Source organism: Mytilus edulis, chromosome 3 (assembly GCF_963676685.1).
Source record: "Mytilus edulis chromosome 3, xbMytEdul2.2, whole genome shotgun sequence".
NCBI classification, from domain to species: Eukaryota; Metazoa; Mollusca; class Bivalvia; order Mytilida; family Mytilidae; genus Mytilus; species Mytilus edulis.
In genome coordinates this window covers 84,986,917-85,121,530 of record NC_092346.1, presented here as the reverse complement: position 1 = coordinate 85,121,530, position 134,614 = coordinate 84,986,917, and the positions used below count along the sequence as shown (strand labels likewise).

General features: G+C 32.4%; 6 protein-coding genes and 1 long non-coding RNA gene across 9 annotated transcripts; 5 read left to right on the top strand and 2 right to left on the bottom strand.

Annotated features, from left to right (window-relative positions):
- The first annotated feature begins 734 nt into the window (after window positions 1–734).
- LOC139517654 (uncharacterized) lies at window positions 735–2,232 on the top strand. Its single transcript, XM_071308931.1, has one exon. It carries the CDS (start codon window positions 1,086–1,088, stop codon window positions 2,061–2,063), a length of 978 nt encoding a protein of 325 aa, XP_071165032.1. The 5' UTR covers window positions 735–1,085; the 3' UTR covers window positions 2,064–2,232.
- A 41,556-nt stretch (window positions 2,233–43,788) lies between these two features.
- Window positions 43,789–45,174, top strand: LOC139515468 (uncharacterized). The gene has a single exon (XM_071305040.1). It carries the CDS (start codon window positions 43,789–43,791, stop codon window positions 45,172–45,174), a length of 1,386 nt encoding a protein of 461 aa, XP_071161141.1.
- A 33-nt stretch (window positions 45,175–45,207) lies between these two features.
- Window positions 45,208–47,435, top strand: LOC139515467 (uncharacterized). The gene is made up of 2 exons (XM_071305039.1): window positions 45,208–45,930; window positions 46,134–47,435. The coding sequence occupies exons 1-2, from the start codon at window positions 45,208–45,210 to the stop codon at window positions 47,433–47,435; spliced, it is 2,025 nt and encodes a 674-aa protein (XP_071161140.1).
- Window positions 47,436–47,599: 164 nt separating this feature from the next.
- Window positions 47,600–48,223, top strand: LOC139515466 (uncharacterized). The gene is made up of 2 exons (XM_071305038.1): window positions 47,600–48,050; window positions 48,141–48,223. The coding sequence occupies exons 1-2, from the start codon at window positions 47,600–47,602 to the stop codon at window positions 48,221–48,223; spliced, it is 534 nt and encodes a 177-aa protein (XP_071161139.1).
- A 12,045-nt stretch (window positions 48,224–60,268) lies between these two features.
- Window positions 60,269–88,263, top strand: LOC139514591 (F-box-like/WD repeat-containing protein TBL1XR1). 2 transcript variants are annotated; one of them, XM_071303996.1, is made up of 15 exons: window positions 60,269–60,811; window positions 61,139–61,250; window positions 64,231–64,376; window positions 67,194–67,347; window positions 71,513–71,645; window positions 72,330–72,468; window positions 74,583–74,646; window positions 77,271–77,368; window positions 79,075–79,135; window positions 80,550–80,671; window positions 81,243–81,317; window positions 82,960–83,087; window positions 84,022–84,187; window positions 84,514–84,615; window positions 85,674–88,263. In XM_071303996.1, the coding sequence occupies exons 2-15, from the start codon at window positions 61,193–61,195 to the stop codon at window positions 85,698–85,700; spliced, it is 1,473 nt and encodes a 490-aa protein (XP_071160097.1). In that variant the 5' UTR covers window positions 60,269–60,811; window positions 61,139–61,192; the 3' UTR covers window positions 85,701–88,263. The 2 variants fall into 2 exon arrangements, with proteins under 2 accessions (XP_071160097.1, XP_071160096.1); XM_071303995.1 differs by lacking the exon at window positions 79,075–79,135 and adding an exon at window positions 78,957–79,017 and having other exon boundaries at window positions 60,296–60,811.
- Window positions 88,264–103,175: 14,912 nt separating this feature from the next.
- On the bottom strand, window positions 103,176–103,775 carry LOC139514590 (uncharacterized). Its single transcript, XR_011662640.1, has 2 exons — window positions 103,605–103,775; window positions 103,176–103,484 (listed from the first exon to the last, which is right to left on the bottom strand). It is a non-coding gene; the product is annotated as an uncharacterized lncRNA (long non-coding RNA).
- A 393-nt stretch (window positions 103,776–104,168) lies between these two features.
- LOC139514589 (E3 ubiquitin-protein ligase RNF13-like) lies at window positions 104,169–125,606 on the bottom strand. 2 transcript variants are annotated; one of them, XM_071303994.1, is made up of 11 exons: window positions 125,488–125,606; window positions 120,586–120,705; window positions 119,686–119,775; window positions 119,224–119,355; window positions 117,669–117,759; window positions 115,174–115,267; window positions 114,489–114,594; window positions 113,392–113,485; window positions 112,607–112,687; window positions 111,518–111,730; window positions 104,169–107,143 (listed from the first exon to the last, which is right to left on the bottom strand). In XM_071303994.1, the coding sequence occupies exons 2-11, from the start codon at window positions 120,688–120,690 to the stop codon at window positions 106,821–106,823; spliced, it is 1,329 nt and encodes a 442-aa protein (XP_071160095.1). In that variant the 5' UTR covers window positions 120,691–120,705; window positions 125,488–125,606; the 3' UTR covers window positions 104,169–106,820. The 2 variants fall into 2 exon arrangements, with proteins under 2 accessions (XP_071160095.1, XP_071160094.1); XM_071303993.1 differs by lacking the exon at window positions 117,669–117,759 and adding an exon at window positions 117,311–117,404 and having other exon boundaries at window positions 125,488–125,601.
- Window positions 125,607–134,614: the final 9,008 nt, after the last annotated feature.

The following is a 134,614-nucleotide window of genomic DNA, read 5'->3' as shown; positions in this document are numbered from 1 at the left end:
ATGTTACAGAGCCTTTCACATCTGGACAAAATTTCAAGTTTTCCTGAAATTATATTTAATTTTCGTTCATGTCTTTTGTTTATATGTATGTAGAGAGCTTTATTCAAAATTGGTTAAATCCAAATGAGTTACTCTCTTCAAATACATATATTATTTCAATTATGATTATTATAAATCAATGGGCGAAAATATAGTTCAAAGCTGTGCGCAAACGTAAAATTTGCAAATCCCTCCTGAATGCCCGCAAATGTTATAGTGCCTACCTAAGTTTGCAGTCTTCAATATGATTATTTCAGACATTGACTTGTATAAAGCTTCGCAATGATATTGTCCAATAAAAAAATGATGTACTGAAGTTTTATTATTATTTTGTTTTTATTGTTGTTCTTTTATTGTTTGTTTTTTTTTGGTTATCAAATAGAGAATTTAAATGGTATCGCAAAAATGTATAAACTAACACCTACTGAGACTGAGGTTGTCCAAATTGATAAAAAAATAATCCATAAAACGTGCAATAAAATTTCATTAAAGTTTAATTTGGACATTTGGTATATATCTACTGGGATACCAAGCTATTCAAACAGATCAAATGGTCGCCATAGACCTAACAGAGAGATCAATACCAACTACGATCATAAAGATAAATTCATATATAATGTAGGAGTACCATGTGATAGGAACCTCTTACTTATGTTTGTTTACTTATCATACTTCAAACTTCGGGTACGAAAATTGAATTGTTTGACAATGCAAATTTCCTTAAACCGGAATGCTTCTTTTAATGATAGATTTCGTTTATCGAATATTTTAAACGATTAATTTTCTTATCAGCGAAAACTTAACAACGGGGATAGTACACGACGGAAAAGGACTCGAAGGTGAAATATGTCTTAATTTATAGGAAAATTAGTATATGTAAATTGATGTTGTAGCCTTAAGGCTAGAATTGTGTGATTCATCAAATGAATTAAATCCGTCAAACAATTGATTTGTGATCGACATGACAATATCTGTTTTGTTGTTTTTAATCGTTCTGTGTAATCTTGAATTTGGTATTTGAAATTTTAATAGAAAACTGTTTGAAAATGTTTGTTTCTTCGAAAGTTCGTGCAAAAATCACGGATTCTGACCCAGTTTTCAAAACTCGATATCTTGGTGATGTAGAAGTATATGTTCCAAATGGAACTGGATGTACCAATGCACCTGTACAGAAACTATGGGATAATTCGGGAGAGGAGAAAGCGATGAATAAAGTGACAACGGTTATTAACATTCATGGAATATTTATGAAAGATTCGGATAAAAAGAAAGACGAAGGAAAGTTATTTCCAATAGAAAATATTTCGTTTTGTAACGCCGAGAGCATTGCTAATGGAAAAATATTTAGTTGGATATCAAAAGAAGAAAGTAGTCCTAGATTACTGTGTCATGCAGTGCTATGCAGCACCCCTGAAAAAGCCAAGTCTATGGCTCTTGTGATGTCTAGAGCTTTTCAAATAGCTTATAAAGAGTGGAAAACGGAACAAAATAACATCGTAAGAAGTCACAGGAAAGACAGTGTGAAAACTAAAACAGCTGATGTTGATATACAATTGAAATCGAGATACCAGATAGATCAAACACGTCCGCATGGACATCAAAACGGTGTCCAAAAAAACAAGCCCGATGTTGCGATAACTGAAGCGATTCCAAATACTTGTATAAAGAATGGTTCCGATTCTGACGATTCTAAATCAATCAAATCGTCAACTAGTAGTGGGAATGAAAGTGTTAACTCGAAATACAAAGATTCAGAATGTCAAACAAATGAAGCGAAACGGTCAGACACAACAGGAGGTTACAAAGAAATTCAAGCGAGCAAAAAGATAGACAATATAGATAAAGACACATTGACAAATGATTTGAAAGATATATCTATAACAGGCGATAACAATGTTTTAGAAACGGAAAATTGTATCGATGGTTGTACCGATAAAATAGCAACAGTCCAAGATCAAAATTATATTGAAATCACAGCAACCATAGTAGACAACAGTACAGGAACTATTTCTGAAAAGCTTTAATCTGTATATCTTGTTGAAATGTTAATATTTTGTACTCTTTAAGGACATAGTTTTAAAATTATATTTATCTGATACATAATCTGGAACTGCTCAACTGCATTGTCTAAACGGTGCTTTAATACATTTAATACATGTACTAGAATTTGCAAATATTTCTTTTTATTTCGTACATTGTACATGTTGATTTCGTCCCTTTACTCCGCTTGAAACTAGTGCAAGTCTACTGAACAACCTAGTGAATGCCAGGTTTAGTTTTTATTCAATCTGGTTTATTTATCTCATCCTCGGCCAGGAACAAAACATGGAACAATGTGTAGTGTTAAGTCAGACCAACCTGTTGCTCACAATAATCAGCTTCCGTAAAATCTATTCTATGTTCGAACTATTAAAATCAAACATGTCAAATATATCAAAATAGTTTACTAGATTATCATCAAAGTTCTCATTGTAGTGACAAAACAGACTTAATAAGGTAAACGGCGGATCCAATTTTCATAAAATATATACGTTATAAATATACTGAGAACCCACCAAATAGCAAAAATGTTTTGTTTATTTGTGCGTGGCTATGAACTAGCTGTCAGTAACTGTGGGTACTCTCAGATCTTGTCTTTTTATTGTTGGGATGTACAAGTACCCGGCCACGTCCACTCTGTGTTTTTGTTAGATGTATATCTATTTGTATCCATGTAATGAAGTAAGCCTTTTGCATATGATTTTTATACGACCGCAAAAATTAAAAAAAAAATGTTCATATATTGGTATCACGTCGTCGTCGTCAGCGTTGTCCGAAGACAGATGGTTTCCGGATAATAATTTTATAAGGTAATAAAAATGAATAAAATTTTAACACAATGTTTATAACCACAAAAGGAAGGTTGGGATTGATTTTTGGGGTTATGGTCCCAAGGGTTTAGGAATTAGGGCACAAAGGGCCCAAAACAAGCATTTATGTAGTTTCAGGATAATAAGTTGTGTATAAGTATTCCGATTGCTCTGAAATTGTACCTCAATGTTTAATACCACAATTAGAAGGTTGAGATTTAATTTAAGGGTTATGGGACAAACAGTTTAGGAATTGAGGGCAAAAAAGGGGCCAAAACAAGCATTTTTTCTAGTTTCAGGACAATATGTTGTGTATAAGTACTTCAATTTCTCTAAAATTGTACCAAAATATAAAATACCATTAGCAGAAGATTGGGATTTAATTTAAGGGTTATGGGACAATTAGTGTAGGGCCAAAAAGGGGTCAAAAACAAGAAATTTTCTAGGTTTCGGACAATAACTTGTGTGTGACTGTATTGATATCTCTGACATTGTACCACAAGGTTCCATATTACAATTGGGAGGCTGGGATTCAGTTTTGGGTTATCCGGGAATATGTAGGAATAAAGGGCAAAAAAAAAGGGCTAAAACAAGCATTTTTCTAGTTTAGTAACTTGTGTTTAAGTGTATGGATCTCTCTGAAATTGTACATAAAAGTTCCTTGTATACTACAATGGAAAGGATTGGATGGAGTTTTGGGGTAATTGCTTTAAGGGGGGAATCAAAACGTTTAGGGGAGGGGGTCCAATTTTTTTAAGGGGTTACACATTTTTTCTCTCCAAAATTTCGCAAATTTCAAATTTTTGAAAAGTTTCAAGAAGAAATCTTTGTATAAAATTGCACAGGATTGCGCAATAGATTTGTAAGATATTGACAATTGTTTTGTGACAGAAACCTATATTCTGTCAAAATTTTTATCACAATCCAAATTCAGAGCTGTATCAAGCTTGAATAATGTGTCCATACTTGCCCCAACTGTTCAGGGTTCGACCTCTGTGGTCGTAAAAAGCTGCGCCCTGCGGATCACCTGGTTATGCGTCGTTCTTGTGTTGTACTGTTACACCACTGTCCTAGATTAGGGTAAGCTTGGAATACCGTTTATATGTCTAACCCCGTCACATTTTGTATATACGCGCCTGTCCCAAGTCAGGAGCCTGTAATCAGTGGTTATCGTTTGTTGCAGTGTTACATTTATGTTTTTTTGGGGTTTTTTTAGTCGTACATTTGACTTAGTTTTCTCGTTTGAATTGTTTTACATTTGTTATATCTGACTGCGGCATGGGCTTTGCTCAATGTTGAATGCCATACGATGACATATAGTTGTTAATTTCTGTGTTCGTTTAGTCTCTTGTGAAGAGATCTTTATATTTATATCATTATATATGGAAAAGCATGAAAAAGAAACTATCAAATATCTGCCATCAACACAAATATGACACCAAAAAATAAAGACGTACAAAAATAATGAAGTGTCTAGACTAGGACTATATTATTAAGACCTGCATGGATACATTTATTTTTGTATCAAAGGCTCCGTTTGTCCTAGTAGAAGAACAAACGTTTAAAAAAAAACTATAACGAAAATCCTCAAACATATTTTTCTCTGTAATAGAGGTATTTTACAACCGACAAAACACATTCACAACTGATCAAAAACTAAAGAATGTCATATCATTGAATGACTACTCGGTTTTTTTTTCAAACAAGAACCACCACAATATAAGAAAATCTGATATACATTCTGCATGTTATTTTTAATTGTTATCTTTCATAGTTTATTCTATTAGTTGATTGTTCAGATGGACCAATGAGCCACTGTGAACTTCTTCCGGCACTTGGCATTCTCTGTGCTTGTATTCGATTGTCATCCGTTAACTTTTACAAAAAATCCTCGGAAACTACTGAATCAAATTAAACCAAGCATGGTCTATAGCCTTTTTGTGTTTCTTTGTTACAAATGACGTGGCTCTGTACTTATACATCCCGTCATTGTGTTATGGTGCCACGGTCGGTCAAGTTTTGTTTACATATTAGTGATTAGGATAAATAGTACCCCTTTTTTGACATTTTGATCTAATATGTCTGTTTGTTTTGTTCTCACATCGTCATGATCGTTGTCAATATAATGGAATTTTATGCGACTTTCCGAATGATAAGTGGGAGGTTTGAATTGTTATAAAACCAGGTTTAATCCACCATTTCTACATAAGAAAATGCCAGTACCAAGTCAGGAATATGACAGTTTTTGTCCATTGTTTGATGTGTTTGAACTTTTGCTTTTGCGAACAATTATTTAGATATTTATTTTCTTAATTTTTGTTATGCCCCACCTACGATAGTAGAGGGATGTTATGTTTTTTGGTCTGCGCGTTCGTTCGTTTGTTCGTCCACGATTCAGGTTAAAATGTTTGGTCGAGGTAGTTTTTGATGAAGTTGAAGTCCAGTCAATTTGAAACTTAGTACACATATTCTCTATGATATGATCTTTCTAATATGAATGTCAAATTAGAGTTTTGATTCCAATGAACATAGAAAATCATAGTGTGAGTGGGGAATCCGTGTACTTTGGACACATTCTTGTTATAGAAATCGTAAAACCCTTAAACAAGCACGACACATTATTTTTTAAAATTATAGTATCTTTTAATCTTTTATTTAATCTTTCCAAAAATTGTACTCGTGACTCTACTCTTTATTGTGTTGTTAGGTTGCTCCCTCATTTAATTTATCCGATGGTTATTTTCATTTGTGCACCGATTGAAAATAACTATCCTGAATATGCATGAAATAGTTGTTAAGCAACCAACATTAAATCAATGAAAAGCTTAAGACATATTAAATTTAGAATCGTCCATTAAGATGAACTAGCGGCTCTAAAGAGCCTGTGTCGCTCACCTTGGTATATATGTGAATATTAAATAAAAGAAACAGATGGATTCATGACAAAATTGTGTTTTGGTGATGGTGATGTGTTTGTACATCTTACTTTGCTGAACATTCTTGCTGCTTACAATTATCTCTATCTATAATGAGCTTGGCCCAATGAAAATTGTTAAAAATTGACTATAAAGGTCATTAACTCCTTAGGGGGTCAATTGACCATTTCAGTCATGTTGACTTATTTGTAAATCTTACTTTGTTGAACATTATTGCTTTTTACAGGTTATCTCTATCTATAATAATATTCAAGATAATAACCAAAACCAGCAAAATTTCCTTAAAATTACCTATTTAGGGGCAGCAACCCAACAACGGGTTGTCCGATTCATCTGAAAATTTAAGGCCAGATAGATCTTGACCTATAAACAATTTTACCCTCGTCAGATTTGCTCTAAATGCTTTGGTTTTTGAGTTATAAGCCAAAAAACTGCATTTTACCCCTATGTTCTATTTTTAGCTGTGGCGGCCACCTTGGTTAAATGGCCGGGTCATCGGAGACATTTTCCAAACTAGATACCCCAATGATGATTGTGGACAAGTTTGGATTAATTTGGCCCAGTAGTTTCAGAGGAGAAGATTTTTGTAAAGATTACTAAGATTTAAGAAAAATGGTTAAAATTGACTATAAAGGGCAATAACTCCCAAAGGGGTCAACTGACCATTTCAGTCATGTTGACTTATTTGTAAATCTTACTTTGCTGAACATTATTGTTGTTTACAGTTTATCTCTATCTATAAAAATATTCAAGATAATAACCAAAAACAGTAAAATTTCCATAAAATTACCAATTCAGGGGCAGCAACCCAACAACAGGTTGTCCGATTCATCTGAAAATTTCAGGGCAGATAGATCTTTACCTGATGAACGATTTAATCCCATTAGATTTGCTCTAAATGCTTTGGTTTTGAGTTATAAGCCAAAAATTGCATTTTACCCCTATGTTCTATTTTTAGCCATGGCGGCCATCTTGGTTGGTTGGCCATGTCATCGGACACATTTTTTAAACTACATACCCCAATGATGATTGTGGCCAAGTTTGGTAAAATTTGACCCAGTAGTTTCAGAGGAGAAGATTTTTGTAAAAGCTAACGACGGACGACGACGACGACGGACGACGGACGCCAAGTGATGAGAAAAGCTCAGAGCTAAAAATCAGAAGGTGTAGATTGACTCAAATGATCGGAGCTTATTCGGCAGACCATATAACTACAATGTACATGCCATACATGTTGCAGTTTCTTTTCTATATAAATAAGATGTGAAGGGTTTTCAACTGAGACACAAAGTTTTTCATTTTATTTTACAAAGTACTGCCGTCAACACGGAACCTTGGCTCATACCGAACAGCAAGCTATAAAGGGCCCCAAAATGACTAGAGTAAAACAATTCAAACAGTAAAAACAAATGGTCTTATTTATATAAGAAGGAGAAATGAGCTCACGGAAAATATTAAGATTTCCCCGTTTTTCATTCATACGAAATGTTCACACCTAGAAAAGTGAACCGTGACGGCTTAAATTCACTGTGTAAAGATCAAAAGATACAAAATGCTAATCTTTTAATTAACTTGAATTTAACCACGCATTCAACAGGTAGTCACTATGTGTCAAAGTACAATACACATTGTATTTGCGGGGCCGTATTTGCACACTACAAATGTACTAGCAGCACATATTTACTAGCCTGACGTAAAAGGTAAAAAGTACAAACATGCATTTTTAAAACACTACCAGTTATACATGTTAGTTCAAAATATCCGTCGGAAAAAAAATCATAAAAAAATATTTTATATGATTTACTTGTATCACTATAATCATTTCAGAAAATATTGAAATATAAATCGTACATTCTACTTTCAAGCTGAGCGCTGTTCCATCTTAATTATTAGTTGGTTAATAGCTACACCAAACGTCGTCTATGCGCTTTAAATAGCGTTATAATAAGATTTAAAATGATATATTATTATATATTATTTCCACTCCCGGCATGCTTAAAGACTTAAACTACGTCACATAAGTCAGGAAGTTCGAAGAAATAAAATTAATAATTCTTAATTTTCTCCTTTATTGCTGTTCATATCCAGATAAAACTTGGTGAATATGTTTTTTATTGTATTATGGACATAATTAGCTGATAAGTAAAAATTCGCGAATTATCCCTTTAAGAGATCTTAAGAGCCACACCAACAAACGGCAACTACTGAAAAACAGGCTCCTGCAAAAATAAAATTAAAACAAAAACAAGAAAACATACACTAAACGAAAAAGTTTTATATATGGCACAGTATAAATATTAAAATGTAGGTGCCTATTACAAAGAAGAAAGTTTGTTTTGTAAAATGAGATGTAACGTTTTCATATAGGGTAAAGGGGAGATAACTTCAATCATTTATTCACTGAATACAACAATGAATGAGTGTTTATTAAATGGTGACCGAATACCGAAATTATTAACATCCCGATTGTGTTTCCGCTTGGTTTTTGTTTATTTTAAAAAAGGAAGATGTGCTAATGAGACAACTTTCCACAAGAGAGAAAATGACACAGAAATTAACAAATATAATAGGTCGCACACGGCCTTCAACAATGAGCCTAGTTAATACCATATAGCTAAAAAATGCTCCGAAATGACAAATGTAAAACAATTCAAATCATAAAATTAACGCCCTAATTTGTATACAAAATAATGAACGAAAAAACACAAATATATTATACGGCAAAAAAAACGACAATCACCGGAATACAAGCTTCAGACATGTTTCTTTATATATTTAATAGTTTTAAAAGACTTGATGAATCGCACTATACATTATGACACATCTATATTTATATTACTTGTAGTATACTTGCAGTAGGACATTTCTCGCCTTAAAGTTTTAATAGATCCAATGCTGTAAAACCAACTTACTTTTGCAGATACTTTTATTTTGCATTTATCCCTTTCTGGACTAACTCGCGGCGATTTAATTTCGCGATTTTCAATTTTACTTGATTTATATTAATTAAGAAATATCCAACTCTTTGATATTCGCGCTATTTTTCTACTGGCGAAAGTCGATGAAATAAATTACTCGAGAAAATTAGTTGGTTTACAGTATATCGTGACGTTTTAGAGTCAAGCTATTTAATTATTAGGCCAACTAAATATATATATGTGTCCCAGTAACGCCCTGAAAAAAATAGGGTCGGTAGGTAGGTTCCCTCCTCTTTTTTTAACATCCATGATATCAATTTATGTTTGATATGTTGTTATTTGTTGTATGCTTATTTAATATTCAAATTATTTCCTCTTACCTACTCTCTCTTTGCAACTGGTATATATAAATGCTATGCTTTTCACTTTGCATCTAAAATGTGCATATTCATAACTGCTTGCACTGTACGCTTTTTAAAAAGCTTTTTCTTATGTATAAACCCCTTAGTTCTTAGTCACCCTCTGCATACTGCTAATTGGCTTGTAGTGTTTTAACATTATTTTTCCATAGAATAAACTACGTTCGATAGAAATCAACCGTTATGCAAATGAATATCAGTACATGTACATCTGTTAACATATGATATTGAATATCAGTACATGTACATTTGTTAATATCAGTACATGTACATCTGTTAACATCAGTACATGTACATCTGTTAACATCAGTACATGTACATCTGTTAACATCAGTACATGTACATCTGTTAATATCAGTACATGTGCATCTGTTAATATCAGTACATGTACATTTGTTAACATATGATATTGAATATCAGTACATGTACATCTGTTAACATATGATATTGAATATCAGTACATGTACATCTGTTAATATCAGTACATGTACATCTGTTAACATATGAAAATCAGTACATGTACATCTGTTAACATATGAATATCAGTACATGTACATCTGTTAACATATGAATATCAGTAATGTACATCTGTTAACATATGAATATCAGTACATGTACATCTGTTAACATATGATATTGCAGAAAAAATAACTATATGCAAAGCCTATATTTAACTGTTTGAAAATTGAGTTGATAAAAATCCGCTAAAAAACGATTTTTTTTTATCTTTTTTATTTCTTTCAAAATCTATCAAAGTCTTATACATGTACATGTATTCATGCACTTGTATATGGTTGATTTCTATTATAATGAGCACTGCTTCGTAACGTATAGACAAGGTGAGTGGTATTGTAATGCATTCAGTGATGTTCTAACATCTGCTCACAGGCACTCGTCTCAGAAAAAAAATCCTATATACCTGGGGAAAAAACGAGTTAACCGTATTCACTCCTATCATGTCTGTTAACTGTTTCAACTATCCGGAATATCTTTAAAAGTCGGGTTACATATTCCACAAAAACTCGATATTTCCTAATTGCATTAGAAATTAATCAGTCCTCCATTTGCATTATTGAAAGTACATAAAATTAAAGCTCGGGATCATATACTGTTTTTTGGTATATCTGTAGATGCGGATACGTCAACGTATATGATGCGGTTGATACGTCTTTAAATGACCGACCTCAGTCTATTAACCAGGCTCTGCAATCATAATATAGCCTAGGGGTTCCAACTAGCTGAGAAACACTTTTAATTTTAGTTAATTTGAAAGAAATTCTATATAAAAAGTATATTATAAGTATGGTAAGTCAAGGGAAAAGGAGATCGGAACAAACAATGTCCTCCGCTTTTCAAAAACATCCGACAAACTTCTCAAGTCATATTCAGTATACCTCATAATATGTTATTCCAAATAAATTCATAACCCAAAGGATGAAGATCAGCAATATTACAAAAGCACTGTTATTGTGCTTTAAAATGTTAAACTGGATTATAAATCAGACATGTTCAAATGTAATCTTGTGTCATGAATAGTTAATATATCAAATCTTTTTTTTTCCTCATGCACTGCTGCTCTTTCACTCATAACTGAGACATTTTCTTGTCCTCTCTTTTTTACTTCGAGTATCTTGCTATTTGGGTTTAGGATTTGTCACTTTCTGTTGTTTCTGCTTCTTTCAGAACTTCGTATGGCTTAAAGTGTTCTTTACCTTCATCTAACATTGGATTTGGTATATAGTTCAAGTATTCATTTTCCAACTTTCTATGCAAGTAACTAGTTTCATCAAAACATATTTTATCTTGAATGTGTACAATGTTCCAATGCAGTTCTTATGCAACTTAGACAGATTAATTTAGGGAAATATCTCTCGTACATGTGGTTTTATGACATGCATTTCCTCGTCTGTGGCTGAATCAACACCTGTCATGGGCTCATATTTTCAAAGAGAGAATTTGAAACCGGTTTCTTACTATTGACTGAACTGATTCAATAGACTCAGTCATTTTTCCTTCAATTCAGAATGTTTTCTTCTCTCTGCCATACTGTTGATTCCCTTTAAAAAACCTTTTTTTTTCATCCAGCATCTGTGCTTTCTGTTGCACAGTTCTGAAGACCATAGTCCAGAACAGATATGGCATGCTCTGCGGGATGCCCCGATGCACATCTAGCTGTTATAAACAGGTCCAAGTTAAACTCTTTGAATAGATAAATACTAGCTATTTTCACTGATTCCAAAGTATTTCCTCATTGTACTTTACATCTTTGATATTCTTAAGCATGGCTGCATGTCTTAATGGAGATGAAGCTTGAAATACTTAATCATTCATTGGTATGTACACCTGTCCACGAACAAACGATTTTTCAGTACAACACTTAGTGTCAAAGATGCAGATGTCATGTAATGGCCCAAAGCTACAATCTGATTTGTCACGGTAGCTATACTCTTGTCTCTTCCTTACTCCAGTTGATACAGAACATCCGGGATCACCAACAGGAACCTTTGCTTTGTCATCGGAGAAGAATAGCATTACATCTATTGCCGTTTCAACTGATATTTTAAAATTGCAGCACAATAATGATCATGAGGATGTTGAACTCCTAATTGTCTCCTCTGAATTGTATGTTGAGTATTGAGACGACTGGTAAAATTCAGTGCTGTTTTGGTATATGAGTTAAAAGGTGCAAAATAAAGACGTACTAAACGTTTGGATGGAATCAAGGTATCAGGAGGACATTTTTCTGTTGCTTGTTTTATCAGATCAGAAAGTTACATCCAATGTGCCATATGAGCAACCTAATGTCGCTTATCATCAGCGGCAGTGACTTCTGCAACCATTTTCCCTAAACCTCAAAGAAAGTATCAAATGTGCGAGGACGACCCAGGTTTAAATGTCGCAAGTCTATATAAGATCTTGTTCCCCATAGAAAATCAATTTGAGTCTCTGTTGCATATCAGGGTGGTTAGAAGTTGACCCATAACTATAAATCAAAGCAACAACACTTGGTTGTATTTTGGCAATGCAACTTTTTGTGCTCTACTGTGCTATTACTTTAAATGAGGTCTCATTTTTTGTACCATCCTTGCTCCTTGTGTTAAAAGTTTAGGGTCAGTTCGGTTGGGTGCATTCTGTACTACGAAAACTGTTGTAAATATTGATCCACCAATACAGTATTTGATTATATTGGAAAAGATAACTAGAGTTCACCAAAGAAACGATATCTTTGTGTGGTGTTTTCGAACTGATTTTCCAAATATTTCATCAAATATTACTGGATTCGGTTCTCATTTTCAATTATTGAGTAATTTGATTTTACAAACTGTGTACCATTTCCGTGTTCAATTGTGGCATGTTTATCTACTGTTCTGGATTATCACTTTTCATGTTTTCCTCGGATTCCTGAGCTTTATCATCTAAATACTTTTTATATCCCAGAAAACTATCAGACTTAAATTTTCAACCATTTCTTTCCATGCAGGTGAATAGTTCATGTATGGTTTTGTTAGTAAACTGAACAGTGCCTCAGCATGAAAATTCAAAAGACCACTTGAAAATGACTTTTCTTTGTTTTTCTTTTTATGTCATTATAACTTGTATACTGATCACATGGAGGTGGGACTGGTGAAACGTGGCATCATTTATAGTAATCTGCTTGTCTGTTATATACTACAAGGCATTGCATATGACCTAGAATAAAAGAAAGCATTTAAGTGTTCACTATAATTTTTAATTAATTATTTTATAAAAATCACAGACTTTGATCTTAATCGCCTAAATGCAATTTGTTCCAAAATTGTTTTTAATCCCTTTAGTGGTTTCAGAGAAGATATTTGTTAAAATTTACGAAAACATTCAAAAAAACAGGCAGACAGTACCAAGTGAGGGGCCGAAATGTATGGCATTGGTATAACTTATTAAACTCAGGAATTTGAAACACATATTATTTTTATATTTGTGTTATGGAACTCAATGCTAAATTTGATGGATTGTTTGATTGATAATATGTTAATAATATTGAGAGTAAAAAAGTGTGCAAGAGAAGAAAATGTTTAAAGTGTTGCAAGATATTTTAAATAAAAGCAGAAAGGTGTATATGTCGTGTACATGTTATTATTCACTTGGAAACTCAACATATACCCTCACGACACATAACAAAGAGGAAATCCTGAATAAGCATAGGTCTGTTCTATGACCAAAGATGAAGAACTGGATCTTCCATCACTGTATTGGATACCTAATCTACATGAGTGTCCTTACAAACAACGGTATATTGCTGGATCTTCCAAGTGCTCTACGAAACCTCTTTCTAAATTATTAACATCTATTTTACAAGCAATCAAGGACGGTCTTCACGGTTATTGTGAAACTGCCTATGCTAGAGGTGGCGTGAATCAGATGTGGATACTTAAAAATTCCATTATTAGAGATCTATTAGAGTACATACAATCTAATTCTCTTTCATATCTTGTAATAGTATTAAAAAATTTTGACTTTTCTACACTTTACACAAGTATTCCACATTCCAAACTAAAAGACAAATTGAAAGAATTGGTATTGCTTTGTTTCATAAATAAGAATGACCAACGTAGAAACAAGTATTTTGTCTTAGGGAGGTATAAATCCTACTTTGTAAAGGATCACTCTGATTCAAACAAAACATTCTCTGAAACTGACATTATCAAGATGCTTGATTTCTTGATTGACAACATATTTATTTCGTTCGGAGGACGTGTTTTTCAACAGACTGTCGGTATTCCAATGGGAACAAATTGTACTCATCTTCGACTTGTTTCTTAATTATTATGAGACTGACTTAATACAGGAACTTCTTAAAAGAAAGATAAGAAGTTAGCGATATCCTTTAACTCTACTTTCCGCTATATAGGTTATGTTCTTTCACTAAATAATTCAAAATTTGGTGACTCTATGGAACGCATCTATCCCATCGAACTAGAGATAAAGGATACTACAGATACAGTTAAGTCGGCCTCATATCTTGACTTACATCTAGAAAGTAACAATGAGGGTCGGTTGAAAACAGAACTTTAAGACAAAAGAGATGATTTCAGCTTTCCAATTGTGAACTTTCCATTTCTAAGTAGCTACATTCCAGCAGCACCTGCATACGAGGTATATATCCCCCAATTGATACGATATTCCCGTGCTTGCATTTCCTATAATGATTTTTCTTTATAGAGGGTTGCTGCTCGCAACAAAGCTGTTAAACCAAGAGTTCCCAATGGTGAAGTTGAAATCATCCCTTCGTAAATTTTACGGACGCCATCACGAGTTGGTTGACCATTATGGAATGACCGTTTCACAAATGATATCGGATATGTTCCTTACGTCGTAACTACAATCCCCTTCCTTTTCATGAATGTGACTTACCGAATTAGACTATTCACCGGAGTTGCTATTACATAAGCAACACGACGGGTGCTACATGTGGAAAAGGATCTACTTACTCTTACTTATTTCTACATTTGAAAATGCCTGTACCAAGTCAGGAATATGACAGTTCTTGTCCATTCGTTTGTGATGCGTTTTGTTATTTGATTTTGCCATGTGATTATGGACTTTCCGAATTGATTTTCCTCTAAGTTCAGTATTTTTGTGATTTTACTTTTTTCCGGAGCACCTGAGATCACCCCTAGTTTTTGGTGGTGTTCGTGTTGCTCATTCTTTAGTTTTCAATGTTGTGTCGTGTGTACTATTGTTTGTCTGTTTGTGTTTTTCATTTTTAGCCATGGCGTTGTCAGTTTATTTTCGATTTATGAGTTTGACTGTCCCTCTGGTATCTTTAGTCCATCTTTTGTAGACGAAAAGAACGTCTGGCGTACATAATTTTAGTCTTGGCATCTGCTATGAGGTAATTCAGATAATATTGAAGACACTTCACCAGTGTTTTATACAAATATAAATGGCAATTCAAATGATGAACCAATACAAGATGACATTGTTTTTTATTTAACAACAACATTGTATAACATTTCTTAACGATACAGATTCAACATGTTAAATTCATGTACTAAAGACAATAAAATGTAATAAATAACATATACATGCAATCTTTTGAGATCAATCCGCCGTCTTTAAAAGTATCGTTCATCACATAGCAAGAACTTGTTGAGATGCATATAAGTCAATTGACAAAAACAGTGATCCAACTCCTTAGTGTTGTTTACCTTAATTGCAATTTTGAATTTACATAATATTACGATGTTTTTCCTTTCTTTTTTTTCTCCAATTTATTTGCGTAAACCTTAGCTTCTTTAATTTCGGCAAACATAGTTGATCATAGTTGCATAAGCAATTTTCCTACTCCAAAACAAATCCTAGACAATCAACATATGTCAGCAATGCTTGCATTGGGTTCAAGACTCTTCAAGAAATATAATGTTCAGTTGCTGAGTTCATATCGATTGTTGATCATACGTATATAAACTGTACTTTACAATCAGTTTGAACTATAAAACTTAAATGAAAACATATTTTCTAGATTTTTTTAGATTTTTTTTTAAGAAAGGTTCATTTTTCTAATGTTCGAAGTGCCGTTAATAAATGGAAAGGTGTCAAACCCCATCATTATGATCATAGTCACATATTTGACGGGTGTTAAAAACCAACAAAGATAAAGAATGTTAAGGAATTAGACGTTAGAAAAGTTGATACCAGAGAGACATTCAAACTCTTAAATCGAAAGCAAAGAAAATAAGGCAAAATCAAAAAAGGTACAAATTGTAACCTGCAATGTTTTCAAAAGAGAAACAGAAGATACCTAAGGGATGCGAAAGACGAAGACAAACTAACAACGCCATAACGACGTTAGATAGTCCACTGAACCTCACTGCTGAAAACATTAACACTAAGAAGCATATGAAGGTAAGATTTCCAAATACGTATATTCTAACATTTAATCCAGAAAAACGCATTTGAAGAACTACATTAATCAAATGCTATTTTCATTAACTAGCACTTTCTCGATTCCACTGATGGTTGACTTGTAGTCAAGAATGTGTCATCAATTCAGAACTCAGTAGTCCGTGCTTCGGTACTCTTCGATGATGAACATAGACATTAATAAAAAACTAAGGTTTCAACATCCTCAGGCAAAATTGACCAAGTATTGATTTGGCTATTTTGATGTCCCTTTTGGTAATATAGCTCTTCTCGTATTTGCCCTTTAAAGCCCCCTTTTTATTCGAGCGTCACTAAATATAATAAGTCTTCTTCTGTAGACGGAACGCGCGTTTGGCACAGCTATAAAGTTTCAATCCTGGTATTTATGATGAGTTTATCTTCGCGCGTGGTCCTTTGCTTTCAAATGTTTCGACTAGAGTGTTCCCGATGAATGTTAATCTAGCAAAGCGTTTTAAACGCTTAATTAATAAAATGTTATTTTGACACCTCGGTTAACGTTCCTAACAAACACATTTCTATACAATCTTTTTTTCTCAATAAACTATCATGATATTTGGAAAGAGAAAAACAACTTATCAACTTCGTAAATATCCCCGTGCTTTAGAAATTGCATACACAACATAGATGAATCTGTTGAAAACCGAAATTCCACCATCGATCAGTTTGGCAGTTTCCATGATTTTGTGAAAGATGGCATCTTTATCCAAAATATTCAACAGAACGCCAACATTATTCTCAGGCAATGCCTTAAATTGCAAACATGTTCTAGATTATCAACAATCGTCAGCGAAAGGGAGATTTTTTTCATAGTCTGGTTCTTATGGTAATACATGAAAAATCAAAGCTTTATAAATCCTGTAACATGATAAAAACGTGATGAAAAAAACCTAAATGGTTTTGTGTATGAATCAGGCATTAAAGATTCTTGTTTGAAATTTAGTACATTTTTTTATTATTATGAATTGCTTGCTATATTAAGGTATGTTTTTAAATTGCTCACAGAACATCCTTATTTTAAACGAACAAAAAAATATCGATACCTCTCCAGTAGATCTATGAATTTCAAAAGTTTAATTTACCAGCATTTAGGAAAATATATGATTCTCGGAATATTTGATTAATCGACTCAAGACAATTTATCATCTCGGTCTTAATGACAATATCATATAACAGGGTAACATGTTTTAATCAAATGGCATAATAAAAAAATATTTCATTCATATTCGTATGAAAACAATGGTGGATAAAACCTTGTTTTATAGCTAGCTTAACCTCTAACTTGTTTGACAGTCGCATACAATTCCATTATATTGACAACATTGTGTGGACAAAGAAAACAGATCAATAGGTAAAAATGTAAAAAAAATAATAGGAGTAAAACAGTCATCATTGCGTTATAATCTTACTCACTATAAAACAAGGAAACATGTCTACAAAGAAAACCAGAAAGGCATTATATAAAAAGCACATTCGCAAAAACGAAAGTAAAGAATACAAAAAATTACCATAGCACAACATCACAATGACGGGTTATATAAATACCGAGCCATGTAAAAAGAATAGAACCACAAATTATAAGAAGTAAGAGACATCTAAATGTTCAAAATATGCCACACATCCCCATGTTCTGAACTTTGAAATTAAATTATTCTAGGATATAATTGTTTACGAAACTTCATAGTAAAAGTGGCACAGTTTTAGACGTAAAAGGAGTTCCTATTGGAAATTGCATTGTATATATGAACAGTATCTTCTGAACATTTGATAGTTCCGACTTTATATTAGATAAAACCACTTCAGACAGAGTGTGGTCATAAGTATTCGTCACCTTGAGATTTTTCGGTATATATTGCATATAAAACTACATTTTTTCAAAAACATATTTTGCGGTAATTTTTGGTTTGATTTTAAGCAACTTGGTACCATATATTCAACCAAAATAGAATTATAAAAAAATATTGTATGTGTTAACATCAAGAGAAAGCTAAAACACCTGAAGACAAACTATTACCAAATAAACAAACATACTTTAGACAATTCTACGTCTTTTAAGGCCTTCTTGTTAAAAATCCAACAATAAATGACCTCAAAATATTTTTTTGAAAAATTGTGTTTTTATATGAAATATATAGCAAAAAATGTAGATTACGAATACTTTTGACCAGGTACTGAAAATAGAAGAAACTTGCCATTACATCCCGGCGTTAAGTAAGGGTTCTACAACAAATATGTCAGTACTTTAAACTAGTTTCCTGACTACTATTGACGAAGTTATATTTTGTGAGAAAGCATATGAAAATAATGTATGTTTTAGATATTAAACTGAATCCTTTTGATAGTTCTGTCAATACAATGGACAGTTATGTCTTTTTGACTTTCTACACGTCACTCAACACAGCATCTATGTACGTGTTGGAAATAAAGTTTTTCGACGGGTGCCCACATCAAAGCAGACATGTTCTTGTGTTGTAGTAAATCACAATTTATGGACTCCAGACTTTGAACAGTTTATCTACTGTCGCTTTAATTCGGTAAGGATACGACTAAGTTTTGCTTTATAGATTAATGTAATAAAAGTTACCGTTACCTTTAATATTGTTTTGCCTTATATAATCATCTATTATGTTATTATGTTATTATGTAATTCATGAACTGACCAATTCTAGATTTGATATTTTTGTTTCGTAGAGATACTCTTTATTAAGATTTAAAACAAAAGATACGATTGTTTGTATCCATTTAGTAATAGCTTTTTCGGTGGGAATGTTCTAATAGTTCTCCCTTCCAACCTTGGTCTCTTTGTAAGAGAAATTAGGTATGCCTGGTATATAAATATGATGGGTTTAATTACTTGTAACCTTTATTTTATTTTTCTGGTTTTGTCCCGAGAGTCAGGCTTCGTCCACTACAACAAACAAAATCACTGTAACAATATAACCAATAGTGCTTTTTTTTTAAATAACACACAATTGAAGATTTTGATGTTTGGATGAAATTGGATCCATATAAATACATACATGTATATAAAACATCATCTTTTAATATTGAGAATCTAATTTCCAAAACTAAGTTGGTGTTGAAGAACAAATTGAACCCAATTAAAAAGAAATGTGAGCATTTTTATGTTGTTAAAATATTTAAAAAAAAAAACCATTAGAATGCCTGCAATTACTGACCAAAGCCTTTTCGTGATATCACACATCTACCTACAGTTCCCTAGGGTAAGTATATACTGTGTATACAATTTACCATTTCAAAAACATAATCGTGAACAAATTAGTTTGGCTAGCATGGTACAAAAGAGGGACGAAAGATACCAAAATATACTAACAACGCCATGGCTAGAAAGGGAAAAAAAAGACAAACAGACAAATGATAGTACACATGACACTGTCAACGTATATTTGTTCCGCCTAACAGAAGTTCCAAAGGAAACTTTGTTTTACACGTTGTCATGGTATATATTTCTGTTGGAAGAAATATTCTATACCATTTATTCCATTAGGAACATATACTGTAATTTTTATTCCTGTGGAAATTATATTCCAGAATATGTTTTTCCTTTTGGAACTTATATTATGAAGGAACTTCTAATTCGTGACAACACAACACAGAAAACTAAAGAATAAGCAACGCGAACCCCACCAAAATCTATGGGTGATCTCAGGTGCTCCAGAAGGGTAAGCATATCCTGCTCCACGTGTTGCACCCGTTGTACAATCTGGGTTGACCGACCAATTCATCATAGAACTTTTCTGTTGAGCTGATCACCTTTTCAAATGATTAGTTTTATAAGATAGAGAATATGCCGTATATTAAACATATGGTGGAAGGAAGATAACTGTTGTACTACTTCTACGTTCAGTACACATTTGGGTTCTACCTCTTGTTCCTGTTAACAGTCACTCAATTTTCAATCTAATGTATCTTTCAAACTAAAATTTATTTCGAGTATACATCAAATGATTAAACACACCCAATGTGTTTTCGTAACAGAAGTACTGAACTATCTGGGTGGTAATATACCCTCGAGGATTAACAGACAGCCGGGACAAGTATCGACCCACTCGTTAAAAAAAAATCAGTATAAATTTTACTGCACCAGTTGCACATTTCGACAACAAAAGCTCTGCATTGTCGTTAACTTTTACAAAAATCTTCTCCTCTGAAACTACTGGGCCAAATTAAACCAAACTTGGCCACAACCATCATTGGGGTATTTAGTTTTAAAAATGTATCCATTGACCCGGCAAACCAACCAAAATGGCCGCCATGGCTAAAAATAGAACATAGGGGTAAAATGTAGATTTTGGCTTATAACTCTGAAACCAAAGCGTTTAGAGCAAATCTTACACGGGTCAACTTGTTTTTCAAGTTAAGATCTATCTGCCCTGTAATTTTCAGATGAATCAGACAAGTGGTTGTTAGGTTGCTGCCCCTGAATTGGTTATTTTAAGGATTTTTTGCCGTTTTTGGTTATTATCTTGAAAATTATTATGTATAGAGATACACTGTAAACATCCATAATGTTCAGCAAAGTAAGATCTACAAATAAGTCAAACATGACCAAAATAGTCAGTTGATCCCTTAAGGATAAATTGCCCTTTATAGTCATTTTTTTACCATTTTTTTGTAAATTTTTTTAAATTTTTGTAATCTTTTACAAACATTTTTTCCTCTGAAACTACTGGGATAAACTTAACTAAGGTAGCCATAATTGTTATTAGGGTATTGAGTTTAAAAATGTGTGCGGTGACTCAGCCAATCAACCAAGATGGCCGCCATGGCTTAAAATAGAACAAAGAGGTAAAATGTAGATTTTGGCTTATAACTCTAAAACCAAAGCATTTAGAGCATATCTGACAGGGTTAAATGGTTATGAAGTCAATATATATCTGCCCTGAAATTTTCAGATGAATTGGACATCTGTTTGTTGGGTTGCCGCCCCTCAATTGATAATTTTTGAGGAAATTGTGCCGTTTTTTGGTTATTATCTAGAATACTATTATAGATAGAGATAAACTGTAAATAGCAATAATGATCAGCATAGTAAGATCTACAAACACATCAACATCACCAAAACACAATTGTGTCATGAATCCATCTGTGTCCTTTGTTTAATATGCACGAAGACCAAGGTGAGCGACACAGGCTCTTAAGAGCCTCTAGTTTCTTCTTAAAATGCAGACTATTCACTAGATATATGAGCTTGTATGAAATTGTACCTATATAAATGTCATCACAGGGGAATGAAATTAACAAACATAACAAATAGATGCACTCTTTGAAGAACAATCATTCTGCATAGTATCAAGCAACATTGTTTGGATGCATCTTAGTCAATAAATTTTGAAATTATTAAGAAAATATAATACACGCCCAAAAGAAATAAATATAAACAACAACGTTTAAACCTATGATTGCGTTGAATAAAAAACGCAATTTTTATACGTGTGCATGCAACAAATTTCGTTGTAGAGGGGTCTAAATACAGCACAAATAGAGTGAAAATATATATTATAACAAAATGCAGGTCGAACCACTGATGTTCTGCTTACTGCCTTTGGCGTTTGCCAAATAAATTGATCACAAGGTGTAACAAAATGAATCTCTATATACATTTAATACAAAGTAGAAAACAAGAAATTTGCGGCAAAGATGGTAAACCACAACAAAAGGTGCTAAATTTTTAACACCATATCCGGATTTCGACAAATAATGTCTCTTCAGTGATGTTAGGGATCGAAAAGTATTTGGAAGGCCATTTAATTTACCTCAATTTAGGATAGACTTGAATATATATATAGAGAGAGACAGACTGGGAATAGCCTCTGTGAACGGGTGCGAGTTCATAAAGAACAAATAAAACACCCACAATACAGAAACTAGCCAATTAGTGCCCATCTTGACACTTGTGGTAAAAAACATTTTGAAATAATACCTTTTTTAAATGTAGACTGGATGAATCCTATCGAAAGTTTCATCACAACGTTCCGATCAAAATTAAATCCCGAGAACTTTTAATAACGAACAATGCCGGAGCGTCACAAACCTCCTTAACGACTTCACCAATAACGACGCCATATCAGTTATCCTGAAGAGTCCCGAATGGAAAGGATGAAATCGATTGAATGGAACTGTTAACTTTTTATTTATTTTACTATCTTATTTAATGAATATATATATATATGATTTTATATTTACGTTGTGTCATAGATTATTCGTTCAGTGTATGTTCACTTGTGTTAATGTGTCTTTTAATGGAGTTAAGCCATTTCAATTTATATTTTATAGTGTGTCTTTCTATGTTGTAATGTTACACTATTGCATCAGATAAGAGTGAAGGTGAGTACCAATTTAAACGTTTGACCTCGCTGCATTTGTTTTTACACGTCATAAGTTGGAAACCTATGGTCAGTGGTTGTCGTTTGTTGATGTGGTTCTTTAATGTTTCTCGTTTTTTATATAGATAAGACCGTTGGTTTTCCTGTTTGAATGGTTTTTGGAGCCATTTATAGTTTGCTGTTCGGTGTGAGCCGGTGCCGCGTGTTGAAAATCGTACTTGGACCTCTAATTGTGTACTTATTGTGACTTGTATAGAGAGTTTTTTCGTTGGCACTCATACCACATCTTCTTATTTATATTGGCTTTCAAATATCCGCCTTGCACATTCCTGGTGAAAATTAATCTGGAAATGCGCTTCCGACTCATGAAATTTTAAAGTTTTATTTTCATATTTTTAGAAATGACAGGTAATTGATTTTCTATTTGGGAAATATTTCGTGTCTATAGTTAAATGGTTACACCGCTTGTTTTTTTTTAATTAAACAATTTCATTTTACAAGTTTATAAGTTTGGATTCTCTATCTTTTAAACGAAACAAACTGAAAAATCTCAACCATAATAAATCAATATTTTTATATCAAATATATTACGTACTCTCAGTGATTTAAGTTTGCTTAAGTACACCTAACCCATATACGAGGGGGGGCAAGGGGGGTCCCAATAACAGCAAAACAGCAAATTGATTTGGCTTATAACAGATAACAAGGAATTAAAATGGACAAAAACAGATAACAGTAAATGAAATATTAAAAATAGTCGGGTCCTTGACAAATCCAGTATTTCTTATTACGGGTATAATCCTTTGAAATGAATTCCATTTTCTATGAACATGGTTTTTAGAGTTTTAGAGAAATATTTGGTATATTCTTGTCCGTCCGTTGTCAACATGTCGGACATTAACTCAAACACTCTTTAACCAATTTACATAAGACTTTAATTGGAAAGTGTTTATATCTATTGACGCCAGCTCCCTATCGTTTTTTTTATAAATTTTAGATTTTATGTTTCTGAGTAATGGGGTTTTATACAATAACATTGGTTGGGTTTTATTCTTCAGTTTTCTGATAATATCTCAAAAATCCTTTCACAAATTTGCAAGGAATTTTGGTGAATTGTTTATATCTATTGACATGAGCTCCCTTTCATTTTTTATAAATTTTGAATTTTACGTTTCCGAGTTTAGGGGTTTTATCAATTAAAAAGGTTTTTTTTTCTAGTTTTGGGACATATACACAAAAACGTTGTCAGCCGGTCTTATGAAACTTTGCTGAATTGTTTATATCTATTGTTATAAGCGCCCTTTCGATTTTTATTAATTTTCGATTTTATGTAATTCAGTTGAGGGGTTTATTTATTAAAAAAGATTGTATTTTCCAGTTTTCGGACAATAACTCAAAAATATTTTCAGCAGTTATCATGAAACTTTGATTTATTGTTTATATACATGATATATATTGACTGAAGCTCCCTTTCGACTTTGATAAATATCTGATATGACATTGAGAAGTTATCGAATATTTCAAAAAGGCGACGGGCGTATCATGCGCTCATGGCGTAGCTGTTTAATTGTTATAGAATACTTTTTTCAGCATTTATTGTTGTACAGTTATGGAAACATGCTTGTAATGTAAATTGAGAATGGAAATGAGGAATATGTCAAAGAAACAAAAATGATATCTAGTAAGAATTCAAGGGCAGTTATGGTATCAAAGTAGGTCCAATTGACATAGTTCTTGCGTTTGTTGCTACTAAAAAATGACCTAAAAGAGTTTGAATATTAATTTATATTCGCATTCTGACTTTTTTAAATGCCCATTTAATGAGGTGTGTGAATTTTTCAGAATAAGACTATGAGGCAAAGTTGTATATAGGGTAGAAAAATCAAAAGCACCAACTATATTTAAAGCATGCAATTAAGCAAGTACCTCGAACCAATTTTGACACTCCAACAGTAATTTATTCCACTATTTCCAAAGGCCTTATATGAACAATTTTTATTAGGTTTTTGATTGTACCAAGTCTACTAGTTAGTAGAATACATAGTAGCTTAATAGGGGAACAATGGCTTGAAGACGAAATAAATCTTTGTTTGTAATGAGTTATGTGCAGCGTCAGAACCCAGTACAATGTATTTGGTTCTGCTTTAAAAAGAGCTGAGTCTATGTACCATATAGTATAAAAGGTTAACTGGTTGTAAGGACCTAGTCCTTAATTGAGATCCTTGCTAGATATTCCTTTTTGCCATATTAAGAATTGTTCTTATTTAATATGTTCGTGCGGGAAACAAGGAACATTACTCCTCATACAAAGAAATAAGATAATCCTAAATAAATGTTCAAAAAAAAAAATGAAATTAATTACAAAGGATAATCATAAGATATACTGGAATTGTCCTGGATTTCACTTCTGTGATGGGTATAATTCTGTTAATGGAATCCTTCTGCGAATACGGGACCAACATATTAGTAGTGGTAGACTCCAATATCCAATGATCATCAATTTCTACCGATTTTGGCTGTCAAAAAAATGCTAACATTCCAATTTTCAATAACAGTTAACAGCAAAAACATTATCACAATAACAGATAACAAAAATACTAAAAGCCCAAAAACAGCTAACAATGAATAAGACAATAACAGCTAACAGCAAATATATTTTCAGAATAACAGATAACAAAGAATTAAAATGCCCCATAACAGCATAACAGCTAAACCCCTTGCCCCCCCTCATATACGTAACGTGTATTTTCAATACGCATATATGTTGTTTACACCACTATCACTGTTAAGTATTGTTTAGAAGAAATAGGCATTGAATAAGAAAATTGGTTTTTACCTTAGTTTTTATTTAATGAAATATGAATGCTGACGTAAAAAGTAAATATTCATTAAATCGTTAAGTTGGTTGCACTCTACCAGGATGTTTATTATAGCTTATGGTTTTAAACTCTTTTATTATTGTAGACATAATTAGAAGATTTTCAAGATAAGCGTTTACCTTATAATTCAGTTCAAATGGATCACTCTAAATAAAACATCTGTTTTGACTAAAATGTACAAAATTGGGGGAAAATATTTAAAACATATTTGTTTTCGGGTAGAAAAATAGTTTTTAAACACAAAAGCAAATATAAAATTCTTTGAGTTTCGCGAGAGATGACATTTTAAAAATAAAATTGTTTATATAATTAGGGTAATACATCTTTATTAAATTTCAGATAATATTGGTAAATTAATATTTTAGGTATCCAAAATTGAAGAACTAATCTGAAAGAAATATGAATTTATTTGAACAGACCTGACTATTTGCATTTTATACTAGAGACATAAATAGATTTGTTAACGTAATGAAGTCCTTATTTTGCGTTCCTTTTCATGTTGAGTTACGTGGCTGATAACATTAATCATGTATATATAAACATTATTAAACATATTGTACTATTTTATATTGTATTCTAATAAGCCAAAAAAAGTAATGCATATCTTAAAAACTACATTATTCTTTGCATTGTGTACAGCAATATATGAGCCCCGTCTGCATAACAGTGTACTTTACTTATGATATTCAATGGTTCGATGCCATTGCTTGTACACGTTTCGAACTGAGCGTACCATAGCCTAGCTTTGTTAATCATAAAATCATCGATTCTGTCATTTTCAGTATATTTACTAGTTTATCAATCGAAATATTAAATCTTTTGTTTTCGTAACACAAAGGGCCTGAGCTAGATTTGGTTCATCTTATTTCGAAATTTTGAATCTGAATGATCTTCAACTTCATATAAAAAAAAGTCTTAATGGAAAACTATACGTTCAAACCTATGATTGCGTTGAATAAAAACCGCATTCTTTATATGTGTGCATGTAAAAAACATTTCTTTTTAGAAGAGTCTAAATACAGCACAAACACCATTTTCCAAAAGACCAAAAAAGTGAAAAAGTATATTTAAACAAAACGCATTTGACTAACAGGTCGAACAAATAATGTTCTGTAACCCTGCCATTGGGTATCTTTCGTTCATTTTGTTGATGAATTCTAGCGTTTGATTTAATCATATTTCATGGACTTCCCCGTTTTATTAATTTACATGAAAGCTTGGTATTTCTGTTAATACTTTATTTTTATTTTTGTTTTGGTTGCAATACATTTTTGGTCATTGAAAGGAACGAGTGATTCATTATTACTTTACAAAACATCATTACAGCTTTACAAAACATTAACAGGAATAAGCCGAATCAAAATAATTAAACGTAAAACTGCAAATTACCTTTCAAATTGTATTACTCGTATAGATATTTTTTTAAAAGATGGTTAGCTCTTGATAAAAATCGTTAATTTTGTCAAAAATTGTAATACATGTAGAAGGTCTAATGCAGATGCATGTTCAATGAATGCCTTTCTATATAGATAATAGGCGGGATTGTACCATGACTTTACAGAGTTGTTCAATGAATGCCTTTCTATATAGATAATAGGCGGGATTGTACCATGACTTTACAGAGTTGTTCAATGAATGCCTTTCTATATAGATAATAGGCGGGATTGTACCATGACTTTACAGAGTTGTTCAATGAATGCCTTTCTATATAGATAATAGGCGGGATTGTACCATGACTTTACAGAGTTTTGGTTGTGATTAATAATTTGATTTAATTAAAATTACGATTGCTTTTTTAAAATGTGAAATAAAAGAAAACTCATCAAAGATACAAGACATACAACATTGTTCACCAGACGCACGTTCCTAAAACAGAAGCAACAAAATAATGTCAGCAAATCATATTAAAGCAATTTGGAACTTCCGGTATAACAAAGTCAGAAATATGACAGTTGTTATCAAATATTCTGATGTTTGTATTGCAGTTCAGTGTTTCTGTTGTTCTTCAGTTTTTCTCTTACAGTTGACGTGTTTCCTCGGTTTTAGTTTATAACCTGGATGGGTTTTCTCTTAATCAATTTACGACTTTTTTTAAAAACAGCGGTATACTACAACTGCCTTTATTTAAAGATTTTATAATCGAGGATTTTCTTATACGGATTAAACTAGTGAAAAACATTGTTATCAATAAAATTAACACAAATAGAAAAAATTCAAGGATAAAATATTTTCCTTCGTACCTCCTCCTTACAAACTTAAGGATGAGTTTAGAATAAAAATCTTCAAATGATATTAACTTCAATATGTTTGAATTATCGGGAACTTGAGATTTTTTTTACATTAAAAAATGCTATTGCTGTCTGTCAATTTCGACCGATGAATAACACATTACCGATTAGAATAGCAAGATGGAAACCCGTTTTAAAAAAAACTGTTTCTGCTGCCACGGTAACAATCGAAAAAATTGAGAAAAATTTTCGTTGAATCTTTTTGACGTACATTTGTTATTTATAAATATGAAGACTATTTAACCTCATATTTTATAAAACTTTATATTCGGTTAATTTTTCTAAATTTATGTTCTATACACGAAAACTAGTCCTGAAAAGGCCTGTTAATTAACAAAAAAAAATATTAATATCTGGCTAGAGACTTTAGTATCTGCTAGCTTTCAATAAGTTAAAATGGTGTCTGTCAGGGATGTTTGGCTTTATTATCCATTCAGCTTCTAGGGTTAATAACATCGTGGTTAATTTGTATGTTTTAAAAGTTTTTTTTATTATATTAAGTCATTATTAGCCAAGATAAAAACAAATACTCCAATATTAACAGATGATAAACGTACGAATTAATCAAAGGACATGTAATTCTGACGTCCCCCACTGTCAACCCTCTACCTGTTCATAAGAATGTGTGACATATTTTCGACCTTTCTAGATAATATAACAACCTTCACCTTCGAATTAGATTAATTTAAGTCGGGTCATGTGCACAGCACCGACAAAAGCCTATAGATAAATACTTAAGGTCATTGTTCAAGTTCGTTGGTCTGAATTTTGACGGCATATCTTTGTTAAATCATTAAGTCAAAACGTAAATGAATTATGAACAACATGTGTAAGTCACGTTGTGATCTGGTCCCAGAAAAGCACTGGACATATTATATTCTTCTGAATATATTTAACTTTATTTGTTGAATCAACCTGTTTGGAGTATCCAATGTTTGTATCAATACTGACAACAGTAGTATATAACGATGTTCGAGGGTAGATACAAAGCTTGGAAATCCATATGCATGAAAAAAATACATAAAAAATTATAACAAGATTGTTAATCTTAATATTCTTGACTAAGGCAAATATTGATAAAAAAAAAAATAGCATGAAACCAGTTAAGAGTCATTGGTAGAGTTTATTCGTTTAAAAACCACTAAAAACACCTTTGCAGATGAATTAAACAACTGGTCTTTTTCAAAACGGTAGAAATGCTTTAGAAAAAAAATAGTATCTGTGTGATGAGAATTAAGAATATCTGACCCCCTGTTTACAGCTAATGAAAATGGTCGTCAATTATGGCTTTGAGTTACGAATGCATTACTCAGAACCTCGATCAGAACACCACCAAAGATAACCAAAGATAACGCAATCAAGAATTCGCTTTACAAAAAGGTAAAGCGTTAGTCATATAGTATGATACAATTGTGATAATATTGCGACTGTTGGCAACTTGTTGAATAAAAGGTCACGTGGTACATACGTCAATGACAAAATTCACTAAATGACATAATACGTGCATAGTAGACTCTAGATAGTAGATGAACGTTTTGGTTATGTATATAGTTCGTTGAGGCCAATGGCAACTCAACAATTTGGATAATTCTCCCTTGTACATGTAAATTCTCTGTATTTAATAACACATTAATATTCGATATGTAATAAATAAAATTCTGTTTTACGTTCTGGTTTTGCATATTTTTTCCAATTGCAAGACCGTGGCTGCTCACCACCTGGAGGTGAAAGTACGATTTAATAGTGTCTATTTATAAGCACTTAATAATATTGTTTTAATCTAACATGGTGGTAAATAAAGATTGGTTCAAACTTATATTTATATATTGTCACTCAGTACATTTCCAAATTTAAAGCTGATTTAACCGTATTTAACAATATAATCGTGTGGTACAGTCTGATCTCAACTAAAATCTTATTTTCATTAAGTGGTGTAAAACTTCCATGTGTATTATCATTTCCAAACACGCGTGGTTTCACTATGACCGAATTTTTATGTAGGTTAATCTTTTAAAATTAAATAAAACATATCTTACTTATTACATATCAAATTTAAGTTAGATAAAACTACTTGTAGTTTACCTGTACAGATAAACAAATTAAATTAGACCAAATGTAACGTGACTAAATTTGTTAGCCCCGATGATACCATGGATATGCTTATGATTTAGTCGAAATAGTTTGCAACCACGTCAATGCACTTTATATTTTCCAAAACAAGTTCATCAAAATACATTGAGAGAATGATTGTTAAGGCATGAGACAAATTGATGTGTTTTTTTTCTTGTTGCAAGGCAATTCAATTTTAGCGTGATTCCCTATTCTATTTTCGATAACAGTTGTGACCTTGACAAAGGATTCTCTCATCTATTTTCGATTACAGCTGAGACCTTGACTAAATATCTAGATTATAAAAAGCCATTATTTTGCATTAACAGTTACTAACGCGCATCTGGCGTAAATACAAAATGTAATCCTGGTATCTATAATGAGTTTATTTAAGATGGTATATAAAAAAAATTAAGATGGTATATAAAAAAAAACAAAGCTATTATATTAGATATAGGGTTTTTGATATATGTGGGTTTATGATATATGGTTACAAGAGCACAATTGTTCGTAATTTATTTTCCATATGATATCATGCAGTGGTGTTCCATATCTTATATTTTGAAGACTACAGCAACTACAAAAATCAATGACAGCAGTTCCTGTTATCAATAATGTTGGCGTAGCATAACGGTGAAAATTTTATATTTGTATGGTCATGTGGCGAAAGTTTATTTTAAATTTAGTTAAAAAACAGCAACTAATTTTTCGCTTTATGGAAAAGCCAAATATCTAATGTTTCTCACTTGCAGAAATTCAATGTATTTTCTATTTCTTGTAAAATATGAATTCGATTTTCTAGATTTCCAAAACCTAATTGAAGAATCCTGCGATTAAAAGTAGGTCCAATCATATAGTATCCGACTAGAAGCCGTACATGTTTCTTTTCCGAGTACCATTTTTATGAAAACAAACTTGCAAAAATGGAAACATATACTAGTTTTCTCGTTTGGATTGTTTCACATTGTCATGTCAAGGCCTTTTTAGTCGACTATGCGGTATGGGCTTTGCTTTTTCCGTACGGTGACCTATAGTTGTTAATTTCTGTGTCATTTTGGTCTTTTGTGGAGAGTTTGGTCATTGGCAATCATAACACATCTTCTTTTTATATATAATTGCGCTGTTGAAACCATACATTGCTGTCTTTAGTCTTTACTGAGAATGTATAAATTTTAAACTTGACCATGTGATATAATTTAGTGCGTTAATGAGTATAAATGGAAAAAAAACACTTAACAAATTCCATGCATTCAAATTCAAAAAATTCCTAGATTGACACGCTCAAAACCAAACATTCGGCAACGTAAATATTCTGCAACATAAATAAACTATTTAAGCAAAAATGACATAAACAAAATAGCTGAAATTAGTCGCAAGGTTACGAAGGAGTTAAACCTTAGTTTCTTAAAATATGGATATAAAATAGAAAAGTTGGGATTTTTTCCACAACCTTAACGGCTTTCCGGTCTAGTTCAGTCATTCAACATACAGGACAAATTGTTGCAAAATTTAAAAAAAATTAAAATCCTGATATTGGCAAACCAAGTACACTTTCGTCGCTTTGCTGATGTGGATCTATACACAAAGCACAAGGCCTGATGTATACCCGTTAACACGATGAAAATAGAACATTTGATTAAATCAATCTACTTATCTGTATTCCCTATGGCCGTTAAGTCGCCCACATTTAAACGGAATTTGTCTTATATAGAGAATCTAATTGTATTTAAATGTAATGAGATTTTTATATTCTAGTTGTACAATTATATAATCCAATTTCAAAAGTTAACTTATATTCTTGGAATTCAATTGTTATTTGTAAAATTGTTTAACTTACATCGGTTACTACCAAGAACTTGTTGATAAATATTCCGTATCAACTTCACAAATAATACACGATGGTCTTGAAGTATAGATTTTGCGTACTGACGTTGTTTATCATCTTAATAACGTGTTATATTATTCTATTATTTGTCTTTATTAATATTACTTTTACTGTTAAGTCTGTTTTTTTAGATATCCTTTTGACGTAACTCTGTGCTTATGTATCCCATCATACTTTGAACCACAAAATTATTTTATGATGTGACTCTGTACATATGTATCTTGTCATACTTTGAATGACAAAATTATTTTATTTATTAACATTACTTTTACTGTTAAATTTGTTTTTTGTGATATACATTTGACGTGACTCTGTACTTATGTATCCCGTCATACTTTGAACCACACTATTATTTTATTTATTATTATTACTTTTACTGTTAAGTCAGTTTTTGTTATATCTATGTTAAGGGACTGTATTTATGTATCCCGTCATACTTTGAACGACAAAATTATTTCATGTCTACCTGTGCGAATTTCAAACGCTAAATTTTACACCAGTACTTAAAACCCTCCATCTTTTATGGGTGCATTTTACATAGATAAATAAAATCGTATAATATAAGCAAAATGAGGATGTTAAATTTGATGTATGCCTTTTTGTGCTTCTTCGTTACATTTGTTGTTTTTATAGTGATTAAGATGATAACACAATGTTGACTGCTGTACCCCTATTTTTGACCTTTTTACCGATTGTGTCTGTTTGTTTTGTTCACGCATCGGTGACAATATAATGAAATTTAATGCGACTGTCATACAAGTGAGAGGTTTAGCTAGCTATAAAACCAGGTTCAATCCACCATTTTCTACATCAGAAAATGCCTGTACCAAGTCAGGAATATGACAGTTGTTGTTCAGTCGCTTGATGTGTTTGAACTTTTGATTTTGACATTTGATTGGGGATTTTCCTTGGAGTTCAGTATTTTTGTGATTTTACTTTTTACAATAGTTAAATCAAAGGTACCAGGATTATAATTTGATACACCAGACGCGCGTTTTGTCTTCATCAGACTCATCAGTGACGCTCAGATCAAAATATGCTCGTTTTATAACCCAACACGAGTAGGGGTACTTACTTCTCTTAAGTAGACTACTAAAATAAGAATAATTGAAAGGACAGGAAACTATTGTTCTGGTATTTTCCCTTAATCTGATTAATACTAGTGGATAACCATAAAACATGTAATTGCATCAAATTTAAATAATAACTTAGAACATTAGTTCAGCTTCGACTGTGCAGCTATCGAGTCAATCAATATGACAATGTCACAATCTTGATGATCAGTCTATCACCTCGGTCAGTACTCCTATTCCTAGTTCTACTGTACGTAGATTCATGGATACTGTCATTGAGTAGAGAATAATGTTTTTGATATAATAAAAATAACAAAATTTACCGTTAATATATCAATATTGTTATTTCTTTGGCTACAATGAACATATGGAAATGTTCAATCCTCCACATTTTGCATTAAAGTTTGATGTAAGTCGATAAATAGCAGCTTACAAATATGTGTGTGGGCGTGTATTACTCTTAATGAGAAACTCATTCTTTTTCATATAGAAGATAAGCGAAAGATACAAAAGGAATAATTAAACTCATAAGTTGAAACAGGCTGGCTGTACCATGACAAAAAAAAAAGAAATTGGACCAAAAGACAAACCTCGAAACAAACAACAGTATTTAAACCAAGGTGATTCAATCGTTCATTGCAATCGGATACCATAAATGTATCATGCTTTTAAACAACATACGGTAAAATCGATGAAAGACCCCTCTCCTTAATTATTGAAAACTATCGTTTAGCATTAAGAATAATATCTTGGTGTACATAAGATACACCCATTCGAGCTAACGCCTTCAAGGTGAATATTATACATAGCTTACACCATAGATTACAAAAAATAAATAATGGCAACGATTTATTACGGGGAAATATCATAGTCAACAAATTACCAACTTATCAGAGAATAAAAACTTATGACCAAATAAGTCGTAAGCCGGATTTGGTGTATCTGATTTACGCCAAGATTTTATGGGTAATGCAAAGGGATTATATTTGCATATTTCAGAAGGGGGTTTCATCAATTTGATCTTATTTTATGGTAAAGCATAATAATTGAAGGGTATTACATTTAATGATTTCAAATGCATAGATACTTATTCGTAATGCGTTTTTTTTTTTATTATAGAGTAACGGTAGTATTGTCATTTTATGGATATTTTTTAAAAATATAATCATATAAGCAGGAGGTTTGGATAGCCATTTAACAAGGTTCAACCCACCAAATATAATGTCCTGTACCAAGTCAGGAATAAGGCAGTTGTTATCAAGTAGTTCGTTTCTATGTATGTTAGCGTTTGGTTTTGTTGCATATCTGTGTTCCTGTTGTTCCTTTGTTTTCCTCTGCATAGTTGATGTGCTTGCATAGTTGATGAGTTTTCCTCTGCATAGTTGATGTGTTTTCCTCGGTTTTAGTTTGGAACCCGGATTTATTTTCTCTCGGTCGATTTTCATCGGTTACTACTGCTGCTTTTATTTACGGTTTTTAAACCATATTTTTACAAAATACAATTGGAGACAATTTAATTAGACTTAGGATAGTGTTTTGGCTTTTTGACTTGATAATACGGGTATTGCAAATGTGTCAACGCACCTGTCATCACCTCATTCTTCTTTTGTCGCCATGATTTTTCTTCAAACTGATTAATGAGATTCATCATCGTCAAACTACTGTGGGCGTAATTTCTGGTGTCTTTTTGTAAAATCTAATACAAATGTAGCCTTCAAAGTGATTTAACTTGAAAGAAAAACGACAAAAACATATATCAACTGCGAACCAACAATTATTATTTTTCTGTTTTGCAAATTCATTCCTTGTATGCCATAAAATACATTGGACAAACTTTTAGACTGCAGCTTTGATAGTGCATATATCATATGCATACTCAGTATTTATGAAACAGTGTTCATCCTAGTTATTATTCCTCATAATGTTAGCTCCCTCGAAAACGCCGTCTGTGCTGTTAAAAAGTTGTGGTTGATATACAGTTTGTACTGGTTAAAAGATGCATGCATATGAAGAAAGTTAATATGATTTTTTTTTCTAAACAGGCTGGTATGGAAAAAAACTTGGCCTATAGCATAAATAAAGAAATAACGTTCTTAATCACGCTGTGTCATACCTATTGGACCTTGTATACTGTTTCCTTTACTTTTGTAGAATATTTTGGGATCGATGCATTCTGATATTACCTGTAGTTTAAGTTTATAAACCATTGGATCGAAACCCATTACTTCTGAGCCATTCGATCGAACCAATGTATCAAAAGACTAGGTCGTTGGATTGCATTCCCGAGCCAATGCACTGATGGAAAAACTTTCTGACATTTTCCATAAATCAATTTAATTCTATTTCTAACGTTTTGTGATTTGTCGGCATCATCTCAAACACACATTCCGCAACAAAAATAAACTAGTGTTCGGATTATGATTAGGTCTGTTTTGTTTTATTTTATACCTGCAAAATAAATTGCCTTGTGGTTTAGTTTGTGGATATTTAAGCCAAACTAATCATAGCAAATCTATATTTAACATTATATATTATTTACTTTCCCCTGCTTGACATTTAAATACTATTTGAATACTTTACCTATTTACCTAGCGATGTCTTTCTCAAACAACAACACAAAACCTATTTCTCAACCTCTTCAGACGAGTGCATAATTCGTATATCAAACATACTTATCTAGCCGTCCTTCCCCTTGTCAGAAAAAATATTATGTAACAGCAGCTGTTAAATATAACATTACTTTGCCAATACGCATGTCCCTTTACTTATGATGAATCAATGTATTGACATTTCTTCTCCGCCAATACTAAATCATGTGATAGCGTGTTATTGGTGTCCTATTTACCCCAGTTGCACTGTAATAGCGAATGACCTTTACAGCAGCCATATTGTTTCGTTCTATTTAAGGCTTCCACGTAAAACATGTCTAGGTGATTTATTTTGCTGAGTTGTTTGTCACGAAAGGTGAAGGACGACTGGTAATTACCACTCCCAAAGCGTATTATCGGAAATCCGCGGCACGAAGCTGTGTAAAGTCACGTGGCTTTGCTTGTTTTGCAAATCAATACTGCTGTAAATGTCAGTGTACTTTGGGGTGCAGTTAAAGGGAATTCATATGAGGTTAATAAGGGATGAATTAACATATATAAGCCGACAAAATATATCGATTTTATTTATTTAAATTTATTTGATTATACGACCGTTGTCATAAGATTTGAGCACATATGTCATTCAAATATTTTGGTGTAGAGATAAATTAATACACAGAAGAAGAACATTGTTTTATTTTTACTTTACAATAAATAAACAAACGGAAGATTAAGATGAAAAAAGAAGACTTTTTTCGCTCAAAGTAATGGGTCTATTAGAAGAAATATGGTTATTATATCTATGATGTCATTTACTAGAGATTAACAAAGAGGTCCTTAAGAGGGAATAACAAAAATATATACCGTCTATTGAATAATTTACAGTATTATTTTTAATAAACATTACCTATGTACAGTCCATTCTACTTTCTTATTTTATGTAAGGATTAATGCTCAGACCAACTATTAATTTTTTATTGCATAGAAATATGTAAGATGGTGGGACTTTAAGGAAGATGAAAGATTATTCCCAATTATAACAGTATATATATGTTAAAGCTAATAAAGAGTGGTAAATCCCTCTCTGAACATTCTAGTAATGCATTATGGAATTTAAGTGTTCAAATTATTCAAGTGTCCACTCTTCGATGAAAATTAATAAACACTTTTCCTTTATCTACTTTCTTCAAATTAATGGTACTATCAAACGTTCAATCATGCTAGCTTTTTTGGGGTCTAAAATTTTACGAATTTTGCTATATTTTCATGATTAATTCTCCGTTAATATTCTGTACATTTGGAAAATGTAATAATTTATACTTTGTACATTTTAATCTAGAACCACATAGTTTTTGTAATACTTCATTTCTGTATGTCTCAAATGGTCCTTAGCGCACCTCATTCATTTTTATAGACATTTTTTTCTCAATATTGGATGTCATTGTCTATATATAATTTATAAATTGGCATGAGATATACACCGCAAGGAAATATTGATCAGAAGATCTATAGTCTGTTTCGCATTTTAAAAGATCGACATTTCATGATAATGAATTCTTGTTTTAAAGTTTATCGACATGTTCTAATTTGATCTCTGATTTACTGTTCAATGTGCCTGGTCGGTTAAATAGTTCACAATTATAATTATGCAATCGTCGTATTATTCAATGGTTTAAGATTATAATGAATCAAACACGGTATGCGAGCAAGAATTAATGAAAATAACAAACCTACATATTCATTAAAAAGGTAAAACATATAGTGGTCAAAGTAAATCAAAAGTAGCAAAATGGTTTAGTGTTCGAACATATAGAGGAAAAAACGTATACTATCAATAAACATGAACACTCGAATTTTTCGGCAGTGATCTCTACAAAAAAAAATCGCAAGGGTTCCGCGGAACCCGGAAACCAGTGTCTCGCCTACTTTTGCTGTAAATTGCAGGCAACAAAAATGAGGGAAAAAAAACAATAAAAATATTCCGCTTGATACTATCTTTTGATTGAAAGAAGCTTCTGTCCAAGTTTGGTAAAAATCCAGGATAGTTAATGAAAAATAATTTAACAATTAAATGCAGACTGGATGTAATGTTAACTGGAATAAAAACTTAGTCCATTTATAAGTAAAATACAGATACCCAGGTACAAAGTATTAACAAAATTTCCCTCTAGATACTAGCTTTTGATCATAAACAAGTTTCTTTCCATGTTTGGTACAAATTAAAAATAGTATAAGAAAGTCATCAAAATTTTTAAAAATTTGAGTGAATTTGTTGATTCCTGACAGAAAATCCATTTAAAGTAAAATACGGAAAAAAATGAATTTATCCGTTTTACAAATTTTACTTCTGGATACTATCTTATCATCATAAACAAGCTTCTGTACAAGTTTGGTACAAACCAAGGATAGTGAAAGAAAGTTATTAAAATTTTAAAGACTTTAACCACAGAGTGAATGTAATGTTTTCACGCAGAAAAACAAAGTCCATTTATAAATAAAATACGGAAAAAATGGAATTTTAATTTTACAAAATTTACTTCTAGATACTCTCTAGCTTCTGTCCGAGTTTGGTAGAAATCCAGGATAGTTTAAGAAAGTTATTCAAATTAAAAAAAACACAGAGTGAATATTATGTTTCCCTGCAGAAAAACAAAGTCATTTGACGTGAAACTGTACTTAACTATCCCGTCATACTTTGAACCACACCATTATTTTATTTATTATTTTTACTGTAAGTCTGTTTTTTGTTATATTTACTTTACGTGAGTCTGCATTTATGTATGCCGTCATACGACAAAATTATTTTTATGTCTACCTGTGCGAATTTCAAACGCGCAATTTTACACCAGTAATGAAAACCTTCTTTCATTTATGGGTAGACTTTACATAGATAAATTCAGCCGTATAGGAAAAGCAAAATGATAATGTTGAATTTGATGTATGCCTTTTTGTGCTACTTTGTTACATTTGTTGTTTATGTAGTGATATTAAGATGATAACACAATATTGACTGTTGTACCCCTATTTTTGACATTTTTACTCTTTGAGTATGTTTGTTTTGTTCATGCATCGTTGACAATGTAATGGAATTTGATGCGACTGTCATACAAGTGAGAGGTTTAGCTAGCTATAAAACCAGGTTCAATCCACCATTTTCTACATTAGAAAATGCCTGTACCAAGTCAGGAATATGACAGTTGTTATCCATTCGTTTGATGTGCTTGGACTTTTGATTTTGCCTTTTGATTTTTGATTTTCCTTTTTGAATTTTCCTCGGAGTTCAGTATTTTTGTGTTTTTATATTTTTTTTATAAGTAAAATACGGAAAAAAATGGAATTTTATTTTTATAAAATTTACTTCTGGATACTACCTTATGATCATAAACAAGCTACCAAGTTTGGTAGAAATCCAGTATGGTTTAAGAAAGTTATTAAAATTTCAAAAACTTTAACCACAGAGTGAATATTTGTGGACGCCGCCGCCGACGACGACGACACCGACGACGTCGGAATGTAGGATCGCTTAGCCTCGCTTTTTCGACTAAAGTCGAAGGCTCGACAACCAGAGTTGCACGTGATTTTAGTAAATTAATATATGAACTATCCTGATTCTCATACGACTCTCTTGTTTCGACAAGTGGACATATCTGCTGATGTTGCCCATGTGGTGAAAATCAAGCAAAACTTAAAAGTTAACGGAAAAACTTCTTCGATTATTTTTAACACTTTCATGATAACATGCATCAGTATTTTTTGTATTGTCTAAGCAAATCTTATGTTACTTAATTGTATCTTCCCAAAGTAGCCCTTGCAGTGGAGGCAAGCTTAGGATTGACATAAACCAAAAGTAGTATTATAAAGTAAGAAAATACAATAAGGGTCAAAGGCCCCTATTTGGGCTTTTAATTTTTGGTGACAAGTGTTTCCTTGTGGTTTTTTTTGTTGACCTATAAAGCGTTGACAATTAAATCCAAAATCTGCCAAAAATGGAGATTTGGTAAAAACTGTTTACACCACTGGGTCGATGCCACTGCTGGTGGACGTTTCTTCCCCGAGGGTATCACCAGCCCAGTAGTCAACACTTCGGTGTTGACATGAATATCAATAATGTGGTCATTTTTATAAATTTCCTGATAACAAAACTTTGATTTTTTTGAAAAACTAAGGATTTTCTTATCCCAAGCATAGATTACCTTAGCATTATTTGGCACAACTTTTTGGAATTTTGGATCCTAATGCTCTTCAACTTTGTACTTGTTTGGCTTTATAAATATTTTGATATGAGCGTCACTGATGAGTCTTATGTAGACGAAACGCGCGTCTGGCGTACTAAATTATAATCCTGGTACCTTTGATAACTATTAACCAAATATTTTGGATTTCAACCACATTAACCTCGAGACATTAACGCCTTTCAAGCATAGAGGACATAATTCGACAAACTTAAGTTATTCTTATCATATCGAGGATTTGTTAAAACAAAATGTTCAAGTTTGTTGTCAGCTCATGCAATTTACGTTTTGAGTACATTAACAATGAAAATTGACCTGTTTCGTTGAATTTGATGAAAAAATAATTTTGTGCAAATTTTTTCGTCTTCCAAAACACAAACATACGTAAATTTCAACACCCTAATAAGACCTCTTTCCTATATTGCCACTGTCTTGGCTAAGATACATAGTGATTATGGGCATTAAATCAAGTCTGGTTAAAACCAGTCCCACTATCCACAGACTGCATTAAATTCTAACTTAAATTTATGCTAGAAGTATGGACCCTTGTGGGGTCTAATTAATTCTACATAGTTGTCTTGCGTATTGATCTGTTTTTTGTGGTATTCATTGTTCTCTGACATCAGCTGTAACTGAAGTTACATAAGCTATCAAAATGCACATTTTGCGAAAGAAAATTTTATACCGTAACTTTTATGACTACCACCTGTTCGATTCCACTGCTGCTGAACTATAAGTAGTAGAGGGTAACACAAGCCCAATAACAGCCAGTACATTTGAACTTGCATGAAGATACGAATACTGTGTTTCTGATATTTGCTGTTATGATATTTTGGAAATCATTTATAATCAACGGGAAAATTTCTATTGTTATAGCTCTGCTTAATGGTTCGAATTCGGCTCTATATTTTGTTCTTTTTTATATTTTCAACTTCATATATATTTGGTTTTGAATTTTCAAATATGACGGCCTCGATACTAGATGTCGAAATTAGCATCTTGTCAATAAAATTGGTACCGTTAATGTTACAAATGTGAAATAATATATCTCTAATTCTACGTCGATTTGTGTTTTTCCCGACTGCATACGTCATATAAAAAAACAGCCATATGCCGGGTGATGACAATTATTCACACTCGGCAATTTCTCTTCGAGATTAGATATGGTGAATAGCACCTCTATCTGTACATGCTGTTCGAAGGTCCTCGAGAGATTTATAAAAAATGTTGTAAATGAAATTAACAAATGATCAAACTTGTGGGTATTAACGCTTTGTTATGCGTGATACAAAACTGTGGAAATGTTAAATGAGATTATTACACAAAAGCTGTCTATACGCCTTATACGCCTTATCCACTAAAGAATCGATGGTCATTTATTTCCCTCTCTAGTTAATTACATTGTCATGAAATGCTTGCGACAGCATTAACCTGGTTAATATATTATATTGGTTCATACTTTACAGCAATTATTAATTCCTGTCAATAGCACAAGAGGATTCTTCAATTACATTGATTTTCCCAGATATTGCACTGTAACGCCTACTCGGTTAGCTGGAAATAGCTAATGATTTGTTTCAAACACGACTCTTTATATAACAAAACTTTGATAATATAATTATATAATAAGAATCAAAACTATGTTTGGTTATAATTATAAGGAAACTAACATCAACAAAGGTCACCAAAATGATTAAACGAAATGCTTATGTATTTTTGTCTATTTAATATTGATATATTCGCATTATCAATTTATATATTAATTAAAAAATAAACTTGATCAAAACCTGTTTTAACCTGATGAAATTCAAAACAAAACATCCTTTAAAACTTCAAAGATACAAATGAATTTCCGGGGGAGGGTTAGATGAATTGAACATGATAAATACAAAAGTTAATTTACCACACCTTTAAAATATAAAGGATTAGGTTTGGGTTTTAAAGTTTTTCTGTTAAAATTCAATCACAACTTTTAAAGTTCCGTGACGATTTAGAACTCGACACATTGTATAGACAATATGTCACACCAAACCATAGGCAAAATTTTTTCCCCTGAATGTCTTCATTCCAATCTTCTTTTTAATTTTTAAATAAACTCATTTTGGTGACCATAGATTTGCAATTGGTTTGAGACAGACAGATACATAATCCAGTTTAAACATGAATTATAATGGTTTGATGCACTTGTCAGACATAGCATTTGTATCATATTGAATGGCATTAATTGGATATTGTTCTATTTCGTTTATTTTTGTTTTTATTGTTTTTGCTGCTTTGATTTTTGAGATACCACTTATATTATTGTTGAAGGAGGGGTGGAAGATACTAAAAGGATATTCAAACTCTTAATTTGATGACAAAAAAACTAACAACGCAATAGCAAAGAAAAATTAAAAACAAAAACAAAAAACAACAGATTAAACCCAAATATAGAAATGTAAATAGTTACCAAAGGTACCAGGATTATAATTTATTACGCCAGACGCGCGTTTCGTCTACATGAGACTCATCAGTGACGCTCAGATGAAAATAAAGACTGAGCAACACAAACCCCACTAAACACCGTGGGTATTTCCAGGTGTCCAGGAAGTGTAACAAATCCTGCTCCATAGGACAGTAATCGGTAAATCCCGTCCTGTACTCCTTTAAAATACGTTGGTCAGTTATATTAGGAACTTAGACATCACAAAATAACAGATTGAAAATTGACTCTTATCTAACCCTAAGACATCACCAAATTCAAACATGAAACTTTACCAATTGTGAATTTTGAGATAGAAACACACTTTTCGTGACAAATGAAAGGCAAGAAAATGCAAAAAAAAAAAAAACAAACACAGAAAACACCAATAAAGATTAGAGCAATAGCAACAGGCACCTTTTTCAAATCAAACTACAGTACGCAGGTGCTCTGGAAGGGATAACACATTCTGTCTACATGTTGCAATCGTCGTGTTGATAATGCCGGGTGGTAAAATGAGAATGGAGACGGGTATTGTGTCAAAAAGACATCAACCCGACCAAAGAGAAGAAAACAAACCAAGGCCGACAATGGGTCTTCAACAAAGCGAAACATCCCGCACCCGAAGTCTGACTCCAGACGCCCACTAAATAAAATATGTACTAGTTCAGCGTCAAAGCCGTCACATTAAACTTTGATATGATTCAGTAATGGCACTATCGAGAAAAGTAAACAGGACGGTATGCTGTCTCGTGATGTCGTATGTAAAATGTTTGAAGGGATAAATTCATTTTCACCACTGGACCTCTTGACTTGATAGCTTCCTTGTAAGCAGCAAAAATCTATCAAGAAAAGCATGATGGAAATGCAAGCTTTCGAATAGTGTATCAACTGGGATATGTATACTCAATGTGTAGACGCTACTTGAATATAGGTAGATAAAAATGAGAAGTTCACAATTTGAAAGATTAAATCATCTATTTTGTTACTACGCTTTGTTGTAACAGACCCTCAATGTCAATTTTAGATGTATGGGTAAGCCAAGATACAAGGAGATTTGACTTCTATATCCTGTATTTCTAGCTCGATAGGATAGATTAGTTCAACATAGTCACCAAACTTTGAAATATTTAGTGAGAGGACGTTATCTATATAATGGAACGTGAAGTTAAAGTCAATGTTTTCATCTTTTCATTGTTTCTAAGAAGCTCCTGTATGAAGTCTACTTCATTGAAACAAGAACAAGTTGGCAAAAAGAGGAGCACAGTTTGTTCACATGGTAATGCCGATTGTTTGTTGAAAAACACGTCCTCTAAATATAGCAAAGAAATTATTCTGATTCTATTTCTCAAAATGTTGCATCAACGTCTCTAGATCCAAATGCAAACAGTTTTACTCCATCTTACCCCACAAATTCATCGCTTACCAATGCCAATGTTATACGCAGCAATGAAACTGAAATTAATGTACAGCCAACCAATTTTGATAACTTCCGCTCCATGCAAAATACCCATCGTGACTTGCAGTCTACAAATAACTTGTACAACCAAGGCTTTTCTTCGGTATCAAATAGCAGTCAAAACCACAGATTACCAAAACTAGATTTACCGCACTTTGATGGGGAAATTTTACAATGGCAAACCTTTTGGGATTCCTATGAATCAACTATTCATTTCAACAGTACTTTGACCGAGATACAGAAATTTAGTTACTTGAAGGCCCAACTCCATGGCCATGCCGCCCAAACTATTGAAGGTTTCGCACTGACAAATGCCAATTACAATACAGCCGTCAATTTACTCAAAGAGCGTTTTGGATCGCCCCATAAGATAATTCATGCCTACATGAAAGCTTTAATGGAACTTCCTTCACCGTCAAATGATTTAAACAGCCTAAGAAGGTATGGAGACCACATAGAAACGTACGTAAGAGGTCTTGAATGTTTGGGTCAAACACAAGAAATGTATGGCGCGCTATTAGTACCTATATTTATTAGTAAACTACCAGTAGAAACGAGAAAAAGTATTGCCCGTGAATATGATAGCGATCATATAACTCTAAACAACCTCAGAAAAGCCATCACAAAAGAAGCGAGAATTCTTGAAGCGGGACAATTTACCGACCGCGAAGGTTTACATACTACCGCAACATTTCTGACCGAAGCTCGCAATAAAACTCAGCGAAATTTCAATACAAACAATCCACGTTTCAATGACAAAAAACGTCCTTGCATCTACTGCACTGGTATACATTTTCCGGGAGATTGCACGATAATTTCTGACGTAAATGAAAGACTGAACATCGTAAAGCAAATGAAAAAATGTTTCAACTGTCTAGGAAACCACGGTGTTGCCGAGTGTAAATCGCGTAACCGATGTAAGAAATGTAACAAGAAACATCACACCAGTATTTGCGGGGAACAAGCTACAGATGGAAAAGGACAGGACAGCAAGGAAAAATCAACCGTTGTAAGCTTGGTAAAAACAGAAGAACCAGAAACTGCAGTAATGTATACCTCACAACACACAAGCGTTTTATTGAAAACCGCTATCGCACCAATATCATACGGGAAACAGATCACAGAAGCTAGTATTTTATTTGACGAAGGTGCCCAACGTTCATTCATCACTCAGAGCATAGCAGACAAATTACAGATAAGACCAAGCGGAAGGGACACAATTGAACTGTCAGCCTTTGGAGACAAGGAGAAGAATATACGCCATTTGGATACAGCAACCGTTCAACTACAAACTGACAAAGGTGAGATTGTAAACATTAATGCATTGATTGTTCCAGATATTGCAGTTCCACTTCAAAACCAGACGAAATACTTTACACGCAATTTGCCATACTTGAAAGATTTAAAGCTCGCACATCCGACAAATAACGCTGATAGCTTTGAAATTTCACTCTTGATAGGAGCCGATTACTATTGGGATATAGTTCAAGATCACGTGATAAGAGGGAATGGACCTACAGCCGTAGCATCAAAAATTGGTTACTTGTTATCTGGACCGGTAATAAGAAACGGAGAGAAATCCTTAACTTCATCAATTCTTTTGAATGTTACTTCACACCATGCAGAGGAAAGCTATACCGAGAAATTTTGGAATCTAGAATCGTTAGGAATACGTTTACCACAACAGGACGATGAGGAGAGTTTTGTAAAGACTTATCAACAAGACTGTATCAAATTTGAAAACGAACGTTATTCTGCCAAGTTGCCATGAAAACTGGATCATCCGGACTTACCTTCAAACATCATGATCGCTAAAGCAAGGACCGAAAGCACAATTAGAAGACTAAGTCGTGAACCACATTTATTAAGAAAATATTCAGAAATTATTGAAGAACAAATGAAGAGAGGGTTCATAGAGAAGGTAAACGATAAAAACGACAATGGTAAAGGCACTCACTATATACCACATCATGCCGTAAAAAAGGATTCGACAACAACACCAATTCGTATAGTATACGACTGTAGCTGTAAAAAGTCGCCAGATCACGCAAGTTTGAATGATTGCCTAATGTCAACTCCGCCAGATTTGAACGACTTGACAAAAATATTAATGGGATTTAGAACCAAGAAGTACGCAATAAGCACGGACATTGAAAAGGCTTTCTTACATATCGGATTAGATGAGAAAGATCGAGATTTTACACGCTTTTTTTGGTTGAGCGACACAGATAATCCCAGCAGTACTCTTACAACATATCGATTTAAATCTATTTTGTTTGGTGCAACAAGTTCACCGTTCATCCTTAATGCAACACTACTTAAACACTTGGATGCATGCAACACAAATGTATCAGCAATGATGAAGAATGACCTTTACGTGGATAATATTTTGTCCAGTTTGGAAAATGAAGATGACGCCGCAAAGTATTTTGTACAAGCCAGATCATTGATGTCGGATGCTGGATTCAACCTTCGTTTATGGAGTTCAATTTGCTCAAAACTTACAGATTTAGCCAAACAACATGACGTATGTGAAAAAGAAACTTTTGTCAAAATACTTGGACTGAAATGGGATACAGTTAAAGATACGATCACTTTTCAAAAAGTCGACTTATTTGATATTGAACTACCAAATATTACGAAACGTGAAATTCTTAAACAGTCGTCACGTATTTACGATCCGCTAGGATTACTTAGCCCTGTATCCGTACGAGCAAAAATTTTAAGCAGACATTGTGGGAACAGAAGTACGGATGGGATGAACCACTACCATTAGAAATACAGACAACATGGAAAAATTTAGCCAAGGATTTGGAGAAAACGACTTATACAGAATTGAAAAGACCGTATTTTCCCAATTTACCAAATCAGAAAACCCAACTTCATGTTTTTGTAGACGCTAGTACAACTGCATACGGAGCAAGTGTTTACATATGTAACCATCATGAGTCATCTTTAGTTATTGCAAAGAATAGAGTAACACCACTTAAGCAACTGACACTACCACAGCTGGAATTAATGGCCGCATTGATTGGAGCACGACTAGCCGATCACGTAAAATCAGTTCTATACATAGAAAACATAACGTTTTGGTCAGACAGTCAGATAGTACTACAGTGGTTATCAACTTCAAAGCAATTAAAAAGGTTCTTACGAAATAGAGTAACGGAAATACGCAAATTGACCAATACACAAGAATGGAGATATTGCCCAACGAAAGATAATCCAGCTGACCTTCTTACTAGAGGACTCAGCGCGTCACAGTTTGAACAGAATACACTATGGTTCAACGGACCCGAATGGATCTCTGATGCATCAAAATGGCCGTCATGGAAACCAAATGACACAACAGTACTACTTACCAGTACAGATATAGAAGATTCAAGTACAGCAGACAAAGAAATAGATAATCAACAAGGAATACACCAAATTGTGCAAATTACTAGATATAGTACATTATCAAAATTACTACGAATAACAGCTTATCTATTAAGATTTATACGAAATTGCCGTTCGCCAATATTACAGAGAAATAAGGCGAAATACGTTTCAAGAGAGGAATTGCAGGATGCAACAGAGTGTTGGATACTAAATTGCCAAAGAACTTCATTTAAGGACGAAATGTTACACTTGAAATTAAAGGATACTAAACCTACTGTTTTAGTTAGACAACTAAGATTGTACCTGAATAACAAAGACGCAATTTGCTGTGGAGGGAGAATTCATAACGCACCTGTTTGTGAAAATACGAAATTTCCTTATTTATTACCTAGAAGTCATCATTTTACGAAATTAGTTGTTCTTGATATACACAAGTACATGAAACACTCAGGAGTTTTATCAACAGTGACTCAGATACGACAAACTTACTGGATACCCCGAATTCGCCAATACGTAAGAGGAATTTTGCGAAATTGCGTAATTTGTCGAAAAATCAACAGTAAACCATATACAGCACCCGATCCTCCGCCACTGCCAAAAGTTCGATTACTTGAAGCACCGCCTTTTACAATTCCGCCTCGGAAACATTAAAGAAATTAACCCAATCACCATCGCTAAACGATACGTTGTCAACATATGGAACAACTTGGAGATTCATACCAAAAAGAGCGCCCTGGTATGGTGGATGGTGGGAACGCTTTATAGGAATTACAAAAACTTGTTTGAAGAAAACATTAGGCAGATCTTACGTTACCATGGATACACTTCAAACAATTCTGACAGAAATAGAAGCGATCATTAATGATAGACCATTGACCTACGTATCACCAGATATTGAGGACGAGGAGCCGTTAACTCCGTCACACTTGCTGTACGGAAGAAGAATAACTTTAACGCCGTATCCACAACCGAATATTGAATACATTGCCGTGAATAGTGGAAAACAAGAACTGCATAAACATTTGAATAAACAGTCGAGTTTAATGGAGCATTTTTGGAACCGGTGGAAATCCGAGTACATAACGACTCTTAGAGAGTTTCATCGCCAAACAGGAAACAACTTACAAACTATACAAGTTGGAGATGTAGTGCAAGTCCAAGATGATAAATTACCGAAAAACCGATGGAACATTGCCGTTGTTGATGAATTGATCACCGGAAACGATGGTTTTACACGAGCAGCTATAATACGAACTAGTGCAGGACGTACTTCGCGTCCTATAGTAAAACTGTACCCGCTCGAAATCTGAACAAACATTAACAACTTAGATGACAATAATGATGATTCTTCAACAGAGAGATTGACAAGAGTTCTACCAAAACGAGCGGCATCTGTCCGAGCTCGAGAGAACATCAAGAAATGGACTACCCAAAAGTGATAGACTTCGTTAAAAGTGAAAGACTTCGTTAAAAGTGAATTTAATAAGTGAATTATTTGAATTTGTTTTAGAAAAACATTTTAATTATTTAATTTTCAGAAATATCTATTCGATTGACATTTAAAGTAATTAATAATTTCATATTTTAACTTTTGCCGGCCCCGAGAATGTCGGGAATTTAGCGCGAATATTTACATGTTAACGTTGCTACTTGACTTATGTATTTATGACGTTTACTTATATAGCAATGGCTAGACGTTAGAATAAACACGATCTATACACAACGCATTTTATCTACTTTACACAACAGAGGCATCGACCCAGTGGTAGTAATAACATTAACGGTACAAATTTCCCTGCACCAGATGCGCATTTCGACAATACATGTCTCTTCAGTGATGCTCGTGGCCAAAATATTTGAAATCCGAAGCTTATATAAAAGATGAAGAGCTATAATCCAAATGGTCCAAAAAGTATAGCCAAATCCGTGAAATAATCAGAGCTTTGCATGAGGGAGATACATTCTTTAATTTATAATAATGTAATGAAACCTAGCACCGTTGTAATCAGAATGTTTATGATTCAATTGGTCGTTTTGTTCCAGTCTGGTTGAAATAGAGATATATGATCTCGCTTCCCTTACAAGCAATCCACATCGAAGCATGCTACCGATAGTTGTGTATATCCTAGTCCGATGATCTACAGTTGATAGTTGTCTAATTTGCAAAACACAACATCTCATTATTGTTGAGAGGTTGAATATACCAACAGAGACATTCAATTTTCATAAGTCGAATAAACTGTCAACGCAATGGCACGGATGCGATAAATGATAACATATTATATCTTAGCTGTGGTTTTTCAAATATTTTGGCCTTTGAGACGTTGATTGTCGAAATGCGCATCTCGTGCAGATATATTTGTACCGTTAATGTTATTACTATCACTAAGTATTACTAACTCTGCTGGTGGACTGATAGTCCCTAAGGGTATCTCCAGTCCGGTAGCCAGTACTTCGGTGGTGGCATGAAAGTATGGATTTGTTGTTCAAATTTGCTGGAATAAAATTTTGGAAATTATTTAAAATTAAGGAATGTGTCTCCCTCATGCAAAGCTTTGATTCCTTGTCCTGCTTTGGCTATACTGTTTGTCCTTTTTTGTTTACAACTCTTTATATTTTTAATCAGCTTTCGAATTTCAACTGTTTTGACTTCGAGCATCACTTAAAGAGACATTGGTTGTCGAAATGCGCATCTGATGCATAACAATTTGTACCGTTTATGTTATTTTAATAAACTTATTATGAATAGGTATCAATCTAAAAAGTAAACGTACAACAATACTGAACTCCGAGGAAAATTCAAAATGGAAAATCAAATGGCAATATCAAAAGCTGAAACACCTCGAACGAATTGATAACATATGTCATACTCCTGATATTATATTGCGATCTTTCCATCTTCGTTGGTAGATTGATTTACTTTTAACAGAATTTATAACTAAATGGCTCTAAATTGGTCTAATTGACAATCATACAAAGATTTGTTATTGTGATAAAAACATATATTAAAGTTTATTCCATTGTAATCCATATCTCTCAAAAAAGTAAAATCACAAAAATACTGAACTCCTAGGAAAATTCAAATTGGAAAGTTTCTTATCAAATGGCAAAATCAAAAGCTTAAACACATTAAACAAATTGGTAACAACTGTCATATTCCTGACTTGGTGCAAGAATTTTCTCATATAGAAAATGGTGGGTTGAACCTAGTTTTATAGCTATCTAAACCTCTCACTTTTATGACAGTCTCATCAAATTGCATTATATTGATAAAGATGCGCAAACAAAACAATCAGACATAATAGGTAAAATGTCAATAATACAGCAGTCAACATTGTGCTATAATCCCAATCATTAAAAAAAACATACAAACATGCAACAAAGAAGCACAAAATGGCATACCGACCAGCATATTAGTAAAAATTAAAGACAAGAATACACAAATTTACCAAACTAGTATTACAATATTACAATGACGGGGTGATCTTATGTGATCCGGAAGGGTCTGAAGATCCTCCTACACATGTAGCATCCTTGGTTGGTGTTGCACATGAAAGTACAAACTCGGTAATAATTCCAATCCGGTATGTCACATTCGGTGAAAAATGGACGGAGTTATAGATACCACAGTTGGACACCTCTGTCGTCATCTGTGAAACAGATATCGATATCACATAACGGTCAACCAACTCGTGATAGCGTCCATATATTTAGCGAAAATATGATTTATATTTGTCGAGTTTAGAGGATTTGTATTTAAACAGACAGTCGGTATTCCAATAGGTACTAATTGTGCACGATTTGTTTTTATACTTGTACACTATAATATAATTCAAACAGGATGATTTCAACTTCCCAATTATCAATTTCTAATTTCTCGACCGTAACATATCCTCTGCTCCGACGTTTGTTGTTTACATGTTTCAATTGATTTGTTATTCTGATGTATGTTCACACTATACGTACTTCAAATATAGGAGTGTGCTCTGTGTCTAAAATAATAGCGACATTTTTACAGGATCTGCTTACTTCTCCGATATACCTAATATTTCCCTCGGTTGTTGGTAGGTTCGTTATTGCTTAGTTTTCTGTGTAGTGTTTTGTATACTGTTTTTTTTTATATTACGTTTTTTTCCATTTTGATACGGGTTTGTCTGTTTTACTTCATGATTTTTATTGTTCCCTTTGTATTTTACGCCTATTATTAATCTGTTTAATGGTCTGTTTTCGGCTGTTTTCTAGTCTATGGTCGGGTTGTTGTCGCTTTGCCACATTCTCCATTTCCTTTCTCAATTTAATCACTAAGCGTTTAAAACATACATTAGAATTATTTGCAGTTGAACGTGAACTGGATGCGTGTGTGGTTTCTGATAAAATTTAAGAAGTCATTGCAAAGGTGAAAATGTTGTGTGGAGTTAAGGAGAAGCATTCCGTTCTGTCGTTAGTAAAGTCTGTGTATCCAATATATTTTCGTCCGTAGTAATAGGTAAATAAACGTTAATTGCAACTTAGTTTCGAAATCTCGGTTAAGCACTGTTGGCAACAACAGCAGCGTTGTTGGCTGCTATATACATATGCTTAAAAACATACGGTTTAAAATATTCAATAAATAGATTATCTTCAAATAGATTTTAAAAGCTTGTGTTTAATTTATGATAGAATAAACCCCATTGTTCAAATTGACGCGTATTAAAATTAAAAAAAAAATACATCAAATCATGAACAACGCGACGGATGCCATATGTCGAGCAGGATCTGCTTACCCTTCCGAAGCACCTGAGCTTTTGATGGGGCTCGTGTTGTTTAGTCATTAGTTTTCTATCTTGTGTCTTTATACTATTATTTGTCTGTTTGTGATTCCTTTTTTTTAGCCATGACGTTGTCAGTTTATTCATGATCTGTGAGTTTGATTGTCCATCTAGCATATTTCGTCCCTCTTATAAAAGTGTTACAAAGAACCTTCCACATATTGCTCCTGACAACTTTTGTGAAGGTTTGTCATGTTGTTCCGGTTTAAAAGATGTTCATTGCTGGATTTGGCAAAAAGCATTCGGAATATCTGGTCTTAAAAATGCTCTTCAATTTCGTACTTTATTCAACCGTTTTGTCAATTCTATTCGAGTGCCAAAGATGAGTCTTTTGTTGACTGACGCGCGTCTGGTGTACACAATTTTAACCTTGATATCTATGATGAGTTTATCTAACGGTTAATGGGTACCTATGTAACAACACGAAATATCTACATCTACAGCATCAAAATACGATTGATATGCTTGTCAATTTCTTTTTTTCGTTAAAAATTACCTCCTTAACGTGTTCAACTATTTGCAACATCTTTAATTAGTTGTTACGACTTGTTAATCTTGTAGCACATCTGATGTGTCTGTGCAGTATTGTAATTCTCCGCATGACGTAGCATCATTATATAAATAACCTTAGCCGAGTGGTTGATAGAGCAGATTGTTACCCCTAGAAAACATAGTCAACTGCGGCGAAGCCAAGGTTGACAATGCTTTTTCAAGTGGTACCAATCTGCTCTATCACTCTCTCAGCTATGTGTTATTTAATTTATTAAACTGAATGTCCTATCATTATTGTTTTTTACAGATTAATTTTATTTTAAAAGTAATTTCTATGACGTCGCGTTCATAACGTTACAAGTATTAGAAAAATCATCAAAGTGAGGCAAGATGTTTTATTCTTTGTTTTGACAGTCAAATAATAAAATCTGAGCCAAAACGTAGAACTTAAGCATTGTATTTAATTTCTTCATGTAAATTCAATTTATTGTCCTTAAAATTATCGATTTTTGATTTGTCGTGACGAGAGGGTGACATTAAAAAAAGTCGTCACCCGCTCAGTTGCGTGATAGAGCAAATTAACACCCTCGTATTAGCGAAACAAAATATGGCATTTTAACGTGAAGTATAATAAAATAACTTATTACATAAAGATTCTGATTGGCTGATTTGTGATGCGTTTCAGATACAGCAACAGCTATTGGCTTAAATGAGATAACAAAAAATTACAGATCTCTCTCGTCTCAGGATAAGACATCAAATGCCGGAAAATTAACTATGTGTTCCGATACAATGTGTTTACAAAAATGCATTATGATTATCAGTATTTATAACTTCTGTCAATCAAGGCACATGTCCAGAGTCGTGGTTATTTGTAAATATGTTAAAAATCCAACAAGTGAAGTGAACAAAATTTGAAAGGCATAGGTGAATAACGCTCACTCTTAGGTAACGCGAAGCAGTCAACAGCGTTTTAGAAAGCTCAATTTTTTTTATAGTTAATAGCCACGACTCTGGACATGTGCCTTGATTGACAGAAGTTATAAAATACTGATAATCATAATGCATTTTTGTAAACACATTGTATCGGAACACATAGTTAATTTTCCGGCTTTGATTGACACTTTTTCAGAAACGTCCGCATTTAATTGTTTGTCAAGTTGTTTGTATTTGTTCGAATTGGGCCTTAAGAAAAGTTGTCGAAAAAGGGAAAAATTGGTCCTTTAGCATCCTTAAATTGGCTTTCAAGTGCTAAGCTTTGATCGTTCCTGGTGAAGGTAAATCTAGAAAAGCGCTTCGGACGCATGCAATTTATAACGTGTTCATTTTATTTCTGTAAGTACTAACGTAGTGATCCAGCCATTAGATTCCGGTGAGCAAATATAAATTCGCTGACAAACTAATATGAACTATTTTTGTTCCTGCCAACCTTAAAAAAATCTTTTATAGGTCTTCCGGAGAAACGGAGTTCACCCTTTGGAGTATTTATCTCCCAGTTTCTACGATATTTCAGAGAAGCACTTCCTACCATGATTTCTTTAATAGAAGGTTGCTATAATATTTACAAGGAATCTATTGAATAAAGAATTCCAAATGATTAAGTTGAAATCATCCCTTCACAATGTTTATGGACACCCTGACGGTTAATCGTTATAGAATATCTGTTTCACAGGATGGCCACAGATATGTTCCTATTGTTAATCGTTATAGAATATCTGTTTCACACGATGGCGACAGATGTGTTCCTATGGTTAATCATTATATAAACACGATGGCGACAGGTTATTCCTATGGTTAATCGTTATAGAATGTCTGTTTCACAGGATGGCGACAGATATGTTCCTATTGTTAATCGCTATAGAATATTTGTTTCACACGATGGCGACAGATATGTTTCTATTGTTAATCGTTATAGAATATCTGTTTCACACGATGGCGACAGATATGTTTCTATTGTTAATCGTTATAGAATATCTGTTTCACACGATGGCGACAGATATGTTTCTATTGTTAATCTCTATAGAATATCTGTTTCACACGATGGCGACAGACATGTTCCTATGTTAATCGTTATAGAATATCTGTTTCACACGATGGCGACAGATATGTTCCTATGGTTAATCATTATAGAATATCTGTTTCACACGATGGTGACAGATATGTTCCTATTGATAATCATTATAGAATATCTGTTTCACACGATGGCGACAGATATGTTCCTATGGTTAATTGTTATAGAATATCTGTTTCACACGATGGCGACAGATATGTTTCTATTGTTAATCGTTATAGAATATCTGTTTCACACGATGGCGATAGATATGTTCCTATTGTTAATCTCTATAGAATATCTGTTTCACACGATGGCGACAGACATGTTCCTATGTTAATCGTTATAGAATATCTGTTTCACACGATGGCGACAGATATGTTCCTATGGTTAATCATTATAGAATATCTGTTTCACACGATGGTGACAGATATGTTCCTATTGATAATCATTATAGAATATCTGTTTCACACGATGGCGACAGATATGTGCCTATTGTTAATCGTTATAGACTATCTGTTTCACACGATGGTGACAGATATGTTCCTATTGATAATCGTTATAAAATATATGTTTTACACGAGACAGATATGTTCCTATTGTTAATCGTTATAGAATATCTGTTTCACACGATGGCGATAGATATGTTCCTATTGTTAATCGCTATAGAATATCTGTTTCACACGATGGCGACAGATATGTTCCTATGGTTAATCGTTATAGAATATCTGTTTCACACGATGGTGACAGATTTGTTCCTATTAAATAAATAAATAAATAAATAAATAAATAAATAAATAACTAATCTTTATTTCAAGAGGATGATCCCATTAGTTAAAACTAATCTTCCTGAGAGTCCTCAAAATAATAATAACATATTTATAAGTACATAGAGTATTATAAAGTTATATTATACACAATATACAATTGTATTTAAATAATAATGAAAAAGCATATTAATTTGCACAATTGATGAAAAATTTGTAACATTTTGTTTTAAAAGATACAAGTGTATTACTCATTTTTATTTCATTTGGTAAACTGTTCCATATTTGAGAACCTGAATATGTAAATGTTTTCTTTAAAAAATTTGAGATAAATACTCCAAAGGGTGAACTCCGTTTCTCCGGAAGACCTATAAAAGATTTTTTTAAGGTTGGCAGGAACAAAAATAGTTCATATTAGTTTGTATTGACAATCGTTATAGAATATCTGTTTCACACGAGACAGATATGTTCCTATTGATAATCGTTATAGAATATCTGTTTCACACGATGGCGACAGATATGTTTCTATTGTTAATCGTTATAGAATATCTGTTTCACACGATGGCGATAGATATGTTCCTATTGTTAATCGTTATAGAATATTTGTTTCACACGATGGCGACAGATATGTTCCTATGGTTAATCGTTATAGAATATCTGTTTCACACGATGGTGACAGATTTGTTCCTATTGATAATCGTTTATGAATATCTGTTTCACACGATGGCGACAGATATGTTCCTATTGTTAATCGTTCTAGAATATCTGTTTCACACGATGGCAACAGATATGTTCCTATTGTTAATCGTTATAGAATATCTGTTTCACACGAGACAGATATGTTCCTATGGTTAATCGTTATAGAATATCTGTTTTACACAATGTCGACAGATATGTTCCTATTGTTAATCGTTATAGAATATCTGTTTTACACATTGTCGACAGACATGTTCCTATGGTAAATCGTTATAGAATATCTGTTTTACACAATGTCCACAGATATGTTCCTATGGTTAATCGTTATAGAATATCTGTTTTACACAATGTCGACAGATATGTTCCTATGGTTAATCGTTATAGAATATCTGTTTCACACGATGTCGACAGATATGTTCCTATGGTTAATCGTTATAGAATATCTGTTTCACACGATGGCGACAGATATGTTCCTATGTTCCTATGGTTAATTGTTATAGAATATCTGTTTCACACGATGGCGACAGGTTATTCCTATGGTTAATCGTTATAGAATGTCTGTTCCTATTGATAATCGTTATAGAATATATGTTTCACACGATGGCGACAGACATGTTCCTATTGTTAATCGTTATAGAATATCTGTTTCACAGGATGGCGACAGATATGTTCCTATGGTTAATCGTTATAGAATATCTGTTTCACACGATGGCGACAGATATGTTCCTATGTTCCTATGGTTAATTGTTATAGAATATCTGTTTCACACGATGGCGACAGGTTATTCCTATGGTTAATCGTTATAGAATGTCTGTTCCTATTGATAATCGTTATAGAATATATGTTTCACACGATGGCGACAGACATGTTCCTATTGTTAATCGTTATAGAATATCTGTTTCACACGATGGCAACAGATATGTTCCTATTGTTAATCGTTATAGAATATCTGTTTCACACGAGACAGATATGTTCCTATGGTTAATCATTATATCTGTTTTACACAATGTCGACAGATATGTTCCTATTGTTAATCGTTATAGAATATCTGTTTCACACATTGTCGACAGACATGTTCCTATGGTAAATCGTTATAGAATATCTGTTTTACACAATGTCCACAGATATGTTCCTATGGTTAATCGTTATAGAATATCTGTTTTACACAATGTCGACAGACATGTTCCTATGTTTATCGTTATAGAATATCTGTTTCACACGATGTCGACAGATATGTTCCTATGGTTAATCGTTATAGAATGTCTGTTTTACACAATGTCCACAGATATGTTCCTATGGTTAATCGTTATAAAATATCTGTTTCACACGATGTCGACAGATATGTTCCTATGGTTAATCGTTATAGAATATCTGTTTCACACGTTGTCCACAGATATGTTCCTATGGTTAATTGTTATAGAATATCTGTTTCACACGATGTCGACAGATATGTTCCTATGGTTAATTGTTATAGAATATCTGTTTCACACGATGTCAACAGATATGTTCCTATGGTTAATTGTTATAGAATATCTGTTTTACACAATGTCAACAGATATGTTCCTATGGTTAATCGTTATAGAATATCTGTTTTACACGATGGCGACAGATATGTTCCTATGGTTAATCGTTATAGAATATCTGTTTTACACAATGTTAACAGATATGTTCCTATGGTTAATTGTTATAGAATATCTGTTTCACACGTTGTCGACAGATATGTTCCTATGGTTAATCGTTATAGAATATCTGTTTTACACAATGTCAACAGATATGTTCCTATGGTTAATCGTTATAGAATATCTGTTTCACACGATGGCGACAGATATGTTCCTATGGTTAATTGTTATAGAATATCTGTTTCACACGATGGCGACAGGTTATTCCTATGGTTAATCGTTATAGAATGTCTGTTCCTATTGATAATCGTTATAGAATATATGTTTCACACGATGGCGACAGATATGTTCCTATTGTTAATCGTTATAGAATATCTGTTTCACACGATGGTGACAGCTATGTTCCTATTGATAATCGTTATAGAATATATGTTTCACACGAGACAAATATGTTCCTATTGTTAATCGTCATAGAATATCTGTTTCACACGATGGCGATAGATACGATGGCGACAGATATGTTCCTATGGTTAATCGTTAAAGAATATCTGTTTCACACAATGGTGACAGATTTGTTCCTATTGATAATCGTTATAGAATATCTGTTTCACACGAGACAGCTATGTTCCTATTGATAATCGTTATAGAATATCTGTTTCACACGATGGCGACAGATATATTCCTATTGTTAATCGTTATAGAATATCTGTTTCACACGATGGCGATAGAAATGTTCCTATTGTTAATCGTTATAGAATATTTGTTTCACACGTTGGCGACAGATATGTTCCTATGGTTAATCGTTATAGAGTATCTGTTTCACACGATGGTGACAGATTTGTTCCTATTGATAATCGTTTTAGAATATCTGTTTCACACGATGGCGACAGATATGTTCCTATTGTTAATCGTTATAGAACACTGTTTCACACGATGGCGATAGATATGTTCCTATTGTTAATCTCTATAGAATATCTGTTTCACACGATGGCGACAGATATGTTCCTATGGTTAATCCTTATAGAATATCTGTTTCAAACGATGGCGACAGATATGTTCCTATTGTTAATCGTTATAGAAATATCTGTTTCACACGATGGCGACAGATATGTTCCTATTGTTAATTGTTATAGAATATCTGTTTCACACGAGACAGATATGTTCCTATGGTTAATCGTTATAGAATATCTGTTTCACACGATGTCGACAGATATGTTCCTATGGTTATCGTTATAGAATATCTGTTTTACACAATGTCGACAGATATGTTCCTAGGGTTAATCGTTATAGAATACCTGTTACACACAATGTCGACCGATAGGTTCCTATGGTTAATCGTTATAGAATATCTGTTTCACACGATGTCGACAGATATGTTCCTATGGTTATCGTTATAGAATATCTGTTTTACACAATGTCGACAGATATGTTCCTAGGGTTAATCGTTATAGAATACCTGTTACACACAATGTCGACCGATAGGTTCCTATGGTTAATCGTTATAGAATACCTGTTTCACACGATGGCAACAGATATGTTCCTATTGTCTTAAATTCATTTCCGTCTTCTTCTTCCTCGAATACGTATTACCGATCGAATGTGTATTACCGATCGAATGTGTATTACCGATCGAATGTGTATTACTGATCGAATGTATATTCCGATCGAATATGTATTACCGATCGAATAGTATTACCGATCGAATGTGTATTACCGATCGGATGTGTATTACCGATCGAATGTGTATTACCGATCAAATTGTACTTTTCAACGGTTTTTAGCTTACACAACCAAACACGACAGCTAGGTGCCACATGTGAAGCAGATTCTGCTTATCCTTCTGGAGCACATGAGATACCCTCAGTTTTGATTTTAGTAATCACGCGGGTTGCTCAATATTTAGTTTTCTAGTTTGTATTTGTGTAACTGTAAGTCTTTTCGTCGTTTTTGTTTTGTTTTTGTCAATGGCATTGACAGTCGGTATTTTTCTGTTTCTTATCATGTGGACTGTTGCTTGTCTGCAAGTCTTTCCGGCTTTGGACATTTTGGTTTTTATTTTTCTTCGACTATTTCCTTGATTGTCCCTTTCAGTATTTTCTTCCCTATATGCACAGGCACTTGTCTCAGATTCAACCCCTTTTATTTAACTTTATATATAGTATATTTGTATAGTAAGATAATTTAGATCCTTACTATACAAATCTAATAATGCTGAGACAAGTGCCTGTGCCCATTTGGACATACATATGAATGACCCATTGCGAGTATCAAAATGCATATAAATTATTTACTCAAGAACTGACGTTTATTAGATGACTGAGCTAATTGTTTAATCTAAGACTATGAATATTTGTATTTGTATTAGAAATCTCAGGTCACTTGTTTCAGGTAATGTGTTAGTATTTAATCTTTAAAAAATACTGACGGATTTTCCCGTCTTGGGTCCTCTCGTCGGAAAATAAATATTGAGCGTTATCTATTGCAACTCTCTTTTACAGTATTATGAATAACGCTACTAGTAATCTTAACACATTGCGAAAAATCAAGAAGGGACGAATAACAATGGCTTTTGTATGTTTACTTTTCAGTGCACAGTATTTGTTTGTCTTATTTTAGGTCAAAGAGTCACGTTTGTAACTTAAATGGGTCAAAGGTGTCAGTAGGGGAAACTTTTTCTTTTCGTCACTTTAAAATATCCTTAAATTTAATGATCTATCACCAAGAACTATAATAATACCTTGTGTTAATTTACAACTTTAGTTGGTAAACAAATTATACTCTATTGCATAAATTCCCACAATAGAACTTTTAAATTTCCCAACTTAGCCCTTTAGAATGTTGCATTTAATTTATAGGTGAAAATATACTATAAGTTCGGTTGTAGCCTTTAGATTATTGTTAAATATCAACAATCTAACTTGAAATTATAAACAAAACTGTATTATAAGTTTGTGATTTTGACGCCTCTTCGAAACATTTCCAAGGATATCATCTAGGGCTAATATTTTATTTTGTCAAACCCGTTCGAATGGGTCATGCCCAGGCTTACGTCATTCATATATACAGCAGTAAAGCGCCTGTAGTATGCAAAATATTAGAAGCTTCCGCAGAAGAAATCTAACCTATTTTATTTGATTCTACGTAATAAACGGAGTTAATCAAATTACACAGAAATTATTTGAAATATAAAATATTTGATTAATGAGATATAAGCCATATTAAATGGAACATATGAGATTTCTTTTTATGTTGATCTCGCACTATTCATAGAAAAGTAGTACTCTGATTGTTCCGCATTCGTCGGCATACTTCGATGATCGAGGAAATTCAATGGAATACACCGGAGACAATTTTCTTGTTTCAGGAGTAATTTGAAGTGTGGTTTATTGTCTATATTATTATCACATTCATCTTCATTGACAGAACTCGAATAACATTAAGTTTTGGTTATTAATTTAAGGAATACTGTTCATTATAATATTTTATTTGCAATCGTTTCAAATACAGTCTGTTTCACAAAACATATTTATTGACTTTGCGCTTGTTTGTGCATATTTTCATTTGACAGTCGGATTCGTTGTTTTAAAATTTGCTGGTAAGTTGTTTTAATATGTATCAGATGTACTAATTGTTGCTATAATGATAATATTATGTCGTTTAAATTGATGCATGGTAAATAGAAAGTTTTCGTTTCAGTAATTAAGAACACAAATATTGAAACATTCCGGGATTTAGTTTGAGTTTAGAGCAATGACATGAACGTTTCTTAAAGACAAACATTCAGTTTTCATTTCTGTATTTAAGGCGATTATAGTCTATTCCTGTAATTAGTTTTGTGATGATAGGCCAAGCTATTTATAGTCTGTTCCATATTTTTCATTTTCTATAGTCTGTTTTATAGTTGTATTACCTTTTGCTTCAGGTAAAGGTCTGCAGTAAATGACTCTTATTTAAAGACAGTAAAAAGTAACAAGTCATGAGCTTTAGCAGTGACGAAGTGAATTTTTTGGTGTACAGATATTTGCAAGAATCTGGTAATTATTTTTTTTTCTCTATTGATACATTTATATATATAGTTCACACAGTGAGTAGTTTCTATGTACATTACATACATGTACATATGACATTGGATGACATCATACATGTACTGAAGTGAAAGAAAATGAGGTAATGAATAACTTTATCAAATCACTTTTCCAGTAACACCAATACCCTGGCTACATTTGTATCTACCTTTAAATATATTTATATATACTGAAACCTAAAATGTCAGTACATGTTGAAGCATGCTTCAAGTTAGGTCAATAAATATATACTTGGTTCCTGTCTCCATAAAGAAGCATACATGTACATGTTGGATAGCAGGGTTCTCTCTAAGACGTGTATACACGTCCTGGACGCATGGAAATCTAGCTGGACGCATCATTTTTGAAACCTGTGAGTCCCTGGGACGCGTCCTCCTTGTATCCCATGAGTCCAAAACATATCGTTTTGCATAGAAAATTCTGACATTGTTTTGACAGGAAACTATTCCGGAAGTTGACATTTTTATGATATGCGCAGGTCAATATTTTTGTTGACTGATACATATTTTTTTTAATTAAATGTATCTCATACTAAAATATTATAATTCTATTAAAAAGTATCAATAAATATGTTATAGTTACCGATTTTGTAATTTTATGAGTATTTGATAAGCTTGAATATTTCCATGTGTTGAACATCACATCCCTGTCGATTGAAACATAGAAAGTAAAATATATCTGTGAACTTGAAACAAAATGATATAATATTTCACAAATGATGCTTAACATATAAAATATATCATAAAACAGCGTAGATTAAATAAAATATGAATGAGAATAATTTTACTTGTCTTCGATTGAATTTTCTCGTATTGTGCATGTTGAACATCGCGATCGTAAACAGGTAAAAAAAAAATTGAAAATCTGATTAGAACATGATGTAAAATTTATAGTAGTGCTATTTAGCCAAGATCATTATGTTGAACAGTGTATGATAATTTTCATGATTCAAACAAATAATTTAACATATGATATACTGTAAAAGAAAATTTCCTAAACTCTTTATTTATGTCTATAAAATGTGTCAAGTACACTACATGTACAAAATTGTAGTCATGAAATTTTTAAGTACATACATGAGGAAATGAAGTAAACAGAATTTAGCTGAAAACAAGTCCTCACCAATAACAACCAACATTTACATAGGTACTTTTACTTGAAAAAAGTAAATGAAACATTTTAAAATTATGAAGATTATCTGAAACTTAAATATGATCCGAATAAGCTCAGTGTTAAACGTACCCTGTCACACAACTCAACAACATCTGATTGGAACTATGTTTTGACAACAATACTGGTTCACACATATTTCAGAGGAAGTGGGTTATTTGTGAATTTGAAGTCAATCCATCTTGGGTAAATTGAAATGTAGGATTGAGACATGATTTTAATCACATCATATACAAAAATGTCTGAGTTTTACAATGTCCATGTAAATGTAGCTTATAGTCTAAAGTATATGTAGGTGTGAATGCTAATGCATATTCTAGTCCAGAATGGTACAATATAAAATTGAGAATGGAAATGGGGAATGTGCCAAAGAGACAACAACCCGACTATAGAGCAGACAACAGCAGAAGGTCACCAACAGGTCTTCAATGCAACAAGAAATTCTCACACCCAGAGGCGTCCTTCAGCTGGCCCCTAAACAAATATATACTGGTTCAGTGATAATGAACACCATACTAAACTCCAAATTGTACACAAGAAACTAAAAGTTAAAATGATACAAGACTAACAAAGGCCAGAGGCTCCTGACTTGGGACAGGCGCAAAAATGCGGCGGGGTAATAAATGCATGAGAATATTTTATTACTTTTTTTGGCAAATCTAATATGCATACATGTACAATTTATTTCACTTGTATATATAATATTAATAATAATAAAGATTTAAATTTAGAATAACAATTACATATTGCAGAACCAGTATAAGCACACTGTATTTAATTCCCATATTATAAATCCAGATATTCATTACGTTTCATAACATTTGATTTGAACCTAATAAAAGAAAAGTACATTTGGTATGATTGCCAATGAGACAACTATCCACAAAAGACCAAAATGACACGGACATTAACAACTATAGGTCACTGTACGGCATTCAACAATGAGCAAAGCCCATACCGCATAGTCAGCTTTAAAAGGCCCCTATAAGACAATGTAAAACAATTCAAACCAGAAAACTAATGGCCTTATTTATATAATAAAATGAACGAAAAACAAATATGTAACACATAAACAAACGACAACCACTGAATTACAGGCTCCTGCCTTGGGACAGGCACATACATAAATAAAGTGGTGGGGTTAAACATGTTAGCGGGATCCCAACCCTCCCCCTAACCTGGGACAGTGGTATAACAGTACAACATAAGAACGAACTTGTATATGCAGAGCAAAAATACACAATAAAAGCAAAGGGACAACGCTTATATAGGTGTTGTACTGGTTCATCTCAAAAGTCACCGTGAGGCCTTAAATATGGAGCAAAAAAAAACTCTAACCTCACTACAAGTTCCCTAGCATGCATGTGATGAAAGCAAATGAAAGCTGATTAGTAGATACAGTCGCAATTCATTAATGTATAGTACAATCATGTTATTTAAAGGTAAAACAGGCTGTCACAAAGTTTGACTTTTTACATATCATCTTTGACAAGTGTGACTTTCAAGCGATCTGAAAAAAAATATAATGCTCCACAGTGTGCTACATGTACTTTGGAACCCAATGTGGACCAATTTGATAAAGAGGCCCAAAATCAAAATACACGGTCAGTTAGCAGGTTAGATTGAACACATCTGGCCTCAAATTTTAACTTCTCCTTTATCATCTCATCAAGTGCATTTACATGTATATTTAAATATAGAATATAAGAACTTGTTGATTGTAACTTCTTTAAACCTAATTATTAATTTTATTTGTAAGGTTTTGTGCACTCAGCCTATACTTTTGGAATTGAAAGCCATATCAGTCAGTCTAATATCAATGGAGCACTGGTGCCACCAGCAGCATTGCTGAACATCATACAAAAGGGCCTACAGTATACAGAGGCTGAGATAAGCATTGCAGAGGTAAAGACTAGATTTAAATGGTTATAATACCTAAATTATAATTAGAGCATAGAAATTAAGGATTTAAAACACAATCATAAACTTGTGTATTATATATTCATTTGGTTTATTACTGTGCTTATTCATGGTGTATCAGTTTTACAAGTTTTTTTTGTGGAATAAGCAAGAAAATTGAGAAAGAATTGTGAAAGAAACAACAACTTGACAATAGAGCAGATAACAGCCGAAAAATACAGATACAATGTATTTAAACATTCAATGATAATCAGCTGACTTCAATTTACAATGTGTACATTTAAATCTAGCCCCTTAGTTTTGCCAAGACAGTTTATGATTTTTGTCTCGCTTGACAGAGTAAAAAAACGAGACATAGGTATGCTGTTTCCGGTGTCAGCAGCGACAAGTGCCGCATCAACAATGTATTAGTTTGTGATTATGTCTTGTTTATGGTGAACCAGTAGTGGTAGGTCAATGATAATTGGTATGCAGTTGTATTAGCATTGGCACATCTCATTACCATGGAGATTATTTGACCCTGCCCCCTCATTTATGGTTTATTGACTTCGAAATTTTGCTTAATTTACATGTATGAGTTTGTGTTTAGGTATGTTTAAAGGGAACCACTTATGAGGGGGAGGACAGGGGTAAGGGAGACAGGGAGAAAGGGGGTAGGAGAAAGGAGAAAGGGGGTGGGAGAAAGGAGAAAGGGGGTAGGAGAAAGGAGAGAAAGGCTGGGAGAAAGGAGAAAAAGTTGGAGAAAGGAGAAAAAATAAAATATCTCTCCTTTTAAAATTTTTTCTAATATTTCAAGAAAAAATATTTCAAAAGGAGATGTTTTATTCTAATGGGAGAAAGGAGAACGGGGGTAGGAGAAAGGAGAAGAGGGGTGGGAGAAGGGAGAAGGGTACCCCCCTGTCCTCCCCCTCACTTATGATAAGTCAATGGTATTTTGTATGCAGTTGTATTAGCATTAAAACATCTCATTTCCATGGAGATTGTTTAGCCATGGACCTGTATTGTTAGTTATGGTTCATTGACTTTAAATATTTGCAAAACTTAAAAAGTGTTGCTATTTTAATTTTAATAAATTCATTATCAAAATTACCAAAAAGTGAGACATATCTCTATGATAACAGTTTATTGCTTTGATTGTCAGTCTATCATTGATTTGCTAAATCATTCAGATTCTTCTATAGTTTGTTAATAGTTCACAATTTATTTTTCTTGAGATTAATATCCTAATGAATTAGCAGACGAATACTAAATTTTCATTTCAAAATCTACTGTATCAATCGAACAAATTTATTTTGTAAAAAAATTACACATTCCTTCAATTTTACTCAGATTTGATAAATTTGTTCCACTGATTTACCACAAAATATTTTGATTCGTATAATATACTGTATACAGTGTATAAAGGAATAAGTTATTCCTGAGACCATTGACCATACTTTACATCTATAGAGGACACATCCAGGTCACAACAGTGTCATGTCAGCAAATTTGAAGCTATCTTATTTTCTTTAATGTTATATGATGCTTCAGGGCAAAGGCCATGTAAATCATATTAGCTATGGTAAACATATTCACCATGGTTTGATATACATGTATCACAATAAGTTATTAATTTTAGATAGTTTGTCTAAATGTTTTTGGAAGATACTTTATAGAAATCTGTCAGCATGAACATGATGAATAGGTCTCATCACTCTCATGTGTTTTTTTCATGTTGGTTTCTGTTTACCAAAAAACAAATTTTATTGAAATAATTGAATATTTAACCCTGTATAAATATAAAGTAACGATAATATTTATGCATACTCAACTGCTCAATGATGTTGTTGATTTCAAATTAAAAGAGCAGCAAAATATGGAGGTTTTCTTTTGACAATGAATTTCATGAAACAAATCTGCACTATCAAGACAATCTTCCTTTACATCTTTACAAATACAATGTAATATTAATTAAACATCTGTGAGGGAAAGTTTGGCTCTTCCTCAGACAGTTACATGTATTTTGCTCTCTGCCTTTAGAGAAAGTAAGATTTTTTTATCCTAGTAGTTCCATGTATGACTACATTTTGTGCTTACAACTGCTTCTGTTGCCATATGTACGTCAGTGATCTGGTATCTCTGTATTCCAGCTACAGAAACATCATGTGTTAATATAGTAATAACCTTTCACTAACTGTGGTCCATCCCATATACATGTATATTACAGTACATCTAAAATTAGGGGTATTTTAAACTTTTTTCCTGGTTTGCCATAGGATAGTACATTAACGTTACTTAGATTTAACCTGGATTAAGCAATTTGGGTTGAACCCAGAAAGTCCCAGATTAAAATACCACAGTGTGAATGAATATTAGGTATGTAAAAAAAAAGTAGTTTATCTAAGTTCACATTAACTTGTAAGATTGTCAAGTTAAAAAGTAGAATGACCATATAATTTGCTTGTTCTGACTTACATGTATGAAGAAACGTGTCAGATTTTAATCTTCTCCTCATTACTGTTCATCTGACCTGCTTTCGATAACTTTTACATTATCTAGATTTTTTACTTGACATTAGTTAGAATGTTAGATACATCACTATAAGAAATATAGTTTTGACTATGACTCAATTCCTTGACCAGTGGGCATGGATGAATTGAAATATTGCAGCTTGTAAATAGATATCTGCGAACTCATTTCACAAAAAATCTTATGAGAAGGTAGATTCATGAACATTTCAGTATTACTATCCATCAATTTTTATCATAAGATGTTTTGTGTGTAAAAAGAGCCCTTGGATAATTTCTATTATTTGTTTTGTAGGATGGATCTGAGCGTTGTATTGAGACATTGTCCCTTATTGATGCTGTTATGCCCGATGTTGTGGAGTCCAGAAAGCAAGCAGCCGTAAAGACACAGAATGTAAAGTCAGAGCCAAGCAACACAAATGGGGAAGGAGAAACATCACAGAGTTGTAGTAAGCACTTTGTTCATTTTCTCTTTCTTTAGTCCTGTATATTCTATTATTGTCAGAAACGTATAAAATTATATTGATAATTGAAACTGTCATAACAGTATATAATAGAAAAATTTAATCAGACTGATTCCTACAAGACTGTGATATTTTGAAAACTATTTAGTAAGATAGATATTTTTATCAATAATCCAAACATGACTCCCATCCAACCACTGTATTTCATAATATCATATTTCAATTGAAAAAAATATAATATACTTGGGTTAGTTTTTATAACAAAAAAATAAAACATCTTGACAGTTCCTGTCCAATCTTAACCATATCCATGCAATTTTATACATTTTGGTCTTTTACATTTTATGTTGATGGCAATTCTTAAAATACGTAAACATATGTTACAAATTGTGTACCTGTTGCTCTTGTCATCAGCAAACTTATTACTGTCATGTTTTGTTCATAATGAATAGTTGTAATAACAATCTACCAATATATTGATTATCAGATAACTGACATCACTTGGTGTCAGCTGAGTTTATGGAAGTACTTATAATGATCATTAATATTTATTATATAATGTGAGAATTACAGTATTTTCATTGTAAGTCATTCGATTAGATTAGGACTCTTTAGTAGTGTTTGAAGTTGTAGGAGTGAAAATGCTGCACAAAACTACATGTAGTTATATAATTAGCACCCTGACCAAGCACACCTACATTATACAGTTATGTTGTCTTATACTTAGTCAATTATACAGTCTGTTGTTGGGAAGAAGGAATAATAGATGCTTGATAAAAAATGTATGTCAAGGAAGAATATAGCCAAATAATGTATTGCTTTTCTACATGACCAACACTTTTCTCTACATGACCTCATATTTGAAAAAAATGTACATGTATCCTACTACATGTAGATCCTACCAAAATTGAAAAATATTAGTTATTTAAAAATAAGATAATGTGGTTACTGAGTTACTGGTATGATAGTTACATTGTATTGAGACAATTCTTCACCAGAGACCAAATGATATAGAAGTTAACAACTATAGGTCACTGTGTGGCATTCAACAATGAGCAAAACCCATTCCGCATACACAGCTATAAAAAGCCTGAAATGACATATGTTTACAAAGCAATTCAAGCAAGAAAACTAACGGCCTGATTTGTGTATATATAACAATGAATGAAAAACAAATATGATTCACAACAACAAATCATGACACAAGCTAAAACTAGTTTGCTGGCACAAAACCATCCCCCTAACATGACCTATTTTACAGGAAATTCATTAAAATTTGAATGGGAGTGTTTGAAAATATGAAATAAAACCATATGTTTATATATATGTATACAATTATTCATCCTTTTGGTCCTGTTGAGTCAAGTTTACCTGTAGTATGGTCAAAGTTCAGTTCATTTTAGGTTCATTGGTCCTTGCCATTGCTTGTATTATGTTGATTTATTGAATAGAATATCCAATACATTATGATAGCCCCCTGGAGACACATGTTAAGTGTAGGTGAAGGTCACTGAGCTATATCCAGATGTTATTACCAGTATGATTAATATCTCTGGCAGCTGTCCAGGCCAACTATAATGGATTAGTCTATTGTTGGGAAAATCCAAACAGGATGAGGGAAACAGTTAAAAATCTATAATGCCTAATACTGGTTGTCAGACATGTTTATCCAGGAGAAAAATCTGTAGGTGGAGATTTGACATACAGAATAATTTACATTCATTTATGTAAGATTGTAAAATGAGACCGGGAAATAGGTCATATATAATTTTTTATTATGCAAGATAGTCTAAATGAATTTTCAAAGGTGAAAAAGTACTTGATAAACACTTAAAATTTGAAATTATTTTTTCTTCAAAATTCCTAAATTAACATTTTTTGTAGTGTATTGAACTAGATTGAGCATATCTTATAAAAGGAAGATTTTAACCTGATCCTAGCTAGATATAAAAACATTTGTATAGATTTATAACAAAACTATAATAAGATGCATTTGGAGATTATTCAGATATTAATGATTCTATGAAATCCTGAATTAGGAATTGATTTGAATATTATACTTTCTTGATTTTCTCATGAAGAAATTTTTAATATTAGTGTTCTTTTAATTTGGTCCTATTAAAAATATATGTAGGTACATGAAGATATTTGATATACGTTTGTGGGATTAAGATTAACAGGTTGCAAACACCTTCAATGTAAATTTCCCCATCAAGCATCAATATAATTTTATTTTCTTTCTTTTTTTCAATCTAGGATAAGGATCTTATTATTTGAACCAGAAAAAAATAATAGGTTTCAGCATAATCAATATTCTTGCAATACATCTGTAGATCAAAGAGCTTAATTAGAATCAGGAAAATTACTTATTGGAGATATTAAAATGGAACCATCACCTGTTATACTACCATTTTATTTGCTTGATTGCTTTCCTAGCCAATTAAATATTAGTTGGCAACATGCCAAGATTGAATTCTCCAGTCATTTGACCTTTGCTTTTTGTATAGATAATAAGTACATAGCAAGTAAACAAGACTAGTCCAAGTAGTTTCATAGGGAAACATATATTAGGTTAGAAGATTCCATTTATATTGATTTTGTGGGTTTGTTAGGTTACTGAACTGCCAAGCTTTACAAAAGATGTATAGTCTTTTTCACATAACTGTGCAATGTGGAAAAATCGATGTATAGTCAATTTCAAAATACCACTTAAGATTAATTATTGACAAGCCAACTTATAGTCTGTTTCTTAATTTGGTTAATTTATTTCTTTTGAAGTTGTTGGAGCAATAACTTTCTTTGTTGAAAATTCTCTACCTGATATAATGTTAACTGAACGCATAATTCAGTACTATTTAAAGTCAGTGCCTTTGGGCTAATTTATTTCTACTTGGCTGACTTTCTTCAAAGCATGTATTTGAAGGTATATTTTGAATCAATACAACAAAAGAAACATCTTGCATGCGTCTTAAATATAGCTTGCAAATTATAGGAAGGTTTATGATCTTATTCCCTCAAAATACAACTGGTGAAATCATACATGTATTACTGATTTTCAGTAAAATTTTCAAGTGTACTTAGTGTGTTTTAGAATATTCTTGATCCTGAAATGTTTAGGTTTTGTTGAATTAGAACTTTATCTAGAATTACTTTTAAATAAATACTTAATATAAGTAATTTTATATTTGTAAAAAAAACTCAGTTTCAAAACATGTCTTTAAATTGTTATCTTTGATAATAAAAAGTAATTGAAATAATGCAAGCAATTTTTTTTTACAAGTCAACTTGCTTATAGAACTTCTTTTCAGTGATTATGTTGCCATTGTTGAGCCCACCTTAAATTATAAACCATAACATGTTTGGGTGTCTATCATGTCTTGGAAGTGTGTCAGTAGTCAATTTCACAAGGCTTTGAGGTATTAGTGATTTTGTGTTAAGTTGTGTATTGATCTACTGCTCAGGTCCAGTTTGACCTACAGATTACATGGTCATTGAACTTAATATGTTTATTGTACTTGACTGGGCTTGTTTTTGTTGTTCTTGTATATACTGAACTGATTTTTGTTGTATTTTGATTTTGATCACTTCCTTTTCATATAGCTATATGTGTCCTGTATGTCTATTTGTCTTGTCTGCAACAACTAGATTAATGGCTTGGACATCACTATTTTTATCAGTTGCATATACCCTTGTATATCTCATCACCATTTTTGCCTGGTAAACAAAAAAATTGTATGAAGATTAATTATGTTTTGACCTTGTAAGACATAGTTATTTGACCTTGATTTCCCAGTCTAGTGTAATTTTTCATGATAGCCTAGCTAGGTCAACAATATTTGATATAGAGACTAGTTGTAAGCAGTTTTTGTTGGTGTGGCATATTTTATGTGGCTGTGGTATCACTTTTTGTTCCTGTTTATTCATTAGTAAAGATGTATTTTACCTCAACAGTATTTGTTTTCTGGACCTCGATATGTTTCTGACAAATGTTTTATGTCAACTGGCTACACCAAAGCAATGCAATTTGATCTATATCCTATAATTAAAGAAAGCTATTTGAAATCTTCAACCCCATACCAGGAAAACAATTATTTATTTTTAATGTTCAAGTTTGAATTTTGCTGAGCCTGAACCTTTACTTTTATTGCAGCTAATCACACAACAAACATGGAAGTAGACGGAGGAGTAGAAATTCCAAGCAGTAAAGCCACCATATTAAGAGGACACGAGTCTGAAGTTTTCATCTGTGCTTGGAACCCTACTAATGACCTGTTGGCTTCTGGGTAATTACAGCAATCTATTTTGATCTTATGGATGTGCCAAGGAGTTAACTCCTAGCTGATAAGCTTGCACAAGTTAACTACACTATCTTCATGAAATAAGACAAGTTTTGTTTTGGACAATGAAATATTGGCATCACTTGCTTTAAATTACCTATTTATTTTTGCCAAAGAATTAATAATTTTTAAAATATTTCAAATAAATCTGATTTTTTTGTGCATTGTTTAGAAAGCTCGAAACATTTTCAGCAGATACACTATCAATGATCTTCAATCAACAGCAAATTTCTTAAATGATAAAAACATCAAAATATTACAATAGACAGGTACATTTTTGTACCAACAACTTAAGAAGCTTTAATCATCTGGTGGGATTACATTATTTCATCAAGTACCCAACCTTTTCAATTAAATTTAATCAATGAAATAACAAAGCACTACATTCAGTAAAACTCTATACAGAATAGAAACTTTACTCTATGATAATGAAAACTCAGTTGCATCAGAGAAATCTCCAAGTAATGAATGTACTGTAAACATGCTGCCTTCTTGATGTTGTATTGATAACACTGATATGTAATTGTTGAGCAATTAAAGCTCCATATGTTATTAACCTGACATTTCCTTTCTACAACTCCCCAATATACATGTATCATTAGCAAGACCCTGTTTGTAATATTTTGTTAGGTCAGGAGACTCGACAGCTAGAATCTGGAACATGAACGATAACAGTAATAGTGCTAATCAGCTGGTTCTGAGACATTGTATACAAAGAGGAGGAACAGAAGTCCCTAGTAATAAAGATGTAACATCACTCGATTGGAATGTAAGAAATTACGCTATTTAATATATTTTGCAAGTAGAATAGTTCAAGTTTGGTCATTATTTGATGTTGTTTTTGTAATTGATAGTTAATTCAGAACACAAGAATCATGCACTTAAAATTCATATCTGACGAGAAAAAAAATGTATTTTTGATGGTTTGCATTGACACTGTGATAATACTTGTATGTAATGAGTATATTGGTTTTGTTATCTGTCTGAGGTCACATCAATGACTTGGGAAAGATAACAGAATCAATCTATTCTATATACACAGATGTAAAAAAATATCACTTTATTGATGTCTTCACTCATAAACCATTAAACATGTTTGAACAGATGCAGACTGAACTTGACCTTGTCAGCCTTTCTCTCAAGTTGTTTCTCAATATAAGTTGTACAAAATAATTAACTGTTTCAACTAACTGACATCTCTGTTTACTAAAGAAGAATCACAGAAGCACTGTTCATTAAAATGTTGCATTTTGTATGGTTATTTGTCAAACCTGCCACTGTTGGAGAGAAATGAAGTACAATTTGTTACCATGAGTGGATTAGGTTAATAATATAAAAATATACCACAGTATGAGTCATTAAAAAATCTGACCAAGGAAATGTGAACTAACATATAAGTGGATATATACCACAAATTAGTTTGGCTCGATACATTTGTACTGAATAATAATGTGACTGTTGTTAATAGTGTCAAGGTCACTGTTGTTAGCCATGTATGAAAATGGCCATCAGCGATCAATGTTCATTTGTGGTAGAACAGTTTATAACATAGGTTTTATTTAATTGCCAATAAAGCTGTATATATTTTTTGAGATCATGAAAGGTCTCTGTACATGCTTTGTATAAATTAGCTGTGTGCTATTAACCATTAGAATTTTTTTAGTTTGTAATAATTTTATATGAAGTAAATAATGGTCACAGTGACCGTCACACTGTGAGTTTTTGAGAGAAATGTCCTTGTCAAGTGATAGGTCTTGTTTAATAACTTAATAATCAATACAATCCGTGTGACCGTCACACTGGGAGTGTTTGAGAGAAATGTCCTTGTCAAGTGATAGGTCTTGTTTAATAACTTAATAATCAATACAATCCGTGTGACCGTCACACTGGGAGTGTTTGAGAGAAATGTCCTTGTCAAGTGATAGGGTCTTGTTTAATAACTTAATAATCAATACAATCCGTGTGACCGTCACACTGGGAGTGTTTGAGAGAAATGTCCTTGTCAAGTGATGGGGTCTTGTTTAATAACTTAATAATCAATACAATCTGTGTGACCGTCACACTGGGAGTGTTTGAGAGAAATGTCCTTGTCAAGTGATGGGGTCTTGTTTAATAACTTAATAATCAATACAATCCGTGTGACCGTCACACTGGGAGTGTTTGAGAGAAATGTCCTTGTCAAGTGATAGGGTCTTGTTTAATAACTTAATAATCAATACAATCCGTGTGACCGTCACACTGGGAGTGTTTGAGAGAAATGTCCTTGTCAAGTGATGGGGTCTTGTTTAATAACTTAATAATCAATACAATCTGTGTGACCGTCACACTGGGAGTGTTTGAGAGAAATGTCCTTGTCAAGTGATGGGGTCTTGTTTAATAACTTAATAATCAATACAATCCGTGTGACCGTCACACTGGGAGTGTTTGAGAGAAATGTCCTTGTCAAGTGATAGGGTCTTGTTTAATAACTTAATAATCAATACAATCCATGTGACCGTCACACTGGGAGTGTTTGAGAGAAATGTCCTTGTCAAGTGATGGGGTCTTGTTTAATAACTTAATAATCAATACAATCCGTGTGACCGTCACACTGGGAGTGTTTGAGAGAAATGTCCTTGTCAAGTGATAGGGTCTTGTTTAATAACTTAATAATCAATACAATCCGTGTGACCGTCACACTGGGAGTGTTTGAGAGAAATGTCCTTGTCAAGTGATAGGGTCTTGTTTAATAACTTAATAATCAATACAATCCGTTATAAAAGTAAACAATGTCTTGTATGTTTATTGTCTGCTCATACTTTTCCTTTTCTTCACTAGAGAAAACATTCTGGTTTTGTGTCTTTTTTATTTGATTACTTCTAAAGCTGAAACAATCTTTTACAGTGTGAAGGAACATTGTTGGCGACTGGTTCATATGATGGTTATGCTAGAATATGGAGTACAGATGGTTTGTATAAATTATTTTTATGCCTTTTCATGTTCTGTGTAATTGTGATAGGTATTGCTTGACTGATATTTTAACAAGTATTTGGAGGTGTTATCTTACTTATCAAAACAAGAGAACAAGATAATCTAGAATAAATATCAATATGCTTTTTCATCTGGTTTATTTCTGCAGCACATGGGTGGTTTAAATCTTTACTCTAGCATAAATGTTGAGAATAAAAGACATTGTTCATCCATGGGGCCTAACCTGCCACATTGTGATAGACCAACATAATCAACGGACATTTGAAGCTAAAATGAAGAGTACAAGTCCAATGTTTTGAAGTCTAGGCTACTGGGGCCCCTGCTAATTTCTGTCATACTTAAAAAGAGTCTGAAAGCTTGAGTTTATTTTGAATAACCTAGAGGGATTTTAATTTTAGTGATTTTCTGTAAAGTAAATGGTTTGTGTGTATTATGTCTGATAAAATGAATGAGTTGGTCATGCTGTCGGGTTGTATTTATTTTAAACTGGAGTATTGCACCAATATAAAAAGAAGCTTATTTTAAGATCCAATAAATAGATCTAGCATGAACAGACCTATAAATCATCTTTGGTAAACATCCTTTATTGGTTTTGATAGATTTTTAGTCTGTGAAATGAAATACAACCCACATGAAAAATGTATTTGGAAATTTTTCAATTGTAGATCCGGGTTGTATCTGGGTCATTATTATAATTCTGTTAAATGTCGTACTAAGTGGGACAATGAATCATACTTTTACCTGTGGTGTAGTTTACCTTTGTAATAGTGTTGACTTTTTATGTATGAATGATTTCAATTTAATTTTATCAGCTTGTATTATCACAAAACTTTCCTCCAGGAGGATTTCGTGACAGGAAAATTAACAGAAAACAATTAATATTTTGGATAATGGATCATCAGGGGATTGTCTGTTTTTATTATATTTATATAATTTTACTTATTGAAATTAGAGGTCCATTAGTCTTAAAATAGAGCTTTCAAACAAATATAATTCTGGTATTAGACCAAAATGAAGCAAATAAAAAAGACATGCATAAATAATTGCAGTTTAAAAACAAAGCTTTAACAATAAAGCCACTTTGGAGAAGTAAAACATAATGACTTTAGTAGAAATTAAAGAATTTTGCAATCTTACTTATGTTCATAAACTGTTTCCAAATAATTTATATTATTAAATACAGGTTTAATCGTGTAAATAAAGGCACTTAAACCATTTCAGCTTTATGGTACTTGAACCTTGGAAGAAGAAATTTTTTTTAATTTCCTGATAAAAAGAGGCCTTTTTTTATTGATTACTATATGCACTCTCTAGTTTTATGTTGAGTTCTAGTATAAGAAAACTTTAGATTAGAAAAAAAACCCCACTTCAGTGATAATAGAAAAGATAAGTTTTATAAATTGTTACAACAGTTTTATATAAATAGCTACATACTAATATGATAACAATTACATAACGGGTCATGTTTGTCAAGGGTAAAACAATTGAACAGATTATATTTGTCAAGGTTAAAACAATTGTGAAGTAGGTTCATCCTGTACAGAGTACACATTCATTAAGGGTTGATAAATAGCTATGTTCAATGAAAAACTTAACTTTATTAATAATGGCTAAGTACTAGTTTATATTGTATGCATCCTAATTAGAAACACTCCCCACTTATCATTTTTGCAGTTCATGTTGTGATTCAAAGGAGAAATGGAAACTTTGTTGTCATTTCTATGTCATTTATGTTTGATCTTAAGTTTTAAGGAATATAAAAGTTTTGTTGTAACAATCCATTATAAAGAACATGGAAATTAACCAGTTAACAAGTTTTCACATGTTATTATTATTGTTATAAATCATGTTGAGGATCCATGTCAGAATTTTATCGTGTCATAGGGAAAGAGTTTGTCTGTTTTCTTTGCAATAAACCCTCAAGTTTTCCAAAGTTTGTGTTAGTGTTAGTTAAGAGTAGAAGATATAAAGGTAAACAATGCTGCTGTGATTGTTTATTAAAGTAGGTCAGTTTCCTCTGTGTTGTGTTATAAGTAAACAGAATTTCCCCGATGATCTGTAACAAACTCTTCTTATGAAAATGTTTGTCAAGGTTCTGTAATCAGTTTTGGAATGCATCCATTTTGGCACTATCAATAGATACACTGTAAACAAGAGAGAAATTGTTTGTAGTTAAATTAGTACATTTGATTATTTATAACTTTACTATATTATTGTTTTTTCGTAATGGTATATTAATTAAATTTGGTCTTGCCGTGGGCTTGCATCTGACATCAGCTATTGTGGTTATTTAACCTTTATAAAACATCATTGAAATAAGGAGATGTGGTATGATTGCCTATGAGACATCTATCCATGAGAAATCAAATGAATTGGATGTTAGCAATTATAGACCACTGTACCGCCTGCTTTATATACAAAACAATAAAGGGAAAACATATATGATCTAGAGCAACAAAAGTCTACAAATTTACAGGCTCCTGATGTTGATTACTCTTAATGTAAGAATTGAGAGCATACATGTATGATTGTAAGTCCGATGGCTAGATTTTAGTTTTGTGTTATAGTATACAAACTATTAATAAATATCTTTATTTTCAGGTCGTCTTGTAAATACATTAGGTCAACATAAAGGTCCTATTTTTGCCCTAAAGTGGAATAAAAGAGGGAATTATATCTTAAGTGCTGGTGTAGATAAAGTGAGTATATATAATGGTCACAAAGGTTAATGTTATTGAACCTTTTATAGTATGAATGTAATCAGGAAGTACCAGTTTGTAGTTATTTATAAGTGTGATGAAATCGAGGGCAATGATATTATTGGACACATCATAATACAGATGACTCAGCTGCAGTTGTTTTCAGTTTGTGTAAAATTTTCTCTTGGTTCTTATTTTATTAAGAAATCATATTCTAAATTTGTTTGTATGACTTCTGTTTGGTTCAGGGCTTTCCATTGAAATTGAAGAAGAAGGCTGAATTAAAATTATAGGCGGCTGTAACATGCGTTCGGCGAAGCCGGACGCCCACCAAGCTGTAAGCTTGGTGCCTTACGGAAGGGGGTCTGGGGGCCGCTCAAGGCCCCCAGAAGCTCTGCCATAAATAGAGCAAAATCCTGCATTCTCTCAATCTCTTGGCACCTAATTTCATTTTTCAAATGACCATTTTTTATGTATGAAATTAAAGGAAAAAAAAAATCTCAAAGAATTTTTTTTTTTTTTATGTTATAGTTTTATACTTTCATACATTTATGCTTAAAATTCATTTACTTTTAAAAGAGATTTATTTATATAATAATCCGGTTTGTTAAAAATCTTGATCGATTTATTTTGCAGAACTACGTGCATTTGTAAACAAATGACCCCCCTTTTCTCTCTAAAGACTGGTACGCGTAACTAAAATTATACAATTATTTTTCAAGCATTGACAGAAAATTGATATATCCTCTGATTTTCTCTTTTTTTGTAAACTGTTCAATAAGTCGGATACATAAATCATTTGGAAATGTTATTTATTTGAGGTCGAGTCGACAATATTCTACTTTCGTTTTTGACCTTGATTCTCTGAACACCACGTGGGCTTTGAAAAATGAACTTCAAAAGATACTGTTTTCCAGATTCTGAACAATATGATCTACTACACTTTCTTTAATTTGACTGATATTATTCCATAACATAAGATTGTCATCCTATCTGATTGTCTTCACGTTTTAAAAGTAAAAAAAGCCAACGAGTTAATGACCCTCGGAACGTCTCTATTGTTATCATTCAATGACCACCGGAACGTCTCTCTTGTTATCTTTGAAAAGAAACGATGCATTCTGACTTTAAATAGACAACCAATCAGTGACCTGAATTCATGTGAACTATATTTAGCCCACGGTAAACACTGACTTTTCATCCTTGTTTATCGTGACCGCGACTTTGCGAAAATACGTCTCTCGGCTGCCTGTAAACATTTGAAAAAGATATTATTTTCTTTTTGAATTTATATTTTTGTCAGTGAAGTAGCCGGCACTTGAAGCCACCGCAAACGGCGGATTTCCACCGGCTACCGGCTTCAATGGAAAGCCCTGTTGGTTACTGCTCTCATGATTTCTAGTTCAATATTTTCTTTATTTTTAAATCAATTAAATGGTTGACAAAGTTTACGCCATACTATCATCTCATTATATTATCAAAATCATCAGTATCATTTTTAAACTTTTGCATGTTTCCAAAAAATTATTCCTGAAATTATGGCCTTTGAAATTCATTTCAATTAAAAATGGCCACTTTGATTTTTCAGACGACAATAATATGGGATGCTAGTTCGGGGAATGCTACACAGCAATTTGCATTTCATTCTGGTACGTATCCTAGATATAAGATTTCTCACTCTTTCTTTTCTTATATCTCATTTTCAGACAACTATAATTTGGGATGCTAGTACTGGACATGCTAAAGAACAGTTTGCTTTTCACTCTGGTATGTATTGGACAAAGAGCTTGGATGAGCAAGATAGTTTAGAAGTCGTTATCTGCATGACAATTTCTTCAATACATAGGTTTTCTGTCATTTCCCTGTTAATGTGTAGATTTTAATAGATAGCATGGTTAATAATAATGTAGAGTACAATATGCATTTCATTACTCAATGTAGAAAATGTCACTGAACTGTTAAAATTAAAAAAAGTTTGTGAGTAAACTTTAAAAAAGTAGTAATTATACATAAACATTTATATTGTGAGAAAGTTTTAAAATAATTTTTTTAGCAAATAAAGAATATAATTGAATGCTGTGTTTCAAAATTAATAATAAAAAAGAGCAAATGAACAATCACATTTTTAGCAATCAGTGTGGAATGCTTAATGGAAAATTAGATTCATAGCTTCATATCTTTTAGAATAAATTAAAAAACAAATGAATTTATTTAGTTTATTTGGCGCGGATATTTTGTGACATGGAATATATAATATTGATGAAAATGTCAAATATAGCACAGGGTATTGACATGGAAATAGAAAGTGATTGATGGTGGTTGTAGAGAATGCTTTGATGTTGTTAGTAGGGATATGTTTAATGCATGTCAGTGTATTGTAAAATAATCTTGTGAAGTCCCATGTAAATTAAAGGTAATTATAGCATGTCCCTAGTTAGGCAGGTATTGATAGTTAGACTAAACTGAGGTATTATTCAGCAAATTTGGAAAGAAACAAAAATATTTTCTGAAGGCCAAGTATCAACTTACAAACTAAAAACCTTTTCTTGAAAATCCAGTGCACTGGCAGTCTAACAGAATTTCCATTCTCATTTTTATTAATGTTGAAATATTCATGAAATAAAATTGAGAATGGAAATGGGGAATGTGTCAAAGAGACAACAACCCGACCATAGAAAAAACAATAGCAGAAGGTCACCAACAGGTCTTCAATGTAGCGAAAAATTCCCGCACCTGGAGGCGTCCTTCAGCTGGCCCCTAAACAAACATATACTAGTTCAGTGATAATGAACGCCATACTAATGTCCAAATTGTACACAAGAAACTAAAATTAAAATAATACAAGACTAACGAAGGCCAGAGGCTCCTGACTTGGGACAGGCGCAAAAATGAAAGAATTCACACCACACATCTAACTTAAGGCTGGGAAATACAAAACTCATTTAAAAAAGATATAAACAAAAATTGTAGTTAGTAGTGCAATTAGGTGCTTGGATGTTCTAAATTTTACATTTTAACACGTTATGTCTGATAAAAACAACAATTTTCTTCAAGGGGATATTTGTGTGTATGTATATTCAGATTTCTTTGAATTACATGGACAAAGGGAAAGAACTTTTACTGACCAAATTGTTGAAGGGATATTATTATCTTTTTCAAAATTGATTTTTTTTTATAACAGCTCCTGCGCTGGACGTAGACTGGCAGAGTAACCAAACATTTGCATCATGTTCAACAGATCAGTGTATCCATGTCTGCAGGCTAGGGATGGATAGACCAATGAAAACATTCCAGGGACATACTGTAGGTTTATTGTTTATTCTCATACAACTATTTATACGTTTGCCTTTAAACTGTATTGTAGTTTTGACTTACTGATTGGCTTTAAGTGAAAAGAAATGTTACTTGTCTTGAAAATTTTGAAAGTGTTCATCTGACATAAATCCAGCTTTGACAATTGTCTATATTTAGACCAAAACTTTTATTTTAGCATCAAACAAAGACCGAATAAAACATTATTTTACTCCAAACAATTTCGAGCGGGCATTATAAGGTGTCAACACTTCATTGAATTGAACAAGTTTGAAATCAGATTTTGTACTTAAATGTAAGACTAATATTCATTTTGCATCCCAATATGGTAGTGTGGTCAACAAACAAGTTGATATAACTCATATGATATTTATAATATTCAGATTACCACAAATGAATTTGCAAAGAAAGAAAAAAAAAAGTTTTTTCTGTGGGGACGAAATATAAAAAGCATGTTATATTTTCCTTAACTGTACCCATTTTACAATGAACAGTGTATTAATTCATTTGAATATGATTATCCAGCAAACAAAATTTAATATGTAATATTTTTTGTCCACAGAATGAAGTAAATGCTATCAAATGGGATCCTCAAGGGCAGTTATTAGCATCCTGTTCTGATGACATGACATTAAAGGTTTGTTATTTATTCTTAAAGCACAAATACAAGCATTATAGTGACAACTAAACATCAGACTGACAGGAAATTTTACTCTGAGAAAGTTTTCATATGACCCCTTCCTAATTTGTATACATCCCTCTTGATTTTTCTCTAGAAATAGTGCAGAAAATTAAAGGGAAATTTAGAAAAATAACTAGAAAACAAAAAATAGTTTTCAACAAAAATTCATAAAGGTATAACGTGATTAGATATCTTTCTTAAAATTAATCACAAAACAATACATTGGCCTTGTCATGAAGTGTACAGATAATATTTGAGATAAAGATATGTATGTACCTTAATCCTTGTCTAGCCTAAAACCTAATAATGTTTGTAGAGTTTCATCTTTCTGAATTTGACATGTTGTTACTATCCTATTCCACATAGTGATCTAACCTGTTTACCTCACCTGTTGTTACTATCCTATTCCACATAGTTACCTCACCTGTTGTTACTATCCTATTCCACATAGTTACCTCACCTGTTGTTACTATCCTGTTCCACATAGTTACCTCACCTGTTATTTAACAATACAGGAAAACTTGTTCTTTTTCTCAATTTTACACTTGTGATATCTGTATAGGTCATTGCATGTGAAGGTCAGAGTTCACACATTTACATGATATTGTCAGCAGTTGTTTTAAAAAGGTCTTCTTAGAAAGCAGCAGATCATTGCAGTCTTTGGCCTGAGATTTAGCATATAACTCAAAGGGGTTTGGTACTGGGTATTATTGTCCAATAAATATTGCAGAATGAGAGACAAAAGAATTTATAAATCCTGCTGTCAATTTTCAGGTTTTATGGTGCGATTGTTTTAAATTTTTTAGTTTAACGTGTAGTTGAAAATCATAAATGTAAGGTTGGAAGTATTTTATGTGAATTGAAGTGAACTGTAGTGATCTGAAAATATAATGTTTGTTTACCCATAACTTCAGAGTTTATTTATCGTTGATTAATCACAGTTTATTTGTTAGTTAAAAGCATTGTCATGTTAAGTTATGTCGTGTAAGCATTTTTAAAACTATTAACAGAAAAATAGATGACAAATTGAGTGTGAAATGTGCATTTTATGGTTGAATACTAGTGATAATATTTGCCTCAAATTCGGCCTTTTCCTGTAGAGAAAATTCCCAAATACTAAAATAAAGGGCATAAAATTCCTCCCATTAAGTTTTACATTTTCCCCAAACAGTGATGGAATCAGTAGTAATGAATGTAAATTTCATATTCATGTTATTGTTTTAATATTATGAAAGCTATTTGGAATCCGGGTTTTAGATTAGAGTCATCAAGGTATTTGTAACACATGTGGTTTTTAATGTATTAAGTACCGTCATTGTTTCCATTTCTCTCTCCTCCCCAAAAATTCCTTTCAGGTTGAAAATGTCTGAAAATCAAAATATATTTTAAAAAACTGTGCAAAAATGACAGCTAAGGTCAGCAAAAAATCAGAGATGTTTTAGATAAAGTTAACAAACTTCCCCCAAAAACAGTAGAGGTAGTCTTGAAAAAAGACAACAATATCACTGAATACATACCGGGGATATAAATCTTGTAGTTGACCGGTTGTTTGTTGTAAAAAGTCCTTAATATATTAACATTTTTTTTATAATTTCAGATATGGAATATGAGACAGGATAGCTGTGTTCATGACTTACAAGCTCACAGTAAAGAAATCTACACAATCAAATGGAGTCCCACAGGTCCAGGGACAAATAATCCTAATGTCCCACTTATATTATCTAGGTAAACTATTCAAATTACTATCTAAACACTAAAAAATCAAACAAATTATTTCAATGCTTCAATAATTTTATCGCACAATTAGATGAAAACCTATGATTTGTATATTGACCCTTTTTTACATCCATTGTATTCAGATTTATGCTGCATCTGGCTGACACTGAATTCCAGTTTTCAAGGATTGTCATAATCAAAATTAAGTAAAATGAAATAGTGTCTGTTGGGTCTTTATTACCAGGGAAAGATGTTACCACAGTGTCAGTTATATATTGAAAGTTGCTCTTAAAACAGTACACTACTACAGCCCTTTTAGATAGTGAACACCGTTCAGTAACCTTCTTGTCAGGATCAAGGCTTGATTGTTTTGGGCATTTAGGTTCATATCTCAGAAAACCTATGACCAGATGGAACTTCATAGATAAAATTTGTATGGTACAGATGAAATAATTGTAGTTTGATTTTGGTGACCTACATTTCATTCTTCAGCAATTTTGTTAATGTTTATTGTTGAAATCTGTCTTGGTATATCTTGCATTTTACCACTGCATTCTAATATTGTAACAACAGTTCATTAGAATTATCTTCCCCTATATTACTCACTTGCCTGGATTATATCAAGTGTAATAATAAAACTCTAAAATGCAAGGTTATGAGTTCAGCAAAAAGAAATCATTATCTTAAATTCTTGATGAGGTTAGATTGCAGGTTATAAAAGACATGTTTACTCTACACATATGGAAAAAATAGAACATTTAAAATATCTAGTGCAAAGTAGAAAATCTTTTTCATATTTATTGCTCAAGAAAAATGAGTTGACCTGGATTTAGTTGGTATTTTGAGTAGTTGAGTTGACTTATACCACACATTTACTGACATCAACATTTAATACAACTGTTTCAGTAATATTTTTAGTAACAGGATGTTTTATTTTTTTCAGTGCTTCTTTTGATTCCACAGTGAGGTTGTGGGAAGTGGAGCGAGGGACATGTATCCACACATTAACAAAACATCAGGAACCTGTATATAGTGTAGCTTTTAGTCCGGATGGCAAATATTTAGCTAGTGGTTCATTTGACAAGTGTGTTCATATTTGGAATGTGCAGGTTTGTTAACACATATTTATGTTCATTCGTCTGTGTTTTGTAGATGCGCTCAATATAAGTACTCTCTTAAAAGTATGTCATACTGACACATTATTTTCATTTTATATATTGTATAAGGATTTCTTTACCAAAAGCCTTTCATCAACATATAAGATGTTTTCACCATTAACATACTTCATCAAAATATAGATCAAAATTGATCAAAATTGTGTTGATTTAGAAATGGATTTTCTGTAATGCTGTAAAGTAGAATGCTGGACTCTGCATGAAAAGCCCCTGAAAAGTTGCAAGTTATCTTATTATACTGTTATAATTTGTATTTACAGAGTGGATCTTTAGTGCACAGTTATAAAGGCACAGGTGGAATATTTGAAGTCTGTTGGAATCACCGAGGGGATAAGGTTGGAGCTAGTGCTTCTGATGGATCAGTAAGTATATTCGAGGATTTCTATTTTTATACGCCCGTCAAAATTTTGACGGGACGTATTATGGTATACAAATGTCCGGTGTCTGTCTGTCTGTCCGTCCGTCTGTCCGGCGTACACATGTCGCACCGTAACTTGAGAACGACTTATCCAAATTTCATGAAACTTAATATAGTTGTTTCTTATGATGGTCAAATGATCTGTATACTTTTTGGTGAAAATAAGATTTAAACTTTTTGAGTTACGGCACTTTGTAACTAAAACAGGGGTGTGTTTTTTTTCACATGTCGCACCGTATCTCAAAAACGTTTCTTGATAATTGCTTAAAACTTTACACACTTCTTAGTTATATTAATCTTAATATCTGTATACTTTTTGGTGATGATTCAAAATTTCATTTTTGAGTTTTTGAGTATTTTGTAAAAAAGGGGGAGGGTTTTTTTACATGTCGCACCGTATCTCAAAAACGTTTAAAAATGTGGGAAGAAATTGCCAGAATGTATACTTCAAGGCCATTGTGTATTATTTGTGAAGTTGATACAGAATATTTATCAACAAGGTCTTGGTATTATTCCAATGATTTTTTTTTTCCGAAAAAAGACAAGACTTTCTTTGACATGCCCCTGGTTCATCCACTTTCTGCTCAGACACTGGTGACGTTACAGAAAGAGTTTTTCACATTAATTATGACCATAAAATATAGCTGTGAGATTAAACAACTCAGAGTTAATTTTCCTTGGCAGCTGTAAGTTTGTGATTAGGATTTATGTGTATGAAAGGATCAATATTGTGTCTTCATTTGTTTTGATATACTTTAGTTCTGCTATCTTTTCAACATGCTGGTCAAATATATGATTATTATCCTTAGTCCCTTATTGTGGTAGAATAGAATATAAACATGACATGTGCAATCAGTACATTCCTAACAAACTACTCAAGCTACAAATAAACAACCACAAATAAAGAACACAAGAAAAGGACACTGACTTGGTAAGAACACAGAGAAATAAAGGAGATAAACTGTTTAGTAAATCAAATTAATTTCCACTTTTATTTTGCAGGTGTTTGTATTAGACTTACGAAAGTGACCTACAAATGGATAGTACGAAAGCTACCTCTATAAATTCTTACTAAGACTGCCATCAAATGGTTTTTAAAAGTGCTATATCAGAGGTGTGAATATTTTTAGAACTAAAAGTGCAAAGGCTGTGATACTTACAAAAAACTTTCTTTAAGAAAGAAGCACCTGTTTAGTGGTAAACAAAGAACGGATGGGAGTAGAAGGAAGATGTATAGGACCTCACTGTTATCGTGCAATAGAATCCTACATCAGATGGGGGAAGATCAATGTCAGCATAATGGATGTTTTTGTCGATATTGTCAGTTATTTTGAATCGAGTAGGAGGAAAACTCCTCTTGTGAGAAAGACCATAAAACACTATTCAATCAAATTTTATTTTGCAAGAAGAATATCAAAAGAGATTTTTGAGTTGTTGTGATTGAAACATCATACTTTTTGTGCCATTATAGAAGTTACTGGTAGTACAAAATTTTGTTATTATAGGGCACATTTGTTGTCAAGTTATGTGTTACATGTTGTTTATAGAAATGTACATCTCGCTCATCATTGTTGGAACACCTGATTGAAAAGACAAATCTAAGACACAACATTTTTCTTTGAATTGCAAAGGCTTGCAGGTTATGAGTTGTTACAAGTTCATTTTCCCTAAAATGATTGAATTTTATATTGAAATATTTTTTTCCTTGTGCATGCTTTACAATTTGCTATTTTAATGACTTATTTTGATTAAGTAGACATTTCTAACAAGTTATACTGAAAATGTCTATGATTTATGTGTCTGAAACAGAAAAATGAATTTAAATTTTTGATCTAGGAAAATTTTGCATTGTTTTGAGAATCATGTTTTTGGGAAGTCTTAGTTTTCCAAACTAAACTTGGTGATTTTGAAGACTTTTATCCCACAAATTTCTTAACATGGGAAGAATGGAAAAGAAGAATGGCATAATAAGTTGACATCAATCAGGGAATGTGTCTGATCTCAGGTATAACGTGCCATACATTTCAGGTTCTCATTTTGTGTCAAACTTATCTAAATACATTTTCATTAGGAAACTAATATTGGCAACGAATACTGTATGGTTTAGAAATCTAATGATAGTTGAGTCCTTTTTTCAGCAATAGTGACTTTTTGGTGATAGATATTTATTTTCACATTTTAAAAAACACCAGAATTTCAACATTGCTAAACGAAGTGGGTTAGCATCAGAAATAGATTTTGAAGTGCAACAAGTTCACATGATGAGATGCTTGACACCTTTTATTTACAACCAAAAAGAAGTTTATTATATCAATTTATTTTTTTCAAGTCCAAGACCTTGTTCTAAACTTGTATATTGAGCTATTAAATGTCAAGGATATCAGTAAATGAACATTGTGCACTTCTTAGATTGAATCAGAGAGATTGTTGTTGAGATGTTGGGCTTATTTCATTACTTAAAGGCAGCTATTCTTGTAAAATCATACCATCATTTTGTAATACATATAACTTTATAGTGTTAAATAACTATTTTTTTGGCATTATTCTTGGATTTATAGCTAGTAACCCTATTTGTCAGGGTAGATATGTCTAGGAAGATTTAATTGAATGATACTGTAAAATTGTTATTTTTTTAGGACATTTATACCTTATAATTATTTTAAAATCTGTTAATAGAAAATACAATTTAAAAAAAACTTGTGAAATTACAATTTTCTTTATGCCATAAAAAAAAATGGCTAGCAACTAATACATGTAATACTTGTACGGTAATGTTATTGTACAGATATAATTAAATTGATTCTAAAACTATTACAATAGTACTTATAAAACGCTTCATAAACCTGCATGATAAATTGCTGTTAAGGTCAAGGGAATATTATGTGAGGTAAATTCATCTATCATAGGAATCTATAGTTAGGAGATATTCACTAGAAAAGGCAGTAAATTTGTACACTGAAAATATTTACTGATGGTTTTTTTTTAATCAAAACAGCTTTCAAAAGGCTAATATTTGTCAATATAAACACAGAGTTACATAACAGTGGATTACATTATATATCACATTAACATAGTCATGTTAAAAAGATTTTTTTCTGAAATAAAAATGGCAGCTATTATTTTCAATCAATTTCAACTTTTTAAGTTATCTTTGTTTAATGCTGTTTTTTTTTTTGACATAACCATATTTAATCAGGGGGAAACAAATAAAAGTAAATTGACTTTTTTTGCTTTAATTTTTTTTTCAAATAGAAATAATCTTTTCTGTTCATAAATACCCAGATCATGATGTGTATGATTGACTACTAAAAGAGTCCATTTAAGCTATTATTTTCATTGTTTTAAATGATATACAAGTCTTGTGTGGAGGTATGGCTGTTGTCTCTAAATGTTTATGAATGTTTGTTGAGTGGATTGTATTGGATGGATTGGGAGGGGATGTGAAAGTATTATAAGGGCTAGGGTTGGGATTTGTCCTACCAAGTCAAACTTGGGACCTGTGATGGACAAAGATAATGTAGAATACATAGCAATTATTGTTTTGCCCTAGGGTGTTTATTAAAATGTCTGTGAAAAACAGATAAAATGAGAATATATTGTTTCTGTTCTTCTTAGCTTGCATTCAAATGATAAAGCATAAATATAACTAGAATTGCCATTGCAAGCAATAGCGGATGTCACCCTTCCCCTCATTGCCACTAAGCGGCAGCCATTTCAAAACAACTTAACCGTAAATGCAGATCTATGAATTGGGATATATCTTTCTGTAAATTTTCAGTACAATAAGAGCAATGTCAAAAGTTTCACATTTCTGCTGTTTCCATGGCAACGGCAGCCATTTTGAAAATTCCAAAGTCAAAAGTCTCATCTATTCATGCCAGTTAACAATAATATTAAGTTTCATTAAGTTTGGAGCATTTTGAAAATATTTGACATTTCTGCAGTTTCCATGGCAACGGTAGCCATTTTGGAAATTCCAACTTCAAAAGTCTCATGCAGACTTGATAGTCAACAAATATATTAAGTTTCATCAAGTTTGGAGCATTTAGAAATTTTTGACATTTTTGACATTTTGTCTGGTTTCTATGGTAACAGATACCATTCCAAATTTCTAAAGGCAGATACCACATTGGTACATGGGAGGGAACATACCATCAGAGTTTCAATGGATTTGACCTACCATTTTAAGAAAGTAAATGCCACTTTTTAAGGTTTTTTAAAGCGTTTTGACCATGTATGCCTTGTTTCCATGGTAACACAAGACATTTTTGAAATTCCAACGCCAAATTGCACATCTTCCAATGTTGCTCATCATTCCTGTGAAGTTTCATTAAATTTGGAGCATTTTGATGTTTTTGAAATTTTTGGTGTAGTATCCATGGCAACATAGTAGTTCCAATGAATGCCAAAAATCATCCAAAACAAGTATATAGTGGGCACCTACATTGTATCAAAATATAATGATTCTAAGTTAAAGCATCTCCAAATAATTCCCCAAAACCAAAAAGTGGAATTTTTCACATTTGTTCCGTTTCCATGGTAACGGCAGCCATTTTTAATGGTCTAATGACCTACTGCAACCCGAAATTTTGTGTTCCTCATTATAGTTGACTATCACTAAGATTGGTTCCATTGCCTTCAAAAAATCTGCCGGACAAAAATCATTGGAAGAATAAGAATAATAACTAGATTTGCCATTGCAAGCAATAGCGGATGGCACCCTTCCCCTATTGCCAGGTGAGCGGTAGCATTGGTAACGGCGGCCATTTTTGAAATTCCAAACTCAAAAGTCAAGTGTACATTAGCTGAGCAACATTTGTTATAAGTTTCAATAAATTTGAAGCATTTTGAAGTTTTTTGTATTTTTGCTGTTTCCATGGTAACGGCGGCCATTTTGGAAATTCCTAACTCAAAAGTCAAGTCTACATTAGCTGAGCAACATTTGTTATAAGTTTCAATAAATTTGAAGCATTTTGAAGTTTTTTGTATTTTTGCTGTTTCCATGGTAACGGCGGCCATTTTGAATATTCCAAAGTCAAACCCCCACTGCATTTTTTCCCTCCATAATCATATACAATCATATACCATTTAATGTCTCTAGAATAAATTATACATTGATGTTCTAGAATGTTCTGTGAAAATTCAAAGTTTTGACCTTTTTGCAGTGTTTCCATGGTAACAACAGCTATTTTGGAAATTCCAACTCCAAATGCCACATCTTCCAATGTTGCTCAACGTTACTGTGAAGTTTCGTGAAGTTTGGAGCATTTTGAGATTTTTGAAATTTTTGGTGTAGTTCCCATGGCGACATAGTAGTTCCAATAAGTGCCAAAATCATCCAACACCTGTATATAGTGGGCACCTACATTGTATTAAAATATGATGATTCTGAGTTAAAGCATTACCATACAGTTCACCAAAACTAAAAACTGTATTTTTTCACATTTGTTCTGTTTCCACGGTAACGGCAGCCATTTTTTACCATTCCAATGTCTCTTGCACAACTCCACATGGCGGTTCATATTATGGTATAGTTCCATCAACATTGGTCTGCCCAATTCTGAGAAATAGTATGGACAAAATGTGTGGAAGAATAAAAATAATAATAATAATAACTAGATTTGTAATTGCTAGCAATAACGGATGGCACCCTTCCCCTATTGCCAGGTGAGCGGCGGCCATTTAGAAAATTCCAAACTCAAAAGTCAAGTCTACATAAGCTAGGCAACATTTGTTATAAGTTTCCTTAAATTTGAAGCATTTTGAAGTTTTTCATATTTTTGCTGTTTCCATGGTAACGGCGGCCATTTTGAATATTCCAAAGTCAAACCCATGCTGCATTTTTTGCCCTCCATAATAATATACCATTTAATGTCTCTAGACTAAATTTAACATTGATGTTCTGGAATGTTCAGTGAAAATTCAAAGTTTTGACCTTTTTGCATTGTTTCCAAGGTAACAACAGATATTTTGGAAATTCCAACGCCAAATTCCACATCTTCCAATGTTGCTCATCGTTACTGTGAAGTTTCCTGAAGTTTGGAGCATTTTGAGAATTTCGAAATTTTTGGTGTAGTTTCCATGGCAACATAGTAGTTCCAATGATCACCAAAATCATTCAACACCTGTATATAGTGGGCATCTACATTGTATTAAAATATAATGATTCTGTGATAAAGCATATCCAAACAGTTCACCAAAAAAAAAAACTGGATTTTTTCACATTTGTTCTGTTTCCATGGTAACGGTAGCCATCTTGAACCATTCCATGCTTCCTGCAACTCTGCACCTGGGGTTTCTTACTATAGTAGAGTTCCATCAACATTGGTCCATTGGATTTCGAGAAATCACCTGGACAAAATTTGTTGCAAGAAAAATAATAATAACTAGAATTGCCATTGCAAGCAATAGCGGATGTCACCCTTCCCCCAATTGCCACTAAGCGGCAGCCATTTCAAAATTGTTTAACAATGAATGCACATATATGCATTGCAGTACATCATTCTGTAAATTTTCAGTACATTGAGAGCATTTTAGAAAGTTTCACATTTTTGCTGTTTCCATGGCAACGGCAGCCATTTTGAAAATTCCGAAGTCAAAAGTCTCATCTATACATGCAAGTTAACAATAATATTAAGTTTCATAAAGTTTGGAGCATTTTGAAAATATTTGACATTTCCGCAGTTTCCATGGCAACGGTGGCCATTTTGGAAATTCCAACTTCAAAAGTCTCATTCAGACTTGTCAGTGTACAATCCTAATAAGTTTCATCAATTTTGGAGCATTTTGAAATTTTTGAAATTTTTGACATTTGGGATGGTTCCTATGGCAACAGAGACCGTTCCCAAAATTGAATGGCATATACCACATTGGTACATGGGAGGGACCATACCATCAAAGTTTCAATCAATTTGAACTACCATTTTAAGAAAGTAAATGCCCCTTGAAGGTTTTTAGACCATTTTGACCTGTTTTGCATTGTTTCCATGGTAACGGCAGACATTTTCGAAATTGCAACACCAAATTCCACATTTACCAATGTTGCTCATCATTACTGTGAAGTTTTATAAAATTTGGAGCATTTCCATATTTTTGAAATTTTGGGTGTAGTATCCATGGCAACATAGCAGTTCCAATGATTGCCAAAATCATCCAAAACCAGTATATGCCCGGCACCTACATTGTATCAAAATATAATGATTCTAAGTTAAAGCATTTCCAAATAATTCATCAAAACCAAAAACTGGAATTTTCCATTATTTTTCGGTTTCCATGGTGATGGCAGCCATTTTTTAGTTCCAAAGTTGCACTTGCCATTGCAAGCAATAGCGGATGTCACCCTTCCCCCCATTGCCACTAAGTTGCAGCCATTTGAGAATCGTTTAACAGTGAATGCAAATATAATATGCATGGCAATACATCTTTCTGTAAATTTTCAGTACATTCACAGCATTTTAAAAATTTCACATTTCTGCCGTTTCCATGGCAACGGCAGCCATTTTGAAAATTTCAAAGTCAAAAGCCTCATCATTACTTGTCAGTTAACAATAATATCAAGTTTTATTAAGTTCAAAGCATTTTGAGAATTTTTGACTTTTTTGCAGTTTCCATGGCAACGGTGGCCATTTTGGAAATTCCAAAATCAAAAGTCTCATCCAGACTTGGCAGTCAACAATAATATTAAGTTTCATCAATTTTGGAGCATTTTGAAATTTTTGAAATATTTGATCCTGTATCCATGGTAACAGAAGAGTTCCAATGATTGTCAAAATCATTCAAAAGCTGTATATAGTGGACAACTATATGGTGTAAAAATTTGATGATTTCAAGTTCTTGCATACCAAAATTTTTTACCAAACCCTGAGGTTTTTAGAGCATTTTGACACTTATGCACTGTTTCCATGGTAACGGCAGACATTTTGGAAATTCCAATGCCAAATTACGCATCTACCAAAGTTGCTCATCGTTACTATGAAGTTTCAAAAAATTTGGAGCATTTTGAAATTTTTGAAATTTTTGGGGTAGTTTCCATGGCAACATAGTGGTTCCAATGATTGCCAATATCATCAAAAACCAATATATGGCTGGCACCTACATTGTGATAAAATATGATGATTCTGAGTTTAAGCATCTCTAAATTATTCACAAAACCAAAAACTGGAATTTTTCACAATTGTTCCGTTTCCATGGAAACGGCAGCCATTTTTTATGGTCTTAGACCCTACTGCAACCCGAAATTTTGTGTTCCTCCTTATAGTGAATTATCATTAAGATTGGTTCCATTTTACTCCAAAAAACCTGTCGGACAAAAAAAGGTGGAAGAATAATAATAACAAGTAATCCTGTGTTAGGATGCTAACACAAAAGTCACCAAAACGGACCCCAAATCGTTTGTTCTGCGGTATCAATGATGCCAAATTACCTATGTGTAAAGTTTCATTAAATCGAATGGATTTTGATATTTTAACATTTTTGCCGTTTCCATGGTTACGGCGGCCATTTTGGAAATTTTGAGGTCAAAAGTAATGTCCACATATGGTAGGCAACATTTGTTTTAAGTTTCATCAATTTTGAAGCATTTTGAAATTTTTGGACATTTTTGCTGTTTCCATGGCAACGGCGTCCATTTTGAAAATTCCAAACTCAAAAGTTTAGTCTACATACATTAGGCAACATTTGCTATAAGTTTCAATAATTTTGAAGCATTTTGAAGTTTTTCATATTTTTGCTGTTTCCATGGTAACGGGGGCCATTTTGAATATTCCAAAGTCCAACCCCCACTGTAATGTGTTCCCTCCATAATTATATACAATCATGTACCATTTAATGTCTCTAGAACTAATTTGACATTGATGTTCTGGAATGTTCCATAAAAATTCACCCCCCTAAAATTATGCCAAGGAGACCCCCTACTGAAATAAAATTAGTTCCAAGTTGAAGCTGACATGTGTCTCTAAATATTCATAAAAGAAAATATAATACCATCTACTCTATTTACAGCAGAAAATTGATGAAATGCAAAAAAAAATTGACCCCACCCATCTTTGAGCCCCCCTAATTATGCCAAGATGACACCCTGGTATCATGGACATTGGGTTCTGCAACCCCCATGATGCAGACCTATACCCAGAATAAATATAAATTTTCCATCCTGTACTGCTTCCCAAAAAATGGTAGGACAGTTTAAGGGGTCAGAAAGAGAAGAATAAGAATAATAATAATAAGAAACGATACAAAAACAATAAGTCGCCAAAAACTCCGTTTTGGTGACTTAACTAGAATTGCCATTGCAAGCAATAGCGGATGTCACCCTTCCCCCTATTGCCACTAAGCGGCAGCCATTTCAAACTTGTTTAACAGTAAATGCACAAATATGCATGGCTATTCATCTTTTTGTAAATGTTCAGTATATTCAGAGCATTTTAAAGTATTTCACATTTATACCGTTTCCATGGCAACGGCAGCCATTTTGAAAATTTCAAAGTCAAAAGTCTCATCTTAACTTGTCAGTTACCAATAATATCAAATTTCATTAAGTTAAAACCATTTTGAGAATTTTTGACATTTTTGCAGTTTCCATGGCAACCGTGGCCATTTTGGAAATTCCAACTTCAAAAGTCATATCTAGACTTGACAGTTAACAATCATATCAAGTTTCATCAATTTTGAAGCATTCTGAAATTTTTGCTCCTGTATCCATGGTAACATAGTAGTTCCAATGATTATCAAAATCATTCAAAACCTGTATATAGTGGACAACTATATTGCATAAAAATTTGATGATTTTAAGTTCAAGCATACCAAAGTTATTCACCAAACCCGGAAGTTTTTGGAGCATTTTGACCTTTTTGCATTGTTTCCATGGAAACGGCAGACATTTTGGAAATTCCAACGCCAAATTCCACATCTACCAAAGTTGCTCATCGTTATGCTAAAGTTTCAAAAAAATTGGAGCATTTCCATATTTTTGAAATTTTTGGTGTAGTTTCCATGGCAACATAGCAGTTCCAAAATGTGCCAAAATCATCCAAAACCAGTATATAGTGGGCACCTACATTGTATTAAAATCTAAAGATTTTAAGCTTAAGCATTCTCAAATAATTCAAGGAACTCCAAAATTATATTTTTTCACCATTTTTCCGTTTCCATGGTGATGGCAGCCATTTTTTAGTTCCAAAGTTGCACAGACTCTGGGGAGTCAGGGTTCCTTGTTATAGTGCACCATCATTCGGATTGGTACTTTTGGCTCTCAGAAAGCGGGCGGACAAAATTAGGTGGAAGTATAATAATAATAATACAGAAAAAGAAACAGAGGAAAAGCAATATGTCACCCGACATTGTCGATCGGGTGACATAATAAGAAAAAAAAGAAACGTAGAATAACAATACGTCACCCCAACTCCGTTGAGGGTGCCATAACTAGATTTGCCATTGCAAGCAATAGCGGATGGCACCCTTCCCCCATTGCCAGGTGAGCGGCAGCCATTTTGAAAATTCCAAAGTCAAAGATTGCATCTACAGATGTGTATTAACATTGTTGTAACGTTTCATTAATTTTGGAGCATTTTGAAATTTTTGAAATTTTTGCTATTTCCATGGTAACGGGTACCATTTCAAAAATTCCAAAGACAGGTGCCACTTTGGGACATGCCATGTTACATATCTATAAAGTTGCATTGGGATTGATGCTATATTCTTCAAGAAAATGCATCTTTAATGTATTTTCCCATAGGGCCAATGTTAAATTTTCGCCCTGTTTCCATGACAATGGCGGCCATTTTGGAATTTTCTTATATTGTCACAACATCTAGGCATACCAAGGAACATTACCACTAAGTTTCATCCAGGTAGGTGTTATAATGAAAGATTTCAAATTTGCATTTTTTTTCATATTTGATCAGTTTCCATGGCAACGGTGGCCATTTTTTACCATTCCAATGTCTCTTGCACAACTTAACATGGCGGTTCATATTATGGTATAGTTCCATCAACATTGGTCTGACTAATTCTGAGAAATAGTATGGACAAAATGTGTGGAAGAATAAAAATAATAATAATAATAATAAAAAGAAAAAAAAGAAACGAACAATAACAAGATGTCACCCCAACTCCGTTGAGGGTGCCATAAAAAGAAAAAAAAGAAACGAACAATAACAAGATGTCACCCCAACTCCGTTGAGGGTGCCATAACTAGATTTGCGATTGCAAGCAATAGCGGATGGCACCCTTCCCCTATTGCCAGGTGAGCGGTAGCCATGGTAACGGCGGCCATTTTGGAAATTCCAAACTCAAAAGTCAAGTCTACATTAGCTGAGCAACATTTGTTATAAGTTTCAATAAATTTGAACCATTTTGAAATTTTGTGTATTTTTGCTGTTTCCATGGTAACGGCAGCCATTTTGAATATTCCAAAGTCAAACCCCCACTGAAATTTTTTCCCTCCACAATCATATACCATTTAATTTTTTCTAGAATAAATTCAACATTGATGTTCTAGAATGTTCTGTGAAAATTCAAAGTTTTGACCTTTTTGCATTGTTTCCATGGTAACAACAGCGATTTTGGAAATTCCAACGCCAAATTCCACATCTTCCAATGTTGCTCATCGTTACTATGAAGTTTCATAAAGTTTGGAACATTTTGAGATTTTTGAATTTTTTGGAGTAGTTTCCATGGCAACATAGTAGTTCCAATGAGTGCCAAAATCATCCAACACCTGTATATAGTGGGCACCTACATTGTATTAAAATATAATGGTTCTGAGTTAAATAGTATCTAAATAGTTCACCAAAACAAAAAACTGGATTTTTTCACATTTGTTTCGTTTCCATGGTAACGGCAGCCATCTTGAAAGTGCCAACCCCAAAAAGCAAATCTTCATCTGGTGGTTAACATTATGGTATAGTACCATCTTCTTGGGTCCATTCACATTAGAGTTCCAGACTGGACAAAAATGTGTGGAAGAAAAATAATAATAACTAGATTTGCCATTGCAAGCAATAGCGGATGGCACCCTTTCCCCATTGCCAGGCCAGCGGCAGCCATTTAGAAAATTTTTGCTGTTTCCATGGCAACGGCGGCCATTTTGAAAATTCAAAACTCAAAAGTTAAGTCTACATTAGCCAGGCAACATTTGTGATAAGTTTCATTAAATTTAAAGCATTTGAAGTTTTTCATAATTTTGCTGTTCCCATGGTAACGGCGGCCATTTGGAATATTCCAAAGTCAAACCCCCGCTGCAATTTTTCCCTCCATAGTCATATATACCATCATATACCATTTAATGTCTCTAGAATAAATTTAACATTGATGTTCTGGAATGTTCTGTGAAAATTCAAAGTTTTGACCTTTTTGCCATGTTTCCATGGTAGCAACAGATATTTTGGAAATTCCAACGCCAAATTCCACATCTTCCAATGTTGCTCATCGTTACTGTGAAGTTTCATTAAGTTTGGAGCATTTTGATATTTCGGAAATTTTTGGTGTAGTTTCCATGGCAACATAGTAGTTCCAATGAGTGCCAAAATCGTCCAACACCTGTATATAGTCGTCACCTACATTGTATTAAAAGATAATGATTCTGAGTTGAAGCATATCCAAACAGTTCACCAAAACAAAAAACTGGATTTTTTCACATTTGTTCCGTTTCCATGGTAACGGCAGCCATCTTGAAAGTGCCAACCCCAAAAAGCAAATCTTCATATGGTGATTAACATTATGGTATAGTTCCATCTTCTTGGGTCCATTCACATTAGAGTTCCAGACTGGACAAAAATGTGTGGAAGAAAAATAATAATAAAAATAAAAAAAACAAAAAGAAACGTAGAATAACAATATGTCACCCCAACTCCGTTGAGGGTGCCATAACTAGAATTGCCATTGCAAGCAATAGCGGATGTCACCCTTCCCCTATTGCCACTAACCGGCAGCCATTTCAAAATGGTTTAACAGTGAATGCACATATATGCATGGCAATACATCTTTCTGTAAATTTTCAGTACATTCAGAGCATTTTAAACAAATTCACATTTCTGCTGTTTCCATGGCAACGGCAGCCATTTTGAAAATTTCAAAGTCAAAAGTCTCATCTGTACTTGCCAGTTAACAATAATATCAAGTTTCATCAAGTTCAAAGCATTTTGAGAAATTTTGACTTTTTTGCAGTTTCCATGGCAACGGTGGCCATTTTGGAAATTCCAAAGTCAAAAATCTCATCCAGACTTGCCAGTCAACAATCATATTAAGTTTGATCAATTTAGGAGCATTTTGAAATTTTTGAAATATTTGGTCCTGTATCCATGGTAACAGAAGAGTTCCAATGATTGTCAAAATCATTCAAAAGCTGTATCTAGTGGACAACTATATTGTGTAAAAATTTGATGATTTCAAGTTCAAGCATACCAAAATTATTTACCAAACCCTGAGGTTTTTAGAGCATTTTGACACTTATGCACTGTTTCCATGGTAACGGCAGACATTTTGGAAATTCCAACGCCAAATTACGCATCGACCAAAGTTGCTCATCGTTACTATGAAGTTTCAAAAAATTTGGAGCATTTTGAAATTTTTGAAATTTTTGGGGTAGTTTCCATGGCAACATAGTGGTTCCAATGATTGCCAATATCATCCAAAACCAATATATGGCTGGCACCTACATTGTGATAAAATATGATGATTCTGAGTTTAAGCATCTCTAAATTATTCACAAAACCAAAAACTGGAATTTTTCACAATTGTTCCGTTTCCATGGAAACGGCAGCCATTTTTTATGGTCTTAGACCCTACTGCAACCCGAAATTTTGTGTTCCTCCTTATAGTGAATTATCATTAAGATTGGTTCCATTTTACTCCAAAAAACCTGTCGGACAAAAAAAGGTGGAAGAATAATAATAATAACAAAGAAACATAAGAAAAGCAATATGTCACCCGACATTGTCGATCGGGTGACATAACTAGAATTGCCATTGCAAGCAATAGCGGATGTCACCCTTCCCCCCATTGCTACTAAGCGGTAGCCATTTCAAAACAACTTAACAGTGAATGCAGATCTATGAATTGCGATATATCTTCCTGTAAATTTTCAGTACAATAAGAGCATCGTCAAAAGTTTCACATTTCTGCTGTTTCCATGGCAACGGCAGCCATTTTGAAAATTCCGAAGTCAAAAGTTTCATTTATACATGCCAGTTGACAATACTATTAAGTTTCATTAAGTTTGGAGCATTTTGAAAATATTGACATTTCTGCAGTTTCCATGGAAACGGTGGCCATTTTGGAAATTCCAGCTCCATAAGTCTCATGCAGACTTGACAGTCAACAATCATATTAAGTTTCATTACCTTTTGAGCATTTTGAAATTTTTGAAATTTTTGACATTTTGGCTGGTTTCTATGGTAACACAGACCATTCCAAATTTCTAATGGCAGATTCCACATTGGTACATGGGAGGGAACATACCATAAGAGTTTCAATGGATTTGACCTACCATTTTAAGGAAGTAAATGCCACTTTTTAAGGTTTTTAAAGCGTTTTGACCATTTTTGCCTTGTTTCCATGGTAACACAAGACATTTTGGAAATTCCAATGCCAAATTCCACATCTACCAAAGTTGCTCATCGTTATGCTAAAGTTTCAAAAAATTTGGAGCATTTTGATATTTTTGAAATTTTTGGTGTAGTATCCATGGCAACATAGTAGTTCCAATGAATGCCAAAAATCATCCAAAAGAAGTATATAGTGGGCACCTACATTGTATCAAAATATAATGATTCTGAGTTTAAGCATCTCCAAATTATTCACCAAAACCCAAAAATTTAATTTTTCACATTTGTTCCGTTTCCATGGTAATGGCAGCCATTTTTAATGGTCTTATGACCTACTGCAACCCGGAATTTAGTGTTCCTCATTATAGTCAACTATCATTAAGATTGGTTCCATTGTCTCCAAGAAAACTGCCGGACAAAATCATTGGAAGAATAATAATAATAATAGTAAAGAAACAGAGGAAAAGCAATATGTCACCCGACATTGTCGATCGGGTGACATAAAAATAAAAACAAAAAGAAACGTAGAATAACAATATGTCACCCAAACTCCGTTTAGGGTGCCATAATAACAAAGAAACGGAGGAAAAGCAATATGTCACCCGACATTGTCGATCGGGTGACATAATAAGTTGAATAGCTACCAAGATTTAAAAAAAGAAAGGTTACGCTGAAACAAAACAAAACAAAGAAATGCATTAAAAGGAATCTTGATGTTATTGACTTGAATGAAAACAAATAATTAAGCTCTCATTGCCAAAGAAGCAATTTTAGCAGACTGCTATTTTAAACTTGCATGTCCATAGAAGCAATTTGAGCACCCAGCTATTGCACAAGATCAGTGATTTTGCCTGCTTGTCCAAAGAATAACTGGAGCAAACAGTTATTACACAGCAAAAGTTTTTTTTAGCTCGCCTGGCCAAAGCAGCAATTTGAACAGTCTGCTATTACACAAAATCAGCGTTTTTTGCTTGCATGACTGAAGAAGAATTGTATGCCCCTGCCGTAGTAGAGGGAACATCAAGTTTTACCCTTGTCCTTACCAACGTACCAAAATGGATTTCCTTTACGAAACTTTATCACAATGCCAAAAATTTTGGTGGCTGCAAATGGAAAATTTGCTGTAATTTATGCTTGTGTTCTCCAATTTAAGTTTGCCATAACCAAATACTACTGAAAAGTTGATTTCCTTTTTGATTAACCACATAACACAGATCAAGTTTGTATTTTGGTGGTGTCACTTTAACATTTCTAAATGGAAAAATTGCTGAATTTTTGGTTTCAATTCTCTTAACTTTAGTTTGCCTCAACCAAATGTTATGAAACTTTAACACATTACTGCTTATTATCAAAAACGCAGATCAAGTTTAAATTTTAGTGGCATCCCTTTAACCTTTATAAATGGATAAATTGCTGAATTTTAGTTTCCTGTTCTCCAATGCTAGTTTGCCCTCAACTAAATGTATTGAAACTTGTACACAATGCATAATTCATGTACCACTAAATACAGATCAAGTTTGAATTTCAGTAGCTTCACTTTAACCTTTCTAGAATTATGCCTCTTTATAAATTCAAAAATAGCTGAATTTTTTGTTTCTGTTTCTAACCTAAGTTTGCCTCAACCAAATGTTATGAATACAATACGTATTACCACAAAACTACAATCAAATTCAAATTTTGTTAGCGTCACATCACCATTCTTCAGTTATGTCCCTTCACTCCCTTTACAAGTTTATATGATATGTAAGCATGGACATCATCTGTGTTCTATGGTCAATTAATGACTCAACAGATGGTTGATACACATTTTTAGCACACCTTAATTGAGCATCAGAAGCACTTTTACATTCTTCAATTTGAAAAATGTACATACAGAATATGCGTATTTTACCAAGAATGGACATGCTAAAATGTCTCATGTTCTTTACTAATCATTGATATTATGTTGATAGTCCTAAATATAAAGCTTTACTACAACTATCACATAAACTTAACATATCCAAGAACATGAAGTCAAGGTCATTTAAACCAAACGAGAAATACAGGTACACATACAATCATTTAATACACTAAATATAGTTGACCTATTGTTAATAGTTTCTAGGAAAGACAAATTTAAAAATTGACCAATGAACCATGAAAATGAGATCAAGGTCAGATGAACCATGCTAGGCAGATATGTACAGCTTACAATCCTTCCAATACAACAAATATAGTTGACCTAACGCTTATAGTTTAAGAACAACAGACAAAAACAAATAAAATTAACACTGAGCAATAAACCATGAAAATGAGGTCAAGGTCAAACAAAACCTGCAAGACTGACATGTACACCATTAAATATTTGCATACATCAATTTTAGTTGATCTATAGCATATAGAATTATAAAAAGACCAAACGCTTAACTTCGCCCACTGAACCATGAAAGGTCAGATGACACTTGCCAGTTGGACCCAACTCGGACATATTCACCTTACAATCATTCCATACACCAAATATTGTAGACCTATTGCACACAGTACTTTTAAAAACAGACCCGAACACAACTTAACTTTAACCCCTGAACCATGAAAATGAGGTCAAGGTCAGATGACACTTGCCAGTTGGACTCAAGTTGGACATGTTCACCTTAGTCAGTCCATACACCAAATATAGTAGACCTATTGCACACAGTACTTTAAAAACAGACCCTAACACAACAACTTAACTATAACCACTGAACCATGAAAATGAGGTCAAGGTCAGATGACCCTTGCCAGTTGGACCCAAATTGGACATGAACACCTTACAATCATTCTATACACCAAATAAAGTAGATCTATTACATACAGTATAAGAAAAACAGACCCAAACACAACAACTTAACTATTAGCATTGAACCATGAAAATGAGGTCAAGGTCAGATGACAACTGCCAGTTGGATATGTACACCTTACAATTCTTCCATACTACAAATATACTAGACCTTTTGCTTATAGTATCTGAAATATGGACTTGACCACCAAAGTTTAACCTTGTTCACGGATGCATGAAATGAAAATAAGGTCAAGGACAATGGACATGTGACAGATGGAAACTTTCTAACATAAGGCATCTATTCAAATACAAAGTATGAAGCATCCAGGTCTTCCACCTTCTAAAATATAAAGCTTTTAATTAGTAAGTTTACGCTGCTGCCAGATCACTATCCTTATGTTGAGAGTTTTGCAACAAAAGTCACAGGCTTGACAAAAATATAAGAAGATGTGATATGATTGCCAATTACACAACTCTTCACTAGAGACCAAATGTCATAGAAATTAACAATTATAGGTCACCTATCAACAATGAGCAAAACCCATAAGACATAGTCAGCTATAAAAGGAAATGACAAATGTAAAACATTTCATACAAGAAAACAAATGACCTGAATTAAAGCAATAAACAAAAAACAAATATAACATACATCAACAAACTACAAAGAATTACCAGCTCCTGACTAGGGACAAGCACATGCAGAATTAAAATAGTTCAATAACTGAGACTGGATTACCCTCTTAAATTGTTTTAAGCTATAGCTAGTAGGACATCTTTCTGATTTCATTTTGAAACCAAGTTCAATGTTAAGATCAAGAGAGAATACAGAAAATCCCTCCTTTCCTTCTCAAAATTTTGAGATAATAGTGATGGTCTACTGAAGGACTGCCTACCATAAGAGTGTTCAAAATGATTGGAACAGCTGTGTGCATTATTTTAAATCATTTTATTTTTCCATTGAGGTATTGTGGAAGATACTGAGAAGGGCATACACTAATATATTTACTGAAAACCTTCCAATTAAAATTCCTAGACTGAATACAGAGGGATTAGATGGACAGAGAGAGAGGAAACTGTTCCCTGTATTCAGCAGCCTAAGGCCTGTCATTCAAATGTAGATATGTCCACATCTTTTGACTGTCCATATATCAGATTAACGTAATATATTTTTTTTCATCTTTATTGTATAAATCATTAACAATAATCTGGTATAAATAGGATTATTTTAAGACACTTTTTCAGTTAACAGAATTCCTGAAACTTTACAATGACCAAAATACATATATTTATATTTGTTTATTAACAACTTAAAAGTGTGAGATTAAGAGTAAATTGAATTTGACACTATAATTAAATGTATATGAAATTACTTATCACTTCATTAAGGAAGATAGCTCATCCTTTACAACTTTATCAATTGAAAAATAAAATGTATTAAAGCCACTTAGCACTGAAATGTGAGACATTTGAAGCCTTTAATATACTTTCATCAGCTCGGTAGTCGATGCTTTAGGAATGTGAGACATTTGAAGCCTTTAATATACTTTCATCAGCTCGGTAGTCGATGCTTTAGGAATGTGAGACATTTGAAGCCTTTAATATACTTTCATCAGCTCGGTAGTCGATGCTTTAGGAATTACATGATTGAAAGCAGACCTTCCATAAATTCTCCATTGATAAATTTAGACATGGGGAAGATTTTGTCATTCTATCAGGTCCTTTTTTTATTTATATTACTCCTCAAGTATTCATGTAGTAGTTATACATACTGTGGATTCATTATTATTCGTTGGATACCAATTTTCGTGGGTTTCGTCAGTATCGGTTAACCACGGATTCAAATGTTCAACGAAATAGAAATTTTATATAGGTTTTGAATGCAGAGATTGGCAAAACCACGAAATCAAATATCCACGAGTTTTCCTCAATCGACGAAAATTAATACCAACGAAAATAAATGAATCCACAGTACTTGGCTTTCAATTTTCTTTTGGTTTTAGCATTCCTATTGTAGATAAATCCAGAGACTTATAAAGCATCAAATATTAAGAAGTCTTTTTTTTTCATTTTAAAGCAAATACACAAGACAATTAAAAATGCATTTTTTGCTCAACAAACAAATATTAATTTCCACAAAATAAAATAACTTCACAGTAATTAATTATCATAATATTTTATTTACAAATTTAATTATTTTGAAGACTAGAATGTATAAATTGTTTTATAGAAGTTCTGATAATTACACTAGTTGGTAGTAATTGATTACAGCAAAACATAGTAAAATTGAAGTATATTAACTGCTTAGGCAAAATTACAAAACTGCAAAGCATGAACATATTCCAAATATCAAACAGCTTTCAATTCCAAATAAAATAATAATTATTTAGATTTTTGTTTGACTGAAAATTCTTTAAAAACGAATTTCCTAAGATTATGCCACTTAATAAATGGACTTAAATCATCTTTATTATGGATTTTAACATAAAAAAAAATCAAATATCTTAATCAAAGATAACAATATCCAAGTTGTACAGTAGGGTAATTAAGTAAAAAATATATATACAAATCGGTCTTAAGGATACATCTTATTGTAGAATAAAAAAGGTCTATACATATAAAAAAAATTCTGATCATTCTATTTTATTTTGTTGGGGGAACAGTCATCACAGAATAATAACTTTATGTTAACTGTTTTGTAACTTTATATAATATCAACTTATATTTCTTTGTGCCCCAAAAAGATATTTCATTCATATTCATGTTGAGACAAAGGTTATATTTACTAAATAATGTTTTAGTGTGGTAACCATAAACACACATTGTGTTTTTATTTCCTTAATTGTTTAAAAGTCTGTAGGTTACCTCAACCTAATGATAATTTATCACATGCCTGATTATTCACTTGACAAAGAGATAAATAAATTAAAAAAGATGAAATCTCTGATTAATCAAGTTTGGAATAAAGTTGTTTTTGTTTAATTCATAACCAGTTGTTACTTTCTCAGACATCTAAACTTTCACCTAAACTTTTAACAAAATGGAAGAATAACTGCATGTAAACCTTTTTTCTAAACAAAACTGATATCTTAAAGGATTGATGACAACTTTTAGTTCTATTAATAGAGCCAATAAAATATTGGTGTTTTTATTTTGAGTATTCGTTATAATGATAATTGTCTGACATTTATAGAACTATAAGTAATAGCATAGCATATGATGATGAATATAGGCTCTTTAAAACCACCTTCGAGTTCATTGCATTTTGGTCAAAATCTTTGATTTTAAGTGAACATTATTTGTGCCATTCATCGTCACTTCCTTCCCATGTTGAGAGAGCGGTTAAAAAATTATGTTGCTATATTGCAAAAATTATTCAGCAAATTAAATTCTTATAATTGAAAATTGCTGTCAACAGGGAAATGTGATTAGTATATAACATACAAATATTATTTCTAGTTTATCCTGCATAATGACAATCAAAAAGACTCATGATGAACTTTAATAGTGCAGGGATACAAGAGTCCTCTCTATCTGGTAAATGATAGTCATAAGGGCGCGCATTATTGACAAACTTTTCCTGTGAAGGACATAACTCGAAAGTGGTCTATAATAAAAACACAAATGTAACAATAATGCCCTGTCCCAGAATAAATGTAACAAAAACTACAATAGCTATTACAATTCCTGATCAGTGAAACAACTATCAAAGATCAACACATTTATCAAAATATCACACTTTTACACTAAACGTTAACTTCAAGAAATGTAACTGTAGAACTAGTTATAATTATAACATAAAGTTATCAGGGTTATAAAGGTATGGATTATATTATATATTACATATATACAACTAATATACAACTATTGTAATTGCAATTAAAAACATTGTAAAAATCAAAATTTTATCTACAAAAAGTATATCCCTACTGCATACATGTTATATACCGGTAATTCTTCGGAGCTTTTGTCTAATTAGAAAATATGACAGTGACATCATAAGAATAATCATACTTTTTTGGTCACATGAACTTTGATCTTGACTATTTAAAAAAAAAAAAGCTGATCTCTTTACTATGTCATTATAACATATTAATTCTAGTTCTCTTCAGAGAGCATTTTCCCTTTCCATCATACCTAGTAACTCCAACATGAAGAATCGCTACAAAATATCTTTCTGCCAAAGGATAAATAATGACTAAAATTGAAAAGGGATCAACTCTTACAAAAATGGAGTGTTCTAAAATGTCATAAGGATTATCATATTATCTAATTGTACAAAAATTGAAGAAAAAAACATAAACAAGAGCCATAACAAGAAAACAAGTGCCTTCACTGGTTTGATTACCTATCTGAAAACAGGTTGTAATTCTACAAAATTTCTGTTCAAAATTCCTAATGATAAAAATATCTTTTTATCATACAACAGCATTATGTAATCTAGATCTGTGAAATGATCATAGAATTTTTTATCCGATTCAAAGGATTTTTTCACAATTTTTTACAAAATTAAAAAAAAAAGATCAAAGTCTAACAAAAAAATAAATGTTAGGAAAATGACATTCGAATGCTAACTGTGGACCAAATTGAAACTTAATTAATTATCAGTATTGATTTGACAGATTAAAAGAATTACCTTGCTTAAATAATAGCACAAAATAGTAGCAAGTGATTTATATGAAGCATAAATATAAATATAACATACATTTAAATAAATAAATTATACAAAATATTTCTAACATTTTATCATGGAGTATCACATTAAAATCGGAATAAAATGAAATAAAACCAAACCACTTCTAAATATCACAATCAAACAACATGATTAACAATTTTATCTGATTTGTCATTGTTGATGACAACTACAACAGCATTCCCATTAGCACCCTCATCACTATGTTCCCCAATGGAACCCCTTTCAACATGCTCTTCCTCCTCACTCTCTTCGTCAGATTCCTCACTGGAACTTTCATACGTGATATTAATGGCTCCAGTATTTGGTCTAGAATGTGGCTCTGGGCTTTCTCCGACTGTATGGTAAAGTGAATTATCATCGGAGTCCGTATCTGAATCCTCTATTCTGTGAGTACGCACATGAACAGTAGTGACTTCATGTCTTACAGCTTCAGGTAGTCCTGCAGCGAAAAAACAAGTAATTTGGTTTGTCAGATAATAATCTATGAGATATCAACATTTTTTGAAATTGTTCTTAAAATATAATATTCATCAAGTCAAAATAACACAAAATGTTTCCTTCAATTAAAACGTAATAAGATATATTAGATAGAGACTCAAAATGATGGAACAAAAATGCAAGGGATAAGGTTGCTGCTTAAGGGGGTTCACGGGTATAAATCTTTTTTTTTTCTAATATAGGATTTCGCTATATTTTTCTATAACTGAACTTTATCATATACTTAATAGATAAATGAAATAAAAAAATGGGGTCACCGTTCTTTTAAGCTCACAATCTGCCTCTGAAAGAAGTATGCATTTTTGTTAATGTCCTTTTTTTGAACTAATAGGAGAAATAGAGGTAAGGCCACACCAAATTAATTTCTTGTTCTACGGATTTTTGGACTCCAAAATTTGGGGCGAGCGAGCGATTTGAAAATTTTAATAAAAAAATATTTAATTTGAAATTTTTTGAGGCGAAGCTTGAAAAGTAAAGGCGAGCGATTATATTTTTTTTTTGTAAACATAAAATAATCTGGTCTATGTATGTGTGACTGACAATGATACAATTCTCCATCCAAGTCATAATCAGTTTGGGGTTGCCCCTTAATTTTATAAATATCCCTTTTACATGTTTTATGATGGATCATATAAGTTATAATATGTTTGTTTGTACAAAAGGGCTCATATTTTCTCAAAGAACTATATATCTATCTATAGCTAGTATTAAATGGTCAAAACATGTCCAAGAATTTTGTAATATTCCTGGACTTTAACCATGTTAAATTAACACATTTACTTTAACAGTTTAATATTATTCAAAATAAGTGGACCCCTCTTTTAGACAAAGTTGTTTAAAATATGATGTAACTCTCCCCTTTTTGAGTACAAAATTCTAAGTTCAGTGTTCCAGCTAGCATGAAATGGAGGGGCGCCGCGCCCCGCCCCCGAAATTTTGCGCCCCTCTGCCTTTTTTAAGCGCCCCTGCGCCCCTCTGTGCCCTTTTGAAAAAAAGTTTAAAAAACGATCTTTTTTCCTCATATCGTCGCCATTTTGTTGAGTTCTTTATACACACACTTCATTAAGACAACAGATTAAAATTGTTGACACTTGTTACCTGATTATAATCACCTATTTGATTAGAGTCAATTACTTAATCAGGTGAAATTTACGACCCTGTCTAATCCCTTTACCCTGAAGCACCAAACATCGAAGTTAAATGAATTGATTATTTTAACACCTGACGATGCAAAATATAATTTATAAAATAAATGTGAACGGTGTTCATTTCTATTGTATTTGTTATTTATTATGTCATTTAAAAAGAATCATTCCAATAGGTCAACACGCAAAATGCATGAAACATGATGTAACTTTAACCTCCGTAGCAGAGTTCAAAAAATTTACGGGTCACTGAATATTGACAATTCAGATCGTTTTTGTTTTGATGTTTTTATTTTTGAAACTGATCTTTCAAACTAGTTTTAATCCAGAAAAAAATAAAAACATTGCTTGACTGTACCTTAAGTTGAATATCTATATCCAAATTAAATTAATTAAAACTGTAATCCCAAATTGAATGCTTTGTTTACAATTGTTGAAAGCCATGTGCTTTTTGGCGGGAAAATTCGGGAAACCCCTTATTAACAGGAAACAGTTACATTTCATTGTTATTTATAGACAGTAGGAATTTCATTTTGGAAATCATTTTAATTACAACTGCTAAGATTTATTCATGAAAATTTATAATAATTTCTTGGGGTGAAACTGATAATACTTTTTTTTTATTAAAATAATTTACATCTAGGGGTATGGAAAGGGGGCTGGTTTTTTTTGTTTTTTTTTCAATAATATTACAAATATATATAAAGTTCACCAGTCTGAAAATACATGGTTAAATGGATTTTAGTTCTGAAAAACTCATGTTTATTTAATTCCTTTATTATTTCCATCATAATAAGAAACAAGCTACATGTATAAGGTATTTCAAACATATATTTTTGGCTTTTATATAAGAACTTTCAAGACCATAATATGTATGTGCCTGCAGTAAAAACAAACCTGGTAAGGCCTAAAAAAATTCTACAGGGCCCTTGAAAAAACTTTTGGATCCAGGCTGGCCTTCAGAGAAAATGTTAAGTATTGTTCCTGACTGTATTGCAGATTTATGTGAAGTTTTTAAACTGACATGCACAATTCATTTCACAAGTGTAATAAAAATAATTCTACAAAACAACGCAGTGCATCGCGTTGCAAATTCATCTTAGACCCACCATGCATCAAGAAATATGTCTTTATGTGGTAATATTAAGTATTTGATTTTTTTCAGTGAGAACGCGCTAAAGTGCCCTTTTTAAAAACGCGCCCCTCTATTTTCAAATCCTAGCTGGAACACTGAAGTTTTCAAAGTTTTTGTATAGAAGAACTATACAAATCCTTGGTATTTCTATTTTCTTTTCTACATCAGTAAAATGACCCCTTGTCTGAGGGAGGGTTGTTCTCAACCTGACAATAACAAACACAGGTCAAAGTACGGCCTTTTACACAGGGCTTTGATACAGACCAAACAGCAAGCTATAAAGGATCCCAAAATTATTAGCGTACACAATTCGAACAGGAAAACCAACGATCTAATTTATATATTCAAACGGGAAAATACCAATGAACAACATCAACAAACGATAACTGCTGAACGACAGGCCCCTGAATCAATCAGGACAGGTGCATAAACAGGCAGCGGCTATAGATAGTTTTGTTTTGCCAGCATACAATATAATTGCAGTTGAAGGCAAATCCTTCAGAAGTTCTTTGTACTTTATTCTAACAACGGAACATTTTGGATAGGGAATATAAAGAAGGGGGAAAGAAACCAATGTTGATATCTTTTTATAATATTTTCAAAAAAACGGTGCGGGAAATAGACATGTTTACATTTCCGGATGCGGGAAGCGGGAATATAAAAAAAATAAAAAAATTCTGTTTTGAAAAAAATAGGTGCGGGCGGGTCCGTCGAACAAGGAATCAAATTGGTGTGGCCTAATTTCGAAATAAAAAAAGGACTAAATTACAGAAATCGCTTATATTTTACAATTATTTAGTTAATGTACAGCTTTTTTGAAAACAATAATAAAAAATATAGGTCACAGATGAGTTAAAAAAGATATTTTAATAACAAATGGCATTTTTTCATCAAAGGGAGATAATTTGGAGCTTTTTCGGTGATATAAACATTTTAAAAGTCATCTGGGGCCAAACCAAATCTATTGTTTTGGTTAATTTTTGTACCATAAAAACTGATAGTGTGATAAATAAAATTTTTAATGAAAAAACAAATGTTTAATTTTTTGATGAAATTTTTGTACTCGCGGAGCCTCCTTAAATAGAATCTTATATCAAAACCTGTGCAAAGAATGTCAATTAAGCATGAAACAACAAGCCTGGTAACCTATTTAAGAAGGAAACTATCCCAGTTGAATGTAGATACAACACATGACTATATGTTTCTTAGTAAAAGAAGGGAAGCACAGGGTTTTGTTTTAACATATTACAATGATTTATCAAAGATTACTAAGAATTGGACCAAAATGTTGCAGACAAAATGATTCACTATTACGAAAAACATAAAAGTGGTACACTATTATTAATCTAGAATTTTAACCAAAATGAAAACTACTCAAGTAAAATGTTATACCATCTATAAAGTGACTTCTATGAAGTTCAACAATTTTGTAAAAGCAAAAAGACGATTGTAAATATCATAAGATAAAAAAAATATATTGTACTGGTTCCACTCCAATATATTGTACTGGTTCCACTCCAATATATTGTACTGGTTCCACTCCATATTTTCAAAATTTTGCTATGAATACTGTATTTTGGTTATAAACAAACTTCTGTCCAAATTTCATACAAAACCATGTTGGTTTGTCAAAGTTAATGATGTCTAATAAACTTAAACCACAGACTGAACCTTAATGTGAGGTGGCCGACAGAATTCAGGATCACTAGGTCTGTTTTCACAAAATAAATTTTGCAAGCTCCACAAAAATTAAAATGATTCTAAAATGACTTTCTGAGAAATTGTGATCAAAATTTTAAGTTGCTGAATCCTCATAGAAATTGCCCATATGCTGATTGTCTTCTCATTATCAATTGAATATGTAAGCTTTATGAAAGGTGTGTTTAAAGTCATACATGGATTTTTAATTGCTATAATTTTGAAAATTCATGTAAAAAATGAGTCTCATTTTTTATCATTCACTCTCTCATAAATGCTTTTTTTAAAATTTAAAACAAGTGAACAGAAAAAAAGTGTCATTTTGACTATTACATACCAGAATTATCAAACGTAGATCTCCTTGGTGTAGTCATTACTTGATTATTGTTGCTCATTAGTAATGGAGTACGTTCATTTGTTGACTCGTTCTCTGTGTCCTCATCTGACGAGTCTGAGTCAGGATTACTCCCCGGTATAACTTTACGTTTACATACAGGACATGTCTTTTTTCTCTTAGTAAGCCATGGATCTATACACTTAATATGGTAAACTAAAATAATAACAAATTTCTCATTCCATTGGTTATAAAATTCTAAATTCTAATATATTTTGATTCTGGACATATTAAAACTATAATCCTTTAATGACAAAGGTCATTGCAATAAGGACATAAACATATTTAGCTGTCATTTTATTTTCAGCAAGCTGGAACAATGTTTTGTTAACTTGTATAGACTATCCTATCCACCGTTTGGCTCTGTATTTTGTAAGAACAAATAAACCCAATAAATAGCTTATTTGAACTATGTTTCCCCCCGAAATGTCCTTGAATATTGATGTGGATTTAGATTGATGTATAAACAACATTTCTATCTATCATTACCCATCGACACCTTGGTGTTGCGTTCAATATCATAGCGGCTACGTATATTTTGACTATTGAATGTGTAGCTATAGACTAGTTGTTACATAGATATTGATAGCAGCTATGTAGCCGCTACGTAGCTGCTACAATATTGAACTCAACCCTGGTAGCATGCTGGCCTTAAGTGCAGGATATTGTGGGTTGAATCCAGAGTGGGTCAAACATAAGACCAGAAAATTTGCTGCGTCTCTGCTGTGCATGAATCATTTAGGAGTTAAGAGCAAAGACTGGTCAGCTAGGAGTCAGAATAATGTGTCTAGGTGGGTTCACGTCTTCCTGCAGACATGTAGTGAACTAGCATTTTTAAATCTCATTTTAACACATGCTCATCCTGATAAAGCATGACATACTATGTCTCTTAAATTCTGTGTTTGTAAATGAGATATTATTCCACTTGAAATATGTTACATTCTACCACCTTATGTATTATATTCGGTTGCTGAACAGTAGGCCTTAAAGAAGGTCAGCTGACAAAAATTCTGATTTGATAATAATACTAACCATGAGCACATGGCAGGACCCGTAACTTTTCACCCTCTTCATAATCATCCAAACAAATTGCACATACATCATACACATCACCTGGAAAAGATCAAACATATTTGTTTAAATATTTGTAAACAATTTTCTTTATCCTTCACTTGTATTGTTATAACATTGATTTATTCACACAATAAATAGTGCCTTAACTTCAGAGATTTTGTTTATCTGGTATTTGAGTCATTTATGATTGGACATATTTAAATGACAAAAGTCAGAAATAAAAGTAATTTAAAGTTCATTTGTTAAAACTGGATTTGTTTATATCTCAACAATGCTCAAGCCTCCAGTCTCAAACAGAAAAACAGAAATGCTATACATATAATATTCCTTTCAAGGACAGTCACTCCAGTATGAAGTTGATTTAGCATTTCTGTCATATGGCATCAGAATTAAATAACAAGATCAATAGGCCATATATTTTCTATTGACCTCGCTGAACTCGTTTCCTGCCCGAGGCCCTTAAAATAGTCCTGAACATTTCAACAATTTTCTTTTCACACTAATCTATTTTAGGAAGCTTACAATTTACTTTAGGAAGGCTACAATAAACTACTTTAATACTCATCAGTATTTTGGAATACTGGATTTGGAAATAACCATGCTTCCTTGAAATTATAACACAATCTAATATAAAATCTATTCTGATAACACCATGGTAAATATAAGGGCAAGAGGGAGAACACAGATTGTTGTAGCTGAACAAAATACTGATCAATCAAATATATAGATTAGTAACAAAATACCTTTTTTAAACTTCTTGATGGGAATCTTTTTCAGATGTTTAGTTGAAAGCCTGGACTTCCTCTTCTTATGTAGATCACGACAAAATCTAACAAGCTGAAAATACAATATAATTATCAATTATCAAATGTATCACTCTTACTACATTTCTCTAATTATATACTGGTAACACATTTGAAAAGACGATGTACATTCATAAATGTGTTTATCATGTGTTAATGCTGCAATGTATGCCACTTAAAATCAAATTTGATAATCTAAACAGCAAACAGTCTATAAACCTGAGTCCAGACCCTAATTTAGAATGCACATGTATTTCAAAAAGTTCACATCATAACAATTTTATAAACATGACAAAAGTTAATTTTAAAAGGGATCTTTAGATTAATAACTACTTTTATCAAATTATTAAATTTTAATTACCTGATGAAAAGCTCTACCATTTCATTATTTTTCATGAAATAAATAAAACAAAATTTATTTTTTTTATAAAATACATGGAGAATATGTCCCTTTCAATGGATTTTTATAGTGAACTAGACTTTTATCATGTTTATAAAATTGTTAAAAAAAAAAAAAAAAAATTTTTTTAACAAAATTTTTTTTCTCGATTTTAAGGGGATGAATAGGGGGTGCGGACTATACATAAATGCGTACTATACACGGCCGAATACGGTAGTGTTTTTATTCTCAGATGTAAATATGATACCTACATGTGTGTGTGTGTGTCAAAACCTGTTATTTGATTTTAAAAAGACATAGAAATTTATATATATATTGTAAATAGTATTTAATTTCATATTGTTTAATTAATTATATCTATGCATTTTAATAGTCTCTTACCATTATGTATAAAATGGCTCTCATTTTATTTAGTATTGTTTTACTATGTATATTTATTGATTGTACTTAATATTGAGAGATGAGACTTTAATAATACATTGATTTGAAATGATTGGATTGACTAACAAAAATATAGAAACAAACACAGACAAAAATCTATGACTATAGTAGGCTGGGCATAATATTAGTGATAATCTAGAACCTAACATGTAAGCGTCTACAATTTTCTACTGTACAATATGACAAAATGACTTACCATAAATATTAACATCAACACAAAACAGGTGCCAACAACTATAGCAAATGGCCATAACAAATAGGGTTTAAAGTCAAACCCTTCTTTATCTATTTTTACAAGATACCTGAAATAATAAATCAATATAATGATAGCTCTTACTTCTTCATGGTTTAACTAAAATATTTAAATATCTGAATATCAAAAGCTGCCAAGAGTGTGAAAATAGAAGCCAGTTTACAATACCTAGTTCCCTATCAGTTAAAAGTTCATTGTTTGAAACAAAATTCTAATTTGATCTGTAAATTGTCATGGTGTAAACTATTTGACAAATATATCATGTCCATCTCTTCAAGCAAGAGAAAAATAGTGTTGAAAATTTCCTAAGGACCATTACTCTGCACAAAATTATCAGACTGGAACAAAATTAGAATTTAATTTAACTTGTCAGGATAAAACTATATACCTATTTTTTAATCAATATCTTTGTGGGTAGGGGACTAATAATTGCTGGTTAAAAATAAACCTAAATCAGAGGGGGAGAATACATGTTTATTTTTCTATTTTATGTAATTTTCATGCACCTACAGGTCTGTAAAAATATGAAAAACTATTGAAACAGAAATAAATTTAAATGTAAAATAGTTGTAGTAAGTTTAGAAGAAAACTTTTCAGTAAGAAAAGAATGTTAATTAATGTTACATACCTGCCGTCAGAGGCATTAAACACATAATATTTCCCTAAATTATCACCGTCATAGTAACCAACAAATACTGAGGGAATGTGTACTTGATCTGCATCTTGAAGGAAAAATACTCATTTTATCATTTATCCTAAAAAAAATTACATCAACAAAACAGAACTATGTGGTTATATTTCAAGAAATTAGCAATAAAGTATTTTTCAGGTATGTACAGTATTAAGTTACTTGGCATCTTATTTAACAATAAGCAAACATCTACTTATGGTAACTGTAACAATCATGACATGACTGGGAGTATATCCAGTGTTTGAGATTCTTAGGTAAGTTAATAGCTAGACACAATTATTGTGATTGAGAATATACCCACTTTTTGAGAGTAAAATATTTTATCAGCACAAATTATATAAAGGTTTTATTTAAATTTTAACTGCTTTATAAATTGAATCTATATGGTGTATAATGAGATGTTAAGAAATTTGCTACAGAAGAAATCATTTATTTTGAAACAATACTTTTAGAGTCAAAGAATTCATTAGATATTGAAATCATCAGAAAATAGTTCCAATAAGTGTAAATGTATATCTGTTTCAATGATAGCTAGTATTCATTTTATTACAATATTGGTAATACCAGAACAGTCAGGACAAAGAAATGTAAGTAGTCAGTTCATTCAGTTATGTCATAGCTTGAAGAGTATTATGCATTCATGCTTTAAAAAATGTTTTCTCCATTATCCCTAAAAGTCTTAATTTTCCTTCTATCTAAAATATTACCATGTACTACTAATATGTTCATCAGTTAATAATGCAAAGGAAACTAGTTACTCCAGTGTTAACTCTGTTCAACTTTATCTTCCCCATAAATTAGAGTTATCCAGAAACATTTAAATGTGGCATAATAAGGTAATACTTTGGTTTCATCATTATTCATTGGATACAAATTTTCTTGAATTTCGTCGGTACAGGTAAATAAAAAATTTAAAGGTTCAACTAAATACATAATTTCAATTTGCTTAAACGCAAGTCTTTGACAAAACCATCCCTTATACAAGAAAATTGATGAATCCAAAGTACAAGCCAAAGGAAAGCTTTTTTCTGGTCTTTTTTGGTCTTGTCAATTTGCTGATAATCATACTAAGATTTTTAAAATATTTTCACAAAATAGCTTAGTAAATGCTTTAAAGAAATATCAATAGCTGTGGCTTGATAGATAAATTTAACTGTGATATAAGAACTCGTTAGTTTTTAGCAAAACAGAAAGGCTTATTTCAGGTAGAGACTAGGCTAGAGAATGGTTATCACCCAGATAATGTAAATTTACAAATTCCACAAATTTTTCTGTATGCATTTATCGTTGTTAAACAAAGGACAAAAATGTCTGAATTTTTATTTCGATTTCAGGGAATGCAGCATCCACATTATTTCTGAATGCATTTGTCATTGCAGTTGTTGAAAAATGAACATAAAAGGTTCACATTTTAAGTGTTTAGGAAATGTAATCGTTCCTTAGCTTTAGGGATTTATAAAAGGTATTCATTTTAATATTGTCCTAATGGATTGATGTAGTATAGCAATAAATAAGATTGTTAGAGATAACTGTTATTTTACCTGTGAAAATGAAAGATTTTTACCTGAACAAAAAGTTGTAACTCAAAAGTTGATTTCTTTCCTTGTACAAAAGAAAGGATTAATTCAAATGAAAGGCTAAGACCATCTTTACCACTTTTTGTTTGCTTGTTACAACCATACCATGCCCAATTTATTTTGATTAAAATAATGTTTATTAGAATAAGACAAAACCTTTATCAAATACCATACCCATCAGAAAAATATTAGTCCAAAACTTAATTTTAATCAGATAAACATTTTCCAAAAGCTAAGATTTGTTTCACAATTCTCTCAATGGTAAATGCTTTAGCATTTTTAGTAACTAGCAGTAAAATTTGACCAATTACTGTTAAACTGTGAATTATACAGGTACTTCATTTAATAATCCTCATAATCATTGTTTTTAGTACATTTGTATTTCAAATTGTTTATTTAAATTATGCTCCTCATATTTGAAATCAAAATTTTATTGTTGAGAATTGAAAATCCTGTATTGTCTAGTCTCCACTTATTTTTCTGACAATACAACCAACCTTTTCCTCCTTTCATTTTTTCCCTTTTTTCTCCTTCTGATTTTTTATTATGTACAATAACACCACTGTAGCCAAGTCTTTGTGCAGCAAGCACCTGTAAAAGGAACAAGGAGATTGGGGCTGATCAGGATGTGCACTAGAAAACTGGAGTAATTTGTCAACCATTGTATCAACCACATCAATAACTCATGTTTCTGATAGAAGCCTAACAATTTATATCGCCATACGCTTCTTTCCAAATTTCTCATAGACCTTCATTACCAGTTGTTTTGATGGAGATTATGTGCTGGATGTGGTGTCTAAGAGTGATTAGTGTAGAAGCAAAGGAAAGCTGATATTTGGCTTTGTTTATACTCACATTCACTACCACCCATATTGATCAGTTCTTCGTCTGGGTATTGATTATGTACAATAACAGCAGAAAAATTCATTTGTTGAGCAATGTAAACCTAAAATAAGATCTATTCTATGGAAAAAATACTCTCTAAGGATTGGAATGAGTTTGTAAGTTTGTTTTTATTCAGATATATAAGGTCATTTTCATATATTTTGTTGTTGAAATAGAAGATCTTTAGATTGTCTGCCATTGAACTTTTTTTTAATGTTTGTTGTGTTTCTTTTCAGCTTTACAACAGAAGTTTTTCTTCAAATAAGAGGGTTGATCAATTTTCATTGTTGTACTGTAAACCAACTTATTTTTCTTGGATACTTTATTTCTCGTTTATCACTTTTCCACTTCACATGTTTTAATTTTGCGATTTTCTAATATATATACTTGATGAGGCTTAATAAGGAAAGATCCAAGTTTTACATATTTGTGACAATTTATATTCACATTTTTTTTCTATTCAAGAAAATAAATCGCTCATGAAATTTAGTTGGTTAAAAGTATACTTATATGTATTATTCTGACAACAATAGTAACTAGACGATACCATAAACATTGTCTTGAACATGTTATAATATATGATGGAAGTTTCGGACAGTTAAGTATGACTATAATAGATATTTAAGGAATGACTGTAATATTTTTTCTGTCTATGAAGAAATAACATTAAAAATTTGGTGCACACTGAATAACGCTCGTAGCGGGTTATTTAACAGTGTGCACCACATTTTTTATGTTATTTCGAACAGACAGAAAAAATATTACAGTCACTTCTTATAATTTAATTATAAATTTTATTTTAAACCGTAGAAAAACATGAAAAACGTTGATGACGTCACGGTCACATGACTAAATTATGTCTATGGGCTCATAACAAAATAACGTCAGCCAATCAGAAGACGCGTTACATCCAAAATTAAATTATAAGAAGATGTGGTATGAGTGCATTGTTTATATCTAGAATATACCAGTTTTACAAAAACTCCAGGATTGTTCAAACAAGGGCTAACATTTGTTGGTAAATCACAGATAATCATTTAAATAACACTCCATCTTTTGCATCTAGTGTTTCAAACTGTCATTATAGTTGTGTGGTTCTTATACTCAAAAAAAAAATATACAGAGATTTACATATGTTTTGTCTGTATTTTAATGTGATAGTATATATTTATGATGCTAATGTTCAAAATTGAAAAACTTATAATATGCAAAACATTTAAAGTCAATCAACTATGACTGAATGGAGAGAGCCAAAATAATATTCATCGAAATCAGATGTGTCTGATCTGTATAAACTGCATACAAAATAGTATTGACCTTCCACTTGGGGTTTGCCTTTAACTGATCACCTAATAACAATCTAAAACATGTAAACTAAGCAAAAAATTCACAGTCAATAGACCATGACTAGGGCGACAAATAATTAAGTTTTCAGATAACAAACAGTAAATTCAAAAATATGGCTTTGTTCTGAAATATAATAAATTCATGAATACAGACAACTTGACACATAATGATAGCATACCATCTGATCAAATTTACACCCTGCTCTTGCCATAAGAGCAATCCATGGCTGATCAATGGTGAATTGTTGTGGTTTTGGTTCATAATGTACACAGGAGTTACTTGGTGATGGTTTCAAATATATCAAGTATCCCTAAAACAAAACAAAAACATTGATACAATCATCAAAATTGAACTTGTTTATACACAGCCTCAAACAAATTCCTAATCTAAAATTATTATCACAAATCAACCAGCACATAATATCAAGTGTTCGGCATTATTGAATATGTATATCATGTAACAAGATTTTTTTCTGAGTAACTGATATTAAAGATTTGCTTAAAGTTCTATTAGAATATAAGTAGTTTTCTATATTTTCAATATCTTGGGAAAGTTTGAATGAACATTTTATTGGTCTATATTTTGTATTATTGAATATGCAATGTGTGTCAAGGTCTCATTTCGAAAATCAATTACAAACCGTGAGACCGTCCTCAGGTAAGTCTGAACCAAACTGTGCGGGTTCATCAGGGAAATGGATTCCTGCTGTACTATTCTCATGTTTGTCTAACTGTAAAACAGTAACAATAAATCAAATGTTTAGGTATTCAAAAATATGTTTTTAAATATTGATAATCTTATTATTTTTTAAATTCAATCAAACAGTCATAGAAAGTAACCTTTTCTGGACACCAAGAGTTGACAATCTGTTAAAACATAATCATCTCATACATGTATATATTTATTGACATCTAAAGTTTTATTCATTTGTAAGAAATCCAAGCATCATTAAGATTTGGTTGTGTCATCTGGAATAACCCAGTTAGTAAAATAGACAATATTTGTACAGTGCAGGCAAATATAAATACATATAATAACCTTCAGCACAGAGCATGCAGAGAGAGGCTTATCAAGCTTTTCTCCTGTTTGGTAGCTTTTAAAAATACATTTTATAGGCTGGATATATTTGAAATATTTCATATAAATACTAAGTGAAAAGCAGAGCTGAGCAGAGATAATTTCCTGAGAAACCGAAAGGGAAATGTGTAACACAGTGTTTAAAGTCAATCTGTTCATTTTTTCCTCCTTCTCATCAATCAGTATGAATTTTGAGGTGTTTCAAATTATAAAATACAAAATGGTTGACATGACAGGTTTAGAAAGTAGAAGTTTGGCCAAATCTATAGGGAAATCTGAATTGACAGCTTGAAGCCGTCTTTTTCCAAAAATGAGATTTCATACAATACATTTAGCATGTTTAGCTAGAATAAGTTGACTTAAATTTTGTTCATACAAGCCTAACATAAAAGATATCATACATTGTTATGTAAGTCTGGGTTTTTTTTCCAAGCAAAATACTAAATGTTATGAACTGACTTACGACAACAACATCACAATTAACACATGATGCATGGAACATCAAAATCAAGTTCACCACTGTAAAAACATACAACCGAGTCACATGGTTTGGAACATCATAAGGCATGACTACTCGTTAAAACTGAAATAAAAACATTTATAATTAACACATGATGCATGGAACATCAAAATCAAGTTCACCACTGTAAAAACATACAACCGAGTCACATGGTACGGAACATCATAAGGCATGACTACTCGTTAAAACTAAAATATAATAATATATACTGTAAATTTAAAATCATTTTACACAGATGACAATGATGGTTTATAAGTATCATAGGTGGATACATTGTAGATATAAGAAGATGTGGTATGAGTGCCAAATGAGGTAACTCTCCATCCAAGTCACAATTTGTAAAATTAAACAAACGACTACTACTAAACATCAGATTCCTGACTTAGGATAGGTGCAAACAAATGCAGTAGGTGAGCTGGTTTAATATGTACCAACAATGTGTCAGCAAGATCACTGCTGATTTTGATAGGGTTCTTCCACAATTTGTGGTGTTCAGGCTTAAAACATTTTATGTATCATTGTTTGTGTATTGTTTTGTAGAGTGTTGTTAGTCTTTTCAGTGTTTTTTTCCCATCAATTATTTTGTCTATCTCCCTGAAGACTAATATACATGATATATGAGTTTTGAATCTACCTAAATTTCACCTACTGGTGTTTTCTGCTTTTTTTAGACAATTTTGGCAATTCCCAACAATGTATGTTTTTAAATTTGGAAAATAACAACATCTGATACAATATAAATTTAGTATAAACATATCATGTATATTATATCTTTGTTTTCATATTGTGTCCTTGACACTTATACAGTATCTGATAAATGTTACAATTTCATGTTATCACTAATCAGCACAGGATGGTACATGTACATATAATGTAGTATGAAATAAGAAGTGCTTATACAATGTACATGTACCTAAAGCTGTAAAATGTTTGTAAATTTTATAACCAGCTGATTATTGATTTTTTTTTCATAAGACATTAGTTTCATACATGTAACAAGTGAGAAAGGGATATCTCTTGATATCACCCTGAGTTATAATAATAAACAAGCCTTCAGCAAATTTATTATTACCATTTAAATGAAATAACATGAGTTGATATCAAGCTACATGTACAAAATGTATATCCAATTTTCACAAGTTGTTAAACCTATATTTCACTTGTGGTCAACACTCTCAATGTTACAAATTAAAAATTCTGTGAAATGTTAATCTAGTCTTTTGAACAGTATGACATCATAATATGTCCTTTTCCAGTGTGACTGACAAACTTTAACAACAGACATTTTTAGACTTTTTGTACACTTCAGAATGTAAAAAAATGACAAAAAGAAGATTGTAGGTGGTATTAATGTGTGAGTATCTTGTATATTATTGAAGAAATAACATAGATGAATGTTGCCATGGATGAAATATACATTGTCTTAACCTTTGAAAGTCATCAATGACCTAACAAATAGCCAATGGAAATGCCATAATATTGTCTTGTGATATCTAATAAGACAACAAAAATTAAGGATCATTTCTGTATCATACTCTGTGCAGTGTGATACCAGAAATTCTATTCAAAAATTCATAGACATACTTTATCTGTATTTTGTGGTAATAAGCATTGTGTATATAAGTTTCATAACATTTGGTTGAGGCTAACTTGAGCGAATGAAAACGAAAAAATTCTGCAATGTTTCCATTTGTAAACATGGTAAAGGGACATAACTCTAAAAAGGTTTAAGTGATGCCACTATAAAAAAAAAGAAAACACAACTCAGCATTTCCTTGTCTAAATTAATTGAATCAATTTTAACAGTACTTAAAATAGAATGAAATGTGAAGATATGGTAAAATATATGAAAAATAATGGCAAAAAGATATTATTATAAACATGACAAAGAGTGATTCAAATAAAGCGAATGCATGTAGACCTTTGTGTGCAGTTGTCAGTTGAAATATTTTTTGGAAAGATTACTAATATCAATGGTTATAATTGACATCTTTTTTCTAAAGAGCTACATTGTTTTGTACCAAGCTCTTTGTTTTAAATTTCTCTTGGATCAAAAGAATACATTAAAATTGACCACTAAATGAAGAGAACATTTAATTTACAATGTTTATGATGTACTGTACTTTCAATGATCTTTCATTGTTAAAATACACAGATTGTGTTTTGTTGAACAAATAATCACTAACAATAATTTATTATCATTTAGTATCACTCCAGAAACCCTCACCATAATCATGATATTTTAATACTCAATGTAATTAATTATATATATTCTCTGTAACTAAGTAATGTTTAATTGAGAAATAAAATTCATTCATTCAGAACTTCAAAATGGATGTTGATGAATCTCCATCCCATCATCCGCACGTAAGCATTCCATTATCTAATAATTGTAAGTGAAAATTATCAAGATTATTGAAGATATGAATCAGCACAAAGTTATCAAAATAAAAGCAGCATAAAAGATAAACCAATCAATAACAATGACTTGCAAAATCTAGGTTACATCACAAACATCATGAACATTATTCCATATTATAAACTTTAACTTTTTAATAGCAGAAAACTTAAAACTTAAATATTGCTGTATAATGGTATATATATGTTAATAATTCAAATCAATGAATCTTGTATTAGGAGGCAGGAATTTCAAAAATTGTCGAACTGTGTACCTACTAACTTTTAAAATGCCCATGGAGGTTTTAAGTGTCAGATGGCTCATACATCATGTACATGTACAGTCCTAAAAAACCTACCAGAGGGCCTTGAGATGTATCTCAATATTGTATTTTGGCCTCTTCATAATTTTAAAGCCTACATGTATAGCCATCGTAAAATTAACTGTTTTGATTAAAATTGTGGACAAAATTGCCCTTTCAAAATTTCCATTTGGGAGCTTTAATGGGGAAATTCCCTGCAAATAGTAAAAGTTGGCAGGTATGAAGCTGGTATGTACTGATAGTAATGCAAATTTATATTAAATATCAATGATTTATTACAAATAGTTTCTATCAAACTAACTTGCAGAAAAAAAATAACAATTGTTGACGCTAACGTAATTGTTGCTGGAAATACAATGGCTATGGCTTGCTTTCCACTACTTTCGGTGCAGACGAGACAAATAGCTATAGGTTGAACATGTTGAAATTGCAGGAAGATCTTTGTAAACAAATGAATAATGAATTTTACATTTTCGGACATTGTATATCTTTATGTAAGCTAATTCATATCGAGAAATGAAAAAGTCTTAGTTTCAAAGATCTAGCTGTTGGACAATTTAATTTTAATTGTTTAAGAACTAGATCAATCTACATTTGAGTTAGATAAGTTCATGTATATAGATATGGTAATCACTTGAAATATCTGGTATCAATATAAAATACATTTTTTGTACCTGCCAACTTAATGTTTTTCCAAATACCCATGGGGGTTTTGCGTGCAAGATGGCTCTTATAGTAATTAGAAACACCCAAGGGGGCCTTCAAATGTATTTGTATGTTGTTTTTTGTTGCTTCTCCATACTTTTAAGAGCCTATAGCCATTGTAAAATTAACTGTTTTGTTTAAAATTGTAGACAAAATTGCTCTTTCAAAATTTCCATTTGGGAGCTCTCATGGGGGAAATCCCCTTCAAATAGTGACAGTTGGCAAGTTGGAGTTGGCACGTATGATACAGTAAAACCTTTCTTAAACCTGGGCTTTAAATTAGCAGCAAAATGATGATGATGTGACATCAGGTCTCCAGTACATGAACCTCCAGTATACAAGATGAATGTCATGCTCTCTGCATATTAAAAAACACTTGAAACAAATCCTGATGGGATGTGTATGGAATAATAGTGTGAACATGAAGCGAGCCACACCTGATTAATCAAACATAAATCCCCATGATAATGCACATGATGCAGGTGTCTTCAGTTTTGTTATAATAAAACAATCTTATATTAGATGCACGATTTGTCAGGAGCCTGTAATTCAGTGGTTGTCGTTTTTATATGTGTTACATATTTGTTTTTCGTTCATTTTTTTATATATTTAAGGCCGTTAGTTTTCTCGTTTGAATTGTTTTACATTGTCTTATTGGGGCCTTTAATAGCGGACTATACGGTATGGGCTTTGCTCATGTTGAAGGCCGTACGGTGACCTATAGTTGTTAATATCTGTGTCATTTTGGTCTCTTGTGGACAGTTGTCTCATTGGCATTCATACCTCATCTTCTTTTTCATATTATAAATATAGACGATGTAACTGTAACTAATTAAGTACATCTCAAGATTAAAGTATGCCCCTACCTTTAAAATAAATTAAAAACAAAGGACTTCACTGTGGGTCTCATTGGGGTCTAAGCATGACGCGGGATTGCTGATTTTTTATAAGCACGACACGTGAAAGTTAAATTATTGTGTCGTGAAAATGGGAAATGAGGTCTAGCGAGACCCGGGAAATGACAAAAATAATGAGAATTGCTTACGTACACAGTGTAAGCGGGATACGGGAATCTGACAAAACAGTAAGCAGGATCAGGGATCGGAACCCCCCAATGAGACCCCCTTCACTGATTATACAATATACTAAGACTACAATATACAAAATCACACAAAAAAACCAACACAATTCACCACAGTATTATGATCACCAAGTTCGGGTGAAAGGAAAGTCTGAGTGATAGGTTTAATATTCAGTCAGAGTTGTTTCAAGTTATCAACATGTGAAGTGATTCACGAACAGCCATTCCTTACGCAGTTACTGTGGCAAATCAAGGCAAGGAATAGAGAGAAATGTCATAACATACAACCAGTAAGTGCAGTTACATACATGAGAATCACATCTATCAATTTTATCTTACATATTTTCTTATATCATTTGATGTCTTTGATTCAAAATTCCAGAAAGTAGCAAATGTTTACATCTTGAAAAATCTAGAAATGGATTCAATCACGTGATATGAAACAGGGGAAGTAATTCAATATTAAACTAGAGGCTCCCAAGAGTCTGTGTCGCTCATAGGCGAGTGATATGAGAGCCAAATTTACATTTTTGATGCACCTACCTAACACACGGCCAAATTATATATCATACGTGATCATGTATCAACTGTGGTTTTGGAAATCACGTAAACTAAGGTTAAAAACATATGAAATAGTATAAGATAATAACAATTGACGCCAAGTTTGGTTTAATTCGGCCCAGTAGTTTAAGCAGGTCATCCCAGTCTTACACTGAATATCCTGAATATAGTTTGCAGGCATTATTTACGCTTTCGAGACGCGACGGCCATACTTCCATGACGGCCCTAGGATGTGTCGGCCATACCGTCATATCGTCCATGGGACATATCGGCCACACATTGTGAGACGTATCGTCCACACTTTTAATTTTTTTTTATTTAGTTTATTACATAAAATATAATACAAAAGATAAGTATTTGTTCATAATAATAACATAAATATGATTGTGTAGTACTTTTTTTCTGTACAGAAGATTTTATTTATTCTTGTAAGAGTTATATTTGCTTGATCATCATCGCTCGTGTTTACAGACAGACAGACAGAATATTTTATTATAGTGTCACATACCAATACAGAACAATATCATACATCATAATATTAGTATAAAAATACAAATAAAAATTTACATCGAAGTTAAAATATCGGTATCAGCCATGACTGACTTATGAGACACTTTTGCTTTAAAACTTATTCTAACATTCATTACAAATGAATAAAAGTAACCTTTTAAATTACATTAAAAATAACAAAAAAACAACCTGTTATACACAATATTTTCTGCGATTAAACATAAAATATAAGGATTTTGCAGCATGTTGTCTTGGTCGGACTTGCTGGTCACATAGCACACAGCAGCATGCCTAGAGACTGAGTGTGTAGGTAAAGGTAATATCTAAAAGCTGGACCGTGAAATCATTATTAAGTGAAGTATAATACCATCCTTTAAGAGTAGACGAGTCCGTCACTGGTTTGGTCCAAAAGTTTGGTCCAGATCGCGGGCCATTTCACCTTTTCGTGTTTTCTCCTTTCACTTTGCAAATCGTACAATAACTTGAGTTTGCTTTGAACAATTTGAATTTATGAGAATTTTTAAAAACATGGTTCCTCAATGAAATAAACATAATAGAAATTGTCATTATGATCGTGATATATCGCGGCTCGGTAATTATCGCTAATCAATCACATGTGGGCAATCCATATATCACGATAATGACCAGTTTTTCAATAAAGATTATATAAATATGCATAAATGATTTGAAAAAATTATGTTGACTGGTCAGTTATGTTAAGTCCCCGATAATAAGATGTTTAAACGATGGATCATGTAAAATTGAAAATAGACGTGCATTATTTCCCCTACATCTACACTCATGCTGCATTTCGTAATTTGATAATTTTAAGTTAAAAGTATCAATTTATGAAACTATATTAAATGATCTAAATAAAAGTAACATTAAAAAAAGATAAATCAACCAATAATAATGACTTACAAAATCGAAGATACACCACAAACGTTATTCCAATAGACATGTTGTTAAACCAACACACAGTGCATGCTATTTTATAAAAGAACCTTTTAAATTTTTTTATTCACAGACTTGAAAATACTCAAAGTATTCAAAGACAAAATGATAATATATCATTAGAGTTTGTTAAATTGGTGCAAAAAGTGATCAATGAATTACCTCTTTACATTATAAAGTAACTGTTAAAATATCAAGCATGAAAAAAGGGCGCAGAAATAAAAATATTTGTGTTACAATGAACTCTAAGAATTGGGCAAAAAGTGAGAAATATTGAAAATTTCTACTTACAGTGTAAAGGAACCGCATTGAGAAGAGAACATTTTACGACAAACATGTAAGGAAATCCGAAATTTGTGACAAAAAGAACAACAATACGCCAGCAGAATGTAACTACAAAACATGACAAAGTGACAAAATAAAAGCTTTAAACACAACAATCCAAAAACACTTCTTGAAGAAATCGGTAAACTTGGCGCCTGACAATTGAGGAGCGTGAAATATAACAATAAAAAGTAAAATCACAAAAATACTGAACTTAGAGGAAGATCAATTGGGAAAGTCCATAATCACATGGCAAAATCAAATAACAAAACGCATCAAAAACGAATGGACAAAAACTGTCATATTCCTGACTTGGTACAGGCATTTTCAAATGTAGAAAATGGTGGATTAAACCTGGTTCTATAGCGCTAACCCTCTCACTTTAATGACAGTCTCATCAATTTCCGATATTTTTACATTGACGCGTTAAATAAACAGACACAATAAATATAACAGTCAAAATATGGGTACATCAGTCATCATCGTTTAACAATTTTAAAAGGAACAATTTAACAGAACACAAAAACATCTACTATCTACGAACACATTTATTGAGTGTCTGACGTCAGAAAATTTTATACGTCACATAAATTTGTCGTTCAATGTGCGTACAAACAATTTTAAAATTTTCATGGGAATGTTAGCATACAGGGTTAAAAAATCAAAAGTATGTAAGAATAAATTTAAGAAATAGACCGAGATTTAAACTAGTCCAAAAGTTATAGATATAGAATTTATAAGAATCTAAAAATAGTTAATACCGCTACGCGATTGAATGATTTTGACGTTTGTGTAATTCATAATAGAAATATATCATAATGACATATAATAGAACAATATCATACTGACGGGATCTTTTAAAGTACAGAGTCACGTTATAAGAACAAAAGAAATACAAAAAGTCGCAAATACAAAACAAACCACAAAAAAATGAAAGCCAATACAAACACATTGGTACAAATAAAATGGTACTGTCTCACATATTTCTAAGAATTCTTATAGATACGGAAATGTGATATTTCAGGTTTATTCAAAGATGCAGAATGGAATCAGGTTAGTGATGAATTTCATGAAACCACACACATATTGATACAGAAATAAGAAAACCGGACCGTCGAAAATCGTAAATGTATAACCTTAGGGGAGACTGGGGTTGAATGTGACACGGGTTGAATGAGACAGTGACTGTAAAACTTCCTTTAGAGAAGAAATTATGGCATATTTAGAAAGTTTTCGTGAAGTCTTTTTCAAATTGCATCGAGATAGAAATGGTTATGCCATAGAAGCGTTTTTGAAGATTTTATGAAGTAAATACTGAAAATCTAAGCCGTAAGTATTTTTTACGATGTTCGAAATATTTTTTATGCTATTGATATTAATGATACCTTGTAAATAATCAAGATATATAAATGAAGATAAAAATCCGGGGCTCAATGTGTGATATCATATAAAATCCAAGTACAATAAGTTTCTAAACACCTGATCGCAACGTGAACAACCCTTCATTGGGGCAGGTTGATACAGCACAAACGGGGCAGGTTGAGACAACCTCAGACAAGTATATTGTGAGTCTTTTCGCCCATTAATTCCAATAAGAATTATTTTCAATCCAAATAAGGGATATACTCAAACAACATTTGACGTAAAACACTTTTGTTTCCGGTGTTCTTGTTTCAACGTAGGAGAAAACTAGATTGTTCAGTCAAAAAGACGTACATTTGAGCAGCATCTGCTATATAAAACCTTATCCACAAATGGCAATGCAAACCACACTCAATCACATACCAACGCACCAGTATATCATTTAACTGCATTATGTATAAAAGTCAGCATTTATATATGTCTTATAAAACAAAGATTTTTCATGCATCTTAGATCATCTTAAACAAAATAATTTTTAAAGGGTAATACCCTTTCAGTCCAACATTACACAGAAGTATGGTTGTATTTGAGCAGCATCTGCTAGTTTTTATACTTTTACAATTATGTAATGGAGTTTTATATGACAGCACAAACGGTTCCTTTTTTTTTTTATCTTCTTTCATATATCTTGATTATTTTACAAAGTATTATTAACAGTATTAACAGTTCCTTGACCATAAAAATGAGGTCAAGGACAAAGAATACATGACTGACGGAAAAGCTCTTAACATAGCGTATTTCACGCGCAATACAAGGTATGAACCATCTAGTAGGTCTTCCACCCTCTGAAATTGTGACAAAGCATGTACATCTGAACATGTAAACAGGACTACCAGTACTGTATGTATGTCACAACTTACCCCAACCTCTGTCTCAACGTACCCCGCACACGGGGTAGGTAGTGACATGCGACAACCCCCATTAAATCGTCAGATGTGACTTAAGAAATAGCTTTAGTGGATTCAAATCCTTTTAAAAATGTACACGAGATGTTTGTCTAGTTTGCTAGGTCTAGTGAGAAAGCTGCGTATAATTGATTTGTATGTATAGACAAGAACATAAAAAGTGTCTCCTTCAACCCCGGTCTCCCCTACAAACGAACAAAAAAATGGGACTGTGAACTTATACTAAACTGTGATATAATTCTTTAAGAAATTTGAAATGCTCTTAAAGCCATCAAGACAAATAAAGAAACTTGTATAGAAAAATACCAAATGAAACTAAAATGAGTAAAATTGAACAAGATTTTATTGAAACTATTCCATTTATGGTTTGATCATAACTAAATAGAACTATAGTATCATCCGTCCTAAACATTAGGAAAGGTCAGATTGAAGAGTGTCACATAAGGTGCGATCCATTAGTTTAATGTCAACAGTTGTAAATGTGATGAGTACAAGGATCACAGAGTCTTTGAACTCATATGATTTGTTCAGCTAGGAACAAAATGGCTTGATTTGAGCGTCACTGATGAGTCTTTTGTAGACGAATCGCGCGTCTGACGAAAATACAAAATTTCAATCCTGGTATCTATGAGGAGTTTATTTCCAAAAGATACAATCAGACATTGTTCATATCTATTCTTTTATTATTAGTTTAACTAAGAAGAAAAGCAGAATGTTATAAAATGTTACCAAAGTTTAGTTTTTCATAGATTTTGCTAAGGCATTTGAGTCATGAGTTACTTTTCGCCAAAGTGTTGGTGCAACTGGGACAATATCCAAAGTAATAAAACAAATTAATAAAAGGTCATAAAATCCTACACAGCTATGTGAAAATTGACAGCATAGCTACTGATGGTTTTACAATGGAAAGGAGAATCAGATAAGAGGACAATATAATACCGATATTGTTTACCATCTATATCAATGACCTAGTAAATAGATATAAAAAATCTAAACTTGGGAATACAAATTTTAAGTTAAGTGCGTTAATGTATATTTTGACATTATTCTACTTTCAGAAACAGAAAATGACATGCAGAATATACTTGATACTATGCACAGCTGGTATGAGAAGTGGCAGTTGAAGCTAAACATAGTCAAGACTAAAACAATGCGCTGTCGTAAACCAAATATGCAACCAACCGACAAACTTTCCACATTGGACATTACACAGTTTTAGGTGTTAGTCGTACAGATACCTCGGATATGAAACTTGCGAAATAGTAGAATTCGATGAAGGAGTTGCAATAAAAGCTACTGAATGCTCGAGACTGAATGAATCTGGAAGTAGAGCCATGGGTGCATTGATTTCTAAGTATAACAGTATAAAAGGCCAGTATGCCAGGTTTTTCAGTTTATTAAATACAGCTATTACAATACAGTTGTTCCAGTATCAGATTACGCCTCAGGAATCTGAGGATTTAAGGATATGACTTTGCTGATAACCTGCAACCCAAAGCTGCAGAGCTATTTCTTCTTGTATAGTTAAGCGAGAACTCATTCCTTATTAAACAGGAAAAATAAAATTAAGCTGGCTGGAACTACATCTTAGATATCATTTGAACATGATTATATTATGGACAAGGACAATGCGTATGTCAGACAATGGATCACCAAAAAATCATTATATATGGGGTAAATCAAACAACATAAAAAATCGTGGGTTATCAGAAATAATATCAATAATGAACAAATGTAAACTTATAAATCATTACAACCTGAATAGTCTGCTAGGTATGAGTTGCAAGGCCTTTTTTTTTTTTATCATAGTATAACAAAAGCTGACATTTATATTTGACACATTCCTCAAATTCATTCTCAATTTTGATTGAAACTGATTATTGCCAGGAACCTTTACTTCTAAAAAAACCTCTCTACAAACGTAATGCGGTGTTATCTAAACTGAGATGTGGAATTGAGAAATTTAGAAAATATAGACAGGTACTAGTAGAAAGAAGAACTTAAAAAATTTGTATGGACCAAACAGTTAGAAATGAGATGCATTTTGTAATGAAATGTGTGGCATATGAACAAGAAAGACGATTTGTATAACATAAATTACGAACAAAATTCATACAAAAAATTTCATATATCGAAAACATTGCCAGCTAATCAAAGGAGTAGGTCCGGTAAGGGCCGATTTTGGCCCCAAATTTCAGTTTCATCTAACGAGATATTTAGGACACTTTTTAAACACTTAAATGTCTATTTAAATTGATTCGATTAGTTTATGTAAAAGATTTTAACTGATTCAGTCATTAAAAACGCTCTGATTGAAGCTTAAATATGAAAAATCTATCAAATATGCCAAAAAACGTCACTTTTCAGATGGTTTTCGTCACAAATGAAAGTGGCCGCATCCGTGTTCATCCCCAACCTTTATATATGTTATGTATTATCATCAAATACAACTTACATTTCAATATTATGAATGAACACGAATGCGGCCACTTTCATTTAAGACGGAAACCGTCTAAAATTTAACTAAAATGCTATAATTGTGAAGATTTCAGTAATTTAGCATGACTTTATGATGCTAGTACACGATATATGTGCATTGTACCGTCAAAAACAGCACATATTTATGTAGCAGAAGCATTTACTTTCTAAAAAATAGCTAAAAGATTACATTTTCACAATTTTACAAAACTGCTTAATTTTGGGGCCAAAAAAGGGTCTTACTGAACCTACTCCTTTCTTGTATCTATTCATTATCGAACCTTACAGAACGTGATCTTAATTTCTATAAAAAGTTAGGTACCAGGATTATAATTTAGTACGCCATACGCGCGTTTCGTCTACATTAGACTCATCAGTGACGCTCATATCAAAATATTATGAAGCCAAACAAGTACAAAGTTGAAGAGCATTGAGGATCCAAAATTCCAAAAAGTTGTGCCAAATACAAAGCATCAACAAAAACCACGGAGCACTTAAAAAATATAAGTGAGATGAAATGCGATGTTTTTTCCATGCTTTTCTACAGTAACTGTTAATTTTTATAGTTTAAATAATTTACAGCGGGTTGATGATTTGGCGTATTACCATAACTACAACGTTTGTTTACCTTTTCTTTCATCATGGTTTCCCCTCGCAATTGCGTTGTGAGGTTGCCGAAGTACTAACGAGAGGTATCGAGGTTAAGGTCATTAAATTCGAAAAAGCTATAGGCGTAAAAAGTAAATTCACAAAAATACCGAACTCCGACGAAAATTCAAAACGTAAAGTCACTATTCAAATGTCAAAATCAAAAGCTTTAAAACATCGAACGAATGGATAACAACTGTCATATTTCTGACTTACGTTTTCTTTCGTATAGAAAATGCTGGATTAAACCTGGTTCTTTAGCTAGCCAAACCTCTCACTTGTATGACAGTCGCATAAAATTCCAATATATTGACAACGATGTGTGAACAAAACAAACAGACATAATAAGTAAAAATGTCAAAATAGGGGTACAACAGTCAACATTGTGTTATAACCTTAACCAATATGAAAACAAACCAATATGTAACAAAGAAACACAAAAAGGTATAAAGACAAAGCACATAATCAAAATTGAAAGACAAAATACAAACATTTACCATAGCACAATAACAAAATGACGGGGTGTATAAGTATCGTGCCACGTCAAATGAATATCACAAAAAATAAACTAAACCGTAATATACAAAAAGACAAATAAAAGAATGCTATCTGTACAAACATAAACTTTTATATACAAAATTTAGTTCTGGTATCTATGATGGATTTATTTACAACCACTGGGTCGTTGCCACTGCTAATGGAGATTTATTTTCCCGAGGGTATCAAAAGCCCAGTAGTCAGCACTTTTTGTGCTGACATGAATTATCATTGACATGGTTATATTTATAAATTAACTGTTTACAAAATTTTGAATTTTTTAAATACTAAGGCTTTTCTACCTCAGGCATAGATTACCTTAGCTGTATTTGGCAAAACTTTTAGGAATTTTGTTCCTCAATGCTCTTCAACTTCGTACTTTATTTGGCCTTTTTAACTTTTTTGGATTCGAGCGTCACTGATGAGTCTTTTGTAGACGAAACGCGCGTCTGGCGTATATACACAATTGAGTCCTGGTATCTATGATGAGTTTATTTAGCTACCGCTTTACAAGCAGAACCAAATACAATGAAAGTCCCTACTATGTATTGGCTTCCGAAGCTACACAAAACACCTTACAAATATAAATTTATTTCGTCTTCAAGCCATTGTTCCACTACTAATATGTCTATTCTTCTTACCATTACACTTGGTACAAACTAAAACCTGATAATAAATTGAAAACCTTCGAAAATAGTGGAATTAATTACTTTTGGAGTGTCAAGAACTCGTTGGAAGTACTTGATAAATTGCATGCTTATATTGGTGATTTTGAATCTGTTCAAAGTTTTGATTTTTCTACCCTATATACCACATTGCCTCATTTTCTCATTAAGAAAAAAATCACACACCTAATTAAATGGGCATTTAAAAAGTCAGAATGTGAATATATATGTTCAAACTCTTTTAGGTCATTTTTTAGTAGCAAAAAACAAATTCAAATGTCAATTGGACATGCTTTGATACTATATCTGCTCTTGAATTTTTACTAGATAACATTTTTGTTCGTCGTCAGGTTAACGGAATTCCAATGGGGACTAACTGTGCACCACTTATTGCAGACCTGTTTTTGTATTGCTATGAGTTACAATTTATGACAAAAAACAGCAAAGACCCATCTAAACAAC

Bases quoted from the DNA above. Each gene is read 5' to 3' on its own strand.
- LOC139517654 (XM_071308931.1), top strand. From the start codon at position 1,086: ATGTTTGTTTCTTCGAAAGTTCGTGCAAAAATCACGGATTCTGACCCA.
- LOC139515468 (XM_071305040.1), top strand. From the start codon at position 43,789: ATGAAAGCTTTAATGGAACTTCCTTCACCGTCAAATGATTTAAACAGC.
- LOC139515467 (XM_071305039.1), top strand. From the start codon at position 45,208: ATGATCGCTAAAGCAAGGACCGAAAGCACAATTAGAAGACTAAGTCGT. The intron at 45,931-46,133 runs GTATGTGAAAAA...AATTTTAAGCAG, and splicing joins ATTTAGCCAAACAACATGAC to ACATTGTGGGAACAGAAGTA.
- LOC139515466 (XM_071305038.1), top strand. From the start codon at position 47,600: ATGGATACACTTCAAACAATTCTGACAGAAATAGAAGCGATCATTAAT. The intron at 48,051-48,140 runs GTACTTCGCGTC...ATTCTTCAACAG, and splicing joins AATACGAACTAGTGCAGGAC to AGAGATTGACAAGAGTTCTA.
- LOC139514591 (XM_071303996.1), top strand. From the start codon at position 61,193: ATGAGCTTTAGCAGTGACGAAGTGAATTTTTTGGTGTACAGATATTTG. The intron at 74,647-77,270 runs GTTTGTATAAAT...CTTTATTTTCAG, and splicing joins TAGAATATGGAGTACAGATG to GTCGTCTTGTAAATACATTA. The intron at 80,672-81,242 runs GTAGGTTTATTG...TTTTGTCCACAG, and splicing joins AAACATTCCAGGGACATACT to AATGAAGTAAATGCTATCAA.
- LOC139514589 (XM_071303993.1), bottom strand. From the start codon at position 120,690: ATGCCTTATGATGTTCCAAACCATGTGACTCGGTTGTATGTTTTTACA. The intron at 119,776-120,585 runs GTAAGTCAGTTC...ACTGTTTTACAG, and splicing joins TTAATTGTGATGTTGTTGTC to TTAGACAAACATGAGAATAG. The intron at 113,486-114,488 runs GTAAGTCATTTT...TTGTATTTTCAG, and splicing joins TGTTGATGTTAATATTTATG to CTTGTTAGATTTTGTCGTGA.